The sequence below is a fragment of the Anopheles marshallii genome, chromosome 3, assembly GCF_943734725.1.
Source record: "Anopheles marshallii chromosome 3, idAnoMarsDA_429_01, whole genome shotgun sequence".
In the NCBI taxonomy this organism is placed as follows: domain Eukaryota; kingdom Metazoa; phylum Arthropoda; class Insecta; order Diptera; family Culicidae; genus Anopheles; species Anopheles marshallii.
The window spans coordinates 20,156,519-20,297,678 of record NC_071327.1 but is presented as its reverse complement, the minus strand read 5'-3'; the positions used below and the strand labels follow the sequence as shown (position 1 = coordinate 20,297,678).

The window sequence follows — 141,160 nt, the reverse complement described above, 5'->3', positions numbered from 1 at the left end:
ACTGGGTTCCACGTTTTCCCGTGAGTCAACCATACCGTTCTGCTGCGTTGTCACAATTATTCAAGCGTGTGACTAAGTAACGATCGCCTTTTATGCACTACATGTCACAGCACGGTTTTATGCCACCGATTTAACAGATATGGCTCTTCAACATTCCATTCACCATAAATCACGCCCAGCGAATGCTGAAAATGACGCCCTCTCAAAGGAATGTGATGTATCATCATAGCGTAACATTTTCTGTCCCAGTTGTGCTTAGCAAGTCCTTTGCACTTAAGCAGGGTTAAGATATCTATCAGAGTAAGCAAAAAGTACGTTGAAGCACGATTGTTACAGCGAAAAAAATATGTCTTGCTTCTTCTTGTATAGAAAGATACCGATTCAAAAAGTATAAATTATGTACAATTGTTACTTTTTCTCGGTAAAACTCACACAAACCCACCTCAAACTCACCCCATTATTGTGGGTCGTGCTTTGGCAAAACAAATCAATTTCATCCCGACACACGCAGCTTGCGTTCCTTCGCTCCCGTGCTGTTGATGCTTACTGTGCACATCGAATTGAAGTTCCCGAAACAAACACGGCGGGAGACCCGCCACTAAAGCACACTCAATTTCCCTGCCCGTCTCGAAATACGGTAGCAATCTTAGAATGCAATTCACGGGGTTTTGGCTTTGACGACATGAAACAAAAGCCTTATCACTGTATGGGGTCATACGTGGCGGGACTGCACGTTGAATGTGGCATTCATAGAGTTGCATTCAAAATGTATGAATTATACGAAGTGCACATTCGCTACGGTTAATAAAGTGAAGATGAATGTGGAGATAAAGCAAGACATCTCGCTCGCTGTCAGCAGGCGAGCTTAAGAACGACACTATTCGTCAAACGGTTTGAACGCAACGGTCGTAATTTATGATGTTGTGACTCGTCGGTGCAGGTTCGTCGCTTGGAACGCATGCAGTCTTTCGTTAGCTTTCGCTGTATAAGGGAAAGAATGTTTTACGACACTCTGGGTCATTCTGGGAAGGTGTAAAAAGCTGTTTTTTTTCTCGAAATAAATATCCTTATTTTGAAGGTAGAGCAAGTACGACAATTCGCTCAAAAAATAACCCACTAAGCGGAGTGACTTAAACCACACTTAGTTAATGATTAGCACTTTATTTCATTCATAAAAAAAACATGAACCACCGCTTCCACTTGTTAAGAATTAATAAAAAAAATAAGAACAAAATTAGCTTAATTCCCAACACAACACCCATCATGCGGTATTGCAATTTCCACGAATCCGTTTAAAATACCGTTTATCTTGGAATTCATTCATCGAAATACTCCAGTCGGTCGCCGTCCGTCTGTTAGCGGCCACATCCGGTGCCGGTATGCGGGATGAAATATGGTTCCGATGGAATCTAATTTAAGCTGACTTCCAGCCACCAGCCCAAAATTCTCCAATGACACACGGAGCATGGAGCATTCGTGCAGCTTCAGTGGCAACGTAAAAGGTAGACAAAAAAAAACCGCTTGGGTTATGATTTTCTGGTACCGAAGCTCCACCATGAATGGAACCCAACTGGGGTGGAAAAGAGCGCGTTCAGAGGATATGGAACAGCCGTATAAACGGGAAAATATTTATGTTATGATTATTGAGATTTTGCGCAAAGAGCTCAAGCTGTGACGCGATTTTCGTTTGTAAATTGCTTTTCAAGAAGCTTTGTTGGAAGCGGCTATACATGGCTAGTCTTTCCGCAGGAGCTCCATGCATATCAGGCAAATCGGACACAAAGCGCGAAACCGATCTGATACTCACCGACAAATGGAAAAGCAACAGGAAGGGAGTTTAATTTTATGAAAAGTTGTAGTACAAAGCATTTAAAACATTTTAACTAATATCATAAAAAAACATTCCCGAAAACACTTACCTTTAAAAATCAAAACGAATGTCATCATATTGCTTATTATCAGTCAAATATAAACAAACACAGCACAATCTTCATTTTCACGGCATACTACGCCACCTCTTTACTGTTGCTAATAATATTCAAAATTGTGTTGCAATGCATTATTACACGTATGATTGAATCCACTTCCCATCCTCACCCGAATCTGACGCCATTTGTATTGATTTGTTTTTTTTTTGCTTTACACTCGAACTTTCACACACAAAACCTATTTGCTAACATGTGAAGTGGAGCTTATTTCTCTCGTTATTTTTTTTTTGTTTGCTCTTCAATGCTTCGAGTATTCGAATATTCGATCGATTCTGTTCCGGTCTGTCGTACGGTGCGAATCTACACCGTGTTGGGTGTAAGCTGTGCGGTATTACAATTCCTCACTGGGTAGCGCTAAGCTCGAGTAGGTAGCGGATGTGTCCGGTTCTGAAGCTGAACGTTGGAAAGGCGTAGCAGTGTGTGCGTTTAAGCGTTAATTTGGCACCTTTTCGGAGCATTCTTATGTATTTAGTTTTTGTTTCCAGGATTGTGAAGCCACAAGTTATCGTTCGTTTTGTCGTCACTCTCGAAACTACTTTTCACTCTTCCTGTGCTGACTTCTGGGCCACTAACATAATTACAGCAGACTAGAATCTATTCTAAGCGCGGTTTTAACGTATTAGTCTAAACAAAATAATAAAAGAGTAACTTCCGGGGGTCACTCGAACAGAAAATGAAATTAAAAAAAAAAAACACGGGAAGTAAAAGCTGTTTGACACCGCAAGAGAATTGCTCTTTTCGGGTAATACACCAACAAATAAGAGAAGTAAGCAAAGAAAAATCTATTTACCAAAGCAGAACACATCCCACACTTCCATCCACAGTTGCTAATGTAACTGATTTACGACATGATTAGCGTACATAACCGAAGAAGAAAAAAAAAAGGAAACCTATCAAGCAGAGGGAAAAGGTTTCCACATGGCATTATGCGAATGATGAATCAACCGGTGCGGGCGGGCATTGTTTGGTGGCGTTGCTGTAGCGCAAACAATTTGTTACGTCTCTTTTCTATCGTTCTCTCTATTTCGAGCGATCGCACCGCGCAAGAACGACGAAAGCAGTTAATAATCCGCTGACAGGATCCTTTCTTCACCCGCTAAACGAGTCGGGCTAATGTCGGCTCCAGCATTGTGATGCAAATCAAATTTTGTTCCCTCGCGTTTATCGGTGATCACCTTGGGCCGCAGATAAACGTTTCGATGATTCTCTCACATCAATCACAACCAATCTCAGCAACCAGCTGTTGATGTTGTGGGGGGGATGGGGGAAACAAATCACATCGCACCTCGTACACCACAATACAATGCCCATTAGTCGATCGGTTAGGCGTGTGATCCGAATGGGGACAAGTTTAGCGACGTTATTCGAATGGACGCATCGTGCGTCGAGACGGAATCGCAACCTACCAAAAACATGCTATCTGTGTGGTTTTAGCAGCGTGTGTAAAACGGAAGATAAATCAAATTGGCAATTGCATTAGCGGAAAAGCGCCGTCCGAATTTGCGATGTAATCATGCTACGGGATAGCCAAACGCTTACTTTCCTACTGCCGGCTCACAAAAAGGGCTCAACAATCATCATAACTGGGATAGGGTTGTGCTCAGAAATTGCTTTTTTAAGCAAACATGCGAATCACTTGCTTCTGTTTCAATTCATTTCTTCTTTGCCGCACACATTCGTATAAGCATAAATTAGTAATACATCTTAAATAGGTCAATTTAGAAAAAAACACAAGCGGTTGCTCTTCACGCATGAGGGTTTTAAACTTAGTGTAATTGCTTTTGATTGTGTGCTTATATGAGGTTTCGCATTTTTGTTTTCCTTTTTATTTTGTTTAAAATTTGATTTCTTCCTTTTAGTCGTAATTTTGATTGGGTCACATTGCGTAAGGTATGTACAGATGCAAACACGGGACCGTGTGTTGCATTCTTCGGCGTGCCGTCTTTGCTAGCGCTGATGACATCACTAAAACACATTTCCTCCTTCCCGCCACATATCATGGGCAGGGTTACTTCAGCTTACTTTATGAAAAAAGGAATATTTTATACACATATAAACCGTAACTGGATGCAACGTAAGTGTTCGCATGCCCTGCAAATGTGCACTGCTTTTAAATAACTTATGCAAAACCTGCTCCCCTACCTAGCTTCCACCGGATGGACGCACTCACCTATCATTTCGTGATCGTTTATGGTATTTCTGATTCTGTTCCTAGTGTGCGTTTGTATGCTTTCAAATCGATGCACATATTCCCTTCGCGCGTACAAATATTTATGCCTGCATTAATTAATATAATAATAATAATAATATAATAATATAATGATAATAATATTATAAAATAAAAATAAAGTATTACATTGTAGCTTTTTTGTGTGCGTGTTTGAAAACATAAATGGGCGAAATCATAATATGCATCGTGTTTGCGTTGCGAAAACGTAAATGGGGTACGAGAAACAAAGTAAAAAAAAAAACACGGAAAATAATAAAACAGACACAAGCAAAAAAGCAAAATCCGCCGAAACTCAGTATGCTCGATTGTTGTTACCGTTCATTGTCCTATCCATATGGATGGATCTGTCCGTTGTTGTTTTGTTTTTGTTGGGGAAAAAAGAAAAAAAAGAAAGAAAAAAATACGAAAAAACAGATAATGGTGATTTTGTTTTGCTATGGAGCGTTTTTTTTTGTTTTGTTTTTGATTTGGTTGAAGGATCAAACGGAAGAGAGAGAGAGAAATAGGTGTAGGATAAAAACTAAGTACCATGTACGTAAACTCCTCACAATTAGATAAACGAAAGCCAATCAGTACCAATACAGCAGAATAATACATTATTCGGTATTAGGCAAGTAGAACTACTAAATTTGGTGCAAAACAATTAAGCAGTAAAGGGAATCTCGGGAAAGGACATGTCTGGACGAGCAATTGGGTGAGGATTTTTTGCGGTAGAGTAGTAAGGAAGTTTGTTGTCATTTCTTTTCGAGTAGAGGTAGAAGATGCAGAGGAGAGCGAGGATTTGTTTCTATTTTTGTTCAGACTTTTCACAGCTGAAATCGATTCTGTTCAAAACCATTCTCAACTGCCACACTCCTCACAGCTATCTAGTTGCTATGACAACATGACAGATGTGACATGACATGACAGAACTGACAGGTGTGTTAGGTTGAGAAAGTTTGGTACAAAATTAAAATTATTTTGAAAAACTAATTCAACAATAGTAAAACTTTCATATCTTTCCTCCACACAGTCCACTTCAACTTGAAAAGAATTCAGAAAATCCTTCAAGATTTTCACTTTAATTCGAAAACCCCTGCAATGGATCGGAACGGAAGTTGTACGACTAGGCAAGAAGGATATAAAGAAGGACTTGTCTGGGTTAGATCGGGTAATTTTGCATCGAAAACTACGGTGAAGTTTTGTGAATTTGTTACTTTAGTAAAGGTTCAGCTTAACAAATTTTGCGTTGCGTCGTGTGAACGTGCGGTAGTGAGGGTTGCGTCATCTGCGGTGTCTGCGGTCAGTTTTGTTATCTGTCCACCTGCCATTATCAAAGTCACACGGTGCCACCAGGAACACCAGCCCGGGTACGTCGATGATACCAAACTATATCACAAAAATAAATCTTAGCACACTAATAGTAGAAACAATTTTGAGACCGAAACTCCCCGTGCTAGTGTTCCCCGGTGCGTGCTTGTTTTGTTAATCCCTCTCGGGAGGTGTCTTGTGAGTGGTAAAATTTTGAAAGCATTAGATTATTCCGAAAACATCGCACCCGACCGATCGCAATTGTTTCAACACGCAATGTGAGATTTCATGGCGAAACAATTCTACCGGTGAGATGCACATTCTTATCGATGATTGTGGTGTGGTTGTGTGCGTGTAAGTATTCGTGTGTGTGGGTGTGTGTGTCACTTTTGGGTTGGGCCGAAACATATCTCTTGAGTCATTGCAATTTTAACGCGCTCCCCGGGTTCTCCGTTTGGTCCCCGTTCGCGGGGAAATTGCCCACAGTGAATGCGGTTTTGATCAGCGTGGGACCTGGTGATGGAAAGTCTGTCTTGTAGCGCAGGATGGCGAAAAGGGTGGCATAGAGTTTGAAAACAAATAAAAAAAATCAGGATGGATTAACAACAATTTCGGTGTGGGGAGATTATCGCAACATCACGACGGTAAGGAACTTATTCGACAATTTTGAAGGTCAAACAACATTTGGCATGAGAAGTGACTGAGCGGAGCAGGCGCTAGGCAAATAAACATAACTGCGAAAATGATTTGCTTTTCGACGACATGGACGTTACAATGAAAGCAGTCTGGAATTCCAACAAATGACAAACAATCGGGGGGGAAAGGTTTTGTTGCAGGGAAAATGGTGATTATCGCTTAAACATAAACAGACAATTATCGCAGAACAGTTATGCTTACGTTACCATTGGATCGTGTCTTCTGATTGCTGTTCTAATCATATCTTTTATATATTTTTAACGCTCTTTTCTTCTCTTTTCACTTCTATCGCGTTAAACACCACGGCTCTTCGGGGGGGATTTTCTTCTCATTACCAGTCACTCCATTGTTCCTTCGCTGATATGCTTATTAAGAGTTGCGTTTTGCCGCAAACGTATGCCACTCACCGCACGTGTACAGTGTACCGAACTCGCCACAATTCTCACATGACTATATCGGCCCGACTACCACTGCGCTCCCTGGCGTTATGTTTGTCCTTTTTCGATTTGTTTTGTTAAATAAGTGCGACTTCTAAAACCATGTTACATGTTTGTTGCACTTTCGCTTTTGCAACGGGAGCCCTGAAGAAGCAAACATTGATCACCGCGAAGCTACGAACACACACGCACGTACGCATACACAGGCGCGCGATCGAGGCAAAGTCGCGATCAATCGCTTTTCACACTCGTTTCTACTGGGAGATTCAAAGAAAATGTTTGTGCGTACTTTTCTTTTCTTTATGGACGTGCGTTTTCTGTTCGGTCATGTCGAACTGCCAGGCATTCTGCTTATGTTCTGCTTCTTTGCGATACAGATTTTCGATTGTAATGACTCAGTGGGTTGGGGCTTTGCTTAGCTCAAGTGCCGGCGATGGTGTTACACGTCTATTTCTATTCCCGCGCCGCATTTTCACTACGAACTCCTGTTAAGTTGTTTGGTTTTTTTGCTCTGATGTTGCACAATGTATGTATACTCTCTGTCCGCCATCACGCTTTTGTGTGTTTTGTTTGTTTTGTTGTTTGTTGCTTGTTTTTTTTTTGTTGTTGTTGTTGTTTGTTTGCTATCTATACGATATTTATATATTCTCCATCACCCATTTGTTTTGTTGGATTTACTTTTAGAAGTTTAATGTTGGTTGATTGGTTGCGTTTTACTTGAGTTTTATATAAGTGTATTGTCGTGTAATAGGTATGTGTTTTTTTTTTTTGCAAGTAAATGAGTGTACATCGGAGGAAGGTTTTGTCAAATAGTGCTTACCGCCAAATACATTGACTGCATCTGTGTGTGAGAGGGAGAAAGAAACAAAAGAGAAGAGCAAAAGGGAAGGAAACGAAAAGAAGAAAGAAAAGAAACATTTTATTACTAAAGTGTTTATTAACTAAATCAAATGAAATTTAATACTGATGTACATTTATTGTGCCTTCAACCGTTAAACATGTTAAACACAGGTCAAAACAACAACAATGAACAACAATAGAGAAATCACACCAATTATTTTATCTGCCACGAGCGAATACCCGATCATGTTACATCCAACATCAACTAGCGATGCCGTTTGACACGACACGACACACAACGCCAAAGCAACACAGCTGACAGTGGACCACGCCGCTGTGATCAAGCGTTGCCAAGGACGATCAAGAAGCGTGAGAAAAAGATCCCATCTTTACATCCTCCTGCAGTGCCCAACATTCCCGAGTGCCTTCGAATTCTTCCGGACAAACCGAACCCGGCGGACAACACAAGACAAAAACCAACTGAAACGGAAACTAAGGCTCTTCTTTGGTGCTTAACTCTTCAAATTAAGTTAAAATTCTTTAGCCAACAATACATCAAACAGTAACTTTCCTTTCGACAAAAGGAGGCTCCACCACCAACGGGTACAACGGAACTGCGAAATAGAATTGTTTTATGTAAATCAGTCAGCATATCGTTTTGCCGCGCTAACCTTGTACGGTTGAATGTGGACGAACACTGACATACGATATGTTTGGTCGTAACTTATCAACGGTGCGTTTTATAGCTCTATTTCGTTGGCCGCTCACCCTCACGGTCGCTTGTCAGCTGGCAGCGCTCCTAGAGACAGCCACCTAGTTGGGGGCATTAGAAGTTAAGCCCCGAGCAAAAAAAAAAAAAGCTCCGTAAACTCCGGGCTCGGCGGATAGAACTCTTGCACCGATGCTAGACAATCACCGAGCCGATGCGCACGTTTCACCCCGCACCGCGGTGTGACGTGATGAATGAATAATAAATGAATGAAACGTCCCGATTGCTTGAATGAGCCGTTCGAACAATCGCCCCAGGTACGAGATTATTAACTGTCCGATTGCTTAATCGTAGCCAGCCGTCACTTTCTTCACATCAGATCTGCCTGCGCGTGAAGGAAGCGGGCCGGTGCGAGGGGCAACTGACACCCTGGCCAAATATTAACCTCAAACAAATGCGATCCGACAAGTGCCGACACGCCGAAGGTAATGGTGTAAGGTCATAAAGGCTCGGGCACTGATAAGCGACCGCACTCGTAGATAACCTCTGCCCGAATCGTTTGAAGTTTACCGCGGGCCTTTTTTCCCTTCCTCTCCATCCGCCGTCCCAAATGTGGCCACACAATGAGACACACAACCGGAAGAGACTGGCGGTGTCGCTAACACCGTTTCGTCGAAAAAATCCCATCCCAACAGCACTGCCCAGTCAAACGGGGCGCTGCACCGATAACGAATCCGCCAAGGCAGCCGGTTCTGCAAACGTTTCAGGACGTTTCACCGCATCCACGCGCTATCGATGTGATCCTCACCCATGGTTCGGTCGAGAGCTTGCGGCTTGGAGAAAAAAAAAACCGATCACGTCCAGAGGATGTGTATGTTTTCCAAATAATCCGTACAACAGCGTCAATATTGACACACCGCAAACACGCGTCCAAACAAAAACCGACCGATCGGGCTTAAAGTCGATGAGAACCAGCCGAAACGAGCGCCCGAATTGGGAAGCAAACAGAAACGCTAACAGGCCCGCTAACACGCATTGCGGCCACAAACACTTTTCGTGTTTCTCTTCACCGAATCGTTCCTTCGGTCGCGTGGAACCAGTGCGGGTTGGTTGTGGAAGACTTTCGGGCACAAACGCACGGACCACCGGATCGGTGATCTTCCAACAGCTTGATCGATAAGATATTGCTTTCGAAGTCTATCCAATCGTGGCATGATATTCGTCTATACTTGAGCAAAGATCGCTACAACACGTCACTGCGGAGCTTACCTGTGCGAGCGTAGGTTATCCTGCCGCTTGAAGTATTTGCCGCAAACCTCGCAGGAGAACGTCACCTCCGGGCTTTTGTGCGTGCGCTCGTGGATCATCAGGTTGTACGGTTTGGTGAAGCGCCGCTGGCAGTACTTGCAGACGAATTCGCACTTTGGTCGCATCTTGCGACGGAAGTCGGCCCTACGGTCGTCGTTGTCAATACGCATTACCGCAAACATGGTGGCGTGTGTTGCTGCGCGTCAAATCTAAATGAATTCTTTACCGGTGCTCGGGTGCTCCGGTGCTCCGGCTGTCCGGTTCCTGCGCTGGTGGGCTCCGAGATGGACGCCGAGTGATGCTGACAACGTGTCTGGTGCGGGTGGAATAGGCCGCTGCTATCGCTACGTGCCAGGACGGGTGTAAACCGGGTGGCCACAAACTTGGTGCGGATGATTAATACCTACGGCGGAAAGGGAAGGAAGCATTAAAAACGAGATAAACTACCGGTGAACGTAAATAGATGATGGGGTCATTAAGCGCAGAGGCCAGTCCGCAAAATTGGTGCGGGGTTTTATCTAAATTGCAGCACACAATTGCCTGTTTCCCCGGTGAGTGTCCACACGGTGTGCTGGACGGTAGGTAAATATTTGTAGCATTTTCGGTTTGCCGAGAGTACTTTGTGCTGCCGGTGCTACTTGTGTAAACGATCGCACTTTGGAGCTCGTTTTCAGCAGCTCCAGCAGCATCATAGGAGGCGAGTAATGTGCATAGAAAACACCGAATGTCTGGAATGGAGGGTGTGTGCAAAGTACGAAACACTTGAGATGAGTTATGAACTACCTTCATCAGCAACTAGTCCAAGATTTTGTGGCATACTTCTGCTGCATTTACTAGCAAGATCATGAATAATAGCATTGTAACAGTTGGTTGGTTGAAGTGTTTACTTTCGCGAAGATCACTGTACGATCACATGAACTCATTGTACAAGAAATGGGGACACTGTTTAGACCTCGCTTCTCGGCTTCAAGTAGCTCGAAGAACTGCAGATCACTGTGCGATTGATCAAGAAATAGAGACATTGTTTAGATCTCGCTTCTCGCCTTTAAGTAAATAGAAAGAGCTTGTTTGTATTCAATAAAATTGAACTCTTGCGCTGTGCTCATAAATTACGCTTCAATAATTAACATTCGTCATGTGGATCTAGAGCGTTCCACTTTGGCGCCCCAACAAAACCCAAACATTCGTCAGCAAAACTAAAACCATCTCCCCTGCATCCAAACACCCTTTGGAGCAGAGCTGCCTGCTAGCAGCAACGCTAACCCGATCGTGACGCGCTACTCCATTTAATGGACGATATAAAATTCTCCATCTCGACATTGACACAAGCGGGCAGCCTGTGTGTCACTGTCACCGTGGACGACCTACAGCAGCACAAGCGCCGCACAGCAGCTCATCATTCGCAGCCGCTAACCTTCACACGGACCGTGGCTTTTCGGGCAATAAAACACTCTCAAGCTACAAGCGCAAGGAAACGATAAATGCTACTTCGCAGCATTTTTTTTTCTTCAAACGCCATCCGTCCGGGCACTTATGCAGCTCGATGTTTATTGCTCTCTCCCTCTGCCGTGGTGCGCCCAGTGTCCCCTTTAGTATGAATGAGTTTGTTTTTTTAAGGAGATAGACTGTATCGAATAAAGAACACTTAAATTTCTTTATGCTGGCTTCTCGAATTTGCCCTTGCCCGTGATCTTTGCCACTGATAAGCGCCCATTTAGGAGAAAAAAAAACAGAGGAACAAAAGAATGCTGCTGCCGATCGTGGCAATTACCTGCCCATCACGGTACCCAACGCCAGCAAACACACCCCACGGAGCACGGAAGCTCTGGAAGTTGTTTGGGGCCGGTTTAATTCGTCGATTGCGCACCGACGGACGCGTAATGCCGGACATCTTATTGCCCGACGATCGCTTATGTTGGGGAGCTTTTTTTTTTTAATCGATATTGGCACCGTTTATGATCCATCCACAGTCGTTACGCACCGGCAAAGTGTCGGAGCACCTTCGCGTTTTGATGGTCGCATTTCGGTTGGGCAGCATCAAATTAGCGATCGTAAACGGTCGATCGTGGCGGGGTAGCCACAGCCACATTGCGTGCGTAATCGGCATCGCCGAGTGTAGATGACCTGCCGGACGGCCGGAAACTCGTTTCGCTAGCCACCGGTTTTCCTACGCGTACCATCACTAACTACCTGAAACGGTGGTAGTTTGATTCGCGCCGTGGGTGTTTGATAGATGTGATCGCGCGAGCTAAGGATATGTGTCCACCTCCTCAAATCACCTTAAGCGGCGGTGACATCTCCCGTAAGCACTGGGTCGGATGGTTTTGGAAGTTGGTCGGAAGCCGGCACAGCTAACATTATTTAAATTGTGCTGATAAAACAGACTTCCAAGTGGGTTTTACTTTGTTGGCAGAAGCAACATTATAAGGGTTAACCTGGGAGGTTGATCGGCATCATTGCCGGGTGTATCGGGGGAAGGCATAGTGTCTTCAAAAGTTTACAATTTTTTAAGACATTTGCCAAATCGTGCCTTTTGCACGCTGTACAATACATTTATCCGCTTCTGTTTCACATCGTGAGCACCAAACAGCAACCAAGAAATGCATCTTACCATGCTGAGAGCATTCGGTTCGGTACTAATTGATTCATCGTGTTGCAGATAAATAATCCCTCCTCCCAGTGGGAGCTTGTCAAACGTACAAAGCCCCCCCCAAAAAAAAAAAAGCCCCCGAATAGAAACCCCCCGACGACGCCCCCGGCTGGCGCATGCAGCGCCGGTATGCTGGTTGCACTGCCCTGTATCTACCGTGTCAGGATGTGTTCACCCGTGTCGCTTGTTAGCTACCTGACGCTACCGTAATGGAGGCGCGTGATACTCCAAATGCACGGTCGCGATGCGCTTTCCGCCGTAACGCTGGTAGCTCCAAAACCCCCGGATGACTTCAAACTGCAATGCTGTGATCTCGCAAAAAGGCACGATCAATACGCGGGGCGAGTTGTTGGGGGTTGATGTATTAATTGAAATTTATTGCCGCGAAACCGTGGGTAGGAAATTAAGTTGCTTATAATTTATGTCAGATTTCCGCCAGGGGGGGGGGGGGGATGTCCCATCGGCTGAGCGGGGCCTTTTAATGCGAACCCTGCTAAATGGCAATCGGCTGTGTTATGTAGTTCGTTAATATGTGCTACCAGTGCTGGCGAGGGTTTTTTTTCTCGATGTGGAATCGTTCCTGATTTCCTAAGAAAACCATCTTTTCCACAAGTTTGAAACGTTATAGGCGTAGTTCGTGCAATTTTGTCCAACGAAACTGATATTTGATCAGGTTTTGTGGCTAACCACACGTTTCGGCAGAATGATTACACTGCTCTCAAAATTACCTGTGCATCTCAACTCTTGGAGCAATAGCAATAACCTACCACAATGACAGCGCTTTGACATTTGTCAACGCAACCGCTGACGTACACACATCTGGCAAAACGCAAACGCTTACTTAACGTGGCGAAACACCATGATTCATAGTGCCGAATGGAGCAGCAGACAAAGAAACTCGTCAAGCTCAAAAGACGTCCCGCACGCTGACCTTCCATGACGTAAGGGTGCGCACTGTAGTTGGAGGTGTATTTTTTTTTATCTTTCGCCCCACTCCTTAGTGCTTAGTAGTACTACGGCAGTGGCTATGGCTGTGTCATTTTTCAAACCACTCACTCGCTTTCGTCTCGCATCCGCAAAGGTCTCGGACACAGACAGGCAGCAGCAGTTCAATCAGTGTATGATTCAGTGTACTGGACGGCTGTGTCCTACCAGTCGAACAGTTTCCTGAGGTCACCGAGCGTGGTGGACCTCGGTCGAAACAGAAACCGTCCAACGGTCGCAAAACCGCCGCCGAACACGGGGAAGTAATTTGCCAACGCGCCGCTGCTTAATAGCCGACCCATTAGCGTGTCGCGCACCGGCACGGCACCATTAATGTCCGGGAATTGGTAGCATTTGTACGCTCGGGGACCACGACTGACAACCGTGAATTTACCTGACGCGGAGGTCACTTCGCGTGCGCTTGTTTGGCAAGATTCATTGCATTACTTCATCTGGCGGTTCACCGCCATGCCATGAGTCATTGGTGTTGCGTAGCGGCTGCTGGGCAGATGTTCGACAAGAGTGCTGGCAATAATCCGTCTCGTGTGCAAACCCGATTTTGCCGTATGGTCGCATGCGTGTAGGTATAGGTCTGTGTGCCTTCTTCTAGCATTATTGCTTCAGACCACCCCGAACAATCATCACGGGAGGGTCTCCAGGGTCTTTGGTCCATTGTTTCGGCTTGTGCACGATGGGTCAATCTAGGTCTCGAACCCGCGCAGCAATACCCTCGGATCTCCTGGTGTGTGCAGCTCGGTTGCCTGCGTCCAGCACCCAAGGCTCCGAGAGTTTACCGATCATGTGGTTTTTTGGGTCAAAATACACAAACAGAGCACACCCAGGACGCTCCCTCCTATTCGCATTACACGAACAATGACGGGTTTTTTTTTTGCGCCAGATTTTATTGCCTAAAGACACATGTTTATGCGTGTGACTTCCTCCTTCTAACGAATATCTCAATGATGTCCTAGCTGTGATGGGATGGGCAATTTCTCGAGAATTGAGAAACAATTCCAAACATTGCAAAACATTGTCCTTGTCCTTCCCCAAAACAACAACCAACCACACACACACACAGCCGCGGGTAAAGTGCTCTGGAAAGGAGGCCAATTTCTTCGGAAACAACACAGACACACACACAACTCAAACGGACAAGCGGACTTGCAACGGCGGATCTCAGCAGCGGATTAACTTATTGCAAACGATGGCGATAACGAGGAAGTGTTGCATTACGGAATTATCCACTTCACACGCCATCTACGTCGGCGGTACGGCAACACTCTACACGCTCACTATCGCCTACGAACTTCGCGCTGTGACTTAAGACTTTCTGCGAGCCGCGACAGGCGCAACTTGCTCCGCGGGAAAGAGGGAGTGCGCGAGCACGGAAACACATCTTCCCACCGCCAAGCCGTCGTCCTCATCGTAATAAAGTGCATTCGTCTTGTGCGAGGTAAGCCGCATGCACTCGACGCCCTGCGACTAGGGCTGCTCCTGTTGTTTTGCTCCGTTACGTGGTACCACCGGTGGGCAACATTCTGCACATTCCAGCCGACGCGCATCGGCAAAAAGGGGAAGTGCCGAGTTGCAAACAGTGTTGAACATGGAAATCTGCTGTTAATTTTTAAGCGTAACGTCTGCGCCGACGGATAGAATGTCGTGTCATGCGCTGAAGCCGTATGGACCGCGTAGGGTGATGGCAGTGAGATGGTATGTACGGGGGGGGGTAGAGACCCGTGTGCAACCGATGAACCACCGCATCGGGTGGTCTTTATTTTTTTTTTTTGGTTGAGCAACAATTTTGCTCACGGGATGCATAAAGTCGAGTCGGGTCGACGACTACAAGGGACATTGTGATTAATGAGCGGAAAACGAGGCCGGGTCTGCACCGTGTTTTCCTCTCACCTGTGTGGCCATTTTTCTCTAGCTCATTTCAGCCCGGTTCGGATGATCGTGGTGCGCTAAGTGTCGTCCGACATTGCACACTTGTAGCGTGGTTGGAGCGCAAGGTTAAAACGGTACGCTGCAGAATACTTCAAAGCAACCGGACATTGGAATTTGGAACAATTTCTTGTTGCCGAAAAAAATGAGCTCACCACAACAGGCTTCGGATTTGTTGTCCGGAGCAGGATGAATGAAACACACACCCGAGGATTCGTTCCAGATGCGATGACGTATCCGATGATTTATGGCACATCTCTCGGCCACTTCATTCACAGTCTAGGACCTTCAAGGTCCTATTTTCAAGATCGATTATTGTGATGCTCACGATCATTCAAAGACGAATCAATTCAGGAGCAGGATCAACCAGAGGAGCTTCAAAAGACCCATTCACTCCGTGATGTACCAGCGAAAGGATATGAAAAATGACTGCACCCACTTGGCAATGATACGGCATGTTTCATCAAGCACCTTGATGCATTGTTACGACATTCCATTTTCGTCGCTCTGGTGCCACTCAAGGATTCCTCCTGACCACCAAAGCATCCTTTTTTTTGGTAACTCCACTCTTTATGCACCCTCCATTCATGAGTGCATTCTAGGACAAGACGGAACAATCAAACACCGCCCTTTCTTCGGAATCACTTCAGTGCGATCGTTTCGGTCAAGATATCGTTGCGTTCGAGTGGACTTGAACATTGAGCCGAACACCTCAACACCCTCTGCAGTCACGCAAGGGGGGTGGAATTTTGTTACGCATTAGGGGAAAGAAATAAGAAAGTCGAGAAATTCGGGCATTCCGCACTGCTGCGAAGCTTCCAATTCGATTCGATCTCCAACCATCAAAACCATAATTTTCGGGCACACTTGGGACGTTTAAGGCGCAAGACCCTTCACGAGTGAAGAAAATATCGATCTTCCGATCGACAAAGACGGCTGAAGCATGATAAATGAATCTGGTGACTCAACAAATTATCACAAGTGGGTTGAGCGATGAAAAAGGACTTCGGAAAAAGGATTCTTGTTTTCTTTTCCTGGTGGGATGCTAGAACGAAAATGTCTTTATTCCCGATCGTTGTTTTCTTCCCGGGGTTTTTTTTTTTTCAATCAGACAAACATTGTTCAATCTAGTTTGCGATGAAATTTGTGTCAACTTAAAGGTTCCGACAGCAAGAAAAAAGAATGCTTCCCACGCGCCACTGTTCTAGTTTTAGTCTCGAAAAAACTCACACACATCCACGGGAGTTTACGCGCATGGCTAAGGACGCACGCAATAAATCTTACCAGCCGTCTAGTGGTGAGACTCCGTCACAGCATCATCATCCTCGGTACCAATTTTGGTGGCAGCAGCGCACCGACGTCCAGGTTGCCGTCAATAAATTAGCTTCAGATTTTGGAGCATCGACAACAGCAACAAACAAAAAAAAAAAGCTCCTCGCCAAACAGCTCGAGAGCTCGAGATGGGTGATTTTTACGACATCCAGCGGCTAAGCGGTCGGAACCACGCACGTCCCCGTAACGGTGAAAACGGTTTCAAACTGGTTCGGCCCGGAATCGACGCGTACACACTCGACGGGGGATTCATCAAAGCGGAAGTAATGGTGACCGGCCGGGGCATCGACACGCCGCCCCGTTTGATCTGCGCCGTCTCGCCGACCAGAAGTACACACACTCGGTACACCAACGGACGATTCTTGCTCGATTTCCTTATCGCGCGACGAACGCGTAACTACCGATTCGCCAAACGTAAGTACGGTCGTCGCCAGAAGAAAAAGTCCCCCCCCCCCCCCTCCCCCTCTTTAGTGTAAGGTAACGGTGGTGCCCCACGTCCGGTGATGATGACAAGATTTGGTTGTCGGTTTCGATTGCCGTTTGTTGACGCGTTTTTTTTTTCTCCCTTTTTGCAAAACAACCATCAAACAACTGTCCGCCTAATTGAGGGAACATGTAGCGAAACATTGGTTTTCGGGTTACGGCATCTGTAATGGCCCCGGCATCGATGACGAATGCTTTGGACGGTGCAAGGTTCTCAAGAGGGGTAAAGTTGTTTGTAAAACCGTTGGCTTCCACCGTTTGAGAGCGACGTTGTCCGGGGGTTCCAAGGTTTTTGACGCGTGGGGAAACGACGCCTCCAACAAATGACTTTACTCCGTGTGCAATATTCGTTTAATATAATAAATAAATTACTTTTCATTAAATATCTCTATTCGAGAGTGACTTAATACATTTAAAACTCAAATAAAAATAGATAACTAATGTGTTTATATTACGGAAAAAACAAGCAGCTAACCGTCCCTCGGCACTAATTCAAACGCCATGATGATCGCCATCGTTCTTTTCCGCCACCGTTCTCGCTCCTTCTCTTTTCTACCTTCCCAACCCAAACGTGGCTACCGTTTCGCGCGGCTACCGGCGTTACGCCATGGTGCGTGATGCCCCGAACGCTTCGAATGAAAAAAAAGGTGAACAAAAAATGCGTCGAAAAAAGTGCGGCAACAGCAGAGAATGAAACCAAAGAAGACAACCAAGCAACGCAGCATCCAAAGAGGGGGCGCAAAAAACGGGGCAAGAGATGGCTACTGGTTTTCTCGCTCTCGTCGACGGCCGCAAGACGGCCCGCCAAACGCCGCGCCGGATGTGGCCATCTCTTTCCCGCCGCACCCTAGCAACACGGTAGCCATTGCGTAAAACCGGTAGCCCAGCCATTTGCCGTGGCGCGATTCGTTCACCCTCGGCATTTTGGGGTGGATTAAGGTGAACGTTACCAACCACCCCGGGGCACGAAACGGTAGCAAATGGAGAATGTTCGGAATGCTTTCCCCTTTATCCAATCGGTGGATCAGCTCGGTCGATCGAGCAAATTGTGCAAAAACATTCGCTTAACCTGCCGTGGGGTCTTTGCTGTTTTGCAAATGGCATTTTATACGCAAAATGCACAACAGCGCTTAAGCCGTCGGCAATTTAGCGTTTAGATTTACAAGCGATTAAAACGAGTCGCAAGCGAAGGAAACCTCTATTTTCCATACTAAACAAGTCAAATCATCAACATTGCAGTTTAATACAGTAAATACAACAATAAAACTTACCTTTAAAGTGTTTTTAAACAGCGTAAAACCCTGTTGCTTCCTCGCTCGAACGTTGTTTGGGTTTCTCTCGAATTTAAACAACTCGTCTCAAATCGTTCATTTAAGCGCCACTGAAACGTCAAATTCCACACTCAGCTCAGCTTTTGCGTCACTTTTACGCGCAACACGCTATTGGAGGTCACAATCCTGCCCGGAACCAAACTGCACACTTTGCTTCTACGCAACTCTATTGACACTCGGTTTTCGAGCCGTGCTGGACACGAAACTGTCGCTTAGTCGGTTTGGAGGTCGCTTTATTCCCCACACAAGTTGGAGCTTCGTTTCACTTTCACTACGGCCCTTGGTCGAACGCAGGCTAAAACCGCAGAAGTCACACTGCGCCGAACTGTGTGCCGGGAAACTATCGCGACGGTTTTGTGGCGGACTCGTCAGGCTCGGTCTCTAGTGCTGCACGGGTGGTAACAACACACAGAAAACAAAAAAACACACACACTCGCACCGACCAATTGCTCACTAAACGTTTGCGATGGCGATCGTATGACGGGAGAGTAGCTCGGCGAAGCGTTCTCGTTCGATCGAGTTCGAATGATCGTTTAACGCGCCCGTGTCGGCGCTGGTATATCGATAGGTCTCCGGGACCGGCTGCTTCTGCTGCCGCTTGTTGCCGTTTGCTGCTGCTGGTGGTGCCGCTGATGCTGCCGCTTGCTGCTGCCGCTTGCTTGCAACTTCCGTACGTGAGCGGACGGATGGGATTGGTTACTGGAATTGGCCGTTGCTAGTAACAGAAGTCAAAACCCGACGTCTTGCCGAGGCAAAAGTAGCGCCTTCTTCTCGGGGCTGCTGGCGAAGAAATATACCGCACCGCACAACACCGGGGGCTGAATTCGAGCTGGTGCGAGCGAAACGAAGCGACCCGTTGGCTGCTCGTTGTACATGTAACAACAGCAACAACAAAACGCCAGGCAATCGTTGTTGATCTTCACGCTGAAACGAGAAACAACGCAGAAAAACGATCGACGCAGCAGGCGATGCAAGGGGAAACACTGAGTGGCGTGAACGAGAGAGTAATAGAGCGTGGAAAGAGCGAGAAGTGAGGAGAGTGAGAGAGTGAGACACCATCAATGAAGGGAATAGAGCGAAACGGGCGAGATCAACCGCTGTGAGCAAGAGGGCTCCCTATTTTTGTAGTTGTTTGTGCCCCGATTGATGTATATCGGCATCGGGGCTTACTGGCAGGGTTCGCTATCCAGCCTGGCCAGAGCGGGAGAGGCCAGCTCACGGTGTGTAACGCGCGTTACCGACCGCAAACGGTTGCGTTGTGGGGCACCGGCGGTAAGGGACGCGCAACCGTGTGCGAGAAAGAGACACCCCTGCCGGGTGTGTGGTGGAAGGGTGCGGCCCACCGATGGCAGGGGTCGTGGGCATGGCAGAGCGGCTGCCGTGCTGCGGGCGGTGTGCGTCGTGAGAGGTGTGAGAACGGGGCTACTCGACGATGCTGTCGCGTAGGACGGAAGAAGATTGAAAAAGCCGAAATAAATGGTCTCGCAAGGGTCCCGCCGCAAGGGGTGCGTGTGTGTGCTGGCACCGTGTGCGAACGGGACAGCACGCGCACGACGGCTCGGTTAGAAACTAGTAGCCGTTTCATTGATGCTGCCAGCTTCTTCTCACGCCCGATTCCTTCCACGGTCCACGTTCCCAAAACCCAAGCGCAGGAGCCGTTCCAGGCACCTCCACTCATCATCATCTCTCCCCACGGAAGGGGAACGGGTGGGGGAAGGAAGCGGCGGAAGGCAGCAGATATATAAACCATTTATGTAAAGTAAGTAACCGCCACGTTCGGAGCGTGTTTCGAGCAGTTTTACATAGCAAAGCCGAGGCGACTTCCAAACAGCGCGGGAGGGGGGGGGGGGGGGTAGTTCTGGAGGGCTTTAATGTCCAAGATTAACGCTACTGCGCGGAACACAATTAATCCATCCGATTCCTTCGTTGAATTTCGATTGCAAGGAGGGTAGCACAAGAAAAAAAAACGACCCCCCCGAGGCACACAACGAAAGAGAGGCGAATTGAACACCGGAGCGAAGCGCGGCGATGCACTTTCGTCAACAAACAACAACAAAAAAAGGGGGCGAAAATGGCGAGTGGCAGAGAAAGTGGGCGTGGTTACAGTGCTTTTGCAGGAAGGAAAAAATGCAAAGAATGTTAAACAATTGTTTACACTTCAACCATTGACCACTAGGGGGATTTTGGTGCAGGGTTCGTAGACCTCGGTAGAAAAATATGTAACGAATTGGATGAAATTACAGCATTGTGATATTTGATGAATGAAAAAGAAACCCTTTTAAGTAGAAAAAGGTGTTTTTTTTCTTGTAAAACAACTCAGCAACTCAAACTTCTTCCTTGAAAGAGTCAATTTATAGGCAAAAGCTTTAAGATATGCGTTTGGGAATTGCAATTTAAATTCAAAAAGGCAATTTATGGACTAATCAGTTTGAAATGTTGATAATTTTGAGGTTAGATTTAGTTGCTATAACCCTTCTCTTGATATCCTTCGTGAAGCTGAGCTGGAATGTCTCAAATTTATTCACTTAAGGGACAAGGATAGTTTCTAACAACCAACTATCAGTCATTTTACTAGAGTTGGCAAAGTTTTAGGCAGTATTTCCGAAAGATCTTCCTTATGGGATTAGAATTTGAGATGAGTTAAAGTTTTTACCCTGAATTCGATCGCATAAATTTCTTCATTTATTTTAATATCTTCAACCAAACTTACACAACGTAACCCAGCGTACTTTTTGGAATGTTTATAGTATTGTCTCGTTTTCTCCTACCGTTGAGTGGCAGAGACGCACAGTATCTGCATCTCTTTTACCTATGATTTTCCACAAAACCGTGCGGCAGGGTGCTCTGGATAGTCAACCGACTTGCGTACTTAGCGTCAAGAAGCCTGGATTGCGACGAGAAGCCCCTGGTCCCTGGCCGACGGAACAGTAAAATGCTTGCCCTCTCGCTTCGTCTTCTGCCCATCGACAGCTAAATAATCGTCATCGGCAACATACAGACCGAAAAAAAAGCGGTTATGTGCGAGCTGCCTGTCTTTACGGTCCAATCGTCCAATAGAATGCCGCTGCATATAGCCCGTATGCAAACGGTTTTGCGTTTATGTGGTGCTTATGTGCTTATTCGCCCGCCCGCCCGCGTACATAATGTGGTGGCGTGTTTCGGATAAATAAAGCCCACGCTGTGTGCACATGGGGGCCCCATAGTAAATGCTTACTGGTGTTGAGCAATAGGGGGAAGATTCTCTCTCTCTTTCTCTCTCTCTCTCTCCGCTCAGATGGAGGACTTCCACGCTTCACGAGATTAGCGAAGCAGACCACCGAGCATAAGTTGTCGCTACCGTGTGACGCGCGCCGCGGTTCGTACGCTTGTGTGCGTTGAAGTCTTTTTCGGTTCGGTATTCTCACGATCCGAAACAGTCGGGCCCGGGGATCAAACGAAACAGCAGAACACGATAAATCTGCCGTCCCGGCGGCACATCTCACCCAACATTTCCTTCCCCGCGTTTCGCCAGCTGGGTCCGGGTTTTCACCAAACAGTAGCACCAGGTACGGCCCAAGGGAGGGGTGGGTGGTTGGGCATCGGCACCGACGGTGAGGCATATCGCAGAAACGGCTTTTTATCTCTTCCCTTCTATTACGCCCGATGCTGGTTGGTTGACGTTCGGGCGGACTTTTATCGTCCACCGGTTCGATTGGTCCGTTCGGAACGCAAGGTTTTGTGGGGTGGCATCGCACGAGGGCTGGCACATGGCCGGAGGGGTGTATGCAGTGATGCCACCCTCTCTATCTCACTTGTCCGCGATCGGTTTGCCACGGCCAGGCACTGGGTAATGGGAAAGGCCACCTTTATCCTGCTATTCGTGTTTCGTGGAGTTGGTGCTACCGCACGATTAGGTTGTGATGAATTAATTCGCTCACAGCGAGCTGGTTTATGTTCAGCTTCCATTTCTTCTCGGGGTGATTTAAGCCGAAGGAAATAGATCTGTGTGAGAGCTGTACAATTATGATCCACTTAGAAAGATTGGCAAAAATGATTTAATTGCTATATTGAGACCGAATATCTGAGACTAGCTGTTGGTATAAAATTATATTATAAGGGTTATGGTAATTCCTAACAAGATATTATTCAATATTTAAAAGCAACTATTGAATTCTTCGATTTTATTCAACTCACGGGAGTATTTTTTCTTAGAATTCCATCTGTAAGAAAACAACTCAATGAATTTGTAAGACAAAATTGAAGCAATCCAGAGAAAACGACTCATAATGTCTTATAATTCGACTATATAACTTCCAACTGTCAGTAGGTGAGGGCGGCCCGGTGGCATGATGGTAGCGGCGCCGGTCTTCACACGAACGGACTGGACCAAAATCCCATCCGGACCAATCCCCCGAAGCGAAGACTTGACTATCCGACTACGTGGTAAAATAAGTCTAATTACCCAGACATGGCTGGCATGACATAGTATGTCGTTACGCCAAGAAGAGAGAGAGAGAGAGAGAACTTTCAACTATAAACATTCATGGTTTAAGGAGGGTTGCTTAATATCTTACAAGAATAGACGATGTTGCATTCTAATTTGAAAATACGTTAATCTCCAAGCTCAGTAAGATGCTATATCCCAGGGAATTCCTCAAGGACTTTAATATACAGGGTTTTCTGGGATTATATTAATTATATTGTTCGGGTATATAATTGACTTGTTTGGCAAATTATTGAATTGTACAGTAGATGGCGTTGATGTCAACGTTCGGCAGAACTGTGGAAAGACGGTAGAATGTTGTTGCTGGCAACGCGGTTGCTATGGATTTGACAGAAGCTGCGTTGCTATTCGCTGTGCACTTTTCCAGCAGCAGTGTTGCCAGCAACATCATTCAACGACAGCTCCATAGCTCTGCTATGACAGCTCTGCCGAACATGTCAACGCCATCTACTGTACAATTCAATAACTTGCCGAACAAATCAATTATATGCCCGAACAAAACAACAACTCGTTGAACTTGTCAATATAATCCCCGAAAACCCTGTAAGTCTACAAGAACTAAAAAAAGTCATAAAGCATGACAAATCTGAGATCAGCGACACTATGGGAAACGATTGAAGTTCCACGAGCATGTGCAATTCAATTTGCCGCATATCCCACAGTGTTTCGACCTTTTGATCACGCTCGGTTTTAAGCTGATTCTTTCTCCACTCGTAATAGCTTTGCTCAGCTCGTTCAGCTTGTTATCTCGTGTTCTAACCCTTAATCTCAAAACACCCCTGCACCACTTGCAACCCACATGTACGCCAATCACATGTTGATTGAATAAGCTCCTCGTGCCACCGTGAATCCCTCCCGTCCGCTCCCATCTATGCACCGTTTGTGCTTCGTGCACCGGTTCGTACCACACCATTGCGTGACACTAAGTACCGAATGATGAAATTATTATTATCATTTCCTCCCCAAGGTTCGTGGCGGTACCGCCCGCACGATGTACCGGCCCGGTAAAATCGATTAAGCCACCGCATTCGAGCTTCTTTTAATGGTGCACCGCATCGCATTACGGCTACCATCGTGCCGGCAAAGCGATCGCGCTACCCGTGTACCCCGGTGGGAAATAGGAGTCAATCCGTTTCGAGCGCCAGCAGCGACCCCGGGTGGATCATCAGTTTCGTATGGAGCGAAGCAATTCCAGCTAACCGTGGCCATGCAACGGGAGCGAACTGGCCACCGTACCCGGGCTCATTTCATAATTTCCCGTGCGAGAAAACGGGGGGTGGGGGGCTATGATGCTGCCGTGATCTTTCGATGGCCGAGGTCACAAATGCACTGCTGCGAGCGGTGATCTGCCCCGTCGTATCATCATTATAAACGAATGAATATCGGGAACCATTTCCACCCGCTTATGATTGACATCGACGTGACTTACCGAGGCAGGTTTATGCGTTTTGTCTGGGCGAACCGTTCCATTCCATTCATTGTGTGCCGTCCGTGTGTTGCGTTGTTTTGTTGATATGTTCCACACCGTTCTGAACGATTTCATGCCTCACCATTAAGCCACCGCTTGGGGTGGTTCTTCTTGCAAACGGTGGGAAATGGTGCTTGATGATGTCCGGTGCACGGCGCGTCAGTGAGCTCCTTTGCCTCAGTGGCTGATCACTGCAAATTTCATTCATTCATGGTCACAGCACAAGAAGGCTAATGTTCTTAATTGTGGATAATTGAGGGTTTCTGTTTCTGATATAGTTATTTGTTTGTACTGAACTTTCCGAAGCATTATTCAAAACGATATGCGTTGTCTTCAAACTGAGTAACTCCACGATGATTGTGATCTTTTTTATGAGTTCTTCCAAATATTGCATTACTATTGCTATTGTGATATTTAAAATATGCATAAGAGTATTTCTTCTCTCAGAAATTCAGAACGAGAAACTGAGGAAAATATATCTTTTAGTAGTTTTTAAAAAGAAAAGATACCTCAAATAATGAGTCTTATATCTAATATTTTTAACAAGAGATATCAACTGCTTGTGATTAAGTGATTTTATTTTACTCAAGGCTTTCCTTGCTTTTTGAGAATTGCTCAAAAGATTTCGTTTGTTTGGAGCTCTGTCCAAAAAAAAAAAAAAATAATAACAAATTCCTCGATACCTTTCGGAATTTCGTTAATTATCGTCTTAAAATGGATCTTTCATAACACAATAAAAGAATATATTTTTAGTAATTTATGAGCAAGAACGAAATTTCTGAATAGTACAAATCAAAATGGCAATTTTGACAATATTTAGTGTTTGAAACATAAAAGTAATCAATTTAAGGAATAAAGCAATCGTCAACTACTAGTAAGTTGTTAAAAGATGAATGTTTGGAACCATTCGGCCCATCGGTATTGGAGAAATTTTAGGTAGTCGTCAATTCGTCATACAATACCTTAAGAGCATTTGAGCCGGGATTCCGAGAACTCGGTGTATTTGATTCGAATATTTTACCAGAAATTTATAAAATCTTGGAGTTGAGACAAACAAAAACTAGCGAAACATTTTGTCTAAGACTGTTGAACTTGTTGCCTTCATATTTCCCTATAATGAATCACGATTTTTGGTTCAAATCCTAGCGTCTTATAACGAACGATTAGATGATGTCTGAATCATACAAGCCCTCAAAGAAAAAAAAAAATGCTTTTATTTTATTATACACCTTCTTGGTAAATCCTGTACCGATCAAATCCCACTCCGATAGGGATCATCCTTCGCAAACCCATCCACACCAGCCACCAGTGAACTGTTCCTGCGGATGGGTTTCGCACGGTATTTCCCGAAACACCCATCAGGCCCCATTATCGACCACGACCACGAGCTGTTGTTCATCGGTTCGGGCCTGTACACGCTCGTAAATCCTTCCAAATCATAAATATCAATCAACATTCACTCTGCCACAAAACCGCGCCGCCCGCGCCATCCGGTCCCCCTTTCCCATCGGCGCACCGAGAGGCGCGTTTGGAAAATTGTAACCCCCAAAGTGACGTTATACGGTCATAACGATGTTAATGTTTTACGGCCCCCGGTGGGCACTGACGAGGCGGAGACAGTTTGTTTTTTTTCTTTCTTTCTCGTGCTTCGAACAGCTTTACAGCCAATATGTCACACGCGCTTTATTCCAGCGGTCAGAAGATGTGTCGCCGGGAATGTGTTTGTTGTTGAGGGGTTTCTATATTTTTTTTGCGCGATCGAGACCCACAAACACCCGATCGACAATTGCCGAGGGACTCCAAAAAAAAAACCGTACCGGCCATTCCGGGACATTAAAATCGACATGCTACATGGGTACGGGAAGAAAATCTTTAATTATCAATTAACGGTCACCACCGCCGGGTTCCCTTCGCGCACTGACCGCACGATTCAATCGGCACACCGTCCGCTCGTTTGCGATTATTGCCACAGATTTTTGTTGCAGGGGGGTTCTGCGCGGCCGAGCGGTACACGCTGGCACCCACGGGCCCCCGGATTCCGACAAACGATTCATTTGAATGTCAGACGGCACATAAAAATCGATGTTATTATTAATGGGTTGCTGCGGCACCGGGACAGTTGGGTTGGTTTTGATTCGTCCTGCTGTAAAATGAGTCAGCGGACGGCTTAATGGCGCCTGTTTGTTTAGATGTGGCGATGTTTGCTTTTAATCCCCACAAACACTGCAAACACTTCAGCTCATTGCTGACAAGGAATTGGATTGTAACACCAGCAAGAGTTCAATTCCAAAGCAAAAAAAAAGAGGATCAGTCGTTAAAATTTGTTAAAAATCGCAACGGAATTATCACTCGTGATAGCGAAACCCGGTTCTCCGTCTGCGCAGGCGTTTTAATTACTCTTGTGTTTGCAGAATTATACAAAAAAAAAAACCCAAAAATAAAAAAAAAGCTCCAACAGAGAATTGGAAGCTATTACAAACACCCACTCGGTACCATCTTCCATTCTTAATCGGGTTGTTGTATCAACGAAGATCAGTTTTAATTGCATCCCCCCCCCCCCCTCCCCTCCCCCCTTCCCCATCACAAACACACACACAACCAACCACTCGTACATTTCCATCGCCCAACGTCCGCACACCAAAAATGAATCCAGCAGCGAATGGAGCTGGTCCGCCCCAAAAGCTGCGCCCGACCTGTAGCAAAAAGGTTCGGGCGTTCAAACACACAACTGCGAGCGACATAAATTATGGTTTTATATGTTAATGCGATCATTACTATTTATAGAAGCATCAAAATATTCACCTTCGTTTGTGTTAATTATGCTTTCGCATGTTCGTGGGCATACGCCGAACCCCCGAGTTGCGCGGCGTGCCAATAAAACTGCACCGCTGCAAGGATTTCCTGCTGGTGTGCATCCTGACCCGATGGCATCGGGCATTTTGCGTAAGTTTGCCGCCCGGCAGGTGAACTCCGGTGGTGGTTGGGACAGGGTGATTCATACATCACGCGTCTAATGATGTGCATTCACGCCTAATAGTATGCAAAACAACGAAAACACACACGCACACACACACGGCTTAATTATTCAATAAAATAAACAGACGATAAATAAATAGTATCGAAAGCAAACAGCCACAAAAATTGTATCCCGATGCGGACAACCACAACAACGTTTGGGGCACTTTTTCTTAATAAGCTTTACAAGCAAACAGTTGTTTCGGTTGAAATCTGATATACCTTGTGCAGCGGGTGCGTTGCAACAGCACACTTTGGCGACAATTTTTTGGACATTCGGAAAAGTTTGAGGACATTCCCCCCCCCCCCCCCCCTCCCCTTTTTCCTCCTCCCTAACGTTGCACTGCGCTTCTCCGCGTTCATTCATTCGCTGCACGGCGAAACAGCGGATCGCAGCGTTCTCGCCCAGTTGGATACTTCACGTGTCTCACTCTTGCAGGTTCTTCTTCCTTACCTTAGCTTCCCTGGTCCCAGAGCCCGGTCGGCGAGAATCATTTACGGGCTGCCAAAGGCACCAAATATTATTTACGAGCGCTTCGTTTGATTTTAATGTATCAATTAGTTTGATATTTTTATTTTTACGATTCACAGTTCAGTACAGCCGGAGCGTCCGGATTAAATGCGCCAAGCAGCGTGGATTGCTTTTCTGGCTTCTCCCTGTTAGAAGCACTAAGTGTTTCGAAGATTATGGTGTGTGTGTGTGTGTTTTGTGCGTTCGTTTCGGGACTTTTATTTTGCAACCATCAAGCGCAAATTCATTGAGTGCTTCTTTTTTGTTTTTTTGAGACGACGGTGACAGTTGCGTCCCGTTTGGTAGAACAGCCGGTCGGATCCTTATTAGCTTGGTCCGCCTAATGATCGATCCATTTGTGGGGAATACACCTTCGCGTTTTTTCGCTGCCAACCATCGGCAAAAGGGTCGTTCGGTACGCCGAAAAAAAAAATCAATTTTATCGAAACGAATATTTATCAATTTATTGCCATCATAATGTTGCGCTTGCGGTTGATGAGCGGGACAATATAAAATGGTATATTTCCGTTGCGAGATTGCGCAAATGGCCGCACAAATGGGAAAAGATTTCTTTTTTAACTTAAAGGTGTTTTAGTTACATTTTATGAAAAAAGGAATGAAGTGGATGTAGTCTAGAATATTTTGACATTTGATTGTTTTTCAAGAATTTAAATTAAATTTCATAATTTGTTAAGTTAATTTAAAAAGGAGAAAGCCATTCCTTGGGACGGCCCGGTGGCATGATGGTAGCGGCACCGGTCTTCACACGAGCGGACCAGACCAATCTCCAATCTAATCCAATAAAGTCAGAGAAAGCCAGAAATGTCAGACCTAGACCTCTTCAGGTTGTTGTGCCGATAAAGAAGATCAAGAAGAAAAAGAAGAAAACTATTTCGGATCTTATTTCAAGTTGATCTAGAATTTGTGGAGGTAGATGTGGAATGTGGAGAAGTGAGATGAAAACAATTCTTTTTAAAAATGTTGCAAAACTGTCAGTCGCGAAACATTAAAAAAAAATCAATTGGCACACATTGGCATCTGACATATTCTAATCAAACTTTAATAGAATCCAGAAATAACTCTAACAGATAAAAACTAGCATCCAGAAAAAAGAAATAACTTCAACTTTACCACTTGAATTTGAAAATCCATGACAGCAGTTAAACCATTTCCTGGAGATTCTGTCTTGAATGTCCCATAATATACCAGGACTCTGCCGCACTTTCCATGTCCCACTTCAAAAGAAATTCTCGATTCTGGTCTAAGATTCAGACACTGAAGTAGATCGATGGAGGCAGAGATCTACCTCGAACTATTTCAGGCGAGCTTGAAAAGAATCCAGAAATGGCCCAAATTTCAGAATTTTTGATTTTATCAGGCATCTTCAACTAGAACTAGAATAAACCGAAATAGATCTAGAATCCTTCACACTTCTCGAAAGGAAGCAGCTCTGAAAGCATTTTGCAAATGTGTGTATTAGCGTTATGCTTAATGAATCTTTTGAGAAGATTGATTCATATGAATCTTTAATGAGGAGTCATTCAAATCCAGAAGCGACTCTCAACTCTCAAGTGTATGAATCCTCTAAGCAGTGGCGTTTCTATCCCCTTGGTAAGACCATTTTTGGCCACATTGGATGATTCATCAATCTTTCAGGATTCATGAATCTTTGAAATTGATATTCAGATTCAATCATTCAGATTCATGAACCTGAATCAGATTCACCCAATACTAGTATGAATGCAGGGTTTTTAGAGGATTTCCCTTTAAACGTCATCTTGAAGTGAACGTTATAAACCTTATGATTAAACGTTTACAAAAGTCCCACTTATGCCCATGGAGCTACTTGTAGCGCAAAAGCTATTATCTAAACACGTCCTATTGCTAATGTGAATCATTCGCCCCCAAAAAAAAAGCAGCAACCAACAAAACACAAAACACTCTCATAATACATTTCCCTTCTAAACGGTCAACAGTTCACGGAGGGGAGGGTTTATTTCGTCTAAATCATCCTGATTAGTTTGGCCGTATAATTAAATGGCAAAACCGAGCAAAAAAAAACCCAAAACGGTTCCCACACATCAGCACGGCACGGCGAAATGGCGAAACAGATTCAAATTGCCGGGTACAGCTGGTTTTTGCTTTCTTTGCGCAGGACCATTTGTCTACCAGGAGATTTCGCACTGCACACAAAGGTGTCCCTGCGTGTCCCGACCCGAATGTGCATAATGTACGACGGTGTACAAAAACAAGGCTTTTAGTTCCACGGCCTATTCACCCATCTCAACAGCTCGTACAGCTGTAGGCAGATTCCTAGGTTCATCAATCAACCCACGATCGACCCCAACATAAGCTTGTGGGTCTCAGCAGAAAAAAAAAAAAACACAAATCTCGATCACATAATCTCAAGAAGCTAGGCAATAAACTAAAGACCACTGCTTTGCACAATTGATCGATGGAACTCGTGCGGCTCGGATGGGGATGGGGCCCAAACGCAATGGCACAGGTTGACGAAGACTGCAGTCTCCCTAGCCGTCACTAGGCCACACGAAAATCACGACCAGCCTCCGGGAGGGTCCTCCCGGGACTAGAAAGATGATGATTTATGACGGAAGAAAATTAGTCTCCCGTTTGTTTTTGCTGCTTATGTGTTATTTGTGGTTCTGGTGAGTTCAGGGGGGTATTTTTTGCTGTTGTTGTGTGTGTGATGTTGTCTTCCAGGCGCCCAATTGTTCCCGCTGCCCAAATTACCAGTTGCTCTTGGAAACGGAGGTGCCCGTTCGGGTGAGAATGACCGCTTTCGAGTGATGCAGGCCAGTGTGAGTGGCATGTGGTGAAGTGTGGTGTAACGCACGCTGATAGTTTCATTTCGCATTAACGTTAATCGTCCTCACAGTCACATTCATTTTTCCCGGTTACAGATAGATGTTTTTGCTGTTGCTTCTCAACCCGCTTTTAAGCCCCTCATGAGAAACGTGCGTTTTTTTTGTACTGATCGACAAAAACTCTGATTAAATACCGTCTTTACTTTTTCATGGCAGCGTGTTGGGACCGTTACACACTGGATGGATACGCTCGCCTATTAACGGCGCGGTTGGAAAACCGATCGCGCTAGGCGGAGTTGGAATGATTAAAAATTACTCACCTCATAATGGCTTTGATCCCACACAATTAGCTCTGCCAATTGGTTGCTATTATACTATAATTGACCTGTTATTAAATATCGCTTAATACGAGCGTACGTACGTACTACGATGATGCAGTGCGTGCCATTAGCTAAAGCGGTAAATTAAACATTGTTCCGTTTACTCCGCTATCGATTACGACGTAGAGAATCGATGAAGGTGTACTAGATTCTACTACGATTTGAAGTAACGATCCGTCGCTGTAGCACATGTGAGAGAAAGAGATGCAAATTGACGATAGGATTATCGAATGTTGTGGGTTTTGGCAACATTTCATGGCACACTCATCTCAATTGTTGCAATATCGCAAATTACAGGGGTTTCCAGTAGAAGGGAGAAAGCTGAAAGGATTTCTGGGTTCTTTAGGACATTAGTGATCTTTAGTGGATTTAGTATGCATGTGGAATTCTTTCCAACTTTATGAATCTTATTTGTGATGTCTATGTCACGAGACAACGAGAAAATGTATGACACGATCATTCTTTACCTTGCATCACCCTGAATAACTTATCTACCACGGTGCGACCCGGTGGTGTATTTGCTGTTCCACAAGACTGATTTTCTACTTCCTCTTGAAAATAATACAGAAATGCGTCAAACTTTAACATTTTATCTCAAGAGATAAGCTAAGTTTCACTAGAGCTGAGTTCGAATCATTTCTAAATCACTTTCACCGAGAAAAATACTCAACTCCAGACCAACATGATGGTCATATAAGAAAAAAATCCATAATAGGATTTTAACACCACTATGCCTACAACGGAAGTTTTGAAGAATTAAGTGGTAAAGTTGGAGCCTTTTCTAACTTCTTTTCTAGTTGAACCGGATTTTGGAGAACGTCTTTAGCGTGAAGTGCAGTTCTTCACACTTTAAAATTCTTGTTCCAAATTTGATTTAAAAATAAAAATGAATTTTAGATAATTTTAAAGTAGTAGATTTTTATAGAACTTTATAAACATTTCTTCTCCAAAAGGAGGTTTAGGTTTCAATTCATTCAACTAAAATCATCATAGTAATGGTTACCTTAACTTGAAAACCCTGTAATGAAAGACCGTCGGACATATTGTTTGTAGGTAGAATATATGTTAAATACATCAGTTGGAATATTTTCTCCATTCATATGTATGCCTGACTATTCAAGAGCATGCATGAACATGTTTTAAACGCTAACCTTTTTTTTATGCTGACCACCCGCTCACGAGGTACATTCTCTTCTGTATCGTTTTGTCGGGCCGTAATCCCAACCTTCCCTTGCAAAGCCTGCGTGAACCGCGTGAACATGGGAGCGAAACGAGGCTTATAAGCCGCACGGCAAAAACCGTGAGATCGCACATTTTAATTTAACGCTCAGACACCGGTAAGGCTTTCGTTGGAATTTCGTTTCGCGATGTACGCAACAGATCAAACATCAACGCAGCAAGCTCGACGACAGCCCGACGGAGCGGGAGAAATGAAAATCGGCCCTACAAAAAGGCCCGATACCCGTACCCCCCATAGCCGCACGCCACCCTCCCCGTGGGATGTGTAAAAGGAGGCTCGGTCGCAGAGGGAATGTGTGTTCCCTGGCAGCGTACCAAAAGCGTAAGGTCCGCGTGAACCAGTACCGCACCTCGCAATCGTACCCAAATTTGGAACCTTCCTACGCCCAACGGGGTAAGCGGGGGGGTAGGGGAAGACAAACAATCAGCCTCACTTAGCCTGTTGGCAGCCGTAGGGCGGGGCGGGCAGGACCGAGTCCCTCTCCGGGGGCGATCGCGACTTGCAGTGGCGCAGATTCGAGTCGCGTTTGATTTCTGTCTTCGTTTTCGCAACGCGCCTGGGAGGTGGGGTGGGGGGCGGGGTGGTAATCGTCGTCGATCCGCTGGCAGGATGAGGTACGAACAATCCTCCCACGGCCCCAGCGGCTGAAACGCTGGCAGTAATCGACCGTTTATGCCCGCCAAGTCGCCAGCCGCCTGGTGCGATGACGAAGGTGCGGGTGGAGTTTGGCAGGCGAAATTCTGCGACCTTACCTCGGCGACGGTTCTGGACGGTTGAAACCGTACCGAAAAGTTTGCATAAGCCCGGACGATCGCCACCCCATGAATCCAGAGTATCCGCGCGTGAGTGAGAAAGAGAATGACTCCTGCTACGACGCCAGCATTGCCCGAGCGTATGATCCTGGGCTGACAACGCCTCGTGGGCACAGCCGACGCTGGTACCCGGCGTACCCAGGCGAATACCTCGGGGAAGCGCGAACGACACAGCAAAACGGGGAACCAGAAGAAGACCAAAAAAAAAAAGCTACATAAAAACTGGCCAGGGAACAGCGTGGGAAATGCACAGTAGTGTCTCTAATGTCTTATGTTTGCCTCCCTTTTTCGAGCGAGCGAACGAGCGCGCGCGCGCGCGAAATAAAAGCGACAAGCAACAAGGCGGCGGACCACGCGGTGAGAGTCGCGAACGTGCATCGGAATTTTTTGGGGGAAAAGAAGCTGTGATCTTTGGGGTGGGCTATGCTCGTGTGTGAAACTCATGTACTCCGGGTCGCTTAACTCCAATTCGTGTGGAGTCCGCCTCGGCGTCCGGCGGACATGTTGCCAGTGGCGGGAGCGAGATGCTTGTCCCATTTGTACTGCGCTAAACTGGGGGAGAACTTTAAACCCATTAACCCATCTTAGAAAAGTTTGAGAACTATAGCCGTTAAAACTAGTTAAAGTTCGTAAAGTTCGGTCAATACGGCACTGGTGTTGGTAAATGGTCTTTTTGGACCATCACTCGCCGTAAATGCCGTAAATGCCAACAACGACAGCTACAATCGGCTGCGAGCAAACGCACATAATAGCAGTAAATAACGAATTGCTATTATTGATCGAAGGGAAGGGAATCAAGAAGGAGCGAAAAAAAAAAAGCCACCCCGACCCAACGACGGCAAATCCACCCTTTGAACGATCGAGTGGAAACCGATTGATAAATCAAACATCGTGACCGTCGCTGGGCGCGGCACGATCGGGCCCGTTCCGGACGGTGCCCATGCCCCGGTACGTGCAGGAAAAGGACGCTCCAACATCGGCACCAACCAACCAACCAGCAGACCACCACGATTCACGGGAACGGCGAAATGCTCCGGCGTAAACGCTGTAATCAAAACGCGAAGAAGCTAAAACGCGAAGAGCATTAAATTCCACCACGTTGCTCTCTCTCGCCGGGGCGGCAGCGGTTCCAAATCGCGCACCCAGGATGACTGGGATAATAACAGTAACAATAAGTTAGGCCCTTTGTGGGGGCCATAGAGGCGGAGTAAATTGGAGTTGTTCTTTTTTTTTTTTTTTGGTTTGTCGGTCCCGTGCACGGCTGCAAAACTCCACCTCACGTGCGCGGGCACGTATTCGATTGGTTCGAAGTGCGTTCCGCTGTGCTGCAGTAATGTGGCCGAATTGGATCCGGGCGTAAATGTTGCGCTCATATTTTGCGTTAATCGGTGGTGTTTTGTTGCTGTTTTTAGGGTGGGTTTTCTTTTTGGTCCTGTTGCGTTTAATCGCACATTATTGATAAAACCAAAAGTATGGGTTGTATTAACAACTTAATCAACAATCTACACGCACGAGTTGGTGTACAGAAGGAAGCGCAATCCAATGGAATTCAAAATGGTGTTGTTTTTCAGGCAGAGAGATTTGAAATGCCGCAAAGATGTATTTTTTGTCTAAATTTCAGTATGTGTAATGGATTGCGTCAAAGATTATTTCGATTTGAACAAGATAATCCAGTACATGTAATGCTTAAAACTAAACATTTCCAGACTTTAGTTTTTTTAAACTATTTACTGAGGCAAGACTTTTATAGCATAAAGCTTCGTGGAAACTTGTTAACCAATAAAAAACGATGTTGTAGTTAAATTACATTCCCTATTTTTTATTTCTTTTAGTATTGCGCTATAAGTATCCCGCATTGAGTTGATGATGATTAGAGATGTTTTATGTAGGCCAACGTTTCCAACAACTCCAGCTAGAAACGCTGTTATTGCAGTTTTGAATTGCTATAATACCATTGTGCCATAATACTGCTGGCCGGTGTTGCACGATCTCGACCCGAAGTTTGACAAATCGGTCGGACGACCACGAAGCAATTCCGAAGTTGACACGCAGCGAAAGATTGGCCGTTTTTGCGCCAGATAACGAGCCAAACAGCAGGTTTGTCCGGCCCATCGAGGGGGTGTGAAAGCAAGGAGGAAGGAACGAGGGGCCGTGCGGGTGCCTGGCTATCTTTCTCTCACGACAGCGGAGATGGAATCGGTCTCGCACAACAGCAGCGCTTCCGCCACAGCCGTTTTTCGGATGTGAATAGAAACAAATTTGCAACATTTTTATATAATATTTAATGCACAGTACAACGTTTTTGATTTTAAAAGATTTTGATTTAAAAAAAAATCGGAGATTCGAGGTTTTTTAAGATTTGACATGTCACGGAGTTTTGCATGTAGTGTTTAATTTTTAAATTGCACACTTCAAAAATTCGTCTTATTGGGAATTTAATTTAATTTTTATAATTTCAATTACTCTAATTGTCGAAATAAACGTTTAAATTTCAATTTTGAATGTGCTTCGGAACGTGAAGAGAAGAAATCGACCACTGAATACTAAATATAAACGATATTGTAAAGGGAATTCGAGTTACGCGAATTTCTTTTGAACGCATTATTTTCGTAACTCGCAAAAAGACTGTAATTTAAAAATGCAATTCTTTTCGGTGATAGATTCTACTAAACGATGACGAAATATACAAAGAACTAGCGGAATTAATTTTCCCATGCCTTGGTAGAATCTGTCAAACCGATTTTGACACATTTCACCACGGAAAACGACACAGAACTACATAATGTAATTGGGGCTTGAGTTGCGGGGTAAAAATTGTTCCTTGGGCAAGCAATTTTGTACACTTCTGTCGTTTCAGGTAAATTGATAATAATTACTGATCAACGAATTATTTAGTTTAACCAGAGTACTAACCACGTATTGCCTGCGGTTTGCCGGTGTATATCCGTGGAAACAAACGCGATTCTTACCCCAACCCCCCGCAGTGGCGTTAGCCGAAAGGTGTAGCCAATACTAGTGCGAGCAAAGGAAAGAGTTCCGTACACTTTTTTCGCCAAGGTCGCCGCGGTCGGTCGAAAAGTGAAGAGGGCAAACCGATCTCGTCCTTCCAGCAATTTCCAAAAAGCTTCCCTTTTACACAGCTCTGTGCGTTTCCCCTCACCGATTGTTCCTTTGCGCTGTATTGACAATTCGTACTTAATCTATGGTTTTCATATCTCGACAGTGTTTGCCGGATTGACAGAGAGCCCGTCCCTGCTAGAAGCGATTGGACACTGCTAAAATGTTACGAACGATCATCGTACGAAACGAGAATCTCCTGCTGCAGGGATCGATCCGAAAGATACTGAAAGGAACTGCCGTCCGCTCGCTTAGCAGTGAGTGTGCCAAACGATCAGCCGCCGGCCACCGCAGGTAGGTGTCCCGACAATAGAGTGCGCGTTATGTAACCGTAACCGGAACGATATTCGGTCAAATAGTCGGTGTTTTCATCGCAAAAGTCTGATCCTGATCACCGGTGATATAATGCTGCAGGCGCCACTATTTGGCCCAGTGCTCCAGAAGTACAAATAGTTGTTTGGGGTGAATTAAAAGTGTGGCCTTGATTTGATACGCGATATGTTGTGTAATCTCAACAACCCACTCGCCCCACAGAAGAGAAGCGCCAGGGCGGGAGGGAACCGGAGTGTGGTCGGGGGTTGCAAAACGTCATCGTATACATGCGAGTGATTGTGTGTACGTAAAATCGTTTGCCGGAAGATAAATGCAAATGTGTTCAAAACGTCCGATGTTGCCTTGTCCTGATAAAGGATAATATTAGCGAGTAATCAGTGTAAAACATTTTATTCTTATCAATTCCACCATGCTAACTGTGTGATTTTTCTTTGCAGAAACTCGCACAACGTATCGAACGGCCACAATAACCTTAAAGCGGTAACATGGAGAACGAGCTTTGTCCGGGGTTATTGCAGCGGATATCCGGCACACTCGAAGGTCCTGCTACCGGCGCTGTCCCCCACGATGGAGCTCGGCACTATTGTCAGCTGGGAGAAGAAGGAAGGCGACAAGCTGAATGAAGGTTTGTTTTTGTTTACGTAGTAGTAAACGATGCACATACGAGCACGGCGTGTTGTTCTTTGCTCCTTATGACCTTGCTGACATTGGCAGCACAGCATGGGTCTTCCTCGCTCGAACGACCTTATCGCATGATCCGCACGATCCACTTGAAAGCCCTGCTATCAGCGCTTCATAGCAAGAAGAGTTTGTTTAATGTCTAATGACGCTTTTCCCTATGTTTTCTTGTGAACGTTGTAGGTGATTTATTGGCGGAAATCGAAACCGACAAAGCGACCATGGGCTTCGAAACGCCCGAGGAAGGCTATCTGGCGAAAATCCTAGTAGCGGCCGGCCAGAAAGACGTCCCAATCGGCAAGCTCGTCTGTATTATTGTGGAGAACGAAGCGGACGTAGCTGCATTCAAGGATTACAAGGATACGGGTGCTGCACCGGCGAAACCGGCTGCCGCCCCAGCACCTTCGGCCCCAGCTGCCGCACCACCAGCACCTACCCCACCGCCAGTGTCTGCCCCACCGCCACCAGCGGCTGCCGCACCGCAACCCATGACGGCTGTGGAACAGCGTGGACCTCGTGTGTATGCCAGCCCGATGGCCAAAAAGCTTGCCGAGCAGCAACGTTTGCGACTGGACGGTACGTTCTCATGTCATTAAGCTTCTTAATGCGAGAAGAAAAGAACAAAATTCATGACTAACGCGCGCATGCACTTGGTTCGTTTTCCATTTTCCGGTTTTTATCCCCTTCAAAAAAAAAGGTAAAGGATCCGGGTTGTTTGGTTCACTAACGTCTAAGGATCTTGCAGGTATGCAAGCGGCCGGAGCTGCTCCGACGGCCGGTGCACCTGCTGGGGCGGTTTCCATCCCGGCCGGAGCTGCCTTCGTTGACATCCCGGTGTCGAACATACGGGGCGTGATCGCGAAGCGGCTGCTCGAATCGAAGACCACCATACCGCACTACTACCTGACGGTGGATGTAAATATGGATCAGGTTACGAAGTTACGGGCACGCTTCAACAAGCAGCTGGAAAAGGAAGGCACCAAACTGTCGATCAATGATTTCATCATCAAAGCGGCGGCCATGGCATGTAAAAAGGTGCCGGAAGCCAACTCGGCCTGGATGGATACGGTGATCCGACAGTTCGATTCGGTCGACGTGTCTGTGGCCGTATCGACGGACCGGGGATTAATTACCCCGATCGTGTTCTCGGCCGATCGGAAAGGAATTGCCGACATTAGCAAGGATGTAAAGAATCTGGCAGCGAAGGCACGTGAAGGCAAGCTGCAACCGCAGGAGTTCCAGGGCGGTACGTTCAGCGTGTCGAACCTGGGCATGTTCGGCGTGACCCATTTCTGCGCCATCATCAACCCACCACAGTCGTGCATTCTGGCTGTCGGCGGCACTCAGAAGCGTCTCGTACCTGATAAGGACTCGGAAGCTGGGTAATGTCCCGGTGGGTTGGTAATATAGATTTTGTACTGATCTTGCCATTCTCCCAATTTTGTACAGCTTCAAGGAAAGTGACTATGTTGCGGTAACGCTTAGCTGTGACCACCGTACGGTCGATGGTGCCGTCGGTGCCCGCTGGTTGCAGTACTTCCGCCAGTTCCTGGAAGATCCCAACTCGATGTTGCTGTAAGGTGTTGTAAAAAAAAAAGTCTTCTTCGATGGTAAGTCTTCAAAATTTCGAAGTTTTCTTCGAAGTGCTGTTAAATATGACCATAACATCACTCATCAAAACTTCCCTTTATTGTAGAACTGCTTGCAGAATAAACGAAACGAAAGTCCGTCACTTTGGGGTGCTAGCAGTGAAAAACATGATTGGGGGGTAAAGGAAAGAGTAGAAATATTAACTAATAGTAGTAGCCGCAAAAAAGGGTCAGTATGGAATAGTATTGATGCTTTAGTTGCATAATTACTGTGCACTGTTTGCGTACAAACGCCATCTCATTTCGTCCTAAAAGGGGCACCCCTAGTGTCCTACCGATATATAGTACACAGCACGCAAAGGAGAACATCGGCCAACGGATGGTTCGAGTGGCACTCTGGACTGATTTCCCTCCCTGTATATCATGGATTTCCCCCCTCCCAAAAAAAGTACACATGTACCAAAATAGTTCATAGTTCCATACGCGAGATTAACGAGCCAATGCAACGCAAGGACACTTTTAGCTGTAAATGCTGCCGAAAGCTAACCGGATTACCTGTTCATAGTGTAGACCATTGAGAGATGGTTTTGAAACCCCGTTGTACAACAGCTGGTAGCTGGATCGATTCATCACATAGTGGGGAGGGAGATAAAAACCACACGCAAGGGAAATGAAACCGTACAATAATAGCATCACGATCTCTCAGATATGCTCAGACCATCTGGCAAAAGCCATAGGGGAAGCCAACAAAACTGCAAACACAAAATCATCATCATCTTTCCTATCGCTACTCTTCCTTCAATTCGGCATTCAATCGGCCAGAAAGCCCCCGTGGAGCTGAAAATCTTCCCATTAAAGAGCTAAACAAAACTAACTAAACACACGCGTCTAGTAAAGAGAGGGAGAGAGAGAGAGAACCAGTGTGTTTCGTGACACGCATCCACACAAAAACGAAAAGACATCGCATCCACCAACCAGCCATCAACTGTGTAGGAAAGAGGAAAAAAAAGAACACTTAGACGAAACTGGTCAAATTTGAGGATTTGCTTGTTGAACAAGATCTTATTGTATAGTTTGTTTTATGCGCTATTATTATTTTTAAACATCGAGGAATAAATCAAATTTATTTATTGGTTACCCGTTGGTTCATCTCACGCACGCACTCTTTGGTTTCGGCCTATGTGTCTTTGGTTGGTGTTGCACAATTTCTATTTAAAGTGCGAGTAGTTTCGTCACGGACAGAGAAAAAGGTGTCGAGGTGACGAAAACAATGCGCGATAACCCCACAATAGCCATACTTCTGTTTGAACCTACACGTAAATGGAATCTGCAAGAAATTGTTTGTGATCGTTTGAAACGGAGAATCAAATTTAAGTTACTATCAAACTCAACGTGGCAGCGTGTAAAATGTACTACGAAATGTATGATATAGGATCAAATACAGTACCATTTGGAGCTTATTACCGGAACTTCTAATAATTGTTTCCTCCAGTATGAACGGAATTGTTTCAGTAAATTGTGGTATAAGATTCGGATTACTGTTAAACTATTACACTGAGGAACTATTCGTTGACTAAAAATTAATTGCAATGACATTAATGAATTGCAATAATAATATCAATCTTTTGCTTGTTTACCGCTACCAGTGCGTCATAGAGAGACGTGTTATTTTATGTGATAATTTGTACAGTTTCAGCAACTACGGTAAGCTCAACCCGGAACGTTCTAATTAATCGATCACGTCAAAATCCATCTCGCAGCATCCACGCACGTTCAGCGTATCCAGGTTCGTGCCAGGAATGTGGAACAACATCCGAATGCGATAAGTGCCCTTGCCCATCGCGATGTATTGCTCCAAATACTTGATCTTAAGTACGGCGGCATCCAGATTGTATCGACCCTGTTGGAGAAGAAATACTTATAGCTACTCAATTGTCACACCAAACAAGAGTAAACACGATTAACTCACGGTTAATCTTCCACAGCGGTCACCGTTGGTCATGGAGTTGGCGATGAAAAACCATGGTCCATTGTCGTCCGTATGGAAACGATCACAGTGCATCGGTTCGATGTATTCCTTCGGGTTGTCGAGACAAATTACGGAAGTTTGTTGCTCGCACTGGTACGTGGTAATGATCAGCTCCCACGCGATTTCGTCCGACGATTGCCGGACTTCATATTCCGCGTGGAGCGTATCACAGACGCCCTCGGCATCGCGATCGAATCGTACCGTTTCCAACGATATGGGCATTTCGTCGTACGGTAGCTTTACATCTTGGCAGTTGGAAAACATCGTCATGTTGACTCGCTGATGTGAGAAATTTTGGGGAATTACTTTGCCTGTGTAGAGCTGCTGAAACCGAGCACCATACTTACTAATCCGTAGACGAATTCAACTACGACACAGACAAGAAGCACACAGTAAAGGTTCCGTTCGGTGGACATTTTCAATCTGGGGCTAACGATTCAAGTCGCCAAACTCTAAACCGACATTGAGGTATGGTGCAATGTGGGCTATCGCTTTATAGCAATGAATCGTTTCATTGCCAACGGGTTTGAAACAAACATTCCATGGAATTCTGTACATCCGAATGGATATAGTCATTATTATGACTATGCAAAATTGAAACTTCGATCGACGCGATCGAGATGCATCGGGTTGAGTATGTATAGAGCTGTAATTTATGCACAAATTAGGGGCCCCTTCTCAAACATAAATTGAGCTAGGGCAGAGCAACTATCGTTGATGAATACATTAACAACGTAATTGATTAGAAACCATACGTAAGTACCATCTATTGCACGTATCTGGAATTTCTCCGATACTTGCGTTAGTGGTACTAACCAATGGTAACGCTTTTTGCAGTGTGCAGAAGAAATGCATGCTTTGTTAAATTTGCTCGCACGCATTGTGGTATAGTATTTTCACCGGGCAGCTCACAAACGTCCCACGGTGGCATTTCACATGACATTTAGGTAAACAAACATAATTTCTCCAACGCTGTTGTTGTTTGCATATCTTCTGCTCATAAAAACCAGCAGGTGGCAGCCGCCGTGGTCGAAATCCTCGAAAAGGAACAGTTATTCTCTAAATATGAAACAGTCAATTTACGGTTTATCTCTCCGTCCGTCCAGTTATATCGTGTTTCGCAAAGCAAAAAAGCCACCTTTGTGAGAGACTTTGATCCCGATGGGGATTCATTCGACCCCGTGTATTGACCAATGCTATCTGCTGATATCTATCGCTAGTTTTATCGTCACCGGTGTAATCCGTGCCTGGGAACATAATTTTCGACAGCGTTACGCAAGCGACGACGCACATTTTGGAGTGTTGGTATAGTGCCAACCGGGTCGTCCCCACGGCTCCGCAAACTTCTAAATCATGGTTCGGGATCGAACAGATAGATAAATCTAACCTCCCCGTTATCTTATCGTAAAGCCGCTGGGTGGTGCTGTATTTATTTCGGCTTGCCGGCTCCCCACATCCTTTTATCCGAGCCGGCCGGAAAAAAATGACGAAAGGCAAGAAAAATTACCGCCAGCCAACGGTCCCGGCCCAGTATGGTAGGGACTGCAGCCGATAGCGTTTGCCGCACGCGCGATGGATACGGTGCTCCGAGTTGGTCGTCTAAATGGGTCAGCGGTGGAACAACAGTGGAACTCCCTGCTAGACGTAATCGGTACGGAATAACTCGGTAATAAGCATGACTGGTTAAAAGGGCAAGTCATTGAGGCGCTAATCTTACGTTTATTGCATTTAGGTGACGATCCCGATATTCTCTATACATGGGGGCTTACCATATACGTGCATGCCTTTTTCTGGATCGTGGGTGGTTTGTTTGTGCTGATGGATATCACCAACAGGCCGGCGTTTTTGCGTAGATACAAAACGCAACCCGGCAAAAATGAACCGATCGAATCGCACGATCTGTGGCGGGTGATGAAGACGATCTTGTTCAATCAAACTGTGATTGGTATCCCATTAACGTTTGCCGGCTACCATGGAACAATCCGTGGTTCGGTGCCGGACGTACGCACGCTACCGTCGGTGGGTGTGATCTTGCGCGATCTGGTCGTGTGTGTCATCTTTGCCGAGATTGGGTTTTACTACGTGCATCGATTCTTGCACCTCAAGCCACTGTACAAGCTGGTCCATAAAAAGCACCACGAATGGACGGCACCGTTCGCTTGGACCGCTATGTACTGCCATCCGATCGAGCACATCATCAGCAACATGATCCCGCCAATGATCGGCATACAGCTCATGAAGGCGCACATCTTCACCACCGCCATCTGGTTTCCGTTGGTAATCTTTAACACGATCCGGGATCATTGTGGCTACCATTTGCCGTTCTTTCCAAGCTCCGAGTACCACGATTACCATCACGCTAAGTATGAATCATCAAGTAACACCGATGCCTTTTTATTGCACAGCTCATATGTATGTTTACAGATTTACTGAGTGCTTTGGAACGTTCGGGTATCTCGATTGGTTGCACGGGACGGACACAAAATTCCGGAAGTCGAAGCAACACCAGCGGCATCGTACACTTTGGGGCATTAAATCGGCCCGAGAGTTGTATCCGGACAGTTAGTCCGGAGTCACATGCCGTGGACAATACCTCGTACTAAAACATCCATCGTGCTTTCGTCTTTCTAGCTGTTTCATTTAAATATAAACCCATGTATTCAATAAAACCGTTTGGAGGCTCTTCAGCCAATACGAAGAGACCAAGGAAACATAGAAACAATTTGGCATATCCTTTTTCTACTCATCTGCTAAGCTTTTACCATTGATAAACTCAACACATAATTCATGCAACATCGAAAAACATATGGAATGCGAAGCAGAAATTCAAACGCAATCGGCAACAGAAAAAAACGAACTAGTAAAGCTGAAGAGTTCTTATCTCCCGGTATCCCTTAATCATCGTTTAAGGCATTTTAAATTAAATCAAAGCTTTTGGAATGGGAAAAAAAGAAATAAAACGAACAAAACCAAATTAAAAAACGGGTTTTCACGTACACCCACTTGACAGTGGACTGGTTTGCAACTGTCAATCTGCTATACTTTGGTCTAGACTGCCCGTTTCGGTGCACTTTGGCCAAATATGTCAAAATGTCTAAATCTAGTGATTTTTAGAAAAAAGGAAAAGAAAACTGATTTCTACTCCATTGTGTAGATTTTCACACCGACTATCTTTGTTTTTCGACAAAAAAAACGATTCACTCTGCGTACGATCAGAATTACTGCCATAAGTTCTTTTTTCTTCATTCTGCACTTGTAGGCTACGCAAGCGTACGCACGATCCTTGGAACAAACGTGAAAACGTATCGCGTTCACCGTGGCTCAAAACTACAAAAAGAAGGAGGATTACACGAAGTTGAAACGTCCTTCTGGACAACTCGGATTTGTGGTATTGTGGCCACGTCCGCGGCGATCAGGGACTGCAGCGATATCCTTGCTGCATTACGTAAGCAGCGATCTGGTGCGGCGAATCAACTATCGAGGCCTTTAAGCGATAACATCCCGCAACCGCCGTATGTGAAAGTTCTGTTCCACAGACAAAACGCTTCCAATCCGTGGAATGTTAGGTTTATGAAAGCGCTGGGAAACATTGCAGCAGCACGTTAAGTGGATATAGCGTGGAAGCATTTCTCAGCAACAAACAGCAAAAGGAGGCATTTGTTGGCGTGGTTGTTGGCCTACGCAATTTGTTAGCACAGGTGACATCCGTCAAACGAGGCAGGAAGATTGGTCTGCGGACGAAGCGGTTGTGGTACGACCACACGGAACGAGCGCATCGTCACTTGCACACGCTAGCGCCTCGCCATGGATAACGATGGATTATCGAACGAGCAGACGGAGAAGGTCCTACAGTTTCAGGACATTACCGGGCTGGATGATATGAACGTTTGCCGCGACATTCTGATACGTCACCAGTGGGACCTGGAAGTCGCGTTTCAGGAGCATCTAAACATACGTGAAGGTCGGCCGTCCGCGTATGCGACGGAATCCCGTGCTCCCGCCGTCATAAACGATCGTTTTCTGCAGCATGTGTTCTCTAGCGCACGGTTAAGTCCGGCACGCGAACCGAGTGGTGTCGGTGGCATCATACGATACGTGTTCAACTACATGGTGAACTTCTGGTACAGTGCATTTTCCTCGTTTCTATCCACGATCATAGGGCTGTTCCGCGATCAGGAAAGCATTCCGGCCGATCCGCTCGGCGATGTGCTGAAGTTCATTCAGACGTACAACGAGAAGTACCCGGACCATCCCGTCTTCTACCAGGGCACCTATTCGCAGGCATTGAACGATGCGAAGAACGAGCTACGCTTTCTGCTAGTCTATCTGCATTCCGAGTCGACATCCGAGGCGGTCGCCTTCTGTCGCGGCGCAATGTCGAACCCGCAGGTGATCGAGTACGTCAACCGGCGGATGTTGTTCTGGGCGTGCGATATGGCATCACACGAAGGCAAACGGGTGGCCACCGCGATCAGTGTACGCACCCATCCGACCCTGCTGATCATTGGGATGCGCGCCAACAAGATGATCATTATGGGCCGGTTAGAAGGGGACTGCACGTCGGAGGAGCTTATACGCCGGATGGATACCGTCGTGAATGATAATGAGGTGTGGTTGAATCAGGCCAGGCAGGATAGACTGGAGCGGGATCTCACACAGACGCTGCGCCAGCAGCAGGACGAAGCGTACCAGCGTTCGTTACAGGCCGACCAGGAGAAGCAGCGCCGAAAGCAGCTGGAGCGGGAGGAGGCGATGCGCATCCAGGCAGCGATCGAGGCGGAACAGTTGGCCGAGCAGCAGCGAAAGGATGACATCGAACGGTTAAAGCTCGATCTGGCGGAACAAGTGCCTTCGGAACCGGAAGCAGGTGCGCCCGACACGATCAGCATAGTGTTCAAACTACCAAGCGGGTTGCGATTAGAGAGACGATTTCGAAATACTAACACAATGCAGGTAAGTGTACGTGAACCCGTGAGTTACCCCGCCGCTGCAACTGTACACCATCGTTCTCGGATGTTTCTATCGCCCGACAGGATATTTACAACTTTATTTTCTGTCATCCGGATGCACCCGATTCGTTCGAAATAACGACAAACTTCCCGAAGCGTGTACTGGATTGTTCGGGCGACGAGCCAGGCCAGACGCTGCTGCTATCCGGATTGAAGAATCGCGAAGTACTGTTCGTCGCCGATCTGGAGGCGTAGTGTGAATGGGCGGCGTTGGTCACAAGTACTGCTGCTGCACCCCGGATTGGCGCGATTTTGCTTTGAATGGAATATTTGCTAACGCACTGCCGCACGGTGGCTAAGAAATGGACATTCTCGATCGATTCTTACATAGATTTGACTGAAGCAGATCAACTAGTTCCGAGTTTCACGCGTAGTCAGTGGTGGTTCAACTGCATAACTGCATCTACAAAAAATATAACTTGTAGTCCCAGCGTGAATTCGTTTCGTCGTTTCATTTCTCTATTTCAGTGCTGGTGTTCCCTGCAATCTTGATTGAGATTTTAATGCGACGAAAAAATGACCACCCATTGGCTCGAAACGGCAGTGCAAGAACGTTCCAAATGGTGGTAGTGTACTTGTGAATACTTATTTGTTGCTTGCATGAAAATCTTAATACTGTACATTCAGTTAAAATGCAGAAGAATAGTCTCTATTGAAATGTTCTATCCACGGAGGATCTCTGTGGCGAGAACGTGCATGTAAACGAGCGGCAAATAAAACTGTTTTACTTCTATTTTACAATGTAACCACTTGGCAGTATACTTTAAATTGTTTGATTAATTCCCTCTCTTTATTTGTTACATATTGTGTACGAATTAAATAAAATCACTTATCAGTACGGAAGCTGTATAGCTGTATGACGTGGTTATGACGATTAATAAAAAGAATAAAAATACACGACACATTAACATTACTTTCAACTAGCTTAATACTTCATGGCCGATCTCCTCACGTACTGTAAATTAGACCGTGTTCGTGAATTCGTTGATTAACCACTGGGCAGTTGCGTACGTTCATTAGAAGTTGTTCCATTTTCCCCCTACGGGTACAACTAATCTTCAGTCTTAAATGCACTTGCGCTGAGAGCATCTGGAATCACTTAAATCAACACGTCATTCGTGCTGTTGATGTTAATTGGAGGTAGATAGATTGATCGTATTTGCGCCCGCAGTCTGGCAATGTCGACGTCCTCTCGCTCAAACTCCCGAATGATCTGCTCGAACTGAACCAGACCCTCGCGACTCCCGGGGAATCCGTAATCCTTTATGACTTCGATCTGGATCTGCATCACCAGCGGGAACACGTTCTGCATCATCTTGATCATCTCCTTGCCCGAGTTGGCTTTGGCTTCGGCGAGTTTCTTTGAGTTTTCCGACTGGTTTACCGTCTTCAGTATATCGACCAGTATCGTTTTACCGGTTTCGGCATTAAAGTTCGACAGGTAGGACATGGTGTGCAATCGGATACGGTAGAATTTTGGGAGATTTGTTATCTAGTTTTCTGCACCGCACACAAAACAATTGCAAACAAAACAATCCGAGCGTTGTTGTTTGGAAAAGCCAACTGTCATGAAGGCCGTGTGCCCAGATTCCTCGCAATGCAAGAAAAGGATGATTTTCAATTTATTTTTAAAATAACCCCTAAAGAGCTTCTTGTTTGTAAATTCAATACCAAAATGGGATAATTTTCTCGATTAAACAGTATGCAAATAAAAAAATTCTCGTATTGCATATTCGTTTTGATTTTTTTCACCAACAACCACAAATATGGCAGCACTGCCAACGCACATTTGTCAGCTGATTGCAAAACATTGCGATTTCGGTTGCGGCGGATCGATTGCGCAAAAATGAAACGCGCCCAACAACAATCTCGTTTTCGTGTGTTTCTGTATTGAATTAGCATCGGAATTCGGCACAAACCAGAACCATGATGCTCTCATCGCCGTCGACAAGGGCAGCTGCAAGGATGGGTGTGAAGCTACTAGCAAGAGTCGTCCCTTGCCGTCTCACGGATCCGTTCAACCCGTGCTACAGTGGCAACGCTGGTTCAGCAATCGCACCCACTCCATTCCCGGCAACCGTTCGCGGGACGCAGGAGAAATGGATGCAACGGTTCCAGTTGGAAAGCATTCCCGAGCCGGAAACGTCCATTGTAAACATAATAGCACACGTGCTCGAACTGTCCGCACCATCCGAGGTAGGAAACCAACAGGACGCCCCGCTGAACGAGGCACAGATGGCCAAAATAGAGGAACTTTGCGAGTGCCGGTTAGCACGCATGCCAATACAGTATATAATCCGCGAGTGGGATTTCCGTGATCTCACGCTCAAGATGATCCCGCCCGTGTTTATACCGCGCCCGGAAACGGAAGAATTGGTGGAGCTGATATTGCAGCAGATGGATAATCAGCAGGAAACGCTCTTCCTGGAGATTGGATGCGGTACGGGTGCGATAAGCCTTTCGCTTCTGAAGCATGCCCCGAAGGTAAGTTTGCTGTTGTTTCTTGCAACCAATTTGCTGATTCTCCTGTTCGGTGTGTAACACACAGGCTTCTGCGATAGCCATTGACCAGAGCCGAATAGCCTGCGAGCTGACGCGCGAGAACGCCGAATCGGTCGGACTGATGGAACGGTTGCGAATATTTAAGCACAAAATGGTGGAAGATTTGCCGCAGGAGCTACATGGTCAGCAGTTTGACATGATCGTCAGTAACCCGCCGTACGTGCCCTCGGTGTTGCTTCCTTCGCTCGATCCGGAGGTTAAAATTTACGAAGATTTGCGTGCACTGGACGGCGGTAATGATGGGTTGACTGTGATAAAAGCCATACTACGGATAGCGGGCCGATACCTTCGACAGGACGGAGTCCTGTGGCTGGAGGTGGACAGCACACATCCACCGGTTATAGAAGAGTTTCTGGCAAAAAATGGCGAACTGATGGGACTACGATTCATGGCATCGTATAAGGATCTGTTTCAGAAGGATCGGTTCGTGGAGATTGTTAAGCTATAAGTGAAGGCATTTGTTACGGCGTGTAGCTAGAAAGGACTATCCCATGCGGATACCAAAAGAGTTAGCGAGTAGAGCAACTATTAAGAAATAATTACGCTAGTTAATATCCCTGTAGACAACAAACGAACACGATAAAGCATGGTGTACCGGCAGCTTAGCTCTCTCTTTCTCTCTGTGGGCAGCCTATTTGTAACTGCCTTCTTCCATCGTTCTTTATTCGCGCAAAAACACCCAGAATTACATTACAGTAACCGACCCTTACAACCCTTTTCGGCACAGGTACAGTTCAGCACCTTGCCACTGACAGAGCCCACATCGTAATTGTAGTTCCACGTTAGTTCCGTGCCAGCTTTAATATTTTTAGAGGCAAAAAAAGCCACCCAAGGGAACCGCAAATCGTGCGTATCGACGAACACGTTCTGCACGAAGAGATTGGGAACACACGAATGCTTTTAGGGGTTGCAACAAGAGAGAAAAAACAAAACGGTCAAAATTAATCTCTTATCTAATAATGGTAAGACAAGCGAATTTACTTACGTTAAAGTATCGACCAAGGTTACCCGACTTCTTTGCGTCCATTATGAAGACATCGTCCTTGTCGCCGTACAGCCGACGGAATAACAACCCCGCATTAGGCCTTGAATTGTCTTCGGGTTTCATTTCGGGATTGGGTATCAGACTAACGCACTCTTGTTCTGCAATCATAGAGCAAATAGACACAGACGTAGAATACGGATTCAACAATAATATAAAGCAATAATACACAGTTACACTCAACATCAGCAATACTGTTTTGCCTGTTTTGGCTTAACTTACCATCATTCATACCGATGATGGGCTCCTTTTCCTTTGTAGCAGGCGCACTAGGCCTTTCCGTCGTGCTGGCCCTTTTGGACTGTGCCCGTGTTTTTACGGCCGTAGCACTCGGTAACGTTTTGGAGGTGTATTCCTCATCGGAGTCCTGCGCCGAGGTAAACTTTTCCTTCTCCAGCTCTATCTCCCACTCGTCCGACGGTGTTGCATCCCGCTCATTATCCGATTGGTACGCATCCGATTCGTATTGGTCTTTCGTCTTCAACGCTGTTTCGATGTAATCCAGATCGGCAAAGTACTCGTCGCCCGTTTTGCTTTCGCTTAGTTCGCATATCTTTATACTGGCCTCCTCGGTCAACAAATGGCCCGCGTAAATGCAGATGAAGCTACCCATCGGCACATCGTTAATGGACCGGATGCCCCAACCCTTGTTGTGTGTGTTGAACACCTGCAGCTTCGTCTGGAGCGAATTCTGCACGACACGGTTCAAACATTTGTCCTTCTTGCACTTGCACTGTGCATTACATTCGTAAACGCCCGTATGGATTTGGTCAAACAATCGCTTGTACACGTAGCCCACGTTGTTGATGTCCACGTCTGGATTGGTGTACCGGACGCCCGCTATTGTCAGCTGCCAGCACTGACACTTGCTCTTGTCCAAACAATCGTCTTCACAGTCGCACCCGCAAAGGAACTCCTTGTCCAGGTTGAGGTTCACACCCTCGGTCGGAATGCGTTCGGTCGAGTATTCGCACGGTGGTGGCTGCATGTTTTCGTAGTTGTTCACACAGTGCACGGGCATAAGTTCTGCCCCGAACGAGAGATCCTTGCATTCGAACAGGAAGTTTTGCGCACTGAACGTCGCAAGCACAAGCATTTCCGCTTCGAAATCGAAGTGCTCCACGTTAAGGGCACAGTTTGTCAGTCTCAGATAGCGATGCACTTCCTGCATATCGCGCAAACGACGACCACACGGTGCACGGTACATAATCACTGTGCCGGACTTTTTCACTCCTCGGATATAGCAGAAATGACGCTCCCAGCCCGTGACCAGTGGTCTGGCCAGCAAGTTGTACGTATGTAGGTTGGAGGGCATTTTGTACAGACAGTGTGGGCCGCACGTGTGTGGCACGAATTTCTGTGGGCCACGATACTTGTTCGTATTATAGTGGACCGTTTTGCCATGGCTTCGACCTTTGTCCAAATCGATGTAAATCGGTTTTTGGTTCAGGGAAATGACGCTCGGGGCGGTAATGTTGATACTGTTGACGTTACTGTTGGCGTTTTTGCTAACATTGATACGCTGCACAGTGCTCTTTCTAGCGGTCGGGCGATTTTGCGTGCCCTGCTCATCGGTTTTCACACCGGGCGGTGATTTTTGTTCTGCTGGTTGCTCATTTGCATCGTCCTCGATCGTAATATACTCGATGGAAGGTTCGTTTCGTCGCTGGAACTGTGAAAACCTGTTGTTTGGCGTACCTGTCGTGTACAGCGGACCAAGCCGCTTCGAACCACGATAAATCCACTCGTATTTGTCCAGGTCCTGAAAGTACAATCGAAACAGGCTACTATCCGTTTCGGTCACTTTGCCTTGCAACCATTCTCTATCCCTTTCGACCATCATGCGCTGGCCGCACTGGGCCTGAACCATCGGTCGCAACGAACCGCACGTTTGCATGTAGTTGCGGATGAACTCTCGCGAGTGTGGATGCACATCGTCCCAGATGTTTTTCGACTGTTCGCACACGACTCGTACATCCGTCAGCGATGCGTACAGTGTATGGCCAAAGTCGAAGATGATGAGGTACCGGAATTTATTGTAAGCACTGACCGATTCCAGCACCGTGCCTGCATAGAACGTGCCACTCGGTTCCTTACCCACGGTTGAGCAAACCTTGGCAATAATGCGTGTACCAAGCTTTAGCTTTACCTGTGGTGCAACAGTGTAAGCGAGGTGCCTCGTCGACAGTACGGACTTTTTCATCTGGCCTGCGAGGAACCGTACCGTGCACTGCAATGGAAAGAAATTGATTGGTGAAATTTTCCGTAGAAGCGTTGGCATTCGTACGTACAACTTGATTTTCAGACACATCCACGACTTTACACTTCATCCAGCTGCCCAGTATCGTGGAGTAGACGCCGTAATATGTTTCATTAACTTTGACCGGCTCTCTGATAAGAACCGTTCCGTTGGTGTTCAGCATACGCAGCAACCGGTCGTAAGCGACAAACTCACTAATCACATCATCCTCGATGATGAGCTCGGGCGTATCGATCTTGGTCGTTCTAACGCTATATATATTTTCATGTATCGATTGTAGTGTCGCCTTCAATGTTTTGAGCTGTGCCTCGATGCGATGCGATGTCTCTGTGGACAGTATTTAGAAGAAACAAAATGTAACTCGTTTACTAGGCATTGTAACCTATATGATCTCACCTTCATTTTCCTGAGCTTCTCGAAGCATGTCCCCATTGTACAATGTCACCTGGTTAGCGCCGTACTTTTCCCACAGCGATTCAACAATATCGTCCAGATCCGTGTTGATCAAAGCAATGACATCTGCTGGCAATGCTGGTTCGAGCTCTGGAAACATAAATCTGCGTGAAAAAGGACTCGGTGGAAATATTTGGCTAATGGTTACTGTTTGGCATCGATTCAGTTGGTTCGTTGCTTTCGTCTTCATCGCTGCTATCCAACACCGTGTGTACCTCTTCCGCCTGGTCTTGCAGAATTTTCTTTGCGTACAGAGATTCTTCTTTTACTAGCGATGCGCACAGAGACTTATTATACACAGATAGGAAAACAAAATTGTTGAAGCATTTCCAAACATTACGCCATGCCTGAAGTTTCTTACCTCGAAGTGAACAATAGAAAAGTCATAGCAATCGAGACATATGAGTTTCAGCTGATAGCTCGGTGGGATTTTATACAGGGTCTGCGCAAATACCGGTGCATCGTATAGTTCCGAAAGCTTTTTTCCACATGTCATATTGGCACACTTTTGGGCACGCTGTTTGATGTTTAGCTGCTCTTGTTCATCCTCATTTTTATAAGAAAACACCGTCTCCTGTGTTTCACGGCTAGATTCAACAGCAGTGTCAGTTGTGGTTTCCTTTTTGTCTACTTCTAATATGGCTGTTTTCTCATATTCCATTAACTCTAGTTTTTGCTCCGACTGTGGATCGGTATGTTGGCGATCTGAAACACATGAAAGAAAATGTCAGAAGCAAAATCTAGCTTGAAGATTTATTTTGCATGTACCTTGCTCTTCGACGTTTTTCGCGATTTCCTTCAATCCGATATCTTCATTTTCCACTGTTTCGGTCTGGTTTGTAACATCCATCTCCATTGGAGTTGCCGTAGCAGACAAGCTTTCAGCGGATCTCTCACCGCAAACTTCAATAGTTTCCTTCTCCTCATCATCTAGGCATATGATATCGGACTCTATTGCGGATTCATTGTTCGTAACGCTGTCTGGAACCATTGGAACCATTGGAGCTTTGGAACCACTCTCCATGTTGCTCGGTACTGTAATGTTCAATTCAACTTAAGTAACAGTTTTCCGATCCAAAGAACAAACCCCCCCCCCCCCCCCCCATTTTTGGCTTTATTGGAGCTGTGAAGGGAGAACAGATTGGCATCAGCAGAAATATTTTACCTTTGTTCTCTGGTTCTTTCGCGCTAAGAGTGGAGGTAGGTACCTCCGGTTCAGTAACAGCATCCATCTCCTCGTCCGACTCGATCGAAATTATAGCCGAAGAATCTGTTTCCATAATTCTCGTCTTTTACGTCTACTTCCAACAATTCAACAAAACAAGTAAAGTAGATTCGTGAAACAATTTTGCTGGAATTTGCAAAAAAAATACTTCTCTGCCGCTGTATCGCCGCACGAATTAGCCAGCGTGCAATTTGCTTATGTTTCCATGTAAAACTGGTAATATTTTTCACTCACACAACGACACACCGTTTTGACAGTTGTGTGGCTTGTGCCGACTTTCGTCGATGTCGACTTTCAACCTATGTCGATCAAATCGACTGACAACTTTTATCGACTTATCGTTTTTTTATATTTTGATATGATATTTAAAATTAATGGAAACAAGTCTGTTGTCTAGTTAAACAACAATGAAATGCTTTGAAAGTAAGCGGCTCACAAAAAAAATCACAATTTCTATCAACCGGTCAGATGTGTTGTACGAATCTAAAAGTATGTGCCAATTCGTTTTTTCAAACAATATTTCAAAATGGCGAACTAAGAAAAAGGATAAGTAAATTTCTGAATTATCCTAAAAGCATGCATTATTTCCATGCGCTACTACTACAGCTTCAGGTTTGTATTATTATTGCAAAGGAACCGCATGCGATATGTTTATATTTGCATGGCAATACTTCGTACCAAGTGCGCATGGCAGCGGTTATAGATTTTTCTATGTCAAAACTGGTTCCCGTACGTGTCTTCAAATCTGCAACAAACTAACTTTCCCAAATTGTTGTCTTCCGGGAAAAAGCTGTTTTTCTCAGCCCAAAAAGAAAGCTTTTTGCGCATCCCGTGGTATCTAGATAGGAGAGGAAGACGCATCTCGTTTTGATGTTACTGTCCGTTATTCCAAAAATAAACAGGACCATCCTAACTAAGTTGCTCAGCTCTAACATTTGCTGCCTGTTAATGGTTTCGCTAAAACATTGACATCAAAGCAGCGCAATTTCGCATCACATTCGTGTTCGTTATGAAAGCGTACGGTTATTTGTTAAAGCAGGAGATTTACCAAATTATTTACGTGCAGGATGTGTAAGTAAGAATCGCTAATTACCAAGCCATTACCGAAAGCCGGTTACTACAGCATATGGGGATGGGTTTTGTCTTTGAAGCTTTTCGCAATATGAAGAATTTTTGGCTACCGTTACGAGGGTGTTCGATCCGAAGGTGCTCTTTCTTACCGTCATACCGATCGTAGCCGGTCTCAGCACGACCTTGTATTCCAAATTGCTGCTCAGTGTGCTTCTGACGGAGTACGCCAACACAATCGTCAAATGGTATGTTTCTACGCTGGCCGTAACATCCTTAAAAGGGGGATTTGGAAGTTGTTGATGATTGACTTCGTTTCTTTGCAGGATACTCGCAGAAGATCGCCCGTTCTGGTGGTTAAACGAGACGAAAGAGTTCTCCTCACTGAACCGTCCAAAAATTTATCAAAACGAGCTAACCTGTGAGCCAAGCCCAGGTAATCCGTCCGGTCATCTGATGACCTCCACAACCTATCTCTTTGTGATATTCTCGGTGCTAGAGGAATATTTCCAGTAAGTTGGCGCGTGTAGTGCCTTTGAACCGCTCGCTCACACCAGTACGCTCCTTACATTGCAGGAAATACGGAAGGTTCGCAAGGGTTTCGCTGCGAACCGCGTACTACAGCACATTGTTTTTCATCTCCATTTCACGGATGTATTTCGGATGCCACTTTCTGCACCAGTGCGTGTTCGGAATTCTCTTGGGAATTGTAATGAGCAAAGTGTGCCTTTCGCATCGGATGGAAAAATACATTGCGAAGCAATCGTGCAAGCGTAGGGTTGGATTCGTCATTTGCCTATGCTTGCTAGTGATATCCTTGTACTGGGCCCAAAAGCTGTTGGGAATCGATCCGCAATGGGCGGTAAAGATGGTGAGTTGATGGAAGATATCTTCAATTTACCCATTCAATATCCTTGTGGATCATCGTGAACTTTCCACTTCCACTGGTGTACTCAAAACAGGCCTTCAAATGGTGCGAAGATCCTTTCTATTTGAAGCCGACCACTACACTAGTGTTCAGCGCAATACGCCTTACAGGGTCATTATTCGCATTGGCTGTAGTAGGACCTGTTCTAAAGTAAGTTCAACTGCAATTCTAGTTCGACAAGGACATGTGGGAGGGAAAAAAACACGAAATTTGTTCAAAATCTATCGCATAATCTCATTTTCCTTTCCAGAGCTAAACCGCTAAATATGAAGCTCAGCATTCCGATGGTGTTTGCACTGATGGCGTTCGAGTGGATAGCGCTAGACTACGCGCCGCGTAACTATGGTGTGGTGGTGTACTTTTCGTCATGCTTCCTACTGTACTTCCTCTTCACCTACGCGTATCTTCGCTGGGTACCTGCACTTGCCGGGCAAGAGATACGCTTAGCACGGAGTGATAGAAAGTCTAAATCTAACTAACTACACTAGCGTAAAATACAAATGCAAACAAACAAACTATCAAGCGACTTTGCATTGACCGCCTGTAAGCTCGATAGAAAAAAAAAGCTTTTTTAAAGTGCTTTCCATTTACTTCATCCATCACATATCAACCAAGAGCAAAGTAGCAATAGGTAACAGATGTTTAGCTGGTCTGGAACTCGAACGGAAGCATACAAAGCAAGCAAATGGCACCGCCAACAACTAATAAGTCTACAATTGCCTCGCACAAAAAACACTAACACGGCTGCAATTTGTTCTCTAACTATACTGTACTCTCTAAAGAAGCATACAAAATTGTTTACCATGGTATTTTCCATAAAATATTCAAGTAATCGCTTGTTACAAATGTTCCATGTTTTGTTACCAATGTTCGTTAAAATATATCACATATAAATCAAATTTCTTGCCACCAAAGTACATGTTACAATACATCAATGTCAAAAAATCGAATATGATACGATCTTACCTTTCGGCAATAGTTCAAAATCGTTGTAAAACCACTTCCGCGTTCTATACGTTATACTCTCGCTTCTTTCGCATTATGTGTGCAGCGATACGCACGGGAAACCTTGAACATGACATGATTGCAACGAGTTTGAAGCCGAAACCAAAAGTTGTCCCGAAAGGTACCTTTCGTTCGGTGATCTCGGGCTCTAACCATTCGTTTATCTTTTGCCGAGTTTTGCATGGTACCATTCTTGACGTTACCTCATGCGGAATAGTTGTACGGCGCTGTTAGAATAGCACGCCTGTGTAGCAGAACATGGCAACACTACTGCTGTCAGCAGCGCAGCACCTTGTGGCCCCCTTTTTTTTGTTGTTGAAATTATGTATTACCGGGCGTCCGTTGGTTGGATCAGGTGCCTGCCTACGACGTTACCATCTGGCAGCACGATCACTTCCGACAGTTATGTTAGGTTCAATGGAGCAAACCCCAAAGGGAGGGCAGCAATGCGTTCTCCACAGCCTGCTGAAAACCGATGGAACTGGTTCCAGATTAGCCGTGTTTGAAGACCAAAGAATCCACTGGTACAGGTAGGTACACTACCCGTTGGACGCATACCCCAGAACCGGTTCACGCTGCTCGGCTAAGCCGTGTCCGTTTTGCTATGGGCGCGGGTAATCTGACCACTGCACTGAATGCACTGACCGCTTGCGATGGTTACCATGCAAGCCATAAATAAAATCAATGCCAATGTCTTACCCATTCGCTGCATAACGTGACGTACTTTGGAGCACTTCTGTTTTCCTAACCGCGTAAAACAAAGAACTAAAATTGGAACGACTTGCGCGAGATGGGGGAAAGAAAAACTCGGTTGAAAGTAAACTGGGGGTGTAAGGTATGCCTATGGTGCTTTAAAATTAATTTACGTTTTCACTCCATCCACGCCATTGCTCCACCCTATCGGGCCGAGGCCATCAGGAAAACGGAAGAAAGCCATAAATATGCGCGGTGACAAGCGAGCGACTTGCTGAGGTCAACTTGCAGAAGTTTCTAACACAGTGTACCGGCGCTTAATTATACGCTATAAAGATAAATCTAGTAAGCATGGCAAATGTTACCTCTCAACCACGTTCGGTGTTTCCATTTTTTAGTAGCTATATTCATGCGCGGAACAAAAACCAAACTTCCCGAGCAAGTATGGAGCAAAGTGTTCCTTTGCTAGTTTGTTTGCGAAATGCAGCTCGCCTCTGTTTTTCTACTCACAAAAGGCGAGTGGATTATCTCTTGGTCGGCTTTCAGGGTGCCAGTTATCCGGTAGCTATATCGTTTTATACCTCAATTATAGATACCACCTCGAATTATCTGGGGGTTGTTTATGGAGGCTAATAAAATCTGCACCGTATGTCACCTCGCGCCGATTGTGAAATCTTACTGGAACTGAACAGCTTTTGGGGGTGATCGATTATTTAGTTTGTTAGCGCAGTGGATTGCGGTTGGCAATCAAATTGCGTGGATTAAGCAGGGGAATTTATTGATTCTTGTCGCATTGATGAGTTGGTCTAAAGAGACTTTGAGCCATACGACTGCATTCGTTTCTTAGGACGTCCGGTGTCATTCTCATGACATGACCAGTCCAACGGAGCTTGGCGAGTCTAGGCCGTTGTACGATAGTGAGTTCGTCGTTCAGCTCGTAGAGCCCGTCATCACCGTATGCCTAAATCTGGATTGACATATAGAAGATGGTACCCAAAGTTTCCACCTCGGAGTCACCGATGGCTCTCTCTAAGAAGACTAAGAGTAAGCAAGCTAGCCTATCTCCTGGGCACAGACTCTTGCAGGTTTCAAAGGGCCTTGAGAATTTTCCATCCACCAGCACCTGACATGTGACGTCGATCATTGTCATACGTACTAGTCTGGTAAGTTTGGCCGGGGTTCCAAGAGAGCTCGTTGAGTCGCACAGTTACCAAGGCTATGCTATCGTATGCGGCCTTGGAGTCAATGAAGAGATGGAAGGAGAGGAGCTGTTGCTTCACCATCGTCATCAAGAACTGTCGCATGGTGCAGGACTGATCAGTGATTGATTTTTCCTTTTCGGAATCCTCTCTGATAGTTTCCAACCATCTTCTACAAACCATTTTTCTTGATCCTGCTGTATAAGGGAGAATATGTTGTAGACGGTATTGAACACCGTAATACCCCTGTAATTGCTGTGTGCTCTAGCTTATCTCCCTTCTTGTATATGGGGTAGAAGATACCAAGATTCCAATCATAATGCATCGATTCACTATCCCACACCTCTGCGATAAATCATCAAACAAATCTCCAATAATCTGCAAGATTGAAATTTCCCACGTTCTGACAATTAGCCAATGTGACAGCTCAGTAACCGATTAGCTGGTCGTCAATCCACTGTCGTCGAGGTGCGAGATCGAATATGCGAATTATCTGATAGTGCCGTTATTTTTGCACCTGCTCGAACAGAACCACACATCCACACCTGTTGACAGTGCAGATCGGTCGGTTGCGATCGTGTCGCGTAATAAAAGTCCCAGCAGTAGGCTTTGCGATATTCCTAAACACAATCTGACAACCGTTTGGCAGTTGACGCGACTTGAATAGCATTCCCTGCGAGCAGGGATACCGTCTAGGACGACCGCAGTGGCTCGGTTTCGATTGAGATAATCTTAGCGCACAGTTCACGCAACCAGGTCGCTTTATTCGATTTCACGCTAGGACCGTCGAACGGCGTGTGCAACACAAACACATACCCAGCAAAGGTAAGATATACACGTTAGCAATTCTGTTGCGTTTCAACAAATTAGTACGGTTCGGTTCCGCAGGGGCTCCACTGTCACCTGAATTCTTTCCCCCCCCCCCCCCCCTCCGCTCCTTGGCAACCGCTGTTCCGCTTACGTACCGCTTGATAGAAGTTTGACCACAGCGTTTCCCAAACATTACAACTTATTTATAACACTCATTATGTCACTTAGCGGAGTGAAATATTTTAGCGGCATGAATGATTGCGCTAATCGGTAAATATTTACCGATTCTTTGCCAAACGGGTGAGGCGCGTGCAACCTGCACCGAAGGGGCATTTTTCCGGGCAGCGCCTTCAGCCGCTGAGATCATTGAAGTCCGTCGGTTTGGTTTTCGCACCGAGAATGGGCACACGGTTGACGGTGTCGCAAGAGCAGGGCTCAGGAATGGGGAGAAAAGGGTAGCGCCGTTCGTTTAAATTGTACCAATAATAACGGCGCGTTTTTTTTTTTTGCCTTGCTACAGCACGGAAAAGGGTTAGACCGGTAGGGCCGACCGTGATTTAATGTGCGCGGTATGCAAATCCTGACTGCCGTACATTATCATATTAGTAGTTGTATAATGTGAAAGCCTAATTGATATTTGAGCGTACGCGGTGCTGTGGCTGCTGACGGAATACCACAAAATGGCGCCTGACGCAGGGACAATAACTGTAAATTTTAAAGTTGGGAAAGGCTGGTAGCATTAGTCTTGGTTGAGATGGAATATCTACCTGCTAGAGTGACTTATAATAGAACCCCCGAGATTTGAACCCAGATTGGGCCAATTAGATGGAATTCTATTCTCACTTTCATAGTAATTAAATCTGAAGTTAAAGGAGCGGCTATTGCACCAATTAGATGGAACTCTATTCTTATTTTACTTTTATTTTAATCAAATCCGATGTTGAAAGAGTGTCCAGGAACAGCGTTAGGATAATTGGTTCCAGCTCTGTCATGTTTACGATCTTGATTCCGCACAATCGGCTCGATCACATAAATTTCACCCCTCATTTCACTCCGTCCGAAGAAATGTTGCATGCGCAAAGGTGACAATAATCGTTATCCATTAACAATTCCATTAAACTGGCCCGTGGCAAGGTATCGCATTAACCGGTATCCCGCCAGCTCTTCGACCAGAGCACAATTAGAAATCATTTATCATTGCATCATATAGCAGCAGTGAAACATGATTTCTGCATCAGGATATGATGTGCCTGGCGTCGCCACACGTACCCAGGCTTGGCGCCGTGACGTAAGAGCTGGAGTATGTGCAGCCAAGCTATGACGCAGGAAAAGGGCTTTGGTGCAGCAACCTTTGTAGTTTCGCAAAGTCGCACTATTCTTCGCCGGCAATATCTCACTCCACTCTGCGGGGGTGTCCAGTGTCTGGGGCGGCCCGTTTTGCAGGTCGCGAGTGCTTAAATGTCACAGAACTCTAAATAAAGCTTGCCCGGTCCAGATGGTGCATAGATCTGATAAAGACCGAGCGAATAAATGGGGGTTGCACCAATTCGTGAAATAATTAAAATGTCACAAAGTAGGCCGTTTCCCGTTTGCGGTGGGTCATTAAACGGAGCAAATGTTAGGTCTGGACCTATTGTTGTAGTTGTTTGCAGGTATTTATGAGGCATGGACAAAGATTTATCATGGAAAGGCAGTGAATACGAGCAATCAATTTGAAAGAGATTTCCGCTTCGTTTTCCCACAGTGTCTGTTCGAAGACTTGCCACAACATGGACCAAGATGCACTGATGCTCAGCAACGAGTCGGGATTTCAAACTGATTGGAAAAGCCTCTATCACCGAGATGCGCTGCTATGGGCGTCTCACGAATATGAGGCAGATTTTATAATGAAGCCACTGGGGAAGCTCGTATTTTGCCTGGCGAGACAATTTAATCTCTCGCCGGCAATAGAATTTACAACCATCGATACGCTGGAGCTGCTACTGGTACGCGCCTTCCAGAGCTGGATGAAGTCATCGCCGGAGTCGCTGGAGCGCAACCAATCTGCCTTTTTGCACCAACTCCCAATGTACGTGGTGGCCGTAGTTGACATCGTTGCCAAGTACATACACATTGGAATAAAGTTGGATCTAACGGCTCTGAAGCGAGCGGCCAAAGTGAGCGATTCCAGCACAAACATGCTGGCAGTGGAGTTTGAGGTTATTAAGATTTTGGACACCGAGGTGCGTATCAATGGACGAACGTCCGGAGGGAAAGGATTTTATGGGGATTCTTATTATGGCGCACAATTTCAGCTCCGATCGTCCCTGCTATTGGGCGCATTTGAACGTTTTTCGAAGCAATATCTAACACCGCTGCACATCGCAACTAATGAAAGCGTATGGAACATTGGACTGAGGCTGTTACGTTTGGTCACCGCAGAACGAACACTCATCTACAATAGGTATTATCAAAGCGTGACATTGAGGCACGGCTACTACAACTTCCCTCCAACTTCAGCCTAAAGACATCGATGAAGGACAACGAATGCTTTCGACGCTTCAAATCCAACAAGCTGATTCTGGCGGGTGCGATCATCATCACCGTGCTGTACGTTATACCGGCAACGCGCCACAGCAAGGCAATCCTCGACAAAGTCATCGAACCGCTCGCTGACGATTGCTGCGTACAGGCAACGAATCTGATCTATCTCCGGGACGCAGTGTTGCGTGTTATACGCGGCCCCTGAGCAAAACCGTCGGCCGCACGATCTGGTGTCGTTGGCCGCCGTTCGTGCATGCTTTATTCGCATTCGATGTAAATTAAATCAGAACCGAGCATGTAAATATTCATAACATATTCGTAGCGTGTTTTGATTTGGCTTTCGTTACATCTGCGGCGGGAGCTTGTTGGAAGTGAATGGTGCAAGAGCTGCGGAGGATGGGGAGATCAAACGGATCTGCAGTGTCAGAAACGATTGAATCGTCAACGGGGGGAAAGTTGGTATGTGTATTTTTTGCCTCCACGAAGATCGTTTAACATCAGAATCAATGTACTTTTTTTTAAGTAAATAGCAATACACGGGGCAAGTATGCATTTCCGCGTTTTCGACACCTGTCGAAGGGGTGGCAGATTTGAAATGATGTGGTAATTACCGTACTAGGTAATGATATATCCGGGAGATTATGGCTGTAAGTGTCTGGTGACTTTTGAACTAAAATTCTCTGATGAGGCGCAATATTTCCAACACAAACGATCTAATATAGGCAACATTCCAGGCAGAAGCATGTCTAACAGATACATTTATTTACGCATTATTTATTTACACACCTTCAACCACAACAGCTGTTCTGTGCAACTTGTCCAGCAGCAGCACTTCCAAGAACCAGCCCCGCGCCTATGGAACGGGAAGCCATTTAACGAAACACGTCCGCAAACGCCAACCCCCGCAGCACGATCAGTTTGGAATTCAATTTGTAAAATTTGTTTCCCGATCACCCGACCATCGGCCGTCGTGCCGGTGCGCGATCAATCATCTATCGAATTCATTCGTGTCAAAGACAATTGCAGTAATTTTCCTGACCGTCCGGCACAAAAAACGTTGGGTGAGGACTTTGTGTGAGGTCTCCGTCCCTCGGGCGGCGACCGGGAAGTTCCGCTGGCCGTGGCTTACTTTCGGTTTCATTTCACACCGGTTGGCGGACGAAGTTGTGCTGAGTATCCCGTCGGGGATACCCGTCCGTCAGTTCCGGGGGGGGGGCAAGTGTGTAAAGCGAGGTAATCGCGACACCCCACGGTCTGTCAGCCTGGGCGCAAGACATCTTGTGACCGCACGTAGGCATGCAACACATCACATTCCTCGCCGGCTCGCGCCCCACCGTTGGATGGACGAAAGTGAGTGGCCGATGAAGTTATTACGTGGTTGGGGAATGGCTGGATAGGTGTGGGGTCGGTGTGGGCGACTGCCGGGCAGAAGCGGATAGTGGCCGGGGAAAGGAACTATCATTGAACGATTATTGTCGCTCACGATTGAAGCATTAAGCCCCCCCCCCGGGGGAGTCGGATCGGCGTTTAAACAATTCCCGCCAGTTTTGTCCCCATGGTCTAATGATTATTAATAGGTGTGCGGGATTAATGTAACGGATATTGGTAACGTTCTAATTCGGAATTTTGCGTGATTATTCTATCCAGCTTCAATGGTTTCAGAATGTCCACAGACGGTGTAAAGTGGTGTAATGGAAAATTATAAGCTAGATACACCAATTTGCATCAAAATATGCTTGCAAATGAGCCATTCAGTTCAGAAAAAAACTAAAAGTTTGAATCGAGAAGGAAGTTTGAGAAGTCTCAAATGATTTATTTTTTGCAAACTTCCTCGGGCGGGTTGCATCAGTGTTATTTGCCCACCGGCAAGTACTTACCCACCGATCGATCGGTGGTCCATTATTAAAAGCCGTGGGTCACTGGAAGGTCACATTAATACGTTCCCTTTTTTATTCTGCCATCGTTCGACCGCACTCAGAACGCGGCGCACCGTTATAGTTCGTTCAATTTTCCTCCCTATCGGTGTGGAACGATCGGGCCAGGCAAGCGGTAAGGCACACCACCGCCCGATGGCGCAACGAATAGGAACCGCAGGCCTGGCACGGCAAAAAACCCTGCCCCCGCTGACATGCACTTGGCGGGAAATTGCTTCACATTCTTATTGCGAACTTCGACAGCGAAGGCTGGTGGAAGGCGAGCTACGGCGTGCCCGGGAGTTTCCTGGTAATCGAACGCAACCGATCGATCGTTCGCTAATGTTCGCGCGTGCCGATTGCGACGACACTCTTCAGCGTTGGTTTTGAGCAAAATCTGGCACCATACGCACGCGTTGGCGCGTTGTCACTAACGAGACCCGCAAATTGCCCCCGTTTCGGTCGGTTGTTGGCGATTTCAGTCGCAAACCTGCGCCACCGTCTTTGTCCGTCCGGATGACAATGATGTTTGCGGTGCGCCAAAAGTGTTCGTTAATCGACCCGTACACGTTGACGGGCCAACTGCATTAACGCAGGTCGCAACATTAGCACACACGGCGGCGAGGGCATTCGGAGCGGGAGCGAACTAAGTGTACACTTTGTAGATCTGCCGTGTCGGATCCGATCACAGCTTCCTACTTTTGCCGCATCGGCCCGTCATGGGCACGAGGATTGTCATTTCAATGTGGCAGCACGGAGAACCCGCTTCTTGAGGCATATGTGGGCTTTTTTTTTGTTTTGCTCTATGCTTACAACCGATTGGTGGTGGTAATAGTTCCAAGGTCCGATGGTACCATGGATCGATTGGTGCCCGGGGTTGGCCCGAAGCCCAGTTTTATCAGTAGATCGCAGATCTTGCTGACCCCGTCACAAATACCAAAGCGACGAGCGGACCGAAGGGGAGTCCAATGGGCCCGGGTCTGACTGGTGGCAGGTCCGTGGGTGGTGCTTCTGCAACAAGAGGAAGCAACCGGTAGCTAGCGGACAGTATCCGCGGGTACTTTGTGCGACCCGGCCGGTACAGGAAGCGCGATCGATCGGTACGGTTCGATCGACACCTTCTTCGGTTCGTTTCACTGCAGGGCGTGAACACCGGGCGCGAAGTTCAGGGCCACGCTCAGGAATTCACTTTCGGCGGCGAGCGTGGACGACGAGCGATTGTGAGTTGTCAGGAAGTGCGCCGGTCGTACGGACGCAATTCCACTCAATTTTTGGCACGGTTGGAAGGTGCGGCACGACATAATTTATGCATGGTTGTTAGCCAGAGCGGATGGGTTCGTTGCTTGTGCCGGCGTTGAAATCCTTTCGAAAATAGCTTTTTGTCACATTTTATTTAAGGTTTTTTTTGTTATGGGTTACGGTTCACTTGGCAAAAGGTTTGTTCCAAAGGTGTAGAATCAATAAAACAGTAGGTGCGAAATAGAATGTTTCTGCTGTTGATTTGTGGCTTTTTGCCGCGCCGGCGAAACTAATAGGACGTATCGCTTAATTTATGTTTCTATTTCAGCCATCAGATTCGATTTGCAAACAGCAATTAACAACTTAATCGAGCTGTTTAGATTGATGGTTTTTGCTTGTACTAAGATCAAAATAAATGCTAAAGATAACTCGCCGTTATGTTTTCAGTTCAGTTTCACAGTAAAATATTGCTCGGAACAATTTTCAACACCATTCTGTAGGAAAGGGGCACCGTTTAGTGAATGGGTTTGCTCAATGCGTGTGTAAACATTTCAGTGCCATTAATGAGAAAATAAAAAAAATACGCCCGAAAAGAAACCGAAAGCGAAACAGGTGGGTATGGAACCGAACGGATTGACTCATCGTGTAATTGATTTCGCACCACAAGAGGCTTTCATTTATCCCTGTTTTGGGGCGCTGGTTCGTTAATTAGTGCGCCAGTCATTAGCGATGGTCAGTGTGCGTGGGCGTGTGGTGGCGTTCATCATTAGCTTTATTTTAACGATCGTCTGCAGCAGCAAGGCGTGAACCGTCAATTTCGTACCAATCGCACCGGAGATGGTTATGCCAGTGCCCGCGCGGGTGGCTTATGTCAATGCGCACGATCGCTGCATCGCTAGAATACGTACGGGTGCTGCACGCGACCACAACCGCCGAACCGTTCCACCACTAGGCAATGACGCCCATGGGAAAGAATGCGAACCCCGCATCACACCTTCCTCGTGTGTGTTTTATGGCTACTGCTGCTGGCCCTTCCCGGGCCTTCGCTGCACCATCCCGGGCAATTTGCAGGACATCGGGTTCGGGTCGCGACACGCTCCTGCATGTCCATTCACTGCGCTGTCCGCAACAGAAGTGTGATCACCTCGCTGTCGATCGGTTTTCGTCGTTACACGCAAATGCTGCAACCAAACCAATCCTCTCAAACGTGCGCAATGCGCTGGATCTGGTTTTTTTTTTTGCATCGCCGGGGCAATCGCATCGATCGAAACCGTGCGGTGTGTGTTTGTGTGGCCAGTTGTGCCGGGGCCTTTCCCTTCCGTTTCCATGTCGGTCTCTTCGGTGGCGCTCACTTTCGCTAGTTTGACGCGAAGGCGAACTGGACCGTGGCGTGGACGACGGGTGAGGCAGGAAGGGTGCGGGTGCGGTCCATGCGGATGGAACCGACACAGCAAAGGACTGAAACTGAAACAAAACAAAAAAAAATCGAAACGACATATTATAAAGAAAACTGTAGCACGGTATACGGTGGCCGGGGTAGACGCAGAATCATACTTTTCCGGACCGGCAATCAAGGGCAACTTGTTGTTATTTACACGGTCGCGATGTGGCGGACCAGTACAAATAGTAGAAGGTGTAAAGTGCCTCGGGTAGAGCTATACAGTACATGACAAGATGGGAGATATAGCACACACTACTTCGAGTAGGTGGTGAATTGCTGGAATTTTTAGCAAGATGTCTTTGCCGTCTAAATTTTGAGAGTTGGATTTGGAAACTGTTGGAATTGGAAGAGTTGGAATGAAAATTACTTTGGAAAATGAGATATCATTAGTTTTAAGAGTCAGCAAATTCTGACCGACTGACTGAATGATATACGTGAAAAAAATCTCTGATGATTAATGAATCTCCAAAGATTCTCAATGTCTGAAGATTCCTGAATTTCTAAAGATTCTTAATATCTGAAGATACCTGAATCTCCAAAGATTCTTTATATCTGATGATTTCTGAATCTCTAAAGATCAATATGCCTTAGCAACTATACTGAAACTTTGTAGCGTCTAAAATATCTGAAGAATTGACGACTCCCATTCATTTGAAATTGTCTAGTGTTTGAATCTTCAAAGATATCGACACAACAACCTCAAAAGGTCTAAGGACTGCCATTTCTGACTTTTTTTGATTTTTTTTTATCCGGACGAAATTTTGGGCCGTACCTGTTGAGTGAGGACTGGCACCGCGACCAAATACACCAACGGACCTCCGAATTCTTGAGAGTCTTTAATACAGTCTGAGGATTCATTAAGGTTCGCGAATCCGAATGAGATTCATCCCAATTGATTGTCTACATTTAATACAATTATTAGGCAAAGTAATCTTGTAATAGTGGAGATTCGTGAATCGATTTTGTATACAGTATGGCAAGATCTACTTTTATGTTCTTCAAATGTTCCTCCCTGTCTCGGGAGTCCCTAACACGATATTGGTGTCTGTGCGGTCTGGCCATATGCATGAGCTGATAGACTATTACCCAATCAATGGTACTCGGCAGACATCCTCGACGGACACTGGGGAGTTAGGAAATGTGAGTTCAACTGTTGGAAGTCTGTAGAATTCGACTGGTCCTTTGGTAATGCAACCTCTTATCGACTAGTTTTTTTAACATGGAATTTAAACCCTGTATTACAGTTTAAATGTCCTAAAGCTAATTTCATCTTCCTCAAAACTTGTTAAGGTTTAAGGTGGGACTTAACATCTTTATCGTCATCATGATCATCATCATAGAATTGAAGGAGTATATAGGAGTTTTATAATTATTAGTTGATAAATTACCAATATTTCATAAAAAAGTATTCTAAAGTAGCTATTCTCATTTGAAATTGGAACCCCAAAATCAAAATTTCAACACAAAAAAAACCTTCCAATTTAAAACCGCGCCACGCTTTGTTTTGCACTGTTATGCTCATTGTCTTGTCATGGCGGAATGTTTTAAATTTATCTCTGCGTTGAGGACTTTTTCTGTCATCGTTAAACACGCTGTGTGTGTAGGTGTTTTTTTTGTTCTCGTTCTGAAATTCTGTTCCGCTTCCTCCGTAGTACGCATGAACGCAACTTTAATCGGTCGGCAAACCTTTGTAGCCCCGGAGCCCCGGTGTCACATTTGGCGCTTTGGGATGGGTGGGAGGTAACTGGGGCGGGGTCAGAGGTTGCGGATGGTGGGGTCGTTTTGTGCTTGGGTGGGTGCGCTCACATACACCCAATTTCCGTACTGACGCATGAAAACCGGCCCCGGTGTTAATTGTACGATCCGACGCTAACATCGACGAACGGCACTGCTCACCCACCGAGATCGTCTACCGCGCGTAAGTAGGGGGTTCTGCTGGTGTACTAACTGTACTCTCTAAGTATGCCCGATATCGACTACGAAACGCGAGGGAGCCGATCGGTGCGAAGGGAGAACGTTTGGTTCGTGCGTTTCGTGCCGTGTTCGTTCGTGTTGGGAGCTGGGGGGTTTTGCCATTGGATCGATTTAGGATAGAGAAAGAAATCGGTGGCGCTCGTGGGCGCCCTTCCCTTTAATTGCACGGTTGGCGGTTTTGTTTGGGTAAGGGCGGCGGGTGGCGAAGCTTGGCCCGACCGCAGACCCAGTAGTGGGTGGGGATGGTTAGAACGCGTTTCGGCCGAGGATCGACACGAGATCGGACGGGCCCGAACCGAACGCTGGGTGTGGTGTTTCTACTATAAAAGACTGGTATTGTCCTTTCGGTGATCAGTATTCGGTACTCGGTTTGGAAGTTTTGTGTTAAGCGAACAACAGCCCGTGTTTCGGTAACATAAAAGTCCAACGTTGCTGTGTGCATCAGGAAGATTTCACGCTAGAGAAACATCAGCCCAAACTGCCCAACAAACATGTTCTCCAAAGTGGTAAGCAAGTCGGCGCAGGAGTCGAGAGGTCCTGAGAATTTTTGAACTGTGCCTCTGTGTGCGTGTGCTTGTGTGTGTGTGTGTGTATTGGAATGTAAATGGCGGAAGTGGATGTGACGAGGATCGTGGATCCTCGAGTGCATTGGTGGTGCGGTGCGACGAACGGCGAGTGAACCGCTTCCGTGTTTATTTGCTAACGTTGTGTTGTGTGCTCTGCTTTGTAGATCGCTGTTTTGGCCTTTGCCGCCGTGGTTGCCGCTAAGCCCCAACATCAGCAAGCCGCCCAGTATCCGGCCGGAGTCGATCCGTCCCGCTGCCCGTCGTATCCGAACTGCGACAACGCGGCCCTGCACAGCCCCAACCCCTACAACAACCATGCCGCCAACCACTGGAACCCGAACTGGAACGCACAGCCAAGCTGGAACCCGGCCCCAGTTCCGGCACCGGCACCGGCCCCGTACTACCACGGTGCTCCTCACTCGTACCAGGCTCTGACCGGTCCCAGCCACAACTACCTCGGAGCGCCCGCCCCAACGGCCGGAGGAGACCGGTAAGTTGCGGCACTTCGACCGGACCTTTCGAACCGCTGTTGCTGATAACCTCCTATTTCCCAACAGTTACCCCGCCGGTGTCAACCCGCAATCGTGCCCGAACTATCCGTACTGTGATAACACCGTCCAGGCTGGCGTTCACCAGGCCGCTCCTCTGCCAGGATACACCACCCGCCAGTACCCGGCCGGAGTGTCCCCACACACCTGCCCGAACTTCCCCTACTGCTAAGATACTCGCCACCACGCCTTCTTCTTCTCCCACCTCATTGATCTACTCCGTTCCAGTTCTTCCCACGTACGTTCTATCCTTCTGCTCCACCGACTTTCATCCTGCCCAAAGTTTTGCCATGGTTGTGCAAATGACCAGTACTGGTTTGTTTTCGTTAGTGTTTTGTGCATGAAATACTGCCGCATTAGTAGAGATGTTACGTGTTCCTTAAAGCGATTGATCAACAGCATGAACGATAAGAGCGCAACAATTCCAAACATTGGAGAATCTGTTTTGGCAAAAGAAAAGCCATGTAAGAACAAAACAAGCATATCTACAGCAATATCTTCATCGACTATGTTATCTCAAGCGTGCGATCGCACACATCGCAAATGAAATTTGAAATGCAATTGATTTAAGAATCAACCAATCGGTGTTCCGCCGTACATTTGATTATGCGATCCATACGAATCATCCGAAATTTATTGCCATCGTTAGGACCGTGGGTTTACTATGATTTTGGAAACGCTGGCCATACGTCATATTACTTACATGATATCTACGATGATGTAACACGTATTATGAAAGCAGTTTGAAAATGAGTAGTAGGGCACATACGGTGCGATGCATTTGTTTAGTCGCACCTGATACTTTTCTATTTTATTTTTAAGTTTTTATCTTTTAAAACATAATTTACAGTCATTTCCCGAGTTACGTGACACTCGAGTTATGCGAATTTGAGATACGCAAATCTCAAACACAGTTCAACTCTTGACAGTTCGTGTAATTTTGTATGTGGAAATTTTTTTTTTATTTGTCAAATTTTAAATTTTCCCAAAAATACGATAGATTTCAATGTTCAAAACATTGTTTTTGGTAAAAATTTACCCTAATTGTCGAAATAATTGTAAAATTATCAATTAACTATGTGCCTCATAACGTAAAAGAAGAAATCGATCACTGAATACTGAGCATAAACGTTATTATAAAGCGAATTAGAGTTACGGGAAAATTCGAGTTACGTGAGTTTCTCGTGAAAAGACTGTATAAAAAAAAATTGCCAAATATAGTCAAGAAGCGATCTGTTCTAAGAGAATTATGGAGGACGAGCGGATTGCCCATGTGATTAGGCTGTTTTCTAGCAGCATAATGCTAAACTTCATGCATCACGCTAATCAAATGCATGGTTGTAGTCAAAAGAAATCATCGGTTTATAATGGCCAGCTTACTGTTTGGATTATGACCCTATCAAGAATCTTAGAAGAACAATGGCATCAAAGATTTACGCAAAGGGACCTCAGGCCTTACACAACCAGAAAGTGTGTATAAGGGAATGTTGAGAGCAAATCGGCTCACAAACAGTCAAAAACCTACTTACTCCTATGTTAAAACAAATCTTTGAAGTCATTGAAGCCATTGAACGAGCTACTAAATAGCAAAGAAATATAAAATCAATACAGTTTGACTTATTTCTTTGACTTGTTTGGCGGTGCGGCTAAACGAATAACAACACCGTTTGTTACGGGTTTTGTGATTTAAACTTGTTAAAGCGAACTATTGTTCATGATTTTTTTTATAATTTGAGTTTAAAAAGATAAAAAAAAACTTGTGGAAAAGTTAAAGCTAATCGGATTTCATTTCACTGAGAAACATAGCAAAATACTGGTGCGCCTAAGCGAATGCATCGCACTGTATACGTTATTAACATACGTTATGAGATGCTGTGAGATGCTTATGAAAATTATAATTCATGAATATTCTCATGCTTTCATATCTGCTTGAACCGATCAAACTATCTGACGATCTTTTATTTAATTTAATGTTAATCTTTAAAATTTGTCCAAATTTCTAATTATTCAGTAGTGAACGGAGAACACCAATGGAAATAATCTGCGAATTAACAATAAATACAGCACGTATTTTGTTTTGGAGTTGAAGTAATAGGTTTCCTTGTCCATAAAGCATATGCAACTAAATTAAACATGACAGAATTTATGTTTGTTTCTTCGAAGGTGATAAATTCCCAATCATCGGCAGCTTGGTTGTATGAGATATCGGTTTCATTTTTACACAGCTTAGAGTCATGGTCGAACATGGTAGTCAACAGCGAGACTCGTATGGGTAAATTTTACGGCCCTAATCATTTGATTGCAACAAAGTATGTAAAATAAAGGGTTACAATTGATAGAAAATTCCTTTTAAAAAATGCCATTTGGACCGCAAAGTTCAGGGTCCTCAGGGATTTGGATGGCAGAACAATTTTGCTATGGAATATATAGAGTAGTTTAGATCAGTCGTTCACACTTATGGTGCTCCAGGTGAAATTTGTTTGACACATATCCCAGTTGTATATTTTATTGTCTATTTCAGGTAAAATCTATCATTTCATACTCCTTAATAAACTTTTACACTTACTTGGCATGCATGTATCCACAGAATCGATACACAAACCAGTAACTTACGATATATTACGCATGACGTTATTAGAAATACTAGTCAGGTATAAACCCCCTTGTCATTTTTCTCAATGAGTATCGGTACCTCGTGCAGCAACACCGTCGCTTCATCGCATCGCTTACGACGTGTGTAAATTATTGTTCAGCTCATATTCGCGGATTAAATAATCCCGAACGAGCTGTTGAACTGGCACTGGGAAGAACCTAAAATGCGAAGAATCACGGTTGATTAATCAGCTATTGACGGGGCTTAATAGTGACTTCTGTCGGACACTCACAACATGAACCGAGTAAAAACTCCAAATAACCTCGGCACCGTAACCACAATGTCTTGCCGCAAAATTCCTCTCACAATTTCACGTGCTGCCCGATCTACCGTCAATGGGGTAAATCTGGAATGGGGTGGAAGAGGGTGAATATAATTGTATTGTACTGAGGCCCGGTCGTCATCTTGCGGTATTTCCCCGTACCGTGGTTTCTGCAGGAAGTCAACCACATCCTTACGCGTCGTCACGTAGTATGGATTGACGCACGTGGTTCGTACGCTCTTCGAAATGCCCTGGATGCGTAGCTGCTCCGTGAGCGAAGCCATGAAGCCGGACACGGCGAATTTCGTTGCGGAATAGACGACACCCCACGGAAAGGCGTACATACCGGACATTGACGATATTCCCACGATGTGGCCACGTTTGCGTTTAATCATCCCGTCCAAAAACACTTTCGTCATCTGTGCGGAAGAACGGAGAACGGTCATGATATTCAGCGTTAGTTCAACAAGTCGGTACAAATGAAGAATATTTTCGAGAAATAAATTATAAAATACAAAACAATATTTCACAACACCCATCTTCCAACTATCGTTTGCATCGATACAAAATATTGCTTAATGCGCTTTATCGCTTGATCATTAGGTAGTTTGCATAACACCTTCCTCAGCTGTAAGGAATGTCCGAAGGAAACGAAATTGGGAATACGAATAATCCCAAAGTGTGATTAATTATCTTCTGTTGTACGTTGACGACTGGTAGTATGGTGGACCTCCAAGTCGTGGGTTTGTTATTTCTTTTCCTATCAACAGCTGCAGCGTTTTATATTTATTGCGTGCATTCATATTTATTAGACCTTGTGACTCGGTCTAATGCAGGGGTTTCCAAACTTTGCAGACCGCGGGCCGGGGACTCTCGCATATCTGTATTCGGGCCAATTATGCAATGTTTAGTTTTTAATGTTTGCTAACTATTAATATCTGAACGGTTGAAAATTATTACTTTTTTTAAAACAATCATTTATCAATAAGACAATTCATAAAGATGTTCAGAACATCAGCAATAGCGTCGTGGGTCACACTGAACACTCTCGAGGGCCTTCGCGTGCGACCTGCGTGCCTGTAGTTTGAAGACCTCTGGTATAATACATTGAAGATTATGCAGTGAACTTCTTCAAAACAGGTCCTCAATAACCAGTTTTGATCATTAAGCTCTAGGATTAAGAATTAGAAGAAGAAATTAAATTCCAACATACAGAGCGATCTTCATGTCGATCACTCAAAGTCAATCTCAAAGAAAAATAAACTACTTTTATATTAGTGCAAGACGATCACTTACGATATTGATATCGCTCAACCGTAACCGTAAGATGCGCTGACAGGATATTGAAGTACAATGCTTACATACTTCACAATGATTGACGGATTTTCAACTCATCCGATTGGCGAAAACAAAACAAAACTACTTATTAGCAAAAATGACAAACCAAAACCCAAACGTCCACCCCCTTAATGACCTGGCATGGCAGAAAATAAACGGAGCGAACGAAAACACGATTTTAGTTCCGCTTTCAGAGCGAACGAAACGTAACAAACAAACAACCAAAAAAACTGTGTCTCGATGCCGTAAAATTGTTCTCGATTACCTTTGCCATTACTTTTGCTATAGTTTTTTGTGTGCACGATCTCACACAAACACACTTCAGCTTCAACATTTGCGAACAGTGTGAAGATATCGGTTCTGAAGCAGGAGCGTCTTCAAAAGCAAAACATATCTGTAACGGCCGTGAGTGTTGTTCGACGTTCTACTTATGTTGCATATAGTGCTTCTGCCACAGCATAAAACATAGGAAATTGTTCATTTGAAGTAATTAAATAACCAATTCGCCTTCCCTACAAAAACTGGCTAAGGTTGCCACGGTGCGTTGGAAAATTTCCACTCAAACCTAACCTTGGCAGGTATTCGTCCACGATCGCATGATTAGACAACATTCGTATTAAAGTTTTGTTCGCTCGATTATTTGACCGCTAAACTACGGCTACCCTTCGCCAAAAGCATGGCTAATTTCAGTGCTAAAAGAAAAGGGGTCGCACAACGATGCCGTGGGGTGGGTGGCCGCTGGTTCAATCAGCCATCATGAATGGGCATAAACCGATGCTTTCGGTGGTCCACCATAGCAGCTTGGCAACGCACGCCAAAAAAAAAACGCCACCTTCAGTTCCTTCCATTGTGCGTCGGTAGGTTGCACAACCACCGATCGCCATGGGTCCGGACAGGAAATTTTAATGTCGCCAAATTAACCATTTCTTGATCGAACGAATATCGACATTGCGAAGGCAAATTTCACTATCATAAGGTATCCGTGGTTTTGGTTTGCCATCTGTCATGATTATGAGACTGTGCACCTTACAATATTATTTTGAAATTTTTTTCCCACCAATTAAATCCAGCTCGACTGGATCGGGCGGGCAGCAGCACAGCGAGTTGACCAAGTTTGATTTACGATCACTAAACCAGTTTAACTATTGTCACGCTGTTTTAACCAAAACCGAAATATCTCCATCGTCCTAGACGACCCATTTTTGTGAGGTCGAGCCCACGGTGATCAAATTAAATCTATTCGAACATCACTTTCATCACAGCTGATCGGATACCGTGCAGTTTCTCGTCAGCGGTTCTCGAACCGCAACACATGGACAATATGCAAACGATGTGGTCATTTAAATTCGACGCCTCTTTGCACGTGCACACACGACACACCTGCAGGCCCTATCGCTAACGGTCAATGTTGCCCGCGCCGAGTAACACGCAGCTTCCGCCCACCGTGACGAAGGCGAACGGAGCTCAAGAGGGTTGCTGAGGGTTTCGAACAACACGCGCGGCCCAGGCAACTTTGAAGATGTGATGCACCGAAACCGGTAGCGTTCGGTAAAGCTGTGCGTTCCCCGCAACTGGAGGCGGCCTCCGTTGGCCTTGGTACACGGGCGTTTGTGCTTACCCATACGTGCGACTTCATGTTCACGTCTATCACACTGTTCGCCCGCTCGACGTCCGAATCGTTTGCGAAGGCAAACATAATCAGCCCGGCATTGTTGATAAGAATGTCCACCGGACCGGCACCATCGCGCTCGATGCTGTCGGCCAACTGCCGGCACTGGTCGTACCGGGACACATCCACCCGGTACGCACGGGCGGCCACACCGTACTGCTGCCTTAGCTCCTCCGCCGTGCGCTCCGCTGCGTCCAGATCGATGTCCACCAGCGCCAGATGGGCGCCGCGTGCCGCAAACAGTTGTGCCATCGCCCGGCCCAACCCGTTGCCACCGCCCGTTATGAGCACCACCTGGCCACGGACGTCTTTCTGTGGCCGTGGCACAAACATGGAGTAGATCTCACGACAGAGTAGCGGCACACCGAGCAGTATCACTTTCACCAGATCCACCACAATCGAGAACACCGTCAGCAGCGGGCCGAGGGCAATCACAAACCGCACATCGGGCGGGCCAGCGTCCCCGCGTTCCGGCGTGCCATCGGCCCGGTGCGGGTCACCGGACAGTGGATCGCTTTGTTCACCGTTGATCGACGAGTTCATGATGGCGCGACGCGGTAGCCACGAGTTCCAGGGAACGACTGTCTGACGTCGCTGCTGCGATCGGACAGCACAACCCGGCTCGCTGTGCGTTAACGGATGCGTGGTGGTGCTAGCCGCCTGAAGAGGCTGTCCGATCGTCGCTGGAAGGGTGGGGGAGGATCGCGCTTGTTGATCGATGCACTATGAGCCAGTGGTGTGGATCTGTTGAAGTTTATGTCACGGTAGTTCCCGCACAGCTTGTAAACATTATTTACCTTTAAGGTTATCGGTTAGCTCCAAATTGGGAGCTTACAATTTTTGCACATAATGTATGTACCTTGCTAATAAACATAGCCGTGCGCTTCGCCCTAGAAGGAAAGAATTTATTGCTGCGCTACTCACTGGATCTTCACCTGCGTGCCCACAGTGCTACATCCCATAGTGCGGTAAAGCAGACTCATCATCTTCAAATCACTTCCTTTTGTGTGGCCAGCTGCCGCTGCTTTCCACCCCCCTTTGTTTCCACACGATTGCCGCACTTTTTGTTGTTGTTGTGTGTGTGCGCCATGCACAAGTGATCCGCGCGCCCGATGACGTACGGGACGGAATGGCAAACATTCAGCGCGTATGTAGCCGGTTTTGTTTTGTTTCCCGATTTTTTTTTTTTGTTTCCAGTCTCCCCTTTTTATCTCCGTAGGTCTCTCTCGCGAGATAATGAGTTACTTGAGAATGATTGGAAGCCTGCGACCGGGGATTAGCAGGTTGGTGGCCCGTTGTCTCGTTGACATCCCAGACACCTCGCTTCACCAGCGTTCAAGTCTAAAGTTGCCATTCAACGGACGGGAAGGATACAGAATAGGTTGAACGGGGTATGAAATTACCACCAATCATTGCCTTCGATAATGAGCTAGTACTTGTGCATGTGTTTGGAACAGTTTATAGTTCACGTAGTGCGTTTTGCCGGCCAAGCATATCTGAACCGATATAAGACAGCCTCAATAAATATATGAACGATCATGTTCGTTGCATTTTTTTAAGGTTGGAAATGAGATTAACAACAGCAACATTTGATTAACCCATTATAATCCAGGTGTACGAATTGTTAATCAAAATTCCAATGAAACTTTGTAGTTTGTGTAGTAATCCTAGGACATTACTTTAATTTGATCATCTTCAACACTGGAGACATCGGAAGGTCAAAGATTCAATTTTTCCATACATTTTTTCTACACTTTCAACATTTTCTTCGATCTTTGATCGAAAATTAATGGTAAAGCTTGTCTACTACCATTTTATCACTATTTTAATCAATGTAGAATAAGTTTAATTATAAATATTTAAAATGATTGATTGATTTGACATGAAAAAAAGATCTTTTTTTTGACTAAATTTTTCACTAATTTGGGACAAAAAATTACATTAAAGATCAAAATTAACCCACAAAGTGTTGAAATTACATTAAAGACACTCTAAAGTTATCATTGTATACCATTAACACTAGAACTACCAAGCGTGTTTCATTTATGCTCACTTTATAAACAATTTTGATGTCTTGGGATTATTTTTGAATACATTTTTGAGTTCGCACTACAGAAAAGATATGTAAAAGTTATGCAACAGTTATGGAAGAATTGTTTTACCGAGAAAAATAATGTAATGAAAATGAAGCGATCCAGTCAAAGTGACTGGTCCGGTAGTTCTAGTGTTAAATACTAACCGAGCCATTTAGTTTAAATAAATACAGCAGGTTTTAAAAATAATATTTCTACAAATGAAAGTTCATGCGCTGGAACATAGTAGGTTAATTGAAGATGATCATTAAACCAAATGTGATTTCCACGAACAAAACACAATATTGACACAGCGCGAAATATGATTCGGCTGGCCACGGAAAGGGTCAGCCACTTGAACCCGCGCCGACACACACTTCAGTCTGTGACGTACGTATTCGCACCAACACTTCACGTGCCTCTACATCCGTTACAGATTTAGGCGAGTGGTCGGTGTGTCACTATTTGTTGAGGGGTTTTTGGGGAGGTTTTTTTGTGGGGGGAGGGGAGGTCGTTGAAGTTGAAGTTCACAGTCACGGTGAAGCCAACCAGGGGGTTGGGATTCTCGTTCGATCATCAACCTAAAATTATAAGCGATAGACAACTTTTTTCCGGTAGTTATCCCCCATGGGCTTGTTGTCGCTTCGTTTCGTACCTCCTCACCCCCGGCCGTGACCTTTTTTATCCAGACAACACATTATTTGGCGTCATGATTAAAGAACTATAACTGGCCAAATATTTGTCGGATCGGTGGATGTGTAATAGTTTTTTTTTTCTGTTATTGCTGACTCTTTTTTCTTGCCGTTGTAAAAACACTAGATAAAAAAGTGTTGAGAGCAACTTTCACGCTGGGCTGTTTCATCTATAAAGCAAGAAATAGATCGTATTTGATGCTATGAAATTCAACAAAAATTTGTGAAAGTTTTTTTTTATTACTAGTGAGCATAGAGGGGCGTGTAATGGCAAGCAGTTTAAAGCCTTACTGGGCTTAGCCAATTTTTACTCGGTTACGTTATCTCGGAAGGAGAATTCGAACAATTGCGTAAAAGAGCGTATTTATTATATTACTCCCATTTAGCTGCCGGTTGAACCATCATGAACGTTCACCAACGCATGACGAAACTGGACAACTACAGCGCGAAGTGAAATTTGGTGTTTCGATTTGAAGGAAACATAAGCGGTGTTAGAAATGCCTCCCATATTGAAGATACCAAGCAACCGAGAGGGCACTTCCTCATCAACTACTGCTGCGCCTACTAAGCATGAGCCGTATGTTAGTGTTCGGTGTGTGGCATGGTTTCCCTTTAAGGGCAGCACAGCTGCCGCGTTACCATTAGATCACCAAAGCCGGAAACCGTAATACACCGCAACCATCAGAAGCTGGAGGCGGTGAAGCGTCCCGAATGACACAAAAATGATAACTTATGAGGTCAATAGCGTAAGATGTCACGCGGCAAGATAGCTGACAAGCGGTGGAAGCGATGTAAGGTCCGCTTCCCGGCCGCCTATAATTGAACCATTGTTCGCGTACAGATTATCGGGCGGAAGAGCCGTTGGATATGCGGATGTGTGGCGGGAGTGTGCGATTAGTTTTCCGCTGTTAGTGCGCTGTAAGTGCGCTTTTGCTGTAATTCCGTACCGCAGTACAATGCCATTTTTTTTCTAACAAGTTATTCTAGATTGATTGTTCTCTCCTAATGTATCAAAATGGCTTAAAGAGGCTTTGAATTCCTGAGGAATTCTTTCGTCTTTTGAAGAAATATAAGGATCAGTATATACCGAGGATTAATGCGTACGCCGTAAAACAATCGAATTAATCATGGAAGATCGTCTCAAAGTTCTCAAACAACTTGTGGAGCTTGTGGTTGTTCGGAGTTGAAATGCGTGTCGTATGTTAATTTTTCACAAACACCTAAAAACCAATCAAACTGTTCGCTGGTTACCGTTTTGCCTAAGCGAGAATGGCGTTTTCTGGTGTGGAACCACGCGAAAAGCTCATCCATGTCGCCGGAGACACAGTTATGTGTGGAGGAAAGTGCAACTCAAATAGCGATTTACAAAACTCTTGCCGTTAATGCCGTTGTTCTTGCTTTCGTGCAGAACATGTTGTTGAAGTCGAATAAATATTTGAATATTTGGGACAGTATAAAGAAACTAATGCTTCTAAAAAATAGAAAACAAGGGTTATTTTGGGGTGGAGAACAACTCCAGTACAGTCGTACGCATCAGCTGGCTTTTCCCCCTCCCGCAGTGCGATCTTTCTTCGCGACGTACGGACCCGGTCACGGTGCGGTAACTTTCGAAACAATCATCTACGTTGTAATCAAATGTGCCTTCATCGTAAGAAGTTTTGCCCTAAACCAACCGCCCTCTCCCCCCCCTCAAACAAACCCAGGAAGTGCGGCCTCGGTCGGTTGTTTTGGCGCAGGGTTCGCGGGGGTAATCATCAGAGAATCACTTCTACTAGCTAAAGCTTACGACTTACCGCTTGACGACATGATTCTGTGGCCACCAGTACTGCGCCGGATTCGGTCGATCGTGGTACCGTGGTGCCTTGTGGTGCTTCTTGCTCTCGGCGGTAAATATTTGGGGAATCTTAACGTCTTCGGAAGTTTTGGGCAACCTACGAAAGAATTAGGGAAAGCAAAAGCGTTTTGGTGCGATATTTGGGTGTGGATTTCTACTCAGTGATGCGTGTCTGTGGAGTTCCGTGAAAATCATGGTGCGTGTGTTGCTCTGCTGGACGCTGCTTGGAGTGTTGGTGAGCGGTCAGATCAGTGATCTTCGTTATACAGAGGTAAAAAAGTGTGCTTTGCTGTGCGTTGTGCTCATCAGCCATTCCAAAGCTACTCCCCAAACTTTGGGCAATCCCAAGCTGTAGAACAACTTCCTCACTGGCAAGCTTTGCAATTTATGATTTTTCGCCTGCAGACAAGCAATGATAATCTGGCGGAGGCGATCCAGTTTCTCCGCGAGTTTGATCGTGAAGCGGCCGAAATGTGTAACCGTGTGGCGAACGCTGAATGGCGCTACTCAACCAACGGCACGGAATACAACAAGCGTCGTATGCGCGAACAGCAAAACCTGGCGTCGAAGCTGGAATGCATCAGCTGGCGCAGGGCAGTGTCGTTCGATTCGTCACGCATCGTCGACACCAGCATACGGCGGCAGCTCGGTCGGATCGTGCAGCAGGGCAGGTGCGGTTTGGGCGATGGCAAATATGCGGAGCTGCAGCACGTGCTGATGCTGCTGAAGGACAACTACAACGGTGCGAAGGTGTGCCCTTTTCGACGAGTCGCTGCCGAAACTCACGATTTGGGGACCTTTTCGTCCGCGGGCAGTGGTTATCCGAGCTCGAACTATGTGTCGACCTACGCGGGATATTGCGATCTGAAGATTAGCCCGGATTTGACGCGCATCATGGAGACGAGCCGATCGGAACCGGAGCTCCGCTACTATTGGGTGGCGTGGCGTGAAAAGACGGGACCTCCGGTGAAAAATACCTTCATGCGCTACTTGAACCTTGCGAACCAGGCAGCGGAGCAGCACGGTTTCCACGATGCGGGCGAACAGATGCGTTCCGTGTACGAGGATGGGAACTTTTTCTTCACCGTCAACGATCTTTGGGGCGAATTGCAACCGCTGTACAAGCAGCTGTTCACCTACGTACGGCGGGGGCTGATTCGGCAGTATGGTGAACACGTGATCAGACGGGATGGTCCACTGCCGGCCCATCTGCTCGGCAATATGTGGGCCCAGAACTGGCGCCATATTCTCGACCTCATCAGGCCCGGTCCACCCGAAACGCCCGACGTGTCCGGCGAGATGGTACGGCAAGGTTACACACCGATGAAAATCTTTCAAACCGCCGAGGAATTCTTCACCTCCATCGGGCTGTCACCGATGGCGCCGGAATTCTGGCGCAACTCCGTGCTGCAGAAGTCGACGGCCGATACTGGCCAGCAGTGCAGTGCGTCCGCTTGGGACTTTTGCAACAAGGTGGACTTTCGCATCAAACAGTGCACGCAGGTTACACTGGACGATTTTATCGGCACGCATCACGAGATGACCCACATCCAGTACTACATGCAGTACGCGAGTCAACCGTTCCTGTACCGGGAAGGGCCGAATCCTGCCTTCCACGAAGCTCTGGCCAATGCGATAACGCTGAGCGTTGGTGGTCCAGCACATTTGCAAAAGATCGGACTGCTGAACAGTCCGGTGACGGTGACGAACGGGAACACGATGGTCAACATTGAATATCTGCTCAACTTGGCGCTGGATAAACTTCCGTTCATGGCATTCAGTTTGGCGCTGGAAAAGGTCTGAAGCAACCAGCTGAAGATACCATCTGTTTGGCATGGATGCTAAAGAACGGCGATGTTTTGTTTTTTTGTCTTCTTCCAGTGGCGTTGGTACGTCTTCGAGAAGGGTCCAGTGGGGATGAATGCACGCTGGTGGGAGTTACGGTTACGCTACCAGGGAATCATACCACCAACTGGCCGGGGATTCGAACATTTCGATGCCGGTGCCAAGTACCACGTGATATCGGACCAGGATTACATCAAATATTTCGTCGCCACAGTGCTACAGTTTCAGATTTATTCCGAACTGTGCCAGGCGGCACAACATTACGGTCCTCTCCATACCTGCGACATCTATCGATCGCGCGAAGCTGGTCGAATTTTAAGGTGAGTGGTACTCCACCGCTATGGTCTACTTTATCATACAGAAACTGCCTTTTCGCGTAGTGATGTCATGCAACAAGGAGCATCTCTATCTTCCGCACAACTGATTAAGTTGCTAACACGCGGTAAATCATCGCGCCTAACTGTTGAACCACTGTTGGAGTTTTTCCGACCACTCGAAGCATGGCTTGAGGGGCAAAATCGTGATGAACAGGTAAAAGACGCAGGAAGACGCAAATCACTGCTATGGACGCATTTCATACTAATGGACATTCTCGATTGTAGATCATTGGCTGGGCCTCGTCGATGGAGGACGTTGCGCTGTTTCAGCCATTGCTGGGAAGGAACGGACAGGCTGTAAAAACAGCAAACTTCAGATTAACGATCGCGCTGGGAGTTATGGTTTGGGGGTTTGTTTTACATATTAGTATGATTACGTAAAAAGCGTATTGCACTATTGTTGTAGAATAAATTGTAAATAATATCACTAAGGCGCGTTATGCTTTGGGTTTCTCTATGACTTTTAAAAGAACAAAACTCCAACTGGGATGCATAAATCCATCATGTTTTAGACAAAAATTAATGATTTTTTTTTTATTGCAAGGCCTTACATAAGTACTATAATTACAACAAGAGCGTACAAGATCAACAAACGAGTCTTATCCTTTTTCCTATTATTTTTGCTAGAACTTTTACTAATCCCACACGTGCGCCAACACATTTTTGTACGCTGCTGGAAAACCACAGAATACACAAAAAAAAAGGAAAATGCTGTAAATATTGATTAATGTCATTACTACGCTACTTCAACTCCACTTTCTAAGTTAGGCACGTTTTATAGCGTTGGCAAAGAGTTTCACTTAAATGGTTACAGAAAACTGCATTCACTCTTCAATGATCACCGCGCGCCACCCATGAGCAATTCCCCGCAATATTCTCCGAAAGATCGTCCTGTTCAACGGGTATGACTAGTGAAACTATTCCGTGCTGATTGGTGCTCAATTCTCCTAAATGCAAGATATTTACACGGCCCTGGAAAACCGGTTTGATGAAAAGCTTTTGCCGCAAAAGGTGAAATCACTCGAGATCGCTCGCGTTTCGCAGACTGTGCACCGCACACAATCATTGTCAGGGTTGGTAAGGATCAGTACTCGACGTGTTGTGGTGCGTTAGTAGTAATGGACCGTAAAATGAAGAAGAGTTGGATAAAATTTCAAACGGGAGTTGAAACATTTAGGTTCAGTATAGGGCAACAAGACAAACCAACAAATTGAGTCGGAGTAAAAACAAAACACAAGAGTTCAGTCCACTTTTTTCGACCCCACTGTTTCCGGTCTACTTGGCACTTCGGTACTGTCGGCGTTGTCTGCTGTCGCTCCGCTTTCGTTTACTATCGATTCGGGTTCGGCAGCAGTACTAGCGACAACATCGGGTGACGCGTTTTCCGTTTCACTACTTGCCATGTTACGCACATCTTCTTCCTTTACCTCCTGCTCTGGTTCAACTGTGGAAAGGAAGAAATGAGATTAGAACATGTGTCCTATGTAATCGACCATAACATTTTACTGACAGGGTTCTTCCTCTCCTACGCCCGGGCTTCGAGGTTCGCCCGATTGAGACGATCCGGAGGAGAGTTCTTCGCCGTCTTCCGCTTCCGAGCCTGAGCTTGTGTCGGGCTTTTGCGAAAGCCTGTCAAGCTGTTTCTGTTCGTATGGAAGCCGGGGAGCAACGGGGCGCTGCTTTTTCGCCGGATTTAATGCATTACAGAAAGCACACCGGAAAGCAGTGTATTCGTATTCTTCCTTCAGAACCATTCCTATAATGAGCAATCGAAAGTAATGATCATCTTTGAAGGGATTCACATGCAGTCGATCCAATCACCCTACCATTGTGCATGCAACATTCGGAACAAATCATGGCAAATCGATTGGTTGGTCCATCACCCACTAAGTAATCGACCATCTTCTCCAGAACTCCCTTCTGGTTTTGGTTGATGATGGGGAACGGTGTCCTTCGGAAGATCGCGTTATTACGCGTCCCGTACATCGGACTTTGCGGCAAATGCGGTGGTGCCCGTACCATCAAACTGGGAGCTGTTTGCGGTGTGTGGATTGGACCGCCTGGTCGCATTTGCGGTGTCATCGGTGTAGCAGAACGTACTGTCATCGATGGAGGAGATATCTGTCTTTGTGGGACGTTCGGAGACTGCATTCGAGGTGCCGGTTGTTGGCCAACGGGCATTAGTTTGGGGGCACGCAAAGGCGTCAAAGATGCGTTGAATGCCTGCGTTTGGATGCGGTGTGATTTTTCACCAAACTTGTCTAATATTTCTACCGCCACCTTGTACGTTTCCTTTTCCATCACATTTTCTAGGATCTTCTTTTTGTCCGCTCGAAGATCCTTCAGCTTGTTTGCATTTAACCGCAACTTTCGTTCGTAATGCCATGCTAGAACCCGTTTTAGCACAAAAATGCTACATAAAAGAAATAAACAAAATGGATTAGAATAAAGTTTTATCTTTGATATTAGGCTACGTGAGGCTCATACTTACAGTATAGGGCAAATGAGTAGGGGCACAGAATGGACGATCCGCTCATTCCACGTTGGCGGGAAGAAGATGAAATAAAATATCAACGATCCCAACACGTACAGCACGATCGAAGTTACTAAAAATCGGCCCACAAAACGTTTCCGCCGCTCCTGGGTGCTAATTGTGTACGCTTCAAAATCTTTGATTTTTTCCTCCAATTCTTCCAATTTCTGGAAAGTTGTTTTCTCTTTCTATATAGCCCCCCGGCAAAGATAAACAAAAACAAAAAGGTAAAAGTTATTTTTCTATTAAGACACACATAAGCTCGAGTCGGGGAAGGCTAGATGGGTATGAAAACAGCACATGCTTCGCTGAACATGGCAGGCAGACACACGAACTGGACAATCATTAGTGCACCCCGCGAGGAATTGGTGTGAAACATTGCAGTCCCAATCTCGACGCATTTTACTTCCCTTTTTCCGTATCGTTTCAACCACTCTAGCGCTTGGTTGTTGTATCGCGTGTACGGCTGATCGAATTGAATATTTATAACAGGCCTAAAAACTATGCAACATACCCGTCTGGGTTTACGTTCTCCAAAATAATGATTTATACCATTTGCTTTGGACTTTTGCTTATTTGAGGTTGTTTTGTGGAATAACCGTTGGCAGGTGGTTTTGGTTTCTTTAGCGTCGCAAATTAATTAACACACGTTCCCTTTGCACATTGTGCAACAGTCTCACTTTATCATCGGCATTTGATTAGCTAAGTAGGGTGACCTTTGCCATTAAATTTTACGTAACGGTCCCTATCGTTAAAAGGTGATTGAAACTACACCCCGGAACATGGTGCATGATGCTGGTAAACTAGTAGCAAATAAAAGTGAAAACTAGTCATAATTGTATTCAATAAACAAAGGCTTGATAAACATCCACAAGCCGAATGGATGTTACGGTTTGTGACCATCCCATCCGAAAGTATAATCGTTAAATTGGATTAACTAAGGCGTGCGTCCGTTTCTTATCGCAATCCTTTTCTCTGATAATGCCGCCGAAACCGTTCGTCATTGCTTTTCCTGAAACATGTGCAATTTTCACGCGCAATCAAAGGTCAATGGTAGGAAAGATATACTTACCCGAAATCTAGATATAATAACCCCCATCGTGTAATCGCCCTAGGGAAAGTGGGGCCGGTGCTGTACGATGCTGTTGACCGCTGCTGCTCTGATGCAAATTCACTCCGTTTGGTACACTGTGGAAACGATGAAAAGATTCCAAAACTCAAGTTAGACGCAGTTCACCAGCAAAAACAGATTCATTTTCATATCTCGCCGTAAAAACGCATTCGAGCGTATTAGCGGTAATGCTAAATTTAAAATCCATGAAATGTTCAAGCGGTTTTGCTTATTCTTTTTTTTGCGGTCAAGCTACTTGGCAACTCTGCCAAAAATAGATCAAATGTCCACCAACTTGTACAACGCGCTTGGATCTCTGCTCTTTGTGCAACAGATAGGCGCCGAAAGGATGAGTACAAAAAAAACGGAACACACGGCCGGTGATTTGCGGAACACACGCAAATGATCTCAATTAAAAGTCCTTCATCACCATCATCGCGTCACTGAACTTTCTTCTATCGTCAATGACAAACCGCTTACAGAGATGATGCAGCTCCGTAATCCGCTTTTGCTGATACGCTTCCTGCATTCACGAACCTGTTACAATCACTCCTGTAAAATGGTGCAACTTTACGTTATCGCGGAGTATTACCGACTCAGCAGTGTAGTTTACGCGTTTTAACGTGGCTCAAACTATTTTCGCTCCTCGGAGATGTTTTGATTTTTTCAAGACGACGCAAAGTCAGTTATGCTCTAGCAAACTCAACCGTGAGTTTCATTTTCAAGATAATTCTGCGGCCGTCTGATGATGCATCCAAACAAAAATGGAATTATTCCTCACAAATTGATTGTTTGGAGAGTTTATTTGAGGGAAAAATGAAATTGTGTTCTTCGTTACCACAAATGTTGGATTAATTTGCTGAAAAGAAAAAAAAAACATTTTTTTTCTGATAAATTCAAAGTTATGTTGTTGTCAATAAACGTGACCGCATGGGATCTTGCTGTTGCGCTGTCAAAAGTTATTGCGGGATGTGTCGGAAAAAGGGCGACATAAACAAAGCAACCAAAACAACTCCTAAACTGATAACGAATAAGCTAAAATTTGTGTTCCTCACCAGACGAAAGTGAAATAATTATCCAACAATTAACCATAGCAACCTAAGTCGCATCGGAACGTGGACGTAAATGAATTGAAAAACAAGTTACAAAATGTCTCAAACGGTTGTGGAGTTGCACTGGTTTCCGAAGTACTCGGATCGATTTTTGACCGCAGCTAGTTCCGAAATCAATTTGTATCAGGTGAAAAACGATCTCATCGATCATGGCGAGAAGTCGAGTAAGTTTGGACAGTTCGGTGTAATGTAAATGGAAATTAAAACAATTCTTTCGTTGTATTTCCCGTAGATATAAATTTGGATATCTCTAAGTCAACCACTGCCACATTGATTGCCTTCGAAACGCGCTATCAGTTTGTGCGTACTGTAGCACCGTCCTACCATGGTGGAGGAGAAATCAATTTTGCAGCTGGTCTGCCGAACGGAAAGGTTGCATTATGCAACTTTGTGACCGAAAACAATGTCGAATTCAGTAAGTCCCCGTATATCCTCTTCACAGAGCATTTCTGAAACGTTATCATCTGCCTATCCCATACAGCACCGAGAATATCGCGAGCATGCACATGTATCGCTTGGAGCGAGCTGGAACCCAATTTCCTTGCGATGGGACACGATCGCAACAGGTCCGACAATTGCATCACCATCTGGGACACCGAGCGTGGTGTTCCAAACCAATCATGTAAGACAATGATGTTCAAATGCTTAATAGTTAGGAATTTGGTATTTGGTCAATTGGATTGGGCAGATTGGATGTTACGTTAGGACGGGAATATATCTACCGCGATTTACGCGTCATGTCCGAAAGCAAATTAGACCTCTTTGCTCAATTTGCGACCATTACCAACAAAGCTTTGTAAAATTACCTTATAGCTTTATTTAATTGGCTTAACGAAAATTCGTGGGAATTTTAAGATAGATTCCATTTGCGTATACTACTTTACGAGCCATGCAGTTATTGAAATTAAATACATAAATTCACATTCTGATTGCAGCGATCGTAAGCATGATCGGATTGTCGGAAACCGCTCATTCGGTCTGTTGGGACAAGACATTCCCACAGGTGCTGATAGCAGGCATGAGTCACAAGTACATCAAAATGATGGACTTTAGACGTAGGTATTGCAGCAAATAGTACTGTAAACCTGTTGATAATATACCATTTTTTTCCAATAGAGAACCCAGTCCTCACAACAGTGGCAAACACTCGCACAGTGAATGGCGTTTGTGTCGCACCGAACGGTCGTTATTTGGCAAGTTACGTCGAGAATATTATAAACCTGTGGGATCTCCGTTCGCTGGAGAAACCAATAAGTCAAATACAGATGCAAAAGAGTATAAGCCAACTGTCCTGGTGCCCGACTCGTTCGTCCGTATTGTCGACGTTACAGCGCGACTCACCGTTGATAAATTTAATCGATTTGCATTGGCCGGGTTCGGAGATGGATGGCGGTGAACCACATTCGGTGAAGCGTTTCGTGTCACCCTTTCAAACCACGTCCAGCATGTTGATGACGAGCCGAATACCGTCGATGGCGTACCTTTCCTGGCATCCGTACGATCTCGAACGTATGCTGGCATTGTCTAGCGTTGGCAATATTTGCGATTACCGCATCCCGCAGCGGGTGGCCGTATCGTGGGATAACAACAACAATCTGTTCGGTAACAACGGTAACGATCTGCGCCAGTTCGCAACGCCAACACGCTCGTCAACGCCAACCGATTCGCTGAATCAATGGAATATCGATAGCAGCGAGGAAGACATTGCGGAAACGATGCAACACCGGGCGCTAAAGAATTATGGACTGATGGCGGACCTACAGCGAAATGGTGATCTAGTGGAGAAGAACGACGGTTTGCAAGCTGTCTGGCGAATGCTTGGCCACATGGTAAAGGAAGAGAACAAACAGGGTCTGAAGGAAATTCTCGGCGTCAATAATGGATTGGACGGCCCACCAATGTCACAGTCGGAACCGGTCAACACGAAATGGGTTGATTTCAGCATGTGCAGCGGGTTGGTGGTTTATCGGAGCGAGCAGCGCGATGTCGCCCAGCTGCTGTGTGGATGGACGTTTGAGCGTGAGAAAGATTCCACCTTCACCGCGTTTTTGGACGAACTGTGCTCGAAGCGAGAGTACACGAGAGCGGCCCTTTTAGCGTGCTTTCACTTTCGGGTGCGTCTGGCGATTGATATATTGGGCCGGGGAGCTGACCAGGCATCGGATCCCAGCTCATTGTTGCGCGTAGCCGCCATCGCACTGTCCGGATTTTCCGCCGAACGGTCCGAGCTGTGGCGGAAGCAGTGCGGTGCGGCCCGTACCCAGATCGACGATCCGTATCTCCGGTGCATGTTTTCCTTTCTGGCGTACGAAAAGGATGGTTTCGAAACGGTCACGAACGAGACGCAAATTTCGCTCAGCGATCGTATGGCATTTGCTTGCAACTTTCTGTCCGATGTGAAACTAGCCGAGTACACCAAGGGCATGGTGGCGAATTGTATAGAGACGGGCGATTTAAACGGTTTACTACTGACGGGTGCAAGCAACGATGGTATCAGCCTGCTGCAGAGTCATCTCGATCGAACGGAAGATGTACAAACGGTGTCGCTGATTGCGGCCCGTTTTCTCACCTCGGAGCTGCTGGCAAACTATCGCGTCCAGTACTGGATCGCAACGTACCGGGACATGCTGGACGTGTGGGGTTTGTGGGAGCAACGGTCCCAGCTGGACATTACGCTCGGTAGCATTCGGTCACCACCACGCAGTTCGCGGTCCGTGTTTCTGTTGTGCAACTTTTGTGGAAAGAATGTATCGATCGCGTTGCAGGAGGATGCAAGGTTGCGAGGAAACGCTACCACCATGCACAAACTGTCCTCCTGTCCGCATTGCCGCAAACCGTTGCCCCGGTGTGCGTTGTGTTTGCTACACATGGGAACAACGATGGGTGCCATATCGCAGAGCCAAGCCATTCACGGCCAGATCGGGTGGCAATCGAAACCGTTCTCCAAGTGGTTCAGCTGGTGTCAAACGTGCCGGCACGGTGGTCACACCGAACATCTGACGGAGTGGTTCAACCAAAACACCGAATGCCCGGTGACTTCGTGTAACTGCAAGTGCTTTGCCAAAGATTTGCCGATGCCACAGTTCCCGCGTGACAAGGATAGCGTTTCCTGACACCAGCTGTCCACATTATTTTAGGTTGCAATGACCCCAGAATGTCTCAACCAGTTGGTGTTCCTGTACCAGTAAGCAAAGTGCTATGTTTAGGGATGATGTTCGAACGCATCTTGAAAGAATTGGTGTGTTCGAATTGTTTTTTTTGTGTTCGTTAAATGTACTTTTTATTTGTCGTCAGTCCTCAAAGAGGATCGTTGACTATTGTTTTATTTGCGAAAAGGGTTATATTTTACAGTGTGAACCAGGGGGATAAAGGCCAAAGAAATGGCTAATAAAATCATGTATGTGCAACAACAAAAAAAGATGTTGTTATTTAACTATACTTTAAAAAGGTTAGTTCTCATCTCCTATCAGAAAAGGAAAATGGAAAGAAATGTTATAAATTTAGAAGCATAAAATAAGCTACAAAACTGCTAAGAAATCAAATTAACTTTACGCAACAGGGTATAGACATGTGCAACGATAAAGCAAAACCGAAATGCTGAGAAGGGGAAGACTTTTAACGCGGCCTGCTTAATGTTCCCCACCGAGCATTAGCAGTAAGCACCGCCCATTTTGTACGGACAGCTCAGCGCAGCAGTAGTAGTATTGGTGTGACCGCGCTTATTGTGCGTAGTTGGAGTAGGTGGGGGTTTCATAAAACAATTTAACAACACGTAAATAACTCGGCAAAGCCAAGGCACAAGGTTTATAATAATGGCAAATACATGGCAAGCTAAATCGTTCCGGAACCGGTTAATCATGGGGTTAACAAGCAAATAAGGCAAAAAGAAGCGCCCTTTTCGAAGGACTTGTGACTCGCGAGTGGGTACAAGCTGGTCAAAGACGGGTGACGGTGGTGTGGCGGCACCGCCAATGCGCGGAATTGCAATGACACGCCTGGTGCTGATGGTCGAGATTGGAAGTAATTAATTTAAATTTATCATTCATTAGTGGTGGGTATGTAATGGAATTTGCGATACGTTATTAAATTTTGCGAGTTTTAAGCTTTTTTGCTCTGGCCCTAGCAATGACAAATGTGGCCATTTTTTCATCTTTGGAGATGTTGAGAGAGGATTTTGGTTTTGGTTTTGTAGGCAGAGTTTACTAAACTTTCATCCGCAGTGAATGACATCGCCTTTCTAAAGAGTTGGACGATAAATGTCACATGTTCACGAGGGAAAAATGAAACACCGTTTACCATAGCAATACTCCAAGGGAATAAAAAAATCTCTTGGAAGTTCCCAAGCATGGACGAGGAATTCAATTTGACCGTTTCTCTCGTGAACCCTTTACGATAGCGGCCTTGCGCTACACAGAGCCGCACTGTTTTCGATGCAAATGGCGATGTTATGAAGGTTCGCTTGACCATTAACGTAATTACGCCGACATTTGCTTGGACGAGGCAGAACAGAGGTGCGCGGACGATGGAGACGGCTCTACCAGAAGCTGATTTCCTACAGCCCGAAAGGGTTTCGTGCGTTTTATGTAATTCCACGAAGAAATTAAAGAAATAGTGCACAACAGCGATCGGCGGAGAGCAAACGTGCCGTTTGGGGATGAAACCGAACGAACGTAATAGCGTTGTTTATCTTTATGCCGTTTTAAAGTATGGAAAAATTAAATTAATGCTTATCGTTTGTTTCTTCGCTTGCGTTAATGGCAAAGCAGGGGATGGGCGAACGCCGGAAGGTGACCCGAGTGCGAATAAAATGGCGTCAGAAAGTGCCATAACAGCAAATGTGTGTCTTGCACCGGCGAATTAAATCAGCCGGACACGCTCGACTCCGCCGACACCGGCTGTCGGGGATCGTAAAACGCGTATCTAGAATGGATGCGTGGCGCTGGAGGGTTTGATTAGGTTGGCGCACCGGAAAGCGCTTCCACCGTCAGCGTGTGAGGGTGCGTTTTAACGCGTTCGAAGAAATTTAATCCCATTGTGTTTAGTGCCATTTGGAACGAACGGCGGCACAAAAGTAATTGTAATTTTTGATGAAGTTTTCAGGCGGAGAGTTCAGGTAGCATGTTTATGCAACGATGGTAACGAAAGACAAGATTGACTCACAGTGAGGAAATAACCTATAGGAGAGCTTTTTTTTTGGGAAAGAATTCGATACAGAGTGTTTGTGGTGGAGTGATAAAGTTATCATTTCTTTAAGTTGAAGTGGGCTACGGAGCGAAGGATGTGGAATCTTTCGATTTCTTCGAGGTTTTGCATGGTGTTCCATGAAGATTCTATTGATCACATTTGTAAAGCTTATTGTACTGCCGAATGTAATTTGAAGACCTAAAGAACTTTACGGACTGAGTCGTCCGGCGTCCGTCTCATGACATGACCAGCCCACCTAGAGCCTGGCGAGTCTAATTCGCTGTACGACAGCGGGTTCATCGTACATGTGGAAAAGCTCGTCAGTGTAGTGGCGCCTCCATTGTCCCTTTAAAACACTGGGGCCTGGGGATTAAGAGCTCCAGCTTCGTTCGTCACCAATCTCACCAATCTGTACGTCACTTCTTCGTAAGTTAGGACTTGTTAGCAGGACCGCTGGTGGTGCCATCATCAATTCGGTTTTTGCTTTGTTGCCTTCAAGGTTAAATATTTTAATTTCAATTGTGACTTTTTTCAATCATTCAAGCTCTAAAAAGTAGCAAACATTCAAATTAGGCACCGTTTCAGGATACTGTTTCAGTTGACCTAGAATCTCTCTAAGTGATCTGAAATTATTGAATTTCTAGAATTCTTGTAAATTAAAATGTATTCTAAGCAAAGCTTTCTGGATTGCCATCCTGAAGGCAAGGAAAATGAGTTAATTGAGATATCTTAAACAAGATTCAACTTCAACTTGGTAAATATAAAAAAATGGATAGAATTCTAGATCTAGCTCAAACTGTTCCAGACCAATACGAGCATAATTTTGAAATTGCTTAAAATTTACTATTTGATTACAACAACCCTTTATTCCACCTCAACTTCCGAAAAAGGCGAAACTTGAAACCTTACAATATTTAAGTAATAATGAATTGAATGGATAATGCATTGAAAGGAAGCACTTTTTTTAGATTTTTAATAACAAAAAATGGGGTTTGGTAAATAAAATGCGTAAAATCCGCGTTGAAGTACAAGGGAAATCCCCGAATACTGCGTCAGAAGTAACTAGTATGCCTCAGTGTGCTTCCCAATTTTTAATAACTTGTAGTTTTAAGGTTAATAAAACACTCGTGACGTACTACAACAAAATAATCCTCCGAACATAACATCCCCCATGCACGGTAAATACGAAACGGTAAAATGATCTTCATTACCATTAGCTTTATCACGGGCGGCGCTTAAAATTATATTATTTAGAATTATTTAAATTGCTGAAAATTACAGTCCCACTGCGCGGCCTGCCTGGCCGCTCGTCTCCCGAGAAAAAAAAAAACACATTCCGGTGCGTCTCACGGTTCGATCAGCGTCAAGCGACAGCAGAAACGAACGTATCCAGCGAACCCAGGGCAGACGGTGTATTATAAGCGTTTATTATCAATTATGTTTCACGATTACGAACACTACGACAGGTTATCGTCGGCGGTCACACGGTGCCCGGGTTCGCGAATGTCCCGAGGAGGCACGCGGTGGCAGCCGATTGCCCCGTTCGATTGCCCCGTTCGGTGGAAGCGGTTTATTATCGCTAATAATAATTTTATCCGAATGCGAAAAACACTCCCAAAGGATGACGATCGTACGAATGTTGTTCCGTTCACTTTTCAATTAACTCTCGGCTAAGCACGGTTGTCGGTGGTGGCGTCCGTGAGTGTGTGTTTTATTTTTCCTGTCCACAAAGAATATTGCATCCGTCGCAAGGCACTGGAAGATGCCCGGTGATCCATTTTCATTAGCTCCATCTCCTCCATCATTGGAGGGACAAAACAAAACAAAAAAAAAAAAAACAAAGGGCATAGTGTGAAGAAATAGCGACAACAGAGTGGAAGTGCATCCGGTGCACTTGCGGAAAATTGAATTCAATTTCGTTAGCCAATTAGACAGTGGATGGATTCACACCACCACCGGCAGGCTTTGCCACAACCGGACACGATCTCATTTTGTCGTTCGGCAACGATGGTGACGAAAGCTTCAAACCGCAACCGTCCAGCACCTTTCGGGTCGCGATTGAATGGTTGCTGCAGTTGCACTTAGAGGTCATAAAATAAACGCTTCAATTTGGATGGGTTTTTGCCTTCTTGCGCCCGGGCAAACTAGCCGCGGGTTGATGAAACGCATCCGACCGTAGCGTGGCAGAAGCTACGGGGTTTTTTTTGTTGTGTTGTTGCTTATAATACACTGTTTGATTACGAGCTTCACCACCAGGTCTTTACCTGCTTCCAGTCTTTACACGGGGTTGTTGCTGGAGTTGATTCCCCCGTTGAGCGCTCTAGGTGCGAGGCCTACAGCTTACGATTTAACCACCAAATTGACCAAAGATAAGTCAATTTCCGTTTCATCCAGCCCGAGAAAATTAACTTTCCTAACAATCGAAGGTGTGTTGAGCGTTTTTCTTTCACCGCACACAACACAAACACACTTACACACAAATACACCAAGACTCCCTCCACCCCGGAGGCTTCACTCTTGCATTACACAGTGGTGGAGGCAATCGATCCCAGTAGTTTACCATAATTGACGATCGTTACTTACTGTAACGCTCATCTGCGCAACGGAAACGATTCTAACCGATGATCGAATTCGGCTCGTGGGTAATGCTGACGGTGCCTGCCATTAATGATGGTACAGTATTTTCGGCTGGCTAAAGTGTTAAACAGCAGATTAATTCGTCTGCTCGCTGCGTAAGCGCTTACGCTCGGTTGTTGCTAAATTGAATCGACACCTAAATCAATTTGTTCTCGAAGTTTATCTGCCCCGTCTAAGGCGTCCAACGGCGGCAAGATCAGAGCGTTGAGCGATGTTGTACAGCAACATCGACGCAGGTTTCACTGCCGAATTGCCGTAGGGAAGAAAATGCAACGATGGAAAGGCACAGTTTTGTTGATGAGCAGCGAACTTACATTGTTGCAGACAGAGTAGCGTTTGAATAGGATTTAATTTAATGAGCAATAAAAGCTTAGGTTAGAAAAATTCTCTAGCGGAGTGTGTCTCATGTTGTGTAGCAAATAAAATTATTTAACTATCTCTATTTCTCTGTGGAGAGGACACTGAACGGAACTTCAGGTTCTTCCGTAATTCAGTCTAAGCTCATCATAGACTGACTACCCATCCATACGATCGTAAAATTAGTGTTCTCTCAACCTGATGAAGACATTTCCGTACACAATAAACACATAGTAGGCGATTGCATTAGAAGACCCAAAATTGATCTAGCCAATTTGTCAAATGCCACTAAAAGCAGTGTATCATCGTGACAAAATTATCTTCACAGAACATTCAGAACATTTTGTTCGACCGGGCCACACCCAGAGGTTGTGGGGAGGAACACCTTGATGAACACGCCGTGCGTGTCTAGTCAAGAATGAAGGTCTCTCTATTGTTTCTTCTACTTCACGTTACAGTTCACTGTTATGGTTGCCTTAGATATGATTTCGATTCTAAATACTAAGTAGCTAATGAGTTTTTTTTAATAAGGCTAGTGTTGCATTTGGTTGGGGGTTGATCAAATAATGTAGTTAAGAAAGATGCTCTCCACATTTGAGATTACATACTTAGCGATTGGGCCAATAAGGATCAAGTATTTAGAGAAGATTTCTTATTGTTTTTCGGTTTAAATTCCTCGAAAGTGACACTTGCAGAATTCAGAATTTACCCTCAGAAGTAAAATATATTGAATCTATGCATCTTTTAGTGCAGGAATCAGCAAAGTGCGGCCCGCGGGCTAAATCCGATAGATTTTAACCGGCCCAAATCTGGAAAGACCTCACAAACAAAACAAGATCTCTTCACTACGGCACTAACAATTTATATAAGTGAATCAACACCGTCATCAAATGTGTCCTCAAAGAACTATAAATCGTATAAATCGTCAAAGATAGAATTCTCAAAGATTCATGAATCATCCCACATTGATGACTTCCAAATTCGCTCCGACCTGCTCCGAGGATTCATGAATGCTTTTGAGAGTCGATTCCCAATATCAATCACTCTTCACAAAGATGCTGATCCTTGTTAGAGTACATTGTAAGTAGTATTGTATTGTATTATGTATTGTATGCCAGCATTAGATTGTGGGACATCGTAGAACTATTGGACTATTGAATATTCTCTGCAGGATTGTTTGATGACGCAATGATGAGTGATGACTGTAACCCCTATGCTACGGAAGTACATTGAAGATGGAGTCAAAATTTCACACAACAAGTCCGTTTTCAAATTCGCTACAAATTGAGATTGCATTAACTAATCCAAATTACAATGTAAATAATAGTCCTGAAAATCCATACTTGACAGGTCCGAGATCTCCGAGAAGGTAATTCCAGAAAGAAGAAGTAGTCCTAGTAGGCTGTTGTAGAATTCCGTAGTATTAACGAAGAATATTACGTTGTGAACAGGTTAAAATCCACATGATCTTGTAAAACATCAAGCAATAAGGTCTCTCTTAAAGATCTCTTGAGATACATCTTAACTACTCTTAACTACTTAATCTACTTACAGATGTAGTGTATAAATGTTGCAGGGTATTAAGAAGTGAAAGAATGTTGAAAGAATGAACTTAGCGTTAAGTATTGAGGAGAGATTAAACAAGTCTGGAATAGGAGATCAATGAGAACAGAGTGTCGTGCCGAAATCACAGTGGACAACGTCTCGTACACTCGTATAATATTTGCACAATAAATTAAGCGTAATTGGAATACAAAAAAAGGGAATGCTTGAAGCCTCCTGACCAACAAGAGTGCAGAAAAAATGACTATCTCGTTGTTTCGTTTTGTATGCTCATTAGAAAGTGACCAATCACATGAAGACCAATAGACCGAGTCCGCTTGCCAAAGCACGCCAACCCTGAGATGAGATTTGACAAAGTAGAATGTGAGAACCGGCACAATTTTCCCACCCAACCGAAGGGCCCACACACTGGCTCTTGTTGCGCTCGACGCTAGTAATAGTTTTCCCAAGTTTCATACCATCAGCACCAAACAAACGATGCCAACCGATGGTGGAGAGCGCGGCCCGTTTGGTGGGCCGGCCTGGCTGGTAATTGCTTCTATTAAATGAGGTGGAAGCATGTAATTGCCGGGTACGGCAGGCGGCATCGGGGCAGCAATGTGCGATGAGGCACCGATGTTGGACGCCAAGCAAGCGGCCTTATGTTCTAATATCGGAAATTGATATTTTAATCATATGTCCATCCGGACTCCATCCGGGGGCTAGATGATGCACGGTGAACGGCTGATGGAACTGTCCGTCGGGTATCGATCGGTACTGCACAATCGCCGCGCTAAAACCAATCTGGAGCGTTTGTAATTAAGCGCCGCGCGGCGTCAAATGTCTCATCGCGGTCGGAATGTTTCTGGTCTTTTCACGAGCGTCTCCATTGATTATGCGGTCGCCGTCTCCCGTACGCCTCGGCACACGGTGCCTATCGCCCACGAAGGAAAATCTTTTGCATCCCCAATCCCCCGGCAACATTCCTGTTTGTCGGCCACGGTCGGTTGGTACGAACGCATCGTAATCAAAAGTCATTAGCCATGGTTACAGCCGAAATTGATACCGGGCCATCGAAAATAATGAGGTCGCCTAATTGCGTTCATCGTGCGCGCAAACACAAACACCACACCGGGGACCGTGCGTGTGCGTGAGCAGCAGCGACCGAAATGTCAACAGGAAACAAATTATTATTTAATCGTTCGTTTGTAATATAATTAGACAGGCGGCACTGGATATTCCCGTCCAGGGGAAAAAACAATAGAAAGGAAGGTTTTTGGGCGAGGGTTTTGTTTTTTGTTGTTGCTTTGTTCCCGAAACTGCGCGGTGTTGGTGCGTGCTCGTCGCTGATCATCATCGTGAGCTTTCTGATCGCTGATAAGTTGACAAATGGCACCTGGTGTAACCCAATAACCTCCTGCGCGGGACCTGCACCGACACCCGGGTGATGTGATTTTGTGCTCGGTGGGGTGACTTAATTTCTTCAGCTATGCAAAAATGAAACGTTCAATGGTTTCGGGCTAATTTCAAAATAATCACTTTCAGCTCTATTTTCGTCACTAACCGATCCGTGCCGGTGCGAAGGACTCATTTACACGGCCGGTTGGGACTGATGGGTGGTATAAAGTATGGCGAATGGTATAAACTGTACTACTGCTTCCCCAACCGACATCGAATGTCTTTTTAATTATGAGAAAATGTGTAAGAATGGGCGGGAAGGTAAGTGACGCAACAAACCGTACCAATGCCTACTCTTCTATAAGCCACTTTGTATCGCTTCCCGCAAAAGGAAAAATGCACACGGCTAAGACGGCTAATAGCCAGCCGCTTCTGTTAGATATTTGTTCAATAATTAGCTATTCGTTAATCATATTCTTGATTCAATCCCTGCGCTATCGTGATAAGGCAAGACTCATGCAACCCCCGACAAAGCGAAACCAAACGTGCAAAACGTGGACCTGGTGGAACACTCGGCGAGCGAAAGAAAAGAGGCCAAACAACCATGCATCGACTCTCAAAAGAAAGCGCAAAATAAAAAAAAAAAAAACGGAAAATCATGCTCTGCAGCAACAAAGCAAGATCGGCCCGGCTCCCGGCACGTCATATTTGGTCGTTCATTCGTAACGCCAGATCAATCGAATCGAACGATCATTAAAGCAATTAAAAAGTGGTATTTCATCTCAATCGCCATTTTAGCCACGAGGTGACGAGGAGACGATTGGGTGGAGGACGATGTTTCTAATTTAAATATTTGGCCTTTCGATTACGCACGCTTGCCGGCCGGGCATGTACGCTTGGCTGCCGGTCTTGCCGCCGGACCCGAAGTTAATGAGATCAAACCGAAAGGAAACCTGGATGGATCTAATTAAAAGATGAATTAGAAAAAGGTTTACGGTGGATATAGCGATCGGTTGCGCGGTGATGATGGTGGTGACTCACCTTCTCCATCTCTCTCTCTGGGCTGCTGTGTGCCCAACACAAGTTCGAGCATCGTTAGCGAGCGCGCTATCTGCCACTCGATGGCACTCGCACACCTCCCTCGGTTCGGATGAACAGAAGCTGGTTTAATTAGAAAATTGATCGGGTTGTATCGGGTTGAATTAACGATCGGAAAAGCGGTTGAGCTTCGCGAATGGTTCCACCCATCCCACCTCCAAGCCATCCCACCTCCACCACCTGCCCATTCGCCTACTTCAATGCGTCGACCGGCCGTCGACATTGTTTCGAAAGTTTGCTGTCAAGGTGTTGGAAAGATTAATGATTGAACGTGGTTAGCAGGATCGTGACGCTACAGCGGCGCATTGCTTGTACGCCGGACAGGTTTAGCCTGCAGGCTGCAAAATGCTGCACTTTTTCTGCGATGGCCTCTTGGTGGGTTGGTTCCGCTGTACAGGAATTTATGCAATCGCAACAAAATATGAATAGTTAACAAAATAATAACAAGTAGTACATGGTATATGTACTGATTTTTTTACAACTTTTCATATGAGTTCCTAGCTATGCTATTGTGTACGTTAAAGCATTGATTGAATTACATTATCGACCGAGGAGTGGAGAAGTTTTACATCTAGATGCATTTAATGTCTTTTGTATATACTTCGAACTGTTTGCATAATTTCTTCCTCCTCCTAGATAAATCAGATGCCAAAATAACCAGGAAATAAGAGTTCAATAGGAAGTCTATAGGAGGAGCAATAGTCCGGAGTAATAGTAATAATATAATAATAATAGGAGTCTAATTCCGGTTACCCGTAGGCAGAAGTAACCTTCAATAGCAGTAGAAATTAACTGCGTTCTGATACAAAGTGCATCAATGTCTAGCCATCGATCTTATAAATAATCGCGAATTCTAGGTCTTAAAAATTACTACAGCTACTTGGACTGGACACCAACGAATGACATGGTGTGCGTTCTCTATCAGGGTTTTGTATCATATAAGAGAAAATTTCAACCGTTTAGGGGGAATTCTGCACTTCATTGGGGGATATTTTCAGTCGCGAAATTTGCAATCATCAAGGGGAAGTGTGCAAACATACAAGGGAATTTTGCTAAAAACGCACTGAAGATCAATCAGTCAATTGTTTTCATTCGTTTTTGAGTGGCATTGCCATCGGTTTGTTTCAATTTCGGCAAGTATTTACTACATCACTTTGTCTATCAATCAGTGAAATAATTGTTAATTAGTTAAACGACATCGCTTCACAACCATGCAAATTGTTGATGAACTGGTTTGATAGACATAGCACAGAAAGTATAGCAATTTCTAAGGACTTTGTCACAGTTCTGCCACTTGCTTATGTAAGGTAACAGGGTAGGTGAAACAAAGTTCTTTGTACCCGATACTGTAGAACACCTTCAGAACCAATGGAATACGATTTGAGCAATCCAGTCATAAATATGCTTGGCTTTTTCGGGCAAATTTTAAGCTTTTTCCTGTTGAGATGGTGTTTTTTTATTTAAGGTTTTCTGTGGAAAAGTGCAGAATCCTTTACCTTGCCCACCTTTGAACATTAAAGAAAAGAATTGTTATTTTTCGAATTCTAATGACGGTGGACTTTCTAGAGTAAAGAAGATGACTGTGGGAATCTATTCATCACTAGTCTTCTATATCGTGATTTTGTCGCCGAAATTTAGACAAACTGAAGACAATCCAACCAAAAACGAATGATAACAATTGACAGACTGTTCTTCAGGGCGTTTTTGGCAAAATTTCCCTATATGTTTGCACTTTTCTCTCCATCGACTGAAAATATCCCCCAATGAAGTGCAAACAGTTCAAATCTTCCCTTATATGATTCGAAACCCTATATATGCCTCGGCAATTACCATACCACGCTCCTGTAGCAGATTTCTCAGGTGATTTCGAATATGATTACAGAATGTCATCGGGAAGATTCCTTCTTCGTCTGAAAGTATCAGGTGAAACCGTGTGTGATCTCGCCTGATCTCGTCTTTAATCTCAAGAGATTTCTGAAGGAGATTTCTTGGATAAAGGTCTAAACAACCTTAGTATTAGCTCACAGAAATGCTACCGACAGAATTTATGGCACACTTCAAAAGGAGGTTCTAGTCCAATTTTTTTGAGGCTAATCAATAATTCTTCATTGGACTTTGATTCGGACTAGCGTAAGGCTGTTTGGTCGAGGGCGTCGAAATCATTTTCACAAAGCCTGCTTGACTGAAGATGCAATAACAATTTGTTTCATTCACTAATGTTTGTCAATATTTTTTCATCAGCATTCCAAATCAGCCTCATGCGCTGATTCCAAATAGTATGATATAAAGGAAATGTTTGTATCTGCCTTCCTGCTCGTACAAAATCAACAAATCATGCAAAACCTATTACACAGCGAAATAACCCACGCACGACGTCGATACCAACGGAACGCGCCAGCCAGGCATATCGTCGTGTTCGTGTGTCAATCAACAAATTAGCCACTCACGCGAAAATGGAAAAACAAAACCCAAAAAACTCACGTTCCGCTAATGAGTTTAATGCACTTGATTATGATGATTAGCTCGTCCACCGGGCCAATCCGTCCAATCCGGCCCAGCGGTATTGGTGCTGCACTGCTGCTAATAAATATTGGTCCACAATTGGACTTTTGTGTTCAAATTAAGCCGTCCTTTGTTCGCTGCAATCCGGATGGGGAAAAATGTGGCATTTCCCCTTGGTGCCTCTGGCCTGATCGTTTCCAGGGATCGGAAGTAAATGAACTGTGTTACGAGCGTGTTAACAGCGTGTTATGGGGCATCGTTTTTTTTTCTCCACTCACTGACCCATGGGAGACAGACTCGTTCTGTGCTGACGGGGTAGAGAGAAGGCATCTTACAAAAAAAAAACGGTCATGTCCCATCCATCGGAGCAGGATTTGGTAGATTAGCTGCTTTACGGATGCTGCAAACACGGTTCGTTAGTTGGGTCACTGTGAGTGTGTGTGCCTTTTTTTCTGTCTGCGGCAATTTAATTTCACCCTAGAAGAGAACAATTTCTTCACTGCCAATTTGTAGCGAGATAAGAACAATTTAAAAGATTATGTTTTTTTGTTCTGTGTTCCCAGTTACGGCCATGGCAGTAAGTGTTAGCAATACTCTTTTTTAAGTAGTAAAACCGTGCGGCATTTGCACAAACGATACAGTAAATTAAAATGGCAAACGGAACGTGAAACAAATTATTCTCCCTTTAAAATGCAATGCAACAATCGCCAATTCGATCTAAATGAAAATTATTACCTCCAATCGCACACTCGTCATGCGAGTAAAGGACTTGAACGTAAATTTAATTTGCTCCTGTTTTGTTGCTCATGTTTGATGAAAAAGTGTTTTAATGTAAATTGCTTGCTATACAGGGTAGTGGAGTTAACATTTCTGGATGCTTTTTTGAGTTAAAATGAAGCAAATTGAACGCAGTGGTGAAATGTTTTTTATCTTTATCGAGCTTCTGAAGTCGATTTGGTGTAAATATTTTTAAATTAACTCGCATGCAAAGCTTTCCGACGTTAAAATTGTTACAGACATCAGCCTAGACTGTTTTGTGCAGAATGAAATAAATATCATCAGAAGATTGGAAGAATTCGCAATCAACTGCGAAGAAAATCTAGTACAACTTGGACAAAATAAAAAAAAAAAAACGATCAACTAAATGGGAAAAGAATTCTCATATCTACTTCCACGCGTTTCAGTTAATCTTGAAAAGAATCCAGAAATGGTATTTAATCCCATATTAAATAATCTTTTGAAGATTAAATGAACTATGTAGAGGTAGTTGTGCAATTTTTCTACATTTGTTGGGCTTCTGCAAGAATAAATCAATTGTGTGCAAAGCTCTTTCAACTTACACACTTGGATCGTCTTCCGACTCGGCCAATCTGTCAAGCGGTTTGAGGTAAGTAGGTTTGATCAGAATCAAATTCACTTTAACGCTATAAGAAATTAAGAAGAATTCTAGATAATCCTCGTAACATTCTAGTTCAAATTGTAAAGAGTTCAGAAATGGCCAATAGAACTCGAATATCGTGAAAATACATTTTTAAAATGTCCCATAAAGTGGGAACAATTTACATTTGTTTCTATACTTCACTGGTTCCAACTCTGTATTACACTAGTGATGGTAAAATTCTGATCCTCTCTGGATTTCTTTGAAGTTAAAGTGGACTATGTACCGGGACGGAAATTCTTTCTGTGCAAAGCTTTCTCATTTCACACACTTGCAAAGCTTTCCAGCATGAAAGATGTGTCTCGCGAAGAAATTTTGTGCAGATATTCAAATCAACTTTGATTATTATCCAAATCGAGGGGGAAAAAAATCTTCCTCCACACATTCCAGTTCATCTTGAAACAAATCTAATAACTGATCAGAAAAGAGCTGGAAACAACTGTAAGCTTGGCAGCAAAACAAGTACGAGGTTAGCTTTATCATCTCACTCATAATTGATTCCCTTTCAATCAAATCCATCAAACAGAAATAGTTTTAACACTCATGTACTAGGATTGTATTATGATGGTATCGCGTGTCTGTGTGTGTTTTAGCCGCCCCCCCTTTATTATGGAGATCAACTAGCAATAAAAGGCATGTTAACGCCAACCGATCGGATACGGATCTTTCATCACGGCGGGCCCATGCGATCGTGTTTCACCCTTTCGCGCGCGTACGTTATTTTCCAACTGCTACGCACCGTGCGATAATTGTGAACAAACGAAATCGAAGTCCGTTCAAACCACAGCACAAACACCCGATTGAGAAGCGTTAAATGGGTTTCGATAGCTTTGTCCAGTAAACGAATCATGTAGGCGTGCATTCCGTGGCATGAATCGTGGAAAGGAGTTTTTGCGCTGAAGTGGCAATGCAACAAAATAGGAAAGGCAGACACGCCTTTGATAAGGGATCGTGCAGAACACCCGATACGAATCGTCCAAATGAGGCGCGTTTTTGATAGGTGTGGAGTTGTGGTTTGAGCATTATTATTTCACGGCCTTTAGCGATTGATTTCGTACATTTCTGATCTACTTATCGCTTTTCATAACGTAATTGATGAATGCGGGTTGTTCGTTGATTTCCGTGCAAGATTGAAGCTCTGTCTACGCTTCTCCACCGATGAAATGCTCGAGGTTTAAGCGGATGGATTCAAAGTTTCAGTAGTATGAAAGTTAAACATGCTTCACATGTTTGTTTTGCATTAGAAAACCTGACACAAAACAAAAAAAAACCTGCTTCGACTTCCATTGGTTGCATAAGTTGGTGTGACCTTGCGGAACACTGTACGATCCCGTTATTATTAAAGATCCTTCCGCTTATCGTTCGCCAATCTCCCACAAGTGGGCCCATAATTCTTAAACCATCTGTCCTGCAGAACCGAAAGTCCTTGCCCGAAAGTCAATAAACTTTTGCCCCGAAAAAAAAATGGTGAACGAAAACGAACAGATGCTGCAGTAACTCACCCGAGAAAGGAGCGAAATTCACCGGAGGTCATAATTGGAAGCCCTTACCGGAAGCGTAGCCGAAAAAGATGAAAGGAACTAGTCTTTGTTTCTCTCTTTTGGTGGGGGAAAGGAAGAACGACATTCCGTCTGTTCGATCTCGTCAAGAAGACAGCTTCCTTCGCGGTCTTGCGGTGCTTTCCGCCTCCGTTTAGATTCCCGATCGCTCGGTCCAGCACCTCGGCAATTATAGTGCACTTCCTCTTTTCGGCACACGTAAAAGAACCTCCGGGACGGTCGACTGCCGGCGCTAAAGACTGCCGACTTTCTTTTGATATTCTGATACGGTAACCCGGATAAAAAAAAAAAAAAAAACACGATCGCGTAGCGCCACGTAACGCACACGGCACGCAAGATTGTTCCGATTCCGGGTGGCCGAAATTAAATCATTACGGAAATGAGTAATGGCCGGTGGTCGTTTGGGTCAAATGATATCAAAAGAACGCGAGGCGGCGCGATCGTGTTTGTTTACGATCGCATCATAACCGATCAAAGCGGTCTCGAACAGAGGTTGATTAGAGTTTTCGTTGCGATGCAAGAAGCGAAGCCACGGACCAGTAATTATAGCCAGCCAATTGCACAATTCCCCCAAAAACAGTTCACCGGGTGGGCCTCGTACACGTTGACCTCCTCTGCTTCAGCTTGTCGTACACCGTTTTGGATGCGGTTAAACAAACAGTATCTAGTTTATGGGGTTGAATTTCACACATTCCTGGCGCGAGGAAAAGGAAACGAGCCGTGGAACCGTGGCGTTTCGATTGTCCTGCCAGAAAGAAAGCAATGGACTCGATCGCCAGCAACCACGCGTCCTATTAAGCAAATATGTATGGAGAGCGAGCAGAGAGAGCTTGGGGCATGACTTTCGAATTTAAAACATTCATCCCCAACTAGCTGGGCCATGCTTCTAGTTACCAATGCTTAATGCTTGATGCTCGTCAGCATGACGTGCCTTTTAACAACGGCAGCCATCATCACCGACAGCGCCATTCGACTCGCGCACTGGACATGCCCCGTGTCCGCTAACACGTGTTTGATTAGGAATTCACCGTTTTGTACACCGTCGGTTAACGAGCTTCGCTATCTCGTGTCCTCCACGAATGAAATCGAGCTGCAGGAAAAATGGGATCCCGAGTGGGATCGCGTAAGCGATATGGAAATTATCTCCACCCGATCGCTGAACCGAAACCGATAAATAACGTAGCGTTGGTTAAGCGCGCAGCGCCTTTCCGGGAGAGGCTGCACCGGGGCATCGGAAGGGTATGGTAGATGGCCACACTCGCTGACAGGAGTGTCTCCGCGCGTGATCCACCCGCTCGGAAGGAGAGTTTGACATTTATTAATCCTAATGGGGCGCATTCATCATTTATCATGCACGACCCCGAACCCTGCACTGGGGCCGGAACGGGGTGCGGGGAGCATGAAATCGTCCGAAACCGAAAAATCGATTATACTTTCACACCGTAGGGGGGCGCCCCGTACGCTACGGCCATTAATGGGATTCTGTGCTGATGAAGCTGATCACAATATTTTCATATTTGCATTTGGGTCGTGCGGGCTGCGCGACCAACGCGACTTCAGCGCTGGTGATTCATAGGCAATGCGGACGATTCATCGACGATTCGGTTGTTTTTGGGGAAAAGATTGCCCGGGAGTTGCTCCAAACCGACCACCCCCCCCGTTGACCAACACCACCCATCCGCGATCGTGCGCTTGTCATAACTCACGTAATTGATTTTTCTTTTCAGCTCGATCTGTTCGAACGATTTTCTTCGTGCAAAGCCGTGGAATGGTTACGATCAATCGATCCCATGCCCGTGGAACCGTGGGATGAGGGTGTGATGGAGGGTGGTATGCAGATTCTTGCGTGCTTCCCGTGCCGTACGTACATACGGCGTACACCTCAGGCGTCATCGGTATCAATAAGCGCGTTCTGGCGAACGGAAATGGGCGCACGAATCGTTAGCACGATCGCATCGCATTGCTCCGTTTTCTCACCTGGCCCGCCGCAATCGATTTGGCCAAACGAGATCCACGTACGACGTGGTCAATCATGTCCGGTAATAAGCGATAATTCCGTCATTTGTTTTGATAAATAATCAAATTTCCTTCCCATCCCGAGGCCGTACCGTCCCATCCTGTCTCGTTGCCGGACACAGCACCGAATGGAAACGTTCGCAATAAAACATCGATAAGTGATTTTCATCTTGTTTGTGGCAGGGACGTGATATCGTCTTAGTCGTCGTCGAGCAGCGCCCATTACCATACCACACCGAACCGAACTCGTCCGGTATGCTCCGTATTTGTTCGTAATGATCTCGTTCGTACGATCGACCTCAAATGGGTTAAGTGCTTGGAGTGGTTTGGCAACAGAAAAAACGTCCTCGACCACATTCATCTGTCATCGTTAATGGAGCATCGTGTTATGGAGGGGTTCGGTTCGGGCGATCGGAGAAGGCGGTTTTGGCAGAGAACAATTGTAGTGGAAGAGGTAAATTCATAAATTATTGTACCATAATTTAACCTTCCAGGTGGAACAGACATTGTTTCACGGGGAAGGTAGAAGGTGTTATTCCAATTGGGTTATGTGTGTTTAGTTGGTTAGACGCTGAACCTTAGATTGAACAGCAATATGGCATAATTATCTCTCCGGAAAGGGATTCCGTTTAGTATTATTCCACATAAACGAAACCGAAGCTTGGAGAATTTCAATGTTTTTTTTTCAAGTGGAAATTATCAAACACTAAAATGTTTCTTCTGGATCTCTTATAAGAATTTCTAGAAGACTTTTGATCATCATTGATTTAACTTGACTTGTTTTATATGATGTTTTTCACATAATTTACTTGTGCTAAACAAGAGATTATATTTATGGCTGAAATTTCTATGAATTTATGGTAAAAAATTATGGTAAATTTTGAGAAATCCTTTCAAATATTGGACTCCTTTATCTCATAACTGCATGAAACTTGAGGCGAATGAAACTTATCTTCTTTTACAACACTTCTGAGATTAGATGTCTACTTTAATCATGAAACTTTGTAATCCTTCTAAAAATAACTTGATGACGTTATTTACATTTGGCCTTCTTCAAAACTGAAAAAAGTAGCTGAAGCTCAAAAATTTAAATTTTTCACCATGTGTTATTTTATTTGAAGTTTTTTGCAAAGATATATTCTTAAGGTTGACTTAACTAATTTTTTCACTCTTTTTATCTAATGAGAATCATTTAAAATGTAGGATGATTATTTTTTATTCGAATTTCCTAAACTTTGGATGACTAAACATAAAATAATTGACGTACGACTGGCACCTGGCACTAAAGGCTCTCTTTAATTATTATTTGATACCAATTAGCAATGGCCGGGTTTTTTAGTTTAATTAACTAAATTTAAAAAAAAGAATTTTTATACAGGAAATTTCATACTCCATGATATAGTGGGGTAAAATATCAATTTCATATTAGTGTCATGCGAAGAGTCTTCATCATCTTCATTCCCTTCTGTTTTATTTTCCTCCACTTATTGAAGGTTTTCCAACAATGTTATAAATTATCCTAATTGATAGAATTTAACTACACACAACAATGCATACGAATCCATCAGCGAAATGTGTCTTAAGCAACCGCAATGTTTGTTTTACTAATCCACTTACGGCTATGGAAGCAGCTGTTTGAGCCGGCCAATTGTGTTGCGGTACGCTTTAGGCCAGGCGAATGTTTTGTTCCTGTACAACGACCACAAATCAGCCGGGCTGTGATTGAGCTCCAAATTAGTGTTTTGTTTTGCGAATTGCTGTATGGATTGCGCCAGATGGTTTTGGGTTATGAATCGTTGATCGGTTTTCTTGGCACAACAGCCCGTCAGCGATGCTTCGAAGGATACGCATATTCAATTGCAGCGTATGATTGTATTATTTTCAAGGGGTTTTTTTTTATTTTGGAGGAATTTTCCACTGAAAAGCCTTCGAAGCATGAAATACTTTTACATAAAAGCTTACTTACCGTTTAGCGCTATCCGTGGGCAGGCGCTTTCGATACGGCGCAACCCGCGTACAGCACGTGAAATTATGCACGTAAATGCATAAGCCGGTAATGGAGTCGATCTGATCCGGTGGATTGTTGGAGCAAAACTAATTGAAAACCCCCTGCCGGGCTTCGCTCGCTAAATGTGGCGAGGTGGTAGGCTAGGCGATGGGGCAGCTCGCCCGAACAAAAGGAAACCATTTAACGAAGGAAACGATTGAACTGGGCTAAATGATAATGTTGTATGCGAACGTGAAAAGGATATGGTTATCCATTGTTCGGTGGTAATTGCGCGAATGTACAGATTTCTCATCCCCAGCCTCAATTGGGTAGTTAATTGTCCTGCGGTTCTCCGCCGTTCGTGTGCTGGTGTTTGTGAGTGGGCTTGATAGCGGGAGATGGTTTATTGTGCAAACTGTTTAACGAAAAGTGGTTAGATTCAGTGTGGCTCTGCATAATGCGCCGTTTTCCTTACCGGCACGATGAGATAAACGTATTTCCGTACATCGAACTCCGAGGTTGACGAATTGATTAATTTTATTACCCACTGTGGTAATGCGTGTTTCATACAAGGAAAATCTATTTTTGGCGATTCGACCAGAGTGAGTGTTTTGAGATGGTTCAGTTGATCAGAGGATCGAAACGTAATAAACTTAAACGAATATTCACACCAACGGGGGCCCTGTCCAGAACGATGACGTTCGGCGATGGCATATATTTAATGGCGTTTTAATCGTTTTACTCGTACCCGCGGCCCACGCGAAGACGTTCCTTCATCACCACGCGCCAAGAAAGACACGACGAGCGAGACATTAATGCGCCACAACAGTGCCGAGTGCATTTTACGGTGCACAATGAATCGCTCAAAATAATTCCTTTTTATTGGCGGGTTGTGTTTAAGGAGGTTTTTTTTTGGGAAAGAAGACACAAAAACAGAATGATTTCGATGTGTAAAAATGTCCCGAAAATAAGAAAGGTACTGCAGTTCGAATAATAATTGTATGATTATATGATTTTCTGACAATAAACGAATAAATTGTGTCTTCTACTACGATAAAAAGATTGAAAATCTCTAAAGATATAAAGATTATAAAAGTACAAAATGGTTAGAATGCTCAAAATGTCCAAAAAGTGTGTTGAATTGTCTAGAAACTGCTAAAATTGGGTAATTTGCATTGAGATTCGAGTCTCGAGGCCTTTTATCGTAATTAGTTGAGGATGGTAGATATCCTCGGTACAAATTGATTCTAGACAGTAGTTGTTGGAATTTGTTTAGAGGAACGGTCAGTCTGCGATCTGAATTTTTGCTGCATGGGTAAAATGTATTTGGTTTGGCAGCACTGCCGGTGACCGTGCAATTAGACGGTGGGATTTTTCTCGGATGCTTTTTCTCCGAGACTATTTGAATTGGCTTAACCAGCAAAAAAAGTTCGTTTCTCCGAGACATTTCTGCGCTCATTTGTTTGTTTACACAGCCATTTGTGAGTGTTTTTTTTATGTATGCAGATAATGTTAATTTAATTTTAAGCTTCAAATGACTTGTTTTGGAGGAAAAAATTTGTATTTATTAACAAATTACAAAAGAACACCAGCTAAAATAGAGCCATTTCATACACGCGATGTAAATGGGAAGCCGTTTTTTATATATGGACTTTTCATCGCATTTCATCAAAAAGTCTCCGAGAAAAATGTCACCTTCTAATTGCACGATGACAGTTCAGTATGGATTACTTTGAAACAATAAAAGCGGACACTCTCGCTGGAAACAACTACAAGACAACAGGACGTCTTGATCACTTTGGAGTAAAATTAGATATCACAACGTAGGGGCTGGTATCGCCAAGTAGTTAGAACGCAACAATAGTATTATCGCATGTATTTCCTCTTTAAACCGATTTTTCAATAACAATACTGAAGGATTAATTCTTCTGCTGTTTACGAAATCGAGAGACTTTACATAGCAGTTCCATGCCTTTTTCGTTTGGTTAAATTTGAGCTAGTGGAGTCGTTCAAATCGTTTAACGAATTCTAGCCATCTGATTCAATAATACATAATACAGGCACAAGAAAAAAATGGGTCCAAGAATTGAGTGTCATGAAGGTCTCTACATACATGAGATTATTGGAAGTATTCGTAATAGTACACCCGTGGGCAGGAGTACGAGATTAATAATGTTGTCTTTATTATTAGCATTTTGTCTACAAATTTCAACAAAACGTTGATGCAAAAGTAATCTTTCATAATTGCATAAATATTGATGATGTAGTACCAAAACCTTTAACTGATATAAAATAAACGCAGATCGGTATAGGCCTAATGACTTAAATGCTTCGTGAACTTATGAATGACCTTATTGTGTTGGCAAAGTAGAATAGAAGCTGTGTTTTGTATTGTTAATAATAATGTGTCTTGGAGTTTTTATTCACTTCCTATAAATGCAACCGCTTCGCTAGATTTCGCTACTGACGGCAAGAACTCGCTCCTTTTTCTACCGATTTCACCTCGGTAGCCGATTAAAGCAATGTCCGTTAAATTAAGGCGAATAAAATTACAAGCTAATCAAAGCAAAGACATGTCGCAAGGGACAAGGTTCAAAGCAACAGCAGCAGACCAACAAACAAAAAATGACAAATGATAGTAAACGGCTACCTCGCTACGCCTTTACCAGTGTTTCGCCAATGGCCCCCAGAGCCGCTTTCCGGACCGGAGCCGAATTGTGTACAGGCCGAAGCAATTAATTTGGCGGTGGAATTTTTTAATTTATCAATCCGCTCTATTATTTATTCACACCACACCGCGCCAATGTCCTGGGGGCTGCTCCGTTGCTCTAATCCAATCCAATCCGTACCGTTCGCCAAACATCCCCTGCCCACACCGATCGAGGATGTCAGGATTGGAAGCTTTTGTTCGTCAAGTCCAAAACCTCCGTGGCCAAAAGCGAAGGCTTTCGAAAACGGTACCGAAAATCCAAACAGTAGCCATCGTACGGATCGAACCCCCACCCGATCGATTGCTTCCCTGATTTTGCTCGATCGCTTCCAATTCTGGCTTTAATCTTGCACGTACCACGTAGGGCAAAACAGAGAAAAAGCGAAACCCACATTAAAGCGATTTGATAGACATTAGATTTCGGTTTTATTAGATTTTTCCTACGCTTAATCGTGGCGGAGATTGTATTCCGCCTGTTAGCGTTCCGTGTGCTCATCGACGTTCTCGCGATCACCATCGCCACCGTACCAAACCGTTTACTCCATCGTGATTCCCGACGACTGCTTGTACTTCGAGTAATCAATTCGGGGCAAATGCGGGCCGTAGCTTTTCCTGGCAGCCGAAAACAATTGGGAGGAGTTAGTGGAGTTTGTTTTTCTTGAAACGATTTTGCCCGGTGGCTTCTGGCTGCGCTGGCATTCCAGACACTGTACTGCCCTTGCTCGGATGACTCGTCGATTGGGGTTGGGACGAAAGGCATTGTTTTGATTAGATTATAAGATAATGTTAATTGGATTTACTTCCCCCGCCACAGTACCTCGGTTTTCCCACTGACGCGAGGGGCTGTGTGTGTGTGTGTGCGGTTGAAAAGCAAACAAAACTTTGGAGCGAATCGAACGAGATTTTTTGCATCTCATGTTGGGGAATTAGATTGTGTTTACGGAGCCGGAGCAAAGGGCATTGCCGCAAGGACGGGTCGAAGGGAACACCGACATAATCGATTCCGGGCCAGTATTTGAGGGTAATTAAAAGAGAAAATTTGAATGTCCGACCGTTTGGAGCGCATTGTGCGGTGTAATCGAAACAAGACGATCATAAGCGTAGTCGGTCGAGATGCGTACCAGAGAGGGAGCTTTTTTTTTATTACCGGGCCTTTAAATTGCAGGTTTCATTTTGTGTATTTAATTTCACAGCAGTAAACATTGACATAAATGGCAAATAACTCACCTTGATGGTGTAAAATTTTGCACTTTTATTCAATTTTGATGAAATTTCTATTAAGTTCCAGCTAAACCTCACATTCGTACTGTATCTCAGCAACTCCCATTTACTTGAGCGCTGCGTTTCGGGACCCTCCCTGCAAAAGTTAATGTTATTTTATTTTGATTTTTAAAAACCCAGCCCCAAACCGGACACCATTGTTTGCATGACTTTGCGCAGATTGATCGTTAATTTATTGGATTATTAGAAGCTGTTTTGGCTCGGGCCAAAATGGGTACGGGTTTGCGTGTGTGTGAAAGATCGTTGACCGTGGCGATGGTAAGAAGTAGGACGGATGTAAGTTTAATTTTCGCTGCTCGCCCCGAATGCCCGATGGGTAAAGCGTCAGATTCGCTTACAAATCGTTCCCGCATGGGACTAGATGGGTAGTGTAAACGCTGACATAGCTCCCGAAATTCTGGCAGACGCTGCGTCATTGCGCTAATGATTGCTAAGCAGGGTCCGCAGCGAGGATCGCCGGTACTTCGATGTTCTCGATCAGATAAGCGGCAACCGTACACGCTCCGGATGGTGAGAAATCGTATCGATGTTTTCGACTGATGGTTTGATTGGTCCGTTCGAAAGGAAAGCGAATCTAATTTTAATCTAAATTACATTAGGAGCCGTTTCTAGAGCTTCTTGTGCTTGCTCGGGGGAACCGATGCTGTTTCTACCGAATGCGATTCGATACGGTTCACGGTTGTGTTCAGAGTGTTGGCAAGGAGCGCCGTCTTAAGGATGCATCCCGCTGGTAGGACGGCGCCAGTTTATCCCGAAACTTGCCCGAAAGCATGCCCATCCACAGTAAGGTGTAGCTGTGTTCGGTCTCCGAAATATTAGCGGTCGTTTGGGTGTACAAAACTACACTTTGAAAAATCCACGTGCATAATGAAGCATTGTCTTTCGGTCAATGAACGTGTTAAACGGACATTTTTTGAACAGCGTCTTTTACGACGACGTCACCTCAATATTTAACGATTCGCTTTTGTGTGGTCGTTTGTCTTGGCGGTTGTGGGGGACAACATTTCGTTCCGAGATTGACATTAAATGCTTGTACACGAATAAATTACCCACGCAGAGCCGAGACCCACAGAGCTGGCGGAAAGGAACGTGTAAAAGGTTTCATGTTTTATGTTCCTTTAAAACGAGGACTGTATGGCATTACAAACTGCTTGTTATATTACACCTAAAGAGCACAACGTTTTACCACCAAATTGTTTGCAAACGAGAGAGAAAATGAATTCAATTGCTTTAATCACACGCAATGACCTTCGGTCGGGTTTGTGTTTTTTGGTTTTATGATTGCTTATTAGCTCTCATTCAATTAAAAGTATATTAAGATTCTTCCGTACGATAAACAGGTCCACAAATTCCGGCAGGGAAACTCGGTCACATTAAACTAGCCAAGGGGCGATCGAGCATTCTGGCTTCAAAATACAAATTTCATTATCTGCTCATTAATATCTTTGACATCCAACAATGACCCCGCGAGCAAGCAAGGCGAACTCCGTTTGGGTTCGGGTGATTGCGATCTGAGGATCATGATTAGGAAGAACGAAAGGTCATTGCGTGGTAATGGGGAGCCAATCTTTACATCGCAAGACGATCTGGTGCGGTGGTCAACCATCAACGCTTCTGCTTTATTAAAGTCTAAACACTATTAATCATCCTGTTTGAAGCTATACGCGTTCCACTTGTGGATCTCGTTTTTTTTTGGAGAATTCGGGGGAGCATCTAAAATAGTTGTGTAAAGTGACTTCCACAAAATCACATGAATTTTCAAACACTTTTGGCTATCGCCACGGTTGACATCGGGTTTTCGTGCTGGTTAACCTTTATGATCGTGTCATAAAGCGAGTCCTAGGATAGCAATTTTAATGTGGCGAACAATCTAAAGCACGCAATAAGCGCAAGCAAGCGTAAGTTGGCATTAACTACACGGGCTGGGTAATTAATCGGACAGGGCAATAAAACGAGACGAAAAAAGGCATATGGTCGTAACTCGGTGAATTTTATCATATGATTTAACAATCGTGATTTCGATGGAAAACGGGCACGTGCGAATGTAAAAATGTTTCAACCAAATTGGGGGGGTGGAAAACATAATCAAAAGCTCATTAATGATTGTTTTAGATGTTGGGTTTATGATAGGAAAATAGTGAGCAAATACCTCATCAAACTGCGCTGTGTGTTTATTGTGGTCACATTTAACAAAAGTGTCATAACATTCATTTACAACTTTGTCAAATCTTCGTTGATTGAACCTTTGTTTTTGAGATGCATACAAACATTGAATCAGAAAGAAGCATCAAATGTAAGCAAATAAAATCATGTAAATCTTCAGTCCAATTGCAATAAAATCTGCGAATATGTACGAATATTGTTTAGCTCGTATCGTACATCAGCGCCAAACAATCGTTGGCCGAACCAGCACCTCGGAATGCGCGATTGACGCATGATTTGTTGGCACGGACACGCCAGCGGCAAGAAGCCATTTTCCAAACCACAATTTTGTCACAAATTTGTTTGGCATCGATCAAAAGTTGCGCCGTCAGTAAAATTAATTGCCCCTTTTTGCGTAAAGGGGTGGGGGTTGCAAACAGGGGAAAATTTTCCATCCCCCACCCCACGGCAAGCGCGCCGATTGGATAATGTGCGGCTCCGCCCCGTCGTCGAGTGTGCGGTGCGTGGTAGTGTGCGTGTAGTATGGCGTTCGTTTTGCAACAGTGTGCAATGGTCGAAGGTAAGGCGGAGCTAGACGGTTGCGTGCTGGTTGCAGGGGTTTTCATCCTAATAAACTATTTATTTAATGTTTAAAAATGTTCTAAAAGTGACTTATACGAAAGCCGTCTCTGTCAATTTTCTAGACTTTTGTAAAACTATTTTTAAGTACATTGGAATAATGGAAAAAAGAAATATCCCAATGTGCCCTACAACGCCACCCCGAAAACCCCTGCATCAAGGTTCTGGTCGGCAGTTATCTCGCACTCGATTCAGCTTTTCATTCCAGTTTTCTGCTCCACGTCGCGTCAGTTTTAGTTTCACGTTCGCTTTGCGTAGTTTGTTCGGCCGTTCGCGTGCTCATTCGTTTGTTTACGCTCGCATCGATCGTTCGCGTTGCGGTTCGGAACGTTAGCGTTGGCTGGTAGGGCAACCTTTATGCAGTACACCCGTCGGGTGTGAAAGATGTTCCGCCAGTTGCGGGTCAATTTGAAGTGGTGCTTTATCAACCGTACACAACTAGTGCGAATGTGATTACAGGCAGCAAAACGGCTACGAGAATTCCTATTCCACAGCAGACAAAACTGTTGCGAGAGCGGTCTGAGGTCTGCGTGGATAACGATTGCAGATTACCGACCGGATGAGTCGTGTTGTCGGTTGTGCTAGACAAGAGGAAAACCTTCCCGATTATCACCTTCCCGGGCAGCAACGTCAACAAGATCAAAAGGTAGCAGCCGTGCAGTGGTTTGTTAGCCGGATTAATGCAAAACAAGCAACCGTACCGAGGGAAATAACGCAAACTGATAGATAATAATTGAATTGGCACCCCACGCGCTGGAACTCGCTGGTGTGAAGTGCATTCTGCGGTGCACCGGTGCAGTATCGGGAAATCGGGTGTTGATTGCAGCTGCAGGTGATTCAGTGTTTTCGCATGCATCCGTCATCCGGTTTTGCCAGTGTGCGGGTTCACCGACGCGCCCGAAGAAACCGACAGTGAAGTGTTAAAATTAACGCCACCACTCGTTCACCGTCAATTAACAATCCCTGTTTCTGCGCTGGTGTTCTGTTGGGCCTGTGTGCCGTGTGTTTGTGTGTCCCCGAGATAGGGATTGGGCGAGTGACGAGCGTAAATTATGCAACCGCTGCGCTAGAAATATACATAGTGTGAGCAAATATTTTCCAACGCACTCCACTCCGGTGCTCCGTTTTTTTCAATTAGCCACAATTAGCCAGGCCGATCTTCGACGGGTCTTATCGCTAAACGGAACGGTGCGGCACCGGCAAGTGCCAGCTAGTGCCCCGGAACCCCGGTGAACCAAACCGCTACGCCATTTGATAGCAATTGTACACAATTATCGGCCACTTCTGCAGGATAGCTGTGGCCGCGTTTGAAGTGGAGCTGTTGAGAAAAATCGTTCCAATTCGTCCCAGCGCCCAGGTAAGACCCGTCCACTTGATCTTCTTGCTTGCGATGCAAACATTCTTCCCGCCAGCGTGCAGTTGCACTCACTCGAACCGGGATCGTTACGGGGACCGTGCTTTGGGACGTGCTGCATTGTTGACCAGCTTGCGGTTGGGGCGAACCGCTGCGTCCGAACGAGTTAATCGGGCCCAGGAAATCCTTCCAATTACGCAATTTCCTTAATCACAAGTGGCTGGTCAGCCAACCGCAAACCAGTTACACCGGGGCTTGTTTCAAGAACGGCAAATCCCCCAAAAGCGATGCTGCTGGCAATTGGCTGCTTGATGGCTACCGATTAGCCAATGTTTTGCCGGTTGCAGTGCAATTCTGCTCCCGAAAAACAAAAGGCGCTTTCAGCCAAGAAGACTGATGTTTTGCGCTGGAATTCTTGGAACTCCGAGCTGGTTCGAGTGAGTGAGTTCGGAAATAGACCCCAAAATAACTCGCATATAACGTAAGGCACCCATCCAATTGCAATAAAGTAGTTGCGATTGAAATGTTCTACCCGAATGTGCTCCACTGCCGCTGCGCGAGTACGCGAATGCGGCTAATGCTAATGCAGATAGTGCACTGTTCGGTGTATGTTTATTAAATTGCACGCGCATGCAAAAAGGATGCATTTAAACATTTTGACAGACATCCACGGCACGCGATGCAGCAGTGGCGTTAGGGTTGAAAATTAAATTGTAGCAGATTAAAAGCTGCCAGCAGCGAAAAACTATTTGCATATTAGACTTTTTGTTCTATTAGGTGGAGCATATTTAGTTGAAATCAATTACAAGGTAGAGAGAGAGAGAGAGGGTTAGATAAATGTGTGTTAGTAGTATTTCCATTCCGATCAGTGATCCTTTCAGATGGGTGAAGCATTTTCAATCAACTTTAAATGGATAATGCTTTTTTATAACTAAGTCGCTTAGTAGTATCGCGAATCCATCAGCAGAATCGCTTTACGGTAGAATTAGAAATGCAAATTGCGTTAGAAATGTAGTGCTCCTAATGGAGATTTAAAGGTTTTTGTGTTAATTCTGCCATATTTTCTACGACGGCAAGAGCAGCACACTGTATCATATCGTATAATGACCGTAATACTCATCCCGGTTTCTTACATACCTTTTATCTAGCAGCTCAAAAACAAACAATCCTAAACAAGCTTCCAAAAGTCGACGCGCACAGTAGGAAGGGCGGTTAATGATCACGTTTCAATTTCTCGAGACCCCTCGCAGTGAAATAAACCATTCGGTGTAACGCTTTTCCGACACCATCCATACCGGGCAGCGCGGGCAGGATGTGTTGGCTGGCCGGAAAAACAAGGAATTAGCCTAATGATGATCATAAAATCGGACCAGCGTTGGCTATTTTTGGACGGTGGCTTGATTGATGGCTAAACCGCTCGGTGGAGTTATAAATGGGCGCAAACGGTAGCGCAAAAAAACGCAGCGAACCATCATCGGGGCGAAGTCTCTTTGTTCGTCGGTACCAATATGGCGGAACACATAACGTTTTCATGTAAATTGTGGGTTTTTAGTGTTTGTTTTAACAACACTCCATCTATAAACTGGAGCGCTTTTCGGGGGTTGTTAATATAAAACATTCAATCAGCGTCCGCGTCGGTTTGGACAATGAAGACATTTTAGTTTAGGGAGGGTTTTTTTTTTGTTTTGGTTGGGAATTTTAACCCATAAACCATGAAGCTGCGAGATGTTTTGGATATCGCAGCAAGCAAGCGTTTTATTAACCAGCATTAATAATAGACGAACATTCTAACCCTAGTGCTTGAAAGCTTAACAAGATGTTTTTGGGGCAGAGTTGGGAGCTCAGTTAGCTGGTGTAGAATTTCGTATTCAAATGGCGTACGCATTAAGAAAGGATTTGGCTAATGGTATTGCGATACTGAGACAGGACTTGGTTTGCATAATAAAGCTGTTTGCCGTTTGTCGCTCCGAGACGGCACATTTGTGGAAAAGAACCACGTTGGCAGTAGTTCGCTTACTAAAAATTATAATCTGAAGTAGCTTTTTACATTCGTTCGTGTTTAATCTCCGTTTTTCAGTAAGCAGCTTTTAATTTGCTACGAATGAAGCGAATGAAAACCAATATCCACTACACATCCGGGCCGCCTGTTTGCGTGTTGGACCGTCAACCGTCCTAGAAAATGAACATATATTTGAAAGACCCGTCAGGAGTTCAGCACTCACTTGAGAGTGTGATGTCTGGAAGTGATATAGAGTTGTAGTTTATTGATGTGACGAAAATGTAACTTAGCCAAAAAGTTAAGCAATGAGTTGGTGAACGTTTCTATTGCATGATTCGTTTAAGTTCTTTGGAGTGAAAAGCTTACCTATCAAACCGCCAAGCATAACAGTAAAATCTAATTAAGCTTCAGAGAAATTAGCCAGCTTGCTATAAACACACACATCCAAGCAGGCCACTACCACCACCAGCGAATGGAAACGGGGTATACAGTGGGTCCAGTGCGAACAACTCGCCTACTAGATTCGATTTCCCTCTCTCCAGCATACGTATGCTCCGCACTGTTGTGTGTGGTTTGGGGGCCATTTTGTTTGCGCGAGCATTGAGATACCCTTTCGACGGGTGACGTGAAACGTTAAAGTTTCGGGCGGGCGAACGGGGACGCAACCGGTTCGGGGGCGTAAGACAGAAGCGCAACAGTATCGCGTCAGCAAGGGCCATAAAGTTTTGCCCTTAATGAGCTTGTAAACACGGGGTCGACTAATTAATTACCACAGTTACCCCCCCCTACACACACACAGAGGTGGCCGTTGGACCGCTAGACAAGCATTCCGTGTCATGGTACTCTCAGTGCTGAAGCCGTGTGAGAGGATAGATTGGATCTTTACCAGGTACTGGTGATCAATGCGCTTACATAGAGACGGAAGACAACACAAGAAGAATGTTGAAAGCTTTTGGGATACTAAATCTCAAGTAGATTAAAACGTATTCTATCTCAAATACCCAATCTAGTCATATTGGAGCAATATAGCTTTTAGTTTTGAGGTGTAGCGAGTGCAACGGATCGTTGATGATGTTCTATCTGCTAGCTATGTACAAAGTATTGATAGACGAATAATCTAAACGTATTAACTTTTATCAACTATTCTAACGCTTGAAGCATTTGAACATTTTGTTGATGAAATGGAGACGCCTAAGGATTGAATTGATGGGATCTTTACCAATTACTGGTGATCGACATGCTTACAAACAGAATGAAGACAACATTACTGTACTTGCAAAACAGAATTATCTAGAAAAGCAACTTCGAAAGCTTTTGAGAGGCTATATAATATATAGGCCGATATATAGGTATATTTAAGTGTGTGCTAAAACAAACACTCAATCTGATGAATTTGGAGCGATACAGTATCTATTTGTAAGTTAAAGTAATTGCAATTCTTTAAAGATATTGATAGACGAATACCTAAAGGAATTATTGTTACCAATTATTCTATAATTTGAGGTTATTGGACAAATTGTTGATATAAAGGAGACGCTTCTAGAGAGTTTAAGTCGTATTAACTTTTCTTCCCAGGATAAGACTATTCCTGATTTTTTGCTCATGAATTTGAATAAATTTCTTAAAATTCCCATTCGTTTTATTTTCTTTTTTCGAAAAAATGTATGTATTTTAACATAAAAAAGCGAAAAAAAACGATCAACTTTCTTAAGCAATTGTTAGTCGTAGCATCGAAATTAAAATAATAACACGCGTTATCGACTCCATGAAGCGATTTAATCGGTGACCGATGGCAATTAAAATAAGCCTCACGGGATGGTGCGAACGAGGGGCTAATATATCACTCCAAGTTTAAAGTTTGGCCACATCGCACTACCCTATCAGGCCACACATTACATCTATATAGCACTTGAACAAATGATTTTCAACGCCCAGCCTGCAAATGCACCTGCAACACGGCCGCTTTATGGCTTTTAGACCCTTGTAATAGCCGTACCAACGGCTACCCCCTAACTCAATTAGCAATAAATTCACCACTCCCGGGCCTGGGGGCGCTCCAGCACGGCAGCGCAGTAGCCGAACGTTGGTATCGCGGATCGCAGTTTGTTTGCTTAATTTACAACACCCACTCAGTAATGAGAAGTGCTTCTTCACCGCAACGCATCTTCGGTTGCGGTTGTTCAGGTTGATTGAAGCCCACCCGCGCACAAACACACATCCAGACAATCGCTGTCCCCCTTACAAGGGTAGAACTGATACCGACGACCAACGATTGATACAGAACCGGACGGCACGAAATACGGTTTTGCGGGCAAAAGTGGAAAGTATTGTACGAGCATCGGTTTTTTGACAGCTTACAACTGATCGCTTTGCCACGATTTGTGATGCCGACCGGGCGGCCGCAAAAACGGGAGCGTCGACGGTAGTTTGAGCCCGTTTTGCGGGCGTTCGCATGTTCGCAGACACCGCGCATCGGGGCAGAAAACATGCGGTATCGCTTAATCAAATTAACGTTAACTTCGGGAGCATCGGTCGCGGGTGCTACAACAGCAGCGCCCGTACCGATAAGCGCGCGCAAGGCAATCGAAGGGCCCGTAAAGGGGTGGGAGGACGTTTGAGGGAGGCAAGAGGTGTGTACACCCGGCGCCGCGGGTGTGCTTTCCAAATCGGTGGGCCCCGGTTATCACGCAATCGAAACAACGGCCTAATTTGAACCGTTAACAAGCGATCGGTGAACACGGTACGGGATCGATTGCCATCGGTGCGGACGACTGCAGGGAAGATGTACGCAACCCCCCCGGCAGGATGTGAAGATGGTCCCGTTTTCCCGAGTTTGTAATTAAATTAAAAGCCCTTTTCTGTTCCAGTGCTGCAAGACGGGGGTATTTTTTGTTTTGTTTCGGGATGACAATCTGAGACAATTGTTATTTGAGCGGCGTGGAACAGACATTTTCCACAGAAGCGATTGTGAGGAGTAGAATTATTAAATTTTTATCACGAGTGTTTTTTGTTCGTTCGCTTCGGAAGGAACGTTTATTGCGTACACGAAAACATTCACTAACGGTGTGGAACTCCTGAATGTCTGATCGGGTTTTTTCCAGGTCACTAACAATTGACTATAAAGCAATTGAGAAATGAGCAGCTAAAGTTGAATTTCCTACAATCAAGGATTAATACAATCCACTCTCGATCAATCTTCTCTTCCTGATAGCACAGTATTGAAAAATTACTTCCAGCGTCTTATGCGTGGTTAGCTGAAGTAAAGCTCTATTCAATAATCGAAAAATAAAGAGTCAATTTATGTTTAATCAAACTCAATGCCGTTCATCAATGTTGTGCGTTCGATTGCTAATCGTTGTAATTTCCCATCGTTTCTACCAGTGACGAAGCGTAATTGTATTTTGTTAAGATCGATTAAATTTCGATTCCACGATAAAGAAATCGTCCCGTGCAGACAGTTGCACCCAGGGTTTATTATTTTTTTTGGTTAAATAAATGACCGATGATGTGTCTCGATTGTTTCGCCGTTGTTACCAATCGTTACCCAATCGAGTGCGCTCGGAGCACCGATTTGTGATTAAGCTAAGCGCTGGGTGATAAAAATCCAAATCAAATCCAACCCAAACGGTGTGCCCGGGGCAGCAATGTTAGCCCCCAAAAGTGTCACACCGTGTGTGCTCTCATCGATCACAACGGCACAATAGGGGTTGGTTTTGGTACAGTGGGTCAGTGCTCCCGGTGCAGGGTAAGGGTAGCGGACGGGGTGACGCGTTGGCCCGACACAAGTTGTCATGATGGATTAAGCTAAACGATGAGGTGCTGATAAATAAAGCTAAGACATGTGTGCCCGTCGCGATCGTCAGCTAATGGAGGTTAATCATCGACGCTTACCGATCAAGCGGTGGCGAATGGAATGTATCAATCACCGCCCGTGTTGACACACACATAACGATGACAAGCGCTGCCCGTCGTTGTTCAGACCGCGTCACGCAAAGCTTTGCCAAGCCAGGGAGGAACGTGCGCACTGTCCGGGTGTCTTATCGCGATGCACTAATTGCAGATAATGTCAATTATAATAGAAAACCCCGTCTTTGAGTGCGATAAGCGATCGAATTGTGTAGAGTATGAATCCGTTGCTACTTCTTCCTAGTGGCGTTGTTATGTGGGATGCGTTTTATTCTTTTTTTGTTTGTTAGTTAATGGACATAATAACTCGTCGATGTTTGCTGTATAAAACATCAAGGAAAATAGGATAGCATGTGTAAGCGCCACATTGACATCGGCAGAGTAATGTATGTTGTAACACTGCAATAATACGAAAAAATGTTTAAAAATAATCCAAAAGCCCCAAAACATTATTTATTTATTCAAAAACATTTAATATTCAACTACAATTAATACATTACCTCGCCTGATGTCAATTCCATTCGGCAATATTCGCTCGCTTGTTCGGGTTTGTCGCTTATTGCTCGTGTAATCACAAGTTGCGACATTGATCGTGATGGGCAGCGGGCGATTTGGCGCATAAAAAGAAGCAAACAAACAAAAGTACGAAAATTAAACGTCCCATTCCACCTTTGGTTAATTACAGGAAACGTTTGACAATTAGTTTAATTGTTTCGTGCACATTTCCTGACAAATGCTTAGGTGCAAACGATTGGTGCAAATGAATGGTACAAGCCGTTGGTAGACAAATAAATTACAAAAAAAAAAAAAACACACGTTGGTGCTTCAATTGGAAAACATCGATGGAAATAAAACAACTACATAGAGGGATTCAATTTGAAGGTAACACAGCAAAAATCGAACTCAATAGGAAAAAAAAATTATATTACAACAAACTGCACTTCAGAAAGGAAAGATTCCATTATCTTGCTGTGTATGTGTGTGTGGATGGCCGACTTTATACTTGTGTGCGAGCGTGTACTTGCGATAGGTAATTAAGTTAGGAACAGGAATGTTGACCGATTTAATTGATCTCGCTCCATCGATCGCTGCACTTAGCTGAATTGATTGACATTGCAGCGGTGACGAGAGTGAGCGAATGGGTGGAGAAAAAAAAAAAATCAGTTCGCAATTGATCGTTTTTGCGCCGCACCAAACAATTAATGTTTGTTTCCTTTGCTGCTAATGGAAACGGAAAAACATCACCGATCCGAACAACGGTTTGCGAGAGAAAGAGGGAAAGAGACTGAATTTAATCAGCTTAGCACAGAACAGCAAGTTTCCTCTGCTGCTAATGTGATATTGGTTGGGGATGAGTTGCATTCTCATATATTTACCGATTATTAGCAAATATTAAGCCAATTTTGAGGACGAGCATGAGAGCTTAAGTGAAGAGCGGCACAACCCGTACAAGCTGTGTGGAGTAACTTGTTTTTTTTTTTTAAACCGTCAATTAAGATTTACACCCCAAATGTGCCAATAAATTGAATCGTTATTCCCACACGCTTTGTGACTAGCGTTGCATCTGTAGATCGTGCAAAGATTTGTTCCCCTCCCTCTCTGTTTGGGCATAGTCTCTCGAAGATGCAACTTAGGCGAAAAAACTATTTAATTCCTCACGTTATGGGTAGCGAGCGCGATGAGCCCAGTCCGTACGGGAAGTTTTATAAGAAAATATGATTTTTGATCTGAATCTTGCGAAACCGATGTACCGCGCACCCTGCTATTGATTGGATTTGTGCAATAAAACAGACCCTGGCAGGTAAGCGGATTACATTCGCAGCCGTCCAGCCGTTTGCCAGCTGCACCTGCACGCACAGGCCCGGCTGCTGGCGCGCTACATAACGCAGCGCTTTCCGCTCTGCGGATAGAATTAAATAAGGTCTCCACATTGCGAACTGGTATCTGATATTGATTGCAGATATTCGGAGATTACAAAGACGGATGTCAGCCAGATGCGGTTCACTGCAGCGTTTTTAATTTAGTGCCGGCGTGGAGAAGCACCCCCAATCTTATCGCGCAAGGTGTAAACATTTATCCAATCAGATTATTTCATTAACGCGATAAGGATCCGGAAAACCACGCTGATGGTGGCTTATGATAGGAGAAGTCATAAGCGCTGCAAGTGACGTCATACCTGATGGTGTTATCGTGCACATCGATGCCGTCAAGTACGATGAGTGTTTGAAGTAATTATCTTATCTAACTGTTCGCATAAAACGGACAAAGGCACACTAATTCAAACGGTGGGGGGGCTTTCGTACGGCAGAAATAACAGTCCTCTTGATGCATTCCGGCAGGTTGTTGGTAATAGTGAAGTAGTGGAACTTGTTGCAATAGTATAAATGAAAAGTTGAAGTAGTTTATAAACTCCTTAAAAAATATCTTATCGTTTATTTTAGGGAACTATCGGGAAAGTTTGCAATATCCTTATCGAATTACCCATTCAATTCATTTTCCATCCCACCGACCACCCTCAATGAAGCAAAAAGAAAATTAAATTGAAAAAAAATAACAACACCTTCATCGCTCAACGTTACAACCCCTAAAGTTGATGCATGTTTTGCACCCGGCAAGAGGTTTCGCACTGTAACAGTAACGATAACAATTGGATAATTTGAATTTTCCTCACCTTTTACCGTGACTCCTGTGGAAAGTGTAAAAAAAGGAAGCTCGGAAGGAACCGAACAGTCAATGGAGCACATTACCCGGCCCGGTTCGGTTTGGTACTTCACCGTTTAAAGGAACAGGTAAATTCGGATCTGCTTTGGTGTGGTAATTGCAAGGAGTACAAACCCTTATTCCCTTTTTATTATGACACACACACACAAGCAAACACTTCGACCCCTGGAAGGGGTTAGAAAATCAGTTTGTTTTGCAGACGTTGCAATTGCACGCATCCTGTACGGGTGGCATCTGTTGTGGCCCTTGCCAAGGGCCTCGATCCGACACCTAACCCGGGACCGGGTCAAGTGCAATTGTGACCCTCGTTGTTTCGCGTGTGGATTATTCTATTCCGCTAGTGCCACGACGGCCACTACGACGTGGGTTTTTTTTATGATGAAGTTGTGCCCTTTTTGGGTGTTTGCGTGCGCCGCCGGGGATTTCCCGAACGTGAGTGTTAGGAGTGCATTCTTCAGTTCTGGCTCAATTATGGTGTGTTACTGTAATTACATTAATAAAAAAGTTGTGCATACTGAAAGCCGTGGGGCCGTGTCAAAAACTTACGCGAGAAAATGCGTTTTCTTGTGCGTGCGTGCGGGATAATTAAATTTAAATGTTTATTCCAACGGAAAGTAGCAGGTATTTAGACAACGCTAATTTGATGACCAGATGTATGGAATGCGAAAGATATTGGAACGGTTTTCCATATTACTTTGCCACACTATTGAGTGTTTGTGCTTGAACGTAAAGGTTCGAATGGAAGGTTATTTGCCAAACCGATCAGTAGAGTTGGTCGTACGCTTGGCCGTCGCATTCGGAATCGATTTGGAATAGATGTCATTGTTTTGTTTGGCAAATCGTCGACCGTATACACCCGAGAACCGCACACACTGCCACTGTGCCGTGTGTGCTTCGGTGCTGCTGCGGGGGATCCGGTGTTCCAGGAACCTCCGAAATACAATTACACACATCATTGATTACGGCTCCGATGGGATGGAACGAATGAATGGTTCGATCATTAGTTCGCTGCACTTCCCACACGCACCAGCGTCGCCCAATGCCACCCTTCGCCATCTTTGTTTCCGTTGCCCGATCGCGCTGTTGACATTTACGGCAAATTGCGAACGCGATCGTTAGGGATCGTTATATGTTGCTTCCATAAAGTGATGTTAACATTTGCTAGAGAAATGAAGGTAAAGACACTATGCTCCGTATAAAAAAGATTAAACGAATATCGTGCCAACATGATAATCGTCTCAAATGGCTCTTAGTTGCAAACAAAAAAATGGTTCTAAATAAATAAAATGAAAAAGGTTGTGTAAAGCTTTCGAAGCATAATATTTAATTGAATAACAGATGGAACACCGTATCGACACGGAACGCGATTTTCCCGCATTTCAACCCTTCAACCATACCGACAAAACGTCACTTGTCGTCACAAGCTGTCGATTGTTCCATACTCCAACTTCCGTGCGCCAAGTGTGTGTGTGCCCCCCGTCCCCCTCCCACCCAGAAGGTGTCCCTAATGAATATAATAAAATTTAAAATCAAATCGAATTTAGCTTGCCCATTGAGCCCTGGGGGTGAGTGTGATGGGTGTAAGCTGCGAGGAGACTCCCGTGTCCTGGAGTCTCGAGGAACAGGAAGTGAGGCACTTGCAACCGGGCGGCACTATTAACGGGGATATTTTAGGGGGGTGGTTTTTTTGTTGTTGTTGCAAATTGAGACCCGTGTGCCGAGTTTTTCGGTTGCCTGGACGAACGGAAGTACCCACACCGGGTGGAAGGAGAGCGTTGGTAATATTGTTTAATCAATTTTCACACCCTCTACGGCACGTTTGTGGGGAGGGGGGGAAGAAGGGGGGAAAAGTGGGCGACAGACGGAAAGCCTTTGCCGCTCTTGACACGGCTTCGGCACTCCATTGTCAGCTCGGTTGAAGCGGAAGTAGTTTGAGCGGATACTTACGCCTGACGGGTGTTTTTTGCAGCACAAAAGGCAATTGGTTCGAAACGAGCCCATCAGCCTATCGGACAGCGAGTTTGAGTTATGGGTATGACCGTATTGAATGACAAACTGTTTTATTGATAAAATGCGAAAGCTTCACATCAGCCGCGAGTTATCGCTGCGGTGCGCGGTTGCACGGGGAAAGTATGTTGATTTTCACAGCCACAATCGAACCAAAGGAGGGGGGTGGGTAAAACACATCCCATCAGTAACCGCAAAACGATGAGTTTGCACGAAAAATCCCTTCTCGGCCCACGGCAAAGCGCACGGAGAACGCAAACGCATCGTACGGAACACGGTCGAAGGTTCGCTTTTGTTACGTTACGAACATGTGAATTAAATTTTAATAGACACAATATCACCTGAATAGACGCGCGGCGAGGTCGTGGTCCGCGTACCCCAAATCGATGCCGCAGCACACATTTGCCACCAAATTATGCACGCTTCGGGTGTTGGGGACCGAGCGACGGATTGGGACGCCCCGGCACAGTGGCAAGCGGCAGGATAACTTTCACCGAAAGCATCCAATTTGGTTGATATAAAATTAATAGAACGACCAAATAATTGCCTCGCGTAAAGCTTTCCATCGTTTCGCTTCTTTACAATCAAATTGCTACGCAATTCCGGCCGAAGAGTGGCCCGGACCCGGACTCATTTAATCGGTTTTGTTTACCCAAAACGTTTACCCAGTGTGTACATGGCACGGTGCCTTCTAACAATGCGGGCCCCGTTGGCGTATGGGTGGGACGAACAGCAAGCAGCATCGTGCCGCTTAAACGGACGCTTTTCGGAGGGCTTTTTGGTCGAATAAAAAAACAAAACCTGGAAGAGTCCATTTTCAGCCTTGCTAACCCATGAAATCGCGAATCGAATCGCGAATGAGCAGGAGTGATGGCCGGAGCGGGCCCCGTGCGGAGAGGGCTGGAAGTGTCGGAAATGTTGTTTGTATCTTCCGTCGTCACATTCGCACTTGGCAGCTTCGGTGTTCAGAATTTAGAGCGGCACCACCTGCGCCACGGCAGAACCTAGCGCGGCGCTTCCAGGTGTTCCAGGTGCTTGGACGACCGGGAAGGGGTGCTTTCGGTACCAATTTGATGCGTTTAATGGAGCTTCATCGGGAAGGCGGCAGGCAGGGTGGAAGCGAGTGGCCGGGTACACGGTATGGCAAGCGAATTACGACGGACAGAACGAGTGCTCCGCTATAATTAGATTTGGAACTTTGTACTTCTTTGTGTAGTTCTGTGGTTGTGGGTGCTTGTTCCGTAGTGGGCGATAGCGTGAGCGCGTGTTTTTCTTTTGGTACTGTTGATGTTTGCTGGTCGGGCGGGTCTTCGGGGGGAAAACCGTTGAAAACTTTTGGGCGGTTGATTGTGTGCGTGAGGGTTGGTTGGCCTGAGCCGGAGCATGATTTATCGATTTGTTAATGAAATGAATCCCAACCGTCCCCGCGCGGCACAAATCGTTTCTATTGAGACAAAGAAAATGAACTTTGTGTGTGTATGTTTTATTGGTCCTGATAGGACGATTAGGCTTCGGGAGGGTTGACTATGTAGTTCAAAATTAAATAAATGCAGCTGCCAAGAGGTAGAATTCAGGCCCAAATGATTTTTTTTTAGAAGAATAAAGGTACTGGTAAATAGTTTCAGACGAAATATGGGCTGATAAATTCAAATAAATGCTCATTTAAGTATTTATGAGCATTATGGGATTGAAAAATTGGTGACTATTTCGATTATAAAGCAATAAGGTACGAATAAATTATTTGAAATACATCTGGTCAAAGACATAACGCCAATCAATTCTCAGGACTTGGATATCGACTTGCAAAATATTGTATCGAGAAATATGTACTTGAACTTTGAAGAATTGACAAGCTCCTTGAAGTCGAATTTTATTCGTTGGGCTTTAACTTCGGTTCTACCTTGATGTTCATCATTTATTTAGATGTTATTGATATCTTGAACATCAAGAACATTATTTTTCAATATTTCGGATCAGCAAACCTCCTCTTGAGTAGTATAAATGTGATATGTTTTATTTGAAATAGTTTAGCTTAAACTATTTTTTTATTAGAAATTGAAGGGACCAACTATATTTAACAGGGTAAATGCTCCGGTATTAAGTTGTTGAGTGATCTCTTCACAATACACCCGAATGAAGAGGAAACAAGAAACTGTTGTTGATCCAAATTGTTCAGATGTTGTCGTCTAATGCCACCTGAAAGTGAACATGCGAACATTTGCACCTTTCGATGGCTGCCAGACGATATTTCAACAAACCATCCCGCGCGTTAAACCAGGTGGCCTTCGATTGCTAACGTCTCACCGTAACGGAAGTGAAGCATTACCTTACGCGCTGTGCATTTCATCGAGACGCTTTGTGAACTCGCTTTGGAAGACGATCAAATGCACCCCCGGCACGTTTAAGGGGTGAGTCATCCTGAGTCCACCGGCCAACGATCCGTATGCTCACGATCCCGGAGCCCGTGCGGGGCTTATCTGTCGGGGGGTTCGGAACATTTTCGGAACTATTTACAAGATGTTTTCAGTTGTCGTAAAACAGCATCGGAATTTGTTTCTGATCGAGTTCGTCCGTCTGCGCGTGGTGCGACCCGGTGCGGACGAGGAAATCTCGAAAACGCCTTCCAATTAAATGCCACCGATGACCTTTCCAGACACGAGCACTAGGCTGCGCGCATCTGTGCCGTGTTTCGAAGCGACACAGAGCGACACGACCGCAGAACAGAAAGAACAGAAACAACAGAAACAACACACGGCTCAAGCTTAAGCGTGGTGTATTGAGGAATGCTTTAGCATTTTGGGTTGGAGTAGGACGTCCCGCTTCTTCCTTTCGCGGCGTATCCGACCGGAGTGGAGGGGCGCTTTTGGAAGCGGACCAGAATGTGCTAGAGCCGTTTGCGACGGGATGGAGCATTCTTCGCTTCCGATAATACGAATGGCGCCAAATATTGTTATTGCCCGCATTATTGACTTAAGGCGGCCGATACTGTCGTATCGGGCGATGGGTCTGGGCGATGTAAATGAATTGAAAAATTGAAAGACCGATCGCTAGCGGCGGCATGTTGCGAGTCAGGACTTTTACTTTGCAATGTTGCACTTATGTGATTTCTCAAAATAAGTGAAGAAATTTAGTGAGCTTTTGGGTCTGTAATGACACAAATAGTTGGTAAATTAAGTATGAAAACACAAACTAGGAACTTATTTGATTGCAGGCTGTGATTTCTTGCGAGTGAGACATGGCTACAATTAGCAAAGCTTGTTCTTCATGCATCTGTGAGCAAAAACAAACACGAATAGCAAACATTATAACCTTTCGCACCTTAGCCCGGCCCCGACTGCACATTAAATAAAGCATCCACTGACCCAAACCACCGACTAATCGCTTATGCGTAGCAATATCTTTTTAATGGTCCACCCCGAAGGTGATCTCTTAAGCATTGAATGCAATCGACTACTTCGTGCCTGCGTGAGGCTTAAAAAGAGTAGTTAAAAAAGTAATCGTCAATTAAAGCCGAGAGCCTGCATATATCCCTTAATGTATGCCGATCGGCCGAAAAAGTGTTCCGAAATGGCGCACACCGGGCGCACCCGCGGCAGGAGCGTGAAATTTAGATAGCTGGCACAACCGTGAGCGCCGGGTTTGTGCAAAGTGCTCTGCGGCGCATTGCACAACCGGGCTGCCCAGGTCGGTGTGTAAGTATTGCGGTGCATTTTAGGATTAAGACTTTTCGCTCCTCAGCAACTCTCCGGCGCTCCGGGGGTTGTTGCCTTTGTCGCATCTCGTCCGGTTCGGGTAGGGTAGCGGCAGTTCGATGGGAATTGATTTTCATTCGACGACAAAACACTTTCGATAAGTTGCCGGCTTGTCGAAAATGTAGGACAAGCGTCGTGTTGAGTTTTGACGTTTGGGGCTCCGGGGCAGTGGCCAAAAAAACGAGGAAGGAAGAAACACTGCAGTAACGCATTGTAGATTCACTTCGAAACAACACCGACAAAGAGCGATCGAGTGCGGGGAATTGATTTTGTTTTTTTGGTTGTTGCTTAAAATCCACACCAAAGAAGCGAAAAATCGTTCCTGAGGAACAGCAAAACAGCGAAAACAGAATACACATAATGTAGTTAATATGGTCGCAAAGATAACGTAAATTAATTTAAATGCGTTTTAAGAGGCATTATAGCGTTTGATAATGAAGTAGCACTGTTTTATTTATTGCCCGACCAGCAAACTGATGACCGGCGCTGACGTTAAGTCGTGACGGAGCCTTTCGTTGGGCGATGCGTTGCAACAATGCATCACCCGGCAAACGGGATGGATGCGCACCGGATCGTCCGGTCAAGGAAGTTGCGCACCGTTGGATGCGTGTCAGTTTGGATGGCAACAACATTTTGGCCGGTTTTTCCACTCAGCCCCCGATTGGTAGCATGCAATTGGCATCTAATTATACATCGCCGAGTGGTGAGATTAGTGTTTCGTTCGCGGTCGTTCGTACCAGTGCGATGGAATGGAGCAGAAGGATTAAACCGGGAGGCATTGCGTTTGGTCCCTGGTCTCTGCGTTGAGTGGTGGGTTTTGGTTAAAAGCCCTAGCGCGAGCTCGGTGCGCGGTTAAAACTATTCGTATCAAGAAACTAGTTCTGATGGGAATGGTGGGCAAAACGGGTGGCAAAACGCGTAATGTCGCTGCACAAGAGAGTGTTTTAACGCGTCCAATTGGAGTAACTACACGCATGACAGTGCTGATAGCGGATGGCAATGCGGACAATGCTGATATGGTCCCACTCCCCCCCTGGGGTGGGGACCGTGGGCGCCGACAAAACGCAATCGTTTAGGATTAGCGCGCGTGTCCGCGCGCACATACGAGCTTCGTAAAACTTGTTTGTCGCGACAAGCAGCCGGAAAAAAAATGGCAGAACGTGTCTGTTGGGTAAATGGGAGTTTCGGCCTGGTTCGAGCTTCCTGGAACGGTTATTAGATTATATTAATCGATAAACCCCTTTTCCATTTAGTGCATTATACAATGTGGAGCCGGGCGCTGCACATCTGTCGGTACAGCGAAAGGTGCGAAAACGGCGATACACTAAACTGCAGGAGTGAAGAAATGCATAAACATCGTAACGATTCATTCGAAAAGGCTAGTGCACCGGGGCTTGCAATTTGTCGTGCAAATTTAGTGCGGCGATAAGGGCGCCTGTTGTTTATGTATCCATGCACACACCGTTGAGAAGCGTTTGACTTTTCCGACAGGCACGAATAGTGCAAAGGTCAACAGAGGGAACGCTTCGATGCTAATATACCACCGGTAAATTATCTACTAATAGCGAACGGATCGGAAAGGAAGCCGGAAGACTCACTTCCAAATGCATTTTTTCTTCCGGTGAAGATTTGACTATTGCATTAACAGTCGGTTCCAAAAACGTCAATTGTGTTGCTGAAAAATAATGAGTTTAAATTCCATTTATTCGTCTTAGAACTGTCCAGAACCGTACCGGACAGTTTGACAATGGCTCTGTATGCACGTAGCCCGATCCGTGAGGCCCTTGCCGGGGAATGGTGCAGCACCGTCTTGCAGGTGGGACTTCTTCATGGACTCAAGCCAACATAAAACCCAAGGAAGGTCGAAGGTCTTATTGCGATCCGTGACAATTTTGCGATGCATCCTGATTGCATTTCGGTCGCGGGGGTTTTTGTTTATTGTTTCGTCCGAACCCAAAACAGCTCGATCCAAGTGCCACAGCCTTGTCCTGCTCGGCTTTTTTTTTTTTTTGAAGAAGTTTTCCCTGGTGCAGTCCATGGTCGCCGAACAGCTATTCGCCTGAAACCGTCTTCCAAAAGACGGTGGTTGGCTTGTACGAACTATCGATAATTGACAGGTCAAACTGCATTTCGCGCATGGAAACTCTAGACGATATTGGAAACACTCAAATCTCATCGGAGCTGTTGATAAGACACTGCATTGTGGAGTCGTTTTGCAATTGCAGCTTTTGTTCCTTTTTTTTATTGGGTCAATAATTTGTCCATTAAAGTTTAACATGCACCTTTGGCTTTTAGGGGGTGGGTGCGCTGGGCCGGGCATTGTGCAACGCTAGTTGCAATTCACTCCGTAAAAAATGCCATTTATGCTGTAGTTCGTGCTAAATGATGAATACAACGAAAAAAACCCCTCTATCTAGTTTCATGGACACAATCAGCAATGTTGAGGGGTTTGGTAGCCGTTATACCTCCTCGGGGCCTACTGCGCTCGTCGGAAGTGTTTGTTTATTGTGTTTCACTATTCGTTCCATTTCGACGCCACTTCGCAACAGTTTCTTGATCGCGTTGTCTGTTTTAACTGCTTCTGCCGTTCTGTTTGTTTGTTGTATGTGGTGATCTTAAACATAAGAAAAAAAAATGCTGCAGCTAGCGAATATAGTTAAGCGTTCCTGAAGACGTGTAGCAGTGCGCTTTGACCCTGGTCGAATAGGCACACAATGCAGCCTAGGAGAAAAAAAAACAGATGCAATTGCAGCTGTCAATACAGGGTGATTGATAAATGATGTATCGCTGTTGGGTCTGGCCAAGGGAAACTAATGACCGGAACGGTTCGTAAATCGATCGGGATCGTGAAGGCATTACATACGCGCCTGAGTATGGTGGTTCCGTTTTTTCTAAGTAATGCAACATTATTTTGTGGAAGTTGCATCTAGATTTTGGGTAATCTTTAATTCCTAGTTGGTATCTTTGAACACTTTAATGGGGAAGAAATCTTTGTTGTGAGACTTACAATACGATTGCAAATATAGACATAGTCGGATGACTTCAAATAGAATCGATTGACGAATGATGTAGAGAACGTAAACAGAGATTAAATCGCGTCTTAATACTTCATTAATGCTGGAAATTCGATCAAAAAAGAGAACTCATCATTCTTTGTTGATCGTTAAGAATAAAAAAAATGTTGGGTTGAAGTTACGAGAATAAAGATTTTATGCATGAATTCTCTCGTTTTGGGTATCGTTTTTTGAGTTCAATTCGGTTGACGTTGAAGTTCTGAAGTTTCATAGACGAATACGATTGTCTGAGTTTTTATTTATGATTTATTTATGAGGATTATGATTGTAGTCTTAACAAGAGGAGGGTAAAGATTTCGTAATAAATGGAAGTCTGACAGAAATAACAATGACTTTTTTTTATTAAATAACTTAAATCTGTGGTAAATTTCTAATGTTTATTTTGTCTTCTTTCGTTTCTTACAGGTATGTACCGAAGACAATACGAATAGGCTGCATCTAGCATCGTCTAGCAATAGCTGTCTAAATGCGTAGTGAGTAAAATATCAAATCTGTGAGATTTCTCACGATCATTCTCCAAAAAAGAAACAAAAAGTTTAAGACTTTCAATTGAGTGTTTATGCTCTCGGGATGGCATAAAATGAAGAATGTTCAATTTGGGATTTATTACCAAATGGAAAACGATGAGTTTATTGTTCAGCTCCGTGCGTTGTTTTGATGTTAGGATGGGTTGAAACTGTCATCACGGAGCATAAAACAGGTGGGTCGGTTTCAAGCGACCGCTAAACTTCGTTAACACTTCGTTAAAGAACCATTCAATTCCGATGCTCAAAACCAGTGACTCTGCAAGGGGTCACCATTGGATGTGAGCAGTGTACAGGGTTGGATGAGAAGTGACCGTCATGAAATGGCGCCATTCGGTTGATTTAAGGACCAGTAAATTTAATCAATCAATGGTGTGCTTTTGCTGGACTCTTTGCTACAAGTTCACGGGGAAAATACATCAACGAAATCCTAGAAATTACGAGCTAACAAAATATAAATTGCTCATTAATTCTGATTATCGCAAACGGCAGGGATCATCGGAAAGCCATACCTTAGACATTTCATCGATTGCCAGTGATCATAGAAATAAGCGTTAAAGAAGGGGGAACTTTGTAGCTCGAAATTCAGCTACCCTGCAAGGGGTCCCTACAAAGTTGTTTGATCTGATCCCAGTACAGGAGCGAAGCGATCGCGACGGGGTTTTGTGCAGGGTAAAAAAAAAACACTAAATTCAATTAGGCAAACTAATTTATCTACACCGGATGAGGGATGCGTGAGAAGTGGCGAGATAGATTAAACCGTGGATTGTACCACCGTACCGCGCCAATGAGATGATCATGAGAAAGCGAGGAAAACAGGCTCATCCGTGCGTTGGCAACATTTATCGTGCCGTGTTGTCTTCCTCGAGCGAAGGTCTAAGCATGTCGCATCGCTCATACATCCACCGAAAAGGTTCGCGTTCCCAGTCCGATGTACAATTTACAGCACCAGCTCAGCAACTTTGTGTTGCGCAGCGGCTACAGCCTGCACACCATATTGGAGCAAAAGGATCATTTATCACTCGGTTATTATTTTGACGATTGTCTAAACCACAGAATCAATTATCCTATTAATTTTCGGCTAATGTTTTCTGTACGGTGCTGGCCCACAACCACCGGGCTGCTTTCGGGGGTCTGTGCACGAATCTGCGAAAAAAGGGCGATGAGTTGATAGTTCACAGCTATGATTTATTTTGCCCAATTGGGAACGTGATCCATTTCATGCCATGTGGGTTAGTTTTGGTGGTGCGTTTCTTGTGCGAAATATTTCAAATAAAGAGCAAATCTTGGCCACGAACCGGTTTGCAGCCACGGCCGGGTAGTAGAGTTCGCGAAGATGCTTCGACGGTGTGTCATGTTGGCAAATGGAACAAACCGACCGAATTTGGGTCGTTTGGTGTGCGATGAGGAGCATGTTGCGGGCGACCCATGGTACCATTTGGATGATGATTAATTGCCGATCTCCGTGGTTTGTCGAACATTTCGACGAACACACAAAGAAAAAATGGTATGAGAAAGCAGATGCAATGCCTGAGTGATTTCTCTTTGTTTTGAAGGGTTTCTAATGATCGCTGGCATCGCGGGACGATCGGTTGAGGTGTTACGGATGTAGGATCATCCAGGGACCTCTTGATGAATCTTGTTAATGCTAACGATGGTTTAGGTTGTGTGCGTGTGTCTGTGTGCCAATGCTGCAAGACTAGCCAACCGAGATGTCAGGTAGTTTGGAAGGTCAAAGCTACACTGGCAGGGCAAAGCGAAGATTAACTAACGATGACAGGGGTCTTGACCCACACGAATGCTAGTAATGAGGCTTGCTTTCTGCGTATCTTATTGTTCCAAAGAATCAAGAATATCGATGACGATGGGAGCGTTACTCCAAACTCAATGCCTTGTATGGTTGTCTCTAAAACAAAAATTCTCTACTGTAGACATTTCTCGCTGCTGGACACTTCCTATCAGTCAGCGCTGCTTAGCGTTAATGATGTTTTAATATTAAGTTCATACGCACGATAAGCACACCAAACAAAACGTGAAACGTGTAGAGAGCAAAAATAATCTGTTATAGTGTTATTTCTTTTTCGGAAATAGCACTCCGCACAATGAACTAATGGTCTATTTTGGGACTTGAAGTCGGCGACTCATCCATCTCTTAGTCACCGTTGACTTTCATCAAAAATAGCATTAAGATAAGGGACAAAGTTCATTACGATTATTCTAATGCCCTGAGCATCGAATTACTTACACCGCTATCATTATGGGCGCAAGGGCCCAAGCGCCAGCGAAACACTTTCCGAACGTAAAGCAGCTTTGAGGCGTAGCTTTATCTCGAACCTCGTATTGCAGAAGGTTCCAACCGGGCGCGAGGGTAGAATGATGAGTCACAAGCTTTGGGGGACGATAGCTGTGTGGCTAGAATGCCGGAATACAAACTAAACAGGATGAGGCAAGACGATGAAAAATGGGCGCTTTTAATTTCGAAACCTGTTATCGGCGAAGTTTGTCTGCGGCTTGCCTTCATTCCACCAGGATCCTAGACCATTCGGCTTGTACAGGAGGTGGCGTGTACTGTTAGTGGAGTAATAAAGATTTACATGAATCAGTAAACTGTTGCAGCAGAGTACCACGAGTGCGGAAGGAGTTGGACGGCAAGCGTGGAAGAACGATCGTGAAAGATCGTTTGTCCCAGGACATCCACGAGACACGATGCACAAAGTTCATAATTTGTGTTCATACTTTATGCGTTCTGACAAATAAGTAGCTTCTTACAAACACTCCCTTCCGGACGACAGGGCTTTTAGGAAAAGTGAAAATTTATTAGCAAACAAATGAAACGATGCCACCCCGCTGGGCCGGAATCCGTCCGTACTGTTGCCCGAGAACAGAACAGACAAGCCGACCAGAGCAAAATGCACGGACAAAACGGATGTGAGAAAAAAAGCAAGCAGTAACGGAGAAGCCTTTTGCGATATTGTTCACAACCGCAACCGCGCATATCTTTCGGCCGGGTGGGGGGAGCTCTTTTTGATGGTGGAATCGCGCGCTACTGGCTGGTTACGCACAGTGTGCGGTGTCTTCACGCTATCGGTCGCCATTCGTTCGGATCAGGACAAAGAGGTGGTTGAATTCGGCTGATGCTGAAATCTTGCTTCTTGGTGGGTTTTTTTTGGGTGGTGGGTTCTTTTTTTTCGCTCGCTGGTACAATAAATATGTCGGCGGAATGATTTATTGTGCAAACCATTGCCATTGTGAACTTCGACCCCCGACACTTATGTATCATGCGCGTCAGAGGTTGTTGGTATGGTTCGCGCGACAGCTACAAGAAGCTACACCGATTGGCAGTGAAACTTGTTGTTAAACAGGCTGAATTTATGTTTGCAGTTGTAATGGGCAGATATTCAATTTGTTGCATTGTTAAATACACACCCAGTAAAGAGTTTTGTCCATAAGACGTAACCTTTTATCGGGAATTGGTTGAGCAGAAGAATTTCTTAACGAGATGCAGGAATATTTTTTTCGCCAAAAAAAAACCCGTAATGAAATAGCGCAATCAAGATAACAATTATTAATGTTCAGATTGGCGTCGTTGGTGCCAATGTCTAAAAATTGAAAAGCCGGAAAATATTTCGTAAACTTTATGATCCATGAAACTTGTCCGTACATCATCACTGTCATACAAAACGTGTGCCATAAACAATGACAATATAAATCATTCGGTGGTGGTTTTTTTTTACGCTGCTTGTTTAACTTCGAGCCACCAAATTCTCCCGAAACATGGTGTTTTAAATATAAATGTCCCATTAGTCCGTTGTGTATGTGCCGCGGAATAATAATTTGATTTAGGTGTCACAGCGGCGAGATTGAAGCGGTGACCAGCCTTATATGCTACAGCGCATCAGAATCAGGGAGTTGAGCAGTCGTGGAATATCTGTTCTTCCCTTTTATTTTGCGCTCATTAAAAAAGCACCCCCCGGACGATCATGATCAGCCAAACGCGGTTAGCGGGCAGAATCTGAATTTATAATTAAGCCGTCATTAATTACAACTCTTCAAACGTTTGTACTGGTGGTAGGCAAAAAAAAAAACGCATGCTTTCGGCTGCTTCCTCCCTTGCCACAGTCTGGAGTTGATGGATGGAAGCAGATCGGAGAAGTGAGCAGGTGAGCTTAGCCGCGCGGAGGTAAAAATAAATTGCAATTAAGTCATCTATCACTCCAAAGTGCACCGCTGATGTTTCTAACAGAATAGTGCGACCCGCGTATAAGGGTTTATGGTCGCTAAGCACTGCCAACGGATGGGCTGCCGGTGTGAGTGTTAGGCTAACGAGCATACCACCACCAAAGGTGCACGATGCTCGGTAGTTGGTATAGTGCTCGCTACTGCCCTCTCGCTGGATGCATTATTTTACATCAGAAATTAGTCATTCGCGTCAAACGAAGTGTGATTAAGGTAGGTAATGATGCTCTTGTTAGGAACGGGCTGCGGCCTACCCGACCAGCCTACCAGCTTTGCTGGACCGAGCTGGTACCAGTAGCCCGACCAGGTTGATGGGTGAAGGATTTTTCATTCATTTTTCATCGCAACTAACCCGATCAATGCGCTGCTAAAGGTAATAAATTACGGAACGGGTTCAATCAAATCAAGCCGATTTAGAAACAATGTCGCCATTGAAACATTGAAGCTGTAATTCGCAAAACTGAGGCTGAAGTAGCTGGAAAATGTCTTTTAGCATGTATCATTCCAGAGTGAATAACTTCATCGGGGACAAAAGACAAACGGGAAATTAATCATACGAACGGATCATACGAGAAACGAACCGATCCATGTTAAGGTGTCGCTTGACGAGACTGATTCCAGTGCACCATTATGATGAGCGGCGCACACACAGGAATGCATCCGAATGTCGGAAACTGCATCAGAACGAATTAACGCTAACACGTAATAAAAATGGGAAAATAAAGCGGTGGAATTAATACATCCACCGGCAGAGGCAGGATGGTTCTGGAGGTGTCCCAGCGGAACGTGACCGTGCATCCGGGGACCCGGGACGTCGATGACCGTCTGGCACTACTCCTCCACGCTGAGCGGGAAACACCGATGGAAACGCTTTACCAGTGGAAGAACACATTCTTGACATACTTTCGTCGGACTCGACCGTAGACGGTGAAGAAGTGACACCGAAGAAGACACGATAAGTTGGTCAAAAAGCCGAAAATTTATCTTTATTGCTGGCAAATTTTTAGGGAATGGTGTTCGAGCGGTGTCGTTCGACGGACAAAGAAGAACCAAAACGCATACGACAAGCAATAAAAAAGCTACTTTCGGAGAGGAAACTAAAAAAACATACAAACGCACACACACACAAACGACATGTGGAGACAACGAGAAATGGGTGTGATAAGTGCATCCTCGTGTAGTTCCGCCAGTAAAGCGGCGCGTGAAGCGCACCCTAGCGGAACCAATGTGGTACTGATGATAGGGAACTGTCAGATAGCCGGTGTCTGTGGCTGTGACCGTTGCACCGACGCTTCATACATCGGACGTGGTTCGTAATTAGATTCATTTGTTCGGTTTCGGTTGTCGCGCACGGTGTAAGGTTATGGATCACAGCTGTGTGCGAGTGTGGTTGGAGATGTGTTTGAATGTCGCGTCTTGTAAGTAGTGTCACAGTCTGTAATGTCTTCATTTGATTATCCACATCGTGTAATTGATCGTGTCTCCAACTTCAGTAGCACTCATCAATGATATTCGCAGAAAATGATCGTTATTTGCTGCATGAAATAGAACAACCAACTGCGCATCAAAGCAAACCGCTGCAACAAAGTAGTCATTGGTGCAATTAGGTGCAAAATAAATTCACGCCGATCTCGCAACCTTCCTGCAATGTGGGAATGTCTGCCAACATGTGCCAAATCGCTGATGAGCAACAATTTGTAGTGTTTTAATTGAATGCGTGTTTGGTAGGGATTTCACCGTAAGGAGGCCGACAGGCCCGGCCCGGTGTCTCGATGCTCGAAGCGAGCTTGTTAGTTTTATTAGGCAGCAGTTTCTGCGAATCACCATCATCATCAACGGCTTCATCGGCGCCCGCACTACCATGTGGTCCACTCGCTCGCACACTCGTTCATAAATATTAATATTTGTGTTTTAACGATTGCTAATTTCGCTCATGAAGTGCATGCCTGGTTTTTTTTTTCGTTGTTCTTCGGTTTCGTTTCATGTTCATTTGCATTTGCAACCTACATTCATGTTGAGTTACAAACAACAACTAAATAAAAAAAAAAGCAGGAAAAAGACACTCACTCACCGCTCCAGCAATCCAGCGATCGAATGTAAATCCTGGGATTAAATGAACTTAGAGCCATCGGGGCTGGGTGCTACGCTAATCAGCCGGGGCACCGGGTAATTGGCAGCGGTAATTAGTGTGCGGTAGGCTCGACTGCTCACCCTGCTCAGCGTAGTATCGACAACCGGCCGACTCGACTTTGCCATTCGCAACCTGCCCATGTTAATATCAATTATTGACACTCTGCGGCCATTTTCCCTGCGCATTCGCGATCGCGTTTATATCTCACTCACATGGAGGGGGAGGGAGTTTCATCGAGTGCTTTAATACGATTTGCACCCCAACATTTCATATGGTCGAAGCCTCGATCTTCATCTGACTTGGTTTCGATC

General features: G+C 45.0%; 15 protein-coding genes across 18 annotated transcripts; 9 read left to right on the top strand and 6 right to left on the bottom strand.

Moving 5' to 3' along the window:
• Window positions 1-7,457: 7,457 nt before the first annotated feature.
• Window positions 7,458-9,680, bottom strand: LOC128714037 (protein drumstick). Its single transcript, XM_053808914.1, has 2 exons — window positions 9,460-9,680; window positions 7,458-7,482 (listed from the first exon to the last, which is right to left on the bottom strand). Exons 1-2 carry the CDS (start codon window positions 9,678-9,680, stop codon window positions 7,458-7,460), a joined length of 246 nt encoding a protein of 81 aa, XP_053664889.1.
• A 27,266-nt stretch (window positions 9,681-36,946) lies between these two features.
• Window positions 36,947-38,665, top strand: LOC128715909 (dihydrolipoyllysine-residue acetyltransferase component of pyruvate dehydrogenase complex, mitochondrial). Of its 4 annotated transcripts, none has more exons than XM_053810831.1 (4): window positions 36,947-37,028; window positions 37,265-37,578; window positions 37,817-38,463; window positions 38,531-38,665. In XM_053810831.1, the coding sequence occupies exons 1-4, from the start codon at window positions 36,971-36,973 to the stop codon at window positions 38,658-38,660; spliced, it is 1,149 nt and encodes a 382-aa protein (XP_053666806.1). In that variant the 5' UTR covers window positions 36,947-36,970; the 3' UTR covers window positions 38,661-38,665. The 4 variants fall into 4 exon arrangements, with proteins under 4 accessions (XP_053666806.1, XP_053666805.1, XP_053666804.1 ...); XM_053810830.1 differs by having other exon boundaries at window positions 37,265-37,597; window positions 37,779-38,463; XM_053810829.1 differs by having other exon boundaries at window positions 37,265-37,657; window positions 37,827-38,463.
• Window positions 38,666-40,399: 1,734 nt separating this feature from the next.
• Window positions 40,400-41,115, bottom strand: LOC128714992 (uncharacterized). Its single transcript, XM_053809873.1, has 3 exons — window positions 41,047-41,115; window positions 40,640-40,978; window positions 40,400-40,570 (listed from the first exon to the last, which is right to left on the bottom strand). Exons 1-3 carry the CDS (start codon window positions 41,113-41,115, stop codon window positions 40,400-40,402), a joined length of 579 nt encoding a protein of 192 aa, XP_053665848.1.
• A 1,156-nt stretch (window positions 41,116-42,271) lies between these two features.
• On the top strand, window positions 42,272-43,265 carry LOC128714759 (fatty acid hydroxylase domain-containing protein 2-like). Its single transcript, XM_053809640.1, has 3 exons — window positions 42,272-42,350; window positions 42,432-43,062; window positions 43,124-43,265. The coding sequence occupies exons 1-3, from the start codon at window positions 42,272-42,274 to the stop codon at window positions 43,263-43,265; spliced, it is 852 nt and encodes a 283-aa protein (XP_053665615.1).
• A 1,238-nt stretch (window positions 43,266-44,503) lies between these two features.
• LOC128713682 (FAS-associated factor 2) lies at window positions 44,504-45,903 on the top strand. The gene is made up of 2 exons (XM_053808545.1): window positions 44,504-45,652; window positions 45,733-45,903. The coding sequence occupies exons 1-2, from the start codon at window positions 44,504-44,506 to the stop codon at window positions 45,901-45,903; spliced, it is 1,320 nt and encodes a 439-aa protein (XP_053664520.1).
• Window positions 45,904-46,807: 904 nt separating this feature from the next.
• LOC128714017 (protein C10) lies at window positions 46,808-47,158 on the bottom strand. The gene has a single exon (XM_053808893.1). The coding sequence runs from the start codon at window positions 47,156-47,158 to the stop codon at window positions 46,808-46,810; it is 351 nt and encodes a 116-aa protein (XP_053664868.1).
• A 476-nt stretch (window positions 47,159-47,634) lies between these two features.
• On the top strand, window positions 47,635-48,718 carry LOC128714542 (MTRF1L release factor glutamine methyltransferase). The gene is made up of 2 exons (XM_053809417.1): window positions 47,635-48,192; window positions 48,257-48,718. Exons 1-2 carry the CDS (start codon window positions 47,635-47,637, stop codon window positions 48,716-48,718), a joined length of 1,020 nt encoding a protein of 339 aa, XP_053665392.1.
• A 242-nt stretch (window positions 48,719-48,960) lies between these two features.
• LOC128713389 (histone-lysine N-methyltransferase eggless) lies at window positions 48,961-53,305 on the bottom strand. Its single transcript, XM_053808247.1, is given in 8 exon segments — window positions 48,961-49,167; window positions 49,256-49,413; window positions 49,535-51,542; window positions 51,604-51,899; window positions 51,969-52,115; window positions 52,174-52,312; window positions 52,387-53,060; window positions 53,191-53,305. Coding segments are annotated over 8 exon segments (3,744 nt in total).
• Window positions 53,306-54,259: 954 nt separating this feature from the next.
• Window positions 54,260-55,725, top strand: LOC128714176 (glucose-6-phosphatase catalytic subunit 1). The gene is made up of 6 exons (XM_053809052.1): window positions 54,260-54,321; window positions 54,402-54,566; window positions 54,645-54,830; window positions 54,895-55,189; window positions 55,281-55,396; window positions 55,497-55,725. The coding sequence occupies exons 1-6, from the start codon at window positions 54,260-54,262 to the stop codon at window positions 55,723-55,725; spliced, it is 1,053 nt and encodes a 350-aa protein (XP_053665027.1).
• Window positions 55,726-60,722: 4,997 nt separating this feature from the next.
• On the top strand, window positions 60,723-61,681 carry LOC128712327 (uncharacterized). The gene is made up of 3 exons (XM_053807223.1): window positions 60,723-61,175; window positions 61,248-61,396; window positions 61,453-61,681. The coding sequence occupies exons 1-3, from the start codon at window positions 60,723-60,725 to the stop codon at window positions 61,679-61,681; spliced, it is 831 nt and encodes a 276-aa protein (XP_053663198.1).
• Window positions 61,682-68,534: 6,853 nt separating this feature from the next.
• LOC128713341 (cuticle protein 1) lies at window positions 68,535-69,329 on the top strand. The gene is made up of 3 exons (XM_053808199.1): window positions 68,535-68,549; window positions 68,774-69,099; window positions 69,167-69,329. Exons 1-3 carry the CDS (start codon window positions 68,535-68,537, stop codon window positions 69,327-69,329), a joined length of 504 nt encoding a protein of 167 aa, XP_053664174.1.
• A 2,554-nt stretch (window positions 69,330-71,883) lies between these two features.
• On the bottom strand, window positions 71,884-75,622 carry LOC128712326 (17-beta-hydroxysteroid dehydrogenase 13-like). The gene is made up of 4 exons (XM_053807222.1): window positions 75,029-75,622; window positions 72,235-72,491; window positions 72,043-72,156; window positions 71,884-71,968 (listed from the first exon to the last, which is right to left on the bottom strand). The coding sequence occupies exons 1-4, from the start codon at window positions 75,620-75,622 to the stop codon at window positions 71,884-71,886; spliced, it is 1,050 nt and encodes a 349-aa protein (XP_053663197.1).
• A 4,248-nt stretch (window positions 75,623-79,870) lies between these two features.
• LOC128714889 (angiotensin-converting enzyme-like) lies at window positions 79,871-82,280 on the top strand. Its single transcript, XM_053809771.1, has 5 exons — window positions 79,871-79,948; window positions 80,083-81,474; window positions 81,559-81,842; window positions 81,903-82,053; window positions 82,125-82,280. The coding sequence occupies exons 1-5, from the start codon at window positions 79,871-79,873 to the stop codon at window positions 82,278-82,280; spliced, it is 2,061 nt and encodes a 686-aa protein (XP_053665746.1).
• An 860-nt stretch (window positions 82,281-83,140) lies between these two features.
• On the bottom strand, window positions 83,141-85,531 carry LOC128714211 (endoplasmic reticulum junction formation protein lunapark-B). Its single transcript, XM_053809086.1, has 5 exons — window positions 85,505-85,531; window positions 84,391-84,620; window positions 83,726-84,312; window positions 83,410-83,655; window positions 83,141-83,343 (listed from the first exon to the last, which is right to left on the bottom strand). Exons 1-5 carry the CDS (start codon window positions 85,529-85,531, stop codon window positions 83,141-83,143), a joined length of 1,293 nt encoding a protein of 430 aa, XP_053665061.1.
• Window positions 85,532-86,692: 1,161 nt separating this feature from the next.
• On the top strand, window positions 86,693-89,768 carry LOC128714475 (GATOR complex protein MIOS). The gene is made up of 5 exons (XM_053809349.1): window positions 86,693-86,819; window positions 86,888-87,070; window positions 87,137-87,277; window positions 87,591-87,710; window positions 87,772-89,768. The coding sequence occupies exons 1-5, from the start codon at window positions 86,693-86,695 to the stop codon at window positions 89,766-89,768; spliced, it is 2,568 nt and encodes an 855-aa protein (XP_053665324.1).
• Window positions 89,769-141,160: the final 51,392 nt, after the last annotated feature.

Coding starts and splice junctions, on each gene's coding strand:
- LOC128714889 (XM_053809771.1), top strand. CDS start 79,871: ATGGTGCGTGTGTTGCTCTGCTGGACGCTGCTTGGAGTGTTGGTGAGC. Junction 81,475..81,558: donor TCAGTTTGGCGCTGGAAAAG/GTCTGAAGCAAC, acceptor GTCTTCTTCCAG/TGGCGTTGGTACGTCTTCGA. Junction 81,843..81,902: donor GAAGCTGGTCGAATTTTAAG/GTGAGTGGTACT, acceptor CTTTTCGCGTAG/TGATGTCATGCAACAAGGAG.
- LOC128714759 (XM_053809640.1), top strand. CDS start 42,272: ATGGATACGGTGCTCCGAGTTGGTCGTCTAAATGGGTCAGCGGTGGAA. Junction 42,351..42,431: donor CTCCCTGCTAGACGTAATCG/GTACGGAATAAC, acceptor TATTGCATTTAG/GTGACGATCCCGATATTCTC. Junction 43,063..43,123: donor CACGATTACCATCACGCTAA/GTATGAATCATC, acceptor GTATGTTTACAG/ATTTACTGAGTGCTTTGGAA.
- LOC128714017 (XM_053808893.1), bottom strand. CDS start 47,158: ATGTCCTACCTGTCGAACTTTAATGCCGAAACCGGTAAAACGATACTG.
- LOC128714992 (XM_053809873.1), bottom strand. CDS start 41,115: ATGTCCACCGAACGGAACCTTTACTGTGTGCTTCTTGTCTGTGTCGTA. Junction 40,979..41,046: donor TTGAATTCGTCTACGGATTA/GTAAGTATGGTG, acceptor TTCTCACATCAG/CGAGTCAACATGACGATGTT. Junction 40,571..40,639: donor ACCGCTGTGGAAGATTAACC/GTGAGTTAATCG, acceptor CTTCTCCAACAG/GGTCGATACAATCTGGATGC.
- LOC128714211 (XM_053809086.1), bottom strand. CDS start 85,531: ATGGGGGTTATTATATCTAGATTTCGG. Junction 84,621..85,504: donor TTATTATATCTAGATTTCGG/GTAAGTATATCT, acceptor GGGGCTATATAG/AAAGAGAAAACAACTTTCCA. Junction 84,313..84,390: donor CTACTCATTTGCCCTATACT/GTAAGTATGAGC, acceptor TCTTTTATGTAG/CATTTTTGTGCTAAAACGGG.
- LOC128713682 (XM_053808545.1), top strand. CDS start 44,504: ATGGATAACGATGGATTATCGAACGAGCAGACGGAGAAGGTCCTACAG. Junction 45,653..45,732: donor GAAATACTAACACAATGCAG/GTAAGTGTACGT, acceptor ATCGCCCGACAG/GATATTTACAACTTTATTTT.
- LOC128714176 (XM_053809052.1), top strand. CDS start 54,260: ATGAAAGCGTACGGTTATTTGTTAAAGCAGGAGATTTACCAAATTATT. Junction 54,831..54,894: donor GTGCTAGAGGAATATTTCCA/GTAAGTTGGCGC, acceptor CTTACATTGCAG/GAAATACGGAAGGTTCGCAA. Junction 55,190..55,280: donor CGCAATGGGCGGTAAAGATG/GTGAGTTGATGG, acceptor TACTCAAAACAG/GCCTTCAAATGGTGCGAAGA.
- LOC128712327 (XM_053807223.1), top strand. CDS start 60,723: ATGGACCAAGATGCACTGATGCTCAGCAACGAGTCGGGATTTCAAACT. Junction 61,176..61,247: donor TTAAGATTTTGGACACCGAG/GTGCGTATCAAT, acceptor GCACAATTTCAG/CTCCGATCGTCCCTGCTATT. Junction 61,397..61,452: donor CGAACACTCATCTACAATAG/GTATTATCAAAG, acceptor CTCCAACTTCAG/CCTAAAGACATCGATGAAGG.
- LOC128714475 (XM_053809349.1), top strand. CDS start 86,693: ATGTCTCAAACGGTTGTGGAGTTGCACTGGTTTCCGAAGTACTCGGAT. Junction 86,820..86,887: donor CGATCATGGCGAGAAGTCGA/GTAAGTTTGGAC, acceptor TATTTCCCGTAG/ATATAAATTTGGATATCTCT. Junction 87,278..87,590: donor TGGTGTTCCAAACCAATCAT/GTAAGACAATGA, acceptor TTCTGATTGCAG/CGATCGTAAGCATGATCGGA.
- LOC128714037 (XM_053808914.1), bottom strand. CDS start 9,680: ATGTTTGCGGTAATGCGTATTGACAACGACGACCGTAGGGCCGACTTC. Junction 7,483..9,459: donor GATAACCTACGCTCGCACAG/GTAAGCTCCGCA, acceptor TCTCACACACAG/ATGCAGTCAATGTATTTGGC.
- LOC128712326 (XM_053807222.1), bottom strand. CDS start 75,622: ATGAACTCGTCGATCAACGGTGAACAAAGCGATCCACTGTCCGGTGAC. Junction 72,492..75,028: donor ACATGAAGTCGCACGTATGG/GTAAGCACAAAC, acceptor TCTTCCGCACAG/ATGACGAAAGTGTTTTTGGA. Junction 72,157..72,234: donor GACTTCCTGCAGAAACCACG/GTACGGGGAAAT, acceptor ACCCCATTCCAG/ATTTACCCCATTGACGGTAG.
- LOC128715909 (XM_053810828.1), top strand. CDS start 36,971: ATGGAGCTCGGCACTATTGTCAGCTGGGAGAAGAAGGAAGGCGACAAG. Junction 37,029..37,264: donor AGGCGACAAGCTGAATGAAG/GTTTGTTTTTGT, acceptor TGAACGTTGTAG/GTGATTTATTGGCGGAAATC. Junction 37,658..37,778: donor GCAACGTTTGCGACTGGACG/GTACGTTCTCAT, acceptor TCAAAAAAAAAG/GTAAAGGATCCGGGTTGTTT.
- LOC128713341 (XM_053808199.1), top strand. Junction 69,100..69,166: donor CCAACGGCCGGAGGAGACCG/GTAAGTTGCGGC, acceptor ATTTCCCAACAG/TTACCCCGCCGGTGTCAACC.
- LOC128714542 (XM_053809417.1), top strand. CDS start 47,635: ATGATGCTCTCATCGCCGTCGACAAGGGCAGCTGCAAGGATGGGTGTG. Junction 48,193..48,256: donor TTCTGAAGCATGCCCCGAAG/GTAAGTTTGCTG, acceptor TGTAACACACAG/GCTTCTGCGATAGCCATTGA.